At 31.9% G+C, this 144,179-nt stretch overlaps 4 protein-coding genes and 2 long non-coding RNA genes across 6 annotated transcripts; 2 read left to right on the top strand and 4 right to left on the bottom strand.

The window, feature by feature from the left end:
- Positions 1-7,118: 7,118 nt before the first annotated feature.
- LOC134700379 (uncharacterized) lies at positions 7,119-9,440 on the top strand. The gene is made up of 2 exons (XM_063561743.1): positions 7,119-7,957; positions 8,493-9,440. The coding sequence occupies exons 1-2, from the start codon at positions 7,252-7,254 to the stop codon at positions 8,606-8,608; spliced, it is 822 nt and encodes a 273-aa protein (XP_063417813.1). The 5' UTR covers positions 7,119-7,251; the 3' UTR covers positions 8,609-9,440.
- Positions 9,441-15,462: 6,022 nt separating this feature from the next.
- Positions 15,463-20,639, bottom strand: LOC134700378 (uncharacterized). Its single transcript, XM_063561742.1, has 3 exons — positions 20,592-20,639; positions 20,002-20,300; positions 15,463-16,638 (listed from the first exon to the last, which is right to left on the bottom strand). The coding sequence occupies exons 1-3, from the start codon at positions 20,603-20,605 to the stop codon at positions 16,022-16,024; spliced, it is 930 nt and encodes a 309-aa protein (XP_063417812.1). The 5' UTR covers positions 20,606-20,639; the 3' UTR covers positions 15,463-16,021.
- A 27,199-nt stretch (positions 20,640-47,838) lies between these two features.
- Positions 47,839-71,589, bottom strand: LOC134700357 (beta-1,3-galactosyltransferase brn-like). The gene is made up of 3 exons (XM_063561715.1): positions 71,521-71,589; positions 61,926-62,037; positions 47,839-49,050 (listed from the first exon to the last, which is right to left on the bottom strand). Exons 2-3 carry the CDS (start codon positions 61,982-61,984, stop codon positions 48,093-48,095), a joined length of 1,017 nt encoding a protein of 338 aa, XP_063417785.1. The 5' UTR covers positions 61,985-62,037; positions 71,521-71,589; the 3' UTR covers positions 47,839-48,092.
- Positions 71,590-80,613: 9,024 nt separating this feature from the next.
- Positions 80,614-99,168, top strand: LOC134700359 (uncharacterized). Its single transcript, XR_010103847.1, has 5 exons — positions 80,614-80,733; positions 81,271-81,847; positions 86,588-86,757; positions 87,795-87,990; positions 98,940-99,168. It is a non-coding gene; the product is annotated as an uncharacterized LOC134700359 (long non-coding RNA).
- Positions 99,169-102,500: 3,332 nt separating this feature from the next.
- On the bottom strand, positions 102,501-117,063 carry LOC134700368 (uncharacterized). The gene is made up of 5 exons (XM_063561722.1): positions 116,958-117,063; positions 115,767-116,331; positions 111,995-112,164; positions 109,567-109,784; positions 102,501-103,361 (listed from the first exon to the last, which is right to left on the bottom strand). Exons 1-5 carry the CDS (start codon positions 117,042-117,044, stop codon positions 103,187-103,189), a joined length of 1,215 nt encoding a protein of 404 aa, XP_063417792.1. The 5' UTR covers positions 117,045-117,063; the 3' UTR covers positions 102,501-103,186.
- An 11,002-nt stretch (positions 117,064-128,065) lies between these two features.
- Positions 128,066-132,784, bottom strand: LOC134700345 (uncharacterized). Its single transcript, XR_010103843.1, has 3 exons — positions 131,863-132,784; positions 131,121-131,198; positions 128,066-129,840 (listed from the first exon to the last, which is right to left on the bottom strand). It is a non-coding gene; the product is annotated as an uncharacterized LOC134700345 (long non-coding RNA).
- Positions 132,785-144,179: the final 11,395 nt, after the last annotated feature.

Raw genomic sequence — 144,179 nt, forward strand, 5'->3', positions numbered from 1 at the left:
ACTGATTATTTAAAAAAAATCTAAATGATTTTTAACAAATTTCATGTACATTCATTGTTATTGTACATTGATTCTTACTTCATATTATACAATTATGGACAATTTGTTACTATAATTTCCGGAGAAAGTCCAAACGTGTGCAATAATCTTACAACATAAGAAGGAAAAATGTCGGCGATTTTTTAGAAAGGTATATTCGAAAAATTATTAATAGAAAACAAATAATTGATATCAAGATAATCAACTTTGTAATTATGATATAATATATAACGGCACCGTGTAATGTGGTTCAATTTTACTTTCAAAATTGATAAAAAAACAATCAACGTCAGATAATGTTATCCATAAGGATTTGTGAATAAAATGACGTTTTTCTATTTGTTAGGAGAGACTTTAAATAGTAAAAGCTAGTAACATAGTCTGCAACAGAAATAAGAACTGATATCAAAGAATGCTTTCAATAAACATAATAATGGTAACTTCACATTGTATGCAAATAATCCTAAACGCTTTAAAACAGATATCTGCTTTCGAGGTTACTGATTATTTTTATAAAAAATCTAAATGATTTTAAACAAGTGTTATGTACATTCATTGTTATTATACATTAATTCTTACTTTATTATTATACAATTATACACAATTTGTTATTATAATTACGGGGAAAAGTCCAATCTTGTGCATTAATCTCACAACATAAGAAGGAAATATGTCGGCGATTTTTTAGAAAGGTATATTCGAAAAACTATTAGTAGAAAGCAAAACATTAAGATCAAGATAATCAAGTTTGTAATAATGATATTTTATATAACGACACCGTGTAATCTGGTTTAATTTTACTTACAAAATTGATATTAAAAATATCAACGTCAGATAATGTTAACCATAAGCATTTGTGAATGAAATTACTTTATTCTATTGTTAGACGAGACTTTTAAAAGTAAAAGCTAGTAACATAGTCGGCAAACAGAAATAAGAACTTATATCAAATAATGCTTTCAATAAACATAATAATGGTAACTTCACATTGTACGCAACTAATCCTAAACGCTTTAAAACAATTATCTGCCTTCGAGGTTACTGATTATTTTTGAAAAATGTCTAAATGATTGTTAACAAATTTTATGTACATTCATTGTTATTGTACATTAATTCTTACTTCATTATTATACAATTATAGACAATTTATTATTATAATTTCAGGAGAAAGTCCAAACGTGTGCAATAATTTCACAACATAAGATGCAAAAATGTCGGCGATTTTTTCAGAAAGGTATATTCGAAAAACTACTAGTAAAAAGCAAATCATTAAGATCAATATAATCAAGTTTGTAATTTTGATATTTTATATAACGGCACCGTGTAATGTGATATAATTTTACCTATAAAATTAATGAAAAAAAACAAATATCAACGTCAGGTAATGTTAACCATAATCATTTGCGAATAAACTGACGTTTTTCTATTGATAGGAGAGACTTTAAAAAGTAAAATCTAGTAACATAGTCTGCAAACAGAAATAAGAACTGATATCAAAGAATGCTTTCAATAAACATAATAATGGTAACTTCACATTGTACGCAACTAATCCTAAACGCTTTAAAACAAATATCTGCCTTCGAGGTTACTGATTATTTTTGTAAAAAATCTAAATGATTTTAACAAATTTCATGCACATTCATTGTTATTGTATATTAATTCTTACTTCATTATTATGCAATTATAGACAATTTTTTATGATAATTTCAGTAGAAAGTCCAAACTTGTCCTATAATCTCACAACATAAGGTGCAAAAATGTCGACGTTTTTTAAGAAAGGTATATTCGAAAAATTATTAATAGAATGCAAAACATCAATATCAAGATAATCAACTTTGTAATTATGATATTATATACAACGGCACAGTGTAATGTGGTTTAATTTTACTAACAAAAATTACTAAAAAAAATATCAACGTCAGATAATGTTATCCATAAGCATATGCGAATAAAATGACTTTTATCTATTGTAAGAAGAGACTGAAATAGTAAAAGCTAGTAACATAGTCTGCAAACAGAAATAAGAACTGATATCAAAGAATGCTTTCAATAAACATAATAATGGTAACTTCACATTGTACGCAACTAATCCTAAACGCTTTAAAACAAATATCTGCCTTCGAAGTTACTGATTTTTTTTGTAAAAATTCTAAATGATTTTTTACCAAATTTTATGTACATTCATTGTTATTGTACATTAGTTCTTACTTCATTATTATACAATTATAGACAATTTGTTATTATAATTTCAGGAGAAAGTCCAAACGTGTGCAATAACCTCACAACATAAGAAGCAAAAATGTTGGCGATTTTTAAGAAAGGTATATTCGAAAAATTATTAATAGAAAGCAAAACATTAATATCAAGATAATCAACTTTGTAATTTATTACTTCATATAACGACACCGTGTAATGTGGTTCAATTTTACTAACAAAATTGATAAAAAAAAATATCAACGTCAGATAATGTTATCCATTAGCATTTGTGAATAAAATGACGTTTTTCTATTGTTAGGAGAGACTTTAAAAAGTAAAAAATAGTAAAATAGTCTGCAAACAGATATAAGAACTGATATCAAAGAATGCTTTCAATAAACATAATAATGGTAACTTCACATTGTAGGCAAATATTCCTAAACGCATTAAAACAAATATCTGCCTTCGAGGTTACTTATTATTTTTGAAAAAAAATCTAAATGATTTTAAACACGTTTTATGTACATTCATTGTTATTTGTACATTTATTCTTATTTTATTATTATACAATTAAAGACAATTTGTTATTATAATTTCAGGAGAAAGTCCAAACGTGTGCAATAATCTCACAACATAAGAGGCAAAAATGTCGGCGATTTTTAAGAAAGGTATATTCGAAAAATTATTAATAGAAAACAAAACAACAATATGAAGATAATCAACTTTGTAATTATGATATTATATATAACGGCACCGTGTAATGTGGTTCAACTTTACTAACAAAATTGATAAAAAACAATATCAACGTCAGATAATGTTAACCATAAGCATTTGTGAATAAAATGACGTTTTCTATTGTTAGGAGAGACTTTAAAAAGCAAAAAATAGTAAAATAGTCTACAAACAGAAATAAGAACTGATATCAAAGAATGCTTTCAATAAACATAATAATGGTAACTTCACATTGTAGGCAAATAATCCAAAACGCATAAAAACAAATATCTGCCTTCGAGGTTACTGATTATTTAAAAAAAATCTAAATGATTTTTAACAAATTTCATGTACATTCATTGTTATTGTACATTAATTCTTACTTCATTATTATACAATTATGGACAATTTGTTACTATAATTTCAGGAGAAAGTCCAAACGTGTACCTTAATCTTACAACATAAGAAGGAAAAATGTCGGCGATTTTTAAGAAAGGTTTATTCGAAAAATTATTAATAGAAAGCAAAACATCAATATCAAGATAATCAATTTTGTAATTATGATATTATATACAACTGCACCGTGTAATGTGGTTCAATTTTACTTACAAAATTGATAAAAAAAATATCAACGTCAGATAATGTTATCCGTAAGCATATGCGAATAAAATGATGTTTATCTATTGTAAGAAATACTGTAAAAAGTAGAAGCTAGTAACATAGTCTGCAAACAGAAATAAGAACTGATATCAAAGAATGATTTCAATAAACATAATAATGGTAACTTCACATTGTACGCAACTAATCCTAAACGCTTTAAAACAAATATCTGCCTTCGAAGTTACTGATTTTTTTTTGTAAAAAATCTAAATGATTTTTAACAAATTTCATGTACATTCATTGTTGTTGTACATTAGTTCTTACTTCATTATTATCAAATATTCGAAATAAACCAACAGAAGTCAATTTAGGAATACGATATACCAGATAAAAGATAACCCAAATTCGTTGAAATCCCTGTTAATATTTCCAACGACTCCAGATTACCTTCGTTGTACAAATGTGAACAAATTGTAAGACAAACTAATATATGATCATAATATAAAAAATAACAAATAGTAAGTTTGAATTTTTGGCAATTTTTTGTCATGGATTTATAAGGACAGTTCAACTATGTATCAACCGGCCAACGAATTTGCATTCATCGACACTTTCTCATTAATGTCCAAGATAAAAACATTGAAGGGCAACCATCATATGTTTTCTCCAAATGGCGACTGGGCTACCAGACGCCAACTGTGATAAATTCAGCCAAATGCTAGCAAACTTCGTTTGTGAGCATCGCCAAACAAAATTTATCAATCCATGACAAAAAATTCAACACTTAAACAAATTCTGAAGTTACATAGGTTTTCAACTCAACCATTTCAATTGAACTTAGTAAATCAACCATACTTACAACAGTTCAACGTTGTAATCAACCATACTATAAAACAGTTGAACGTAGTTTATCAATCATACTGTACAACAGTTCAACGTAGTATATCAACCATACTATACAACAGTTCAACGTATTATATCAACCATACTATACAACATTTCAACGTAGTATTAAACCATACTATAGAACAGTTCAACGTAGTATATCAACCATACTATACAACAGTTCAACGTAGTATATATCAACAATACTATAGAACAGTTCAACGTAGTATATCAACCATACTATACAACAGTTCAACGTAGTATATCAACCATACTATACAACAATTCAAGGTAGTTTTACAACTATACTATACGACAGTACAAATATAAGCAACGTGTACAACTCAACATTAACTTGACCGGGTTCCTATGTTAAAACCAATTTGAAACTGAACTCTTATAAAGGATTTCTCATAAATAGGTATAAAAGCGGACCATTATTTCCAGGTCGTATTTGCAAAAAAGTTATCAAACTACGTAAATGTAGAGGACACATCTCATTTGTTTATTTTTATCAACAAACTTTTAGAGTAATGGATCTCCCTTTTTTACAGTTTAGAAAAAAACTATAGTAATAAAAATCTGACTTTACATGATCAATATATATATCTCGCCTATGTTCATCATGTGATGGAGTGGCAAGTTCATTCGCACGTAAAAATGCAGCAAATGCTGTTTGAAGCTTATAATTTTTATATTTCAATTTGCAACAATAGCCAAATTAACACAATGAAATTCATTTAAATGCATAAAAAAGATGACTAAAGCATAGGTATTATTTTTATATAAGTAATGTCAACTAATAAAACTTTGTCCCAATTATATGGCTATTTTGAAAATGTTCATGACTCATTTGAATAAACTGCACAACCACCTGCACTGTCAGCATACAAATGTAAATCAGCATTAGAAAAGAGTTCATTTACATTATATGTAAATTATCTTTTGTTAACTTCCTTTTGGGTTTTGTCTATTACCAGAGTTGTTTAGGAAAGGTGCAATGTCATTCCTATTATAACTAGATGGATCAGTATCAATTTAATTGTCCATAAATCGACGACATCTTAAGGAAGAGTGATCTAAACCACATTTGAGACATGTATGTCTGTATTGGCAATTGCGTTTATTGCAAAAAACTTTGAAATTAAAATCGTAGCATTTATAAGTAACATCAGCGTGTTGTTGTTTTGAAGTATTGGCTGTTAAAATACGTAACCACAAAAAAACCATCTATTGATGACCATTTCTATGTATGGTCCCTTGATACCCTTAAACGGAATTGTTGGTCATAAGAATAGCATTTTTCAAAAGAATGATCAGCTGCTGCACCCCTTATGATGGACATATACGAAAAAAGTGCACTTGCCTTTCCAGGATACCTTTCGACAAGGACCTGGGCATAGGCAATAAATGAATCAGTCCAATCTTCAACAGAACTTACAGTATGTTTTTTTTAAACTCTGTTTTGTATAACTAGCATACCCTCATTGATGCCAATTGTATTTTCGGTATTTGTTTGGCTGTTAAAATTCTTACGGTGCATAAGAGACAAATCAATGTATTCAAAATTCCAAATTTTGTCCTTAAGTTTTTGGCTTATAAATATGTCAACTTCATTAAAGCCAGGTAACATTAGAGGTTCATCATAAACTTCATCTACCTCACCTAATGCAGCTAATTGTGGCTCATTCACTCGAATGTCAACAGGTCGCATGGCAACTACTTCGGGTTCATCAACCCGCTGTCTTCTTTCTATATATGCTTCTTGTTCTACATCAGCTGGTGGACGCCTTCCCACATTTCTCACAACTGGTTGTGGCTGTTGTACTTCCCTGGGAGCCCTCCTAACCCGAAGCTCTGGACCTCTAACCTGGTCCTGTCGGCGACGTCTTCCTCTACCTCTTGGCATTGTTATAACTATTATAATCATAAATACAGATTAGATACATACATCAAGCTTTAAAGTTCAGATCATATTTAAACATGTATGAATTTAAAATAAGATAAATTGAAATAAATTGAAATACCAAAATGTTTACACTGCGTAATCTTAACTGAACTTTTGATACATTTTTATGCATCAAAACAATGGAAGTTGATTTAAAACATAACTCAAAACAGCTTTCTTAACAAAATAAATATCGTTTTGAAAACGTTTGATAGCTTCTATTACCAAGCTTAACTTAATTAAACTATGTTACCGCAAATTAAACACACATGTATTAATCATGTAACGTTTAATAAAATTAAACGTTTCCGGTCATGTTAAATATAACACGGCACACACAACATACATTGTAATTACCTGTTCAAAGTGTATCGCTAATACATTTAAAACAAAATATATCACCGGTAGTAAAGCATTTAATTTTAATGCTAGTCAATGAAATATACGTGTGCACAGTGTAACATAACTATTATTATTAGTTATAGTTTGTTCCGTGATATTTGCTATGCAAGTGAGAGAAAAATTGAATTAATGAATCGAACTGTTTGCAAGAAATAACTTTAATTAAAACTCAAATAATTTCTTTTACAAATTACAGAAATAAAATAATCCAGAAAATACAATTGCAGTAACTAATCTAACATCAATAAAACATGTTATTCAATAATTTATATAATTTAATAGAAAAGTTACATAGAGCTCAATTTGAATAAAAAAGCATATTCACCGGCGAAAAAGGATATTCACCGCGGGAAATTGTGCAAGCGGTTTATTTTTAGATTTCGGGAATTTCCCTAATTATATTATCCAATGAAAATTAATCTGCTATTTCTCACGTGATCTTGTCGTCTGTCATTACAACGACAACAAAAATGGCAGGTGTTCACGACGAATCAACTGAAAATGTAAAAAAACCACGGTTTGCAAGTATAAATGACGACAAATATCAACAAATTTTAAGGGAAAAAGATTCAATCAACACCCAAAAAGCCACAAAAAGAGCAATAAAGCTATTCATAAATTATTTAGAGGAAAAAGACCTGCCGAGTGACATCGAAAATTACCCCGTCAATGAACTTGACAGAGTTCTCTCCAAATTTTATGCAGAAGCACGGAATAAAAATGGGGAACTTTACAAAACCACAACATTAAAGAACACCAGATACGGGATAAACATGTATTTAACTGAAAAAAGAGATATTGACATTATGAAAGACCCAGACTTTATGAAATCAAACAAAATGTTCAAGGCTATGTCGGTTCAACTGAAACGTGATGGATTAGGAGGGATTGAGCATTATCCACCCATTGAAGAGGACCATATTAAGACAATTTATAGTTCTCTAACACAAATGGATCCAGTGTCTCTTCAACAAAAGGTTTTCATAGATTTAATGCTGTACTTTGGTCGACGAGGACGGGAAAATCTCCGGGATTTAAAAGTAAAGGACTTTGAATTTTCAAAACAAGGTGGTGGTGACAAAGAACACAGATATATAAGAATACAACGGGATGAACTAACAAAAAATCACAAGGAAGATACAAATACTGCATTTGGAAAAATGTACGAGGTGAAAGGTAGGTACAAAATAATTTTGACATTTAGTTACATTTGTAATCACTCTGAAGCAATCACTCAGTGTATATAAATACTAAAAAAGTTTTAAAAAATCCACCAAGTGATTGTTTAAACATTATGGCAAAAGATTGAAGTAAATAAGGCCGTCCGTAAAACAAAACAAAAGTAAATAAGACCGTCCATAAAACAAAACAAAAATAAATATTGATCAATTTGAACTCAGGTACTGTGCTCCAGTTTTTGGTGATACATTTGTACATGTACATGGACACGTTCTTATAAACAAATACAAATTCAATATGGTAGTAATGAAAACACATTCAAAATGATAGTAATAACATCAAAACATGAGCAAAAATTTCTGTTATCTTAATTTGATTTATTTCATTGTGGTTTGAAGGTACACACTACATAGAGTAATACATGTATTTAAATATGAAAAAGGAAGATGTGGTATAATAGCCAATGAGATAACTCTTCAAGCATTTAACTGTAATTTTGATTCATTATTGACCAGTTTCCTTTATTTTTCAGATGATGCTAAGTGTCCAGTAAAGAGCTTCATCAAGTACGCAACCAAACTCAACACAAACTGTGAATATTTCTTTCAAAGGCCAAAAACCACCATAAATGATGACTGTTTGGTATGATGCAGCACCATTAGGACATAACACCCTAGGTGCTATGATGCCGGCAATATGTGAAAAGGCCGGTCTCGGAAAAAGATATACTAACCATTCACTTCGTGCAACAACTGTCCATGTTTTGGATGAGGCTGATTTTGCTGGAAGGCATATTATGTCAGTAACGGGTCACAAAAGTGAAAATTCTTTAAAAACATATACCGGGTTTACATCAGACAGAGTACTACATAATATGTCAAACGTAATTAGTGAAAGTCTTCGGACAGATGCTACACCTACAACTTCTACTGCTGCAGTTCCTGATCTTAATGTTGAAGATATGTTCCAAATTGAGAATGACAGTGACATTATTGACTTCATGCTTTTGTCTGATTCGCAAATGAATAATTTATGCCAAGACATTACTAGTACTAACTCTTCACATGGACCGGTGGCTGCTTGTGAACAGCAACAAGTAAATGTTAACAAAACAGCAACATATTCAAGCTATCCATGTATAAACAATTTTGGAAATGGATATCCAAATTATCCTGTCATTACAAACAATTATGGGAATATCAATATCAACTACAATATCATTCCAAAGTAAACTGTCTATAGACATTTTTATTGTTACATTGTGTAAAAGAACCTGTGATTATTTCAAAAACATCTTAATACCTGTTTCCAAGTCTGTTCTCTAATTTTTGCAAAATTAAATTTGTGTTGGTATTAAAAGATTAATTTCTTTTGATTATTATTCTTACAAAAAAGGATATTTCAGGGAGATAACTTAACAATAACTATGAATAAATCATACAAATATCCAGTAAATTGCAAAAAAAAAACAACAAACAAATTAACATGCACATACATATACATGTATATTGAAGAGTATCAAGGACAATACACTCTTTATTTTCTGTATTATTGAATAAAACAATCATTGTCTTTTGTTTCGGTAAATGTGTGGTTTTATTGACTTTTGAAAAAACTGATATTCACTTCGGCCGTTGGCCTCAGTGAATATCAGTTTTTTCAAAAGTCAATAAAACCACACATTTACCTCACCAAAAGACAATAATTGTATTTTATACTTATCTTATGTCCGAATCTCCTGTCCTTTTTGTGTTCCTTCAGAGTTCAAACCACGCAATGAACAAATCACGAAAAGCATGCAATTTTATACCAAATAAAAGCGGGTAAATGTCTTATAAAAAATGTAGGTGAACAAAAGACGCTTAAGTCCGTCAAAATTAAAGAAAAGTTAACTCTAGTTTAGCAGACGATACTCTCAATTAATTAAATTGATTTAATGCTGAACGATTAAATCTTATTATACAATTATAGACAACTTGTTACTATGATTTCAGGAGAAAGTCCAAACTTGTGCAATAATCTCACAACATAAGAATGAAAAATGTCGGCGATTTTTAAGAAAGGTATATTCGAAAAATTATTAATACGAAGCAAAATATCATTATCAAGATAATCAACTTTGTAATTATGATATTATATACAACTACACCGTGTAATGTGGTTCAATTTTACTTACAAAATTGATAAAAAAAATCAACGTCAGATAATATTATCCATAAGCATAAGCGAATAAAACGACGTTTATCTATTGAAAGAAGAGACTTTAAAAAGTAAAAGCTAGTAACATAGTCTGCAAACAGAAATGAGAACTGATATCAAAGAATGCTTTCAATAAACATAATAATGGTAACTTCACATTGTAGGCAAATAATCATAATCGCTTTAAAACAGAGATCTGCCTTCGAGGTTACTGATTATTTTTGTAAAAATTCTAAATGATTTTAAACAAGTTTTATGTACATTCATTGTTATTGTACATTCATTCTTACTTTATTACTATACAATTATAGACAATTTGTTATTATAATTTCGGGAAAAAGTCCAAACTTGTGCAATAATCTCACAACATAAGAAGGAAAAATGTCGGCGATTTTTTAGAAAGGTATATTCGAAAAATTATTAATAGAAAACAAAACATTAATATCAAGATAATCAACTTTGTAATTATAATACTTCATATAACCGCACCGTTTAATGTGGTTAAATTTTACTTACAAGATTGTTTAAAAAAAAAATATCAACGTCAGATGATGTTATCCATAAACATTGTGAATAAAATGACGTTTTTCTATTTGTTAGGAGAGGCTTTAAATAGTAAAAGCTAGTAACATAATATGCTGACAGAAATGAGAACTGATATCAAAGAATGCTTTCAATAAACATAAAAATGGTAACATCACATTGTAGGCAAATAATCCAAAAAGCATTTAAAAAAATATCTGTCTTCGAGGTTACTGATTATTTTTGTAAACATTCTAAATGATTTTAAACAAGTTTTATGTACATTCTTTGTTTTTGTACATTAATTCTTACTTCATTATTAATAATTATACACAATTTGTTATTATAATTTCGTGAGAAAGTCCAAACTTGTGAAATAATCTCACAACATAAGAAGCAAAAATGTCGGCGATTTTTTAGAAAGGTATATTCGAAAAACTATTAGTTAAAAGCAAAACATTAAGATCAAGATAATCAACTTTGTAATTATGATATTATTTACAACGGCACCGTGTAATGTGGTTCAATTTTACTAACAAAATTGATAACAAAAAATATCAACGTCAGATAATGTTAACCATAAGCATATGCGAATACAATGACGTTTTTCTATTGTAAGAAGAGACTTTAAAAAGTAAAAGCTAGTAACATAGTATGCGAACAGAAATAAGAACTGATATCATAGAATGCTTTCAATAAACATAATAATGGTAACTTCACATTGTAGACAAATAATCCTAAACGCTTTAAAACAGATATCTGCCTACGAGGTTACTGATTATTTTTGTAAAAAGTCTAAATGTTTTTTAACAAATTTCATGTACATTCATTGTTATTGTACATTAATTCTTACTTAATTTTTATACAATTATAGACAATTTGTTATTATAATTTCGGGAGAAAAACCAAACTTGTGCAATAATCTCACAACATAAGAAGGAAATATGTCGGCAATTTTTTAGAAAGGTATATTCGAAAAACTATTAGTAGAAAGCAAAACATTAAGATCAAGATGATCAAGTTTGTAATTATGATATTTTATATAACGACACCGTGTAATGTGGTTTAATTTTACTTACAAAATTGATATTAAAAATATCAACGTCAGATAATGTTAACCATAAGCATTTGTGAATGAAATTACTTTTTTCTATTGTTAGAAGAGACTGATATCAAAGAATGCTTTCAATAAACATAATAATGGTAACTTCACATTGTACGCAACTAATCCTAAACGCTTTAAAACAAATATCTGCCTTCGAGGTTACTGATTATTTTTGTAAAAAATCTAAATGATTTTAACAAATTTCATGCACATTCATTGTTATTGTATATTAATTCTCACTTCATTATTATGCAATTATAGACAATTTTTTATTATTATTTCAGGAGAAAGTCCAAACTTGTCCTATAATCTCACAACATAAGGTGCAAAAATGTCGACGATTTTTAAGAACGGTGTATTCGAAAAATTATCAATAGAATGCAAAACATCAATATCGAGATAATCAACTTTGTAATTATGAATTGATATTATATACAACGGCACAGTGTAATGTGGTTTAATTTTACTAACAAAAATTATTAAAAAAAATATCAACGTCAGATAATGTTATCCATAAGCATATGCGAATAAAATGACATTTATCTATTGTAAGAAGAGACTGTAAAAAGTAAAAGCTAGTAACATAATCTGCAAACAGAAATAAGAACTGATATCAAAGAATGCGTTCAATAAACATAATAATGGTAACTTCACATTGTAGACAACTAATCCTAAACGCTTTAAAACAAATATCTGCCTTCGAAGTTACTTATTTTTTTTGTAAAAGTTCTAAATATTTTTTTACCAAATTTTATGTACATTCATTGTTATTGTACATTAGTTCTTACTTCATTATTATACAATTATAGACAATTTGTTATTATAATTTCAGGAGAAAGTCCAAACTTGTGCAATAATCTCACAACATAAGAAGGAAAAATGTGGGCTATTTTTTAGAAAGGTATATTCGAAAAATTATTAATAGAAAACAAAACATTAATATCAAGATAATCAACTTTGTAATTATAATACTTTATAAAACGGCACCATTGAATGTGGTTAAATTTTACTTACAAAATTGTTTAAAAAAAAAATATCAACGTCAGATGATGTTATCCATAAGCATTGTGAATAAAATGACGTTTTTCTATTGTTAGGAGAGACTTTAAAAAGTAAAAGCTAGTAACATAACATGCGGACAGAATTAAGAACTGATATCAAAAAATGCTTTCAATAAACATAATAATGGTAACTTCACATTGTAGACAAATAATCCTAAACGCTTTAAAACAGATATCTGCCTTCGAGGTTACTGATTATTTTTGTAAAACATCTGAATGATTTTAAACAAATTTTATGTACATTCATTGTTTTTGTACATTAATTATTACTTCATTATTATACAATTATAGACAATTTGTTATTAATACTTTAAGGGGAATGTCCAAATTTGTGCAATAATCTCAAGACATAAGAAGCAAAAATGTTGGCGATTTTTTAGAAAGGTATATTCGAAAATCTATTAGTAAAAAGCAAAACATTAAGATCAAGATAATCAAGTTTGTAATTATGATATTTTATATAACGGCACCGTGTAATGTGGTTTAATTTTACTTACAAAATTGATAAAAAAAATATCAACGTCAGAATATGTTATCCATAAGCATTTACGAATAAAATGACGTTTTTTTATTGTCAGAAGAGACTTTTAAAAGTCAAAGCTAGTAACATAGTCTGCAAAGAGATATAAGAACTGGTATCAAAAAAAGCTTTCAATAAACGCAATAATGGTAACTTCATATTGTAGACAACTTATCCTAAACGCATTAAAACAAATATATTTCTTCGAGGTTACTGATTATTTTTGTATATTAAGGTAAAATGATTTCAAACAAATTTTATGTACATTCATTGTTATTGTACAGTAATTCTCACTTCATTATTATACAATTATAGACAATTTGTGACTATAATTCAAGAAGAAAGTCCAAACTTGTGCAATAATCTCAAGACATAAGAAGCAAAAATGTTGGCGATTTTTTAGAAAGGTATATTCGAAAAACTACTAGTAAAAAGGAAAACATTTAGATCAAGATAATCAAGTTTGGAATTATGATATTTTATATATCGGCACCGTGTAATGTGGTTTAATTTGAAATACAAAATTGATAAACAAATATCAACGTCAGATAATGTTATCCATAAGCATTTACGAATAAAATGACGTTTATCTATTGTTAGGAGAGACTTTAAAAAGTAAAAGCAGGTAACAAAGTCTGCAAATAGAAATAAGAACTGATATCAAAGAATGCTTTCAATAAACATAATAATGGTAACTTCACATTGTAGACAAATAATCTTAAACGCTTTAAAACAGATATCTGCCTTCGAGGTTACTGATTATTTTTGTAAAACATCTAAATGATTTTAAAAAATTTTTATGTACATTCATTGTTATTGTACATTAATTCTTACTTCATTATTATACAATTATAGACAATTTGTTATTAATACTTTTAGGGGAATGTCCAAACTTGTGCAATAATCTCAAGACATAAGAAGCAAAAATGTCGGCGATTTTTTAGAAAGGTATATTCGAAAATCTATTAGTAAAAAGCAAAACATTAAGATCAAGATAATCAACTTTGTAATTATGATATTTTATATAGCGGCACCATGTAATGTGTGTAAATTTTACTTACAAAATTGATAAAAAAAAATATCAACGTCAGATAATGTTATCCATAAGCATTTGTACATAAAATGACGTTTTTCTATTGTCAGAAGAGACTTTTAAAAGTAAAAGCTAGTAACATAGTCTGCAAACGGATATAAGAACTGATATCAAAAGAATGCTTTCAATAAACACAATAATGGTAACTTCATATTGTAGACAACTAATCGTAAACGCATTAAAACAAATATATGCCTACGAGGTTACTGATTATTTTTGTATAAGCTAAAATGATTTCAAAGAAATTTTATGTACATTCATTGTTATTGTACATTAATTATCACTTCATTATTGAATATATCATTGGATCAAACATACCACTTGGTGTAAATTACCAAAACAGAATTGACGAACAGACGCCATTGATGCCTTGATTTGTATTTCAGTACAACAAATAACAAACACTGATTTTGTTTGGATATTGAATTGTCATGGCAACATTTAATCAAAATTCATTCATAAAACAACAACAACTGTTACAACAACAGTACACAACCAAAATATTTGTCAATCAATAAAATGTTGATGACGATTGAACTAATCATTATATCACAGCTGGGCGATCCAAAGCTGGTGTACTGAAGGGCGGTCCATTCAGCAATATTTCAGAATTAGCAGCTGGGCTTTCCATAGTCTGCATAAAATGAAGTAAATTTCGCTCCGGTTGTGTGACTGCTTCAGCATGTTACCATGACGGATTTGTGTTTGAAGACTGGAGCATCTGAAAAATAAATAGAGCCAGCAGCAAACAAAGTTCAATTCTTAAGGGTGGGCGAGGAAGGTCTTAATTTTTTAACGTCCTCTCCGTTCAATTTTCAAGGTAAAAGAGACCGTTAAATTGCACGGACTTTTACTACTCGGCTGTCACATGCTCAAATTAGCATAATAAGAGTAAAGGACGACTCGATTTGTCGAGTCTCAATACATGTATATATGTTAATTCAATAAATGAATTTAATTTTCATTTAATTAAATTCTATTATTGAATATATCATTGGATCAAACATACCACTTGGTGTAAATTACCAAAACAGAATTGACGAACAGACGCCATTGATGCCTTGATTTGTATTTCAGTACAACAAATAACAAACACTGATTTTGTTTGGATATTGAATTGTCATGGCAACATTTAATCAAAATTCATTCATAAAACAACAACAACTGTTACAACAACAGTACACAACCAAAATATTTGTCAATCAATAAAATGTTGATGACGATTGAACTAATCATTATATCACAGCTGGGCGATCCAAAGCTGGTGTACTGAAGGGCGGTCCATTCAGCAATATTTCAGAATTAGCAGCTGGGCTTTCCATAGTCTGCATAAAATGAAGTAAATTTCGCCAAAATTATCAATCGGACTTTAGTACAGAATGATAATCCGCCACAAAATTTACCCATGACAATTCAGTTATCTCCAATTCTACGATCAACTTACAACTGATTTAAACAATCAAAATGATAAAAGATATTACGAATTCAACATTTATGTAACAACCAAATTTCATAAAATACATGTATTTAATCCATTAGATTATGAACTGTTTATTTTAAATTAAAGATGATCGTGGGGAAATACAACACAATGTGGATACTTTATGAATGTTTCTAGTGCTGACTGAATTTGATTCAAGAAAATATCATTTCCAATAAAAGATAAATGTACTCCATCGTCAGAATATAGCGCTGGATGACGATCATCAAAATCGGGATATTTGATAACGTATCCTCCATGTTTGAGTATATAAGATCTCACTCCCCTATTTATTCTCTTTCTTGTAACTTCCATGGCATGGTCATCACTTGAGTAACGCCATGATCGCCTGGGAAGAATGCTTGACCATATAAGAGAACAATTTGGGAGCATGCGAGACAGAATTACTATTGTGAATTTAACATGATATAGCAGAGCACCACATGGTACATTTCCTATGTCATTCCCACCACAATGCAATATCAACGCATGTGGAATTTTGTTGCATAAATTAATGATGCTGTTAACTGTGCCAACAACATCGTCCCATTTCATACCAGATTTGCCTGCCCATCGCAAAAAACAATTATTATTTTTTAAAAGACCTAAATTACTACCTGAAGGTCTGTTCTCCGAGTGATCACGAGCACTGCATATTATTGAAGAACCAATAATCCATATTTCATTACTAAGACAAGCTGAAATTATAAGTTATTTGGTTAGCTCAATTCTTATATAACGTTTAAAGGATGCAGATTTCCAACGACCTAAAGTCATAATTTCTTCATCAGTATGACCGTTCATAGCAAAATGTGTAGCTGCTCCTATTCGAAATGAATGTGTGTTGTACTCATTTGGATTACAATCAATAAATTTCATGGTTTTGCATAGTACACTAGAAAATTGATATCGTGTTACACCAGTTTTGTTAAAATGACAAAAAAATGGTCCATTGTTTTGGTGTCTGATTGAAATAAAGTTTAATAACAATCTCACCGGGCAAATATCTACTTGATTAAAACTTTCAACTGTTAATGTTGTAGATAAACCTTTTTGGTCTGTTTTCGAAAAGGGAATTGTGATATATGCAGATTGTGAATGATGTGAAACATTGACATCATCATTGTTAATGACATGTGGCGTATTTCTATTAATTGTAATTTCACCGATTCTCAAAAATGCAAAAAATGCTAATGAAAACATGGATCTAAATAAAGTACATTCATATACTGAAGAGCAGACAAATTGCAACGAGTTTATTAATCGAGCTAATATTTCTACAGTTATAGGTTTGCGACTATCCACTACGCCATATAATTTGTCCATTCCTTTCAACATTTTTTGTATAATGAACGATGAAGTCAAATCAGTGAGTTTATTTATTCGTAAATAATAGCTTAAGCCTGACAAGTACACCTTAACCGTTGCAGGGGCATATCCTAATTTTGATAAATAAGCAACATAGTTAACTAAATGCGAAATACTGGGTGGCCATGTATTTCCTAAACCTTCTTTTAATCTAAATGAAACAAATGAAGTCAGTCCATTATTATACGTTTTCCATGTATTCTGAGAATTCGAGGCGTCCAATAACTTTGCTATTTCTGGTCTAAAATGTTCCAAAATTCCTCCGGAATTGTAGCTGGATGTGTATCTACTGTTAGAGCCAGACTTTTGAATTTCTGAAATTTTTTACGAGAAATACAATCTGCAATTATATTTGTATAACCAGGAATGAACTGTGCCTTAATGTTAAAGTTGCCTAATAATGACCAATATACTATGTGTCTAACAAGGTTCATAATTCGTATATATTTTGACATCTTCTTATTTAAAATTTCAACTACGGCATATTATCCGAATTAAATAAAATTTTCTTTTTTTGAAAAAGATTACCCCATAAGTAAACAGATAGTGCAATAGGTATCATTTCTAAATATGATATATCCCTGAGAACTTCAGTACCAGACCACTCTACAGGCCATTTAAGAAAAGCCCATTTACCTTGGAGATAGCAGCCACACCCTTTTGTTGAACCACCAGCGCTGTCAGTAAATAGTTGTAAAACTGAATTTGAAGTCCAATCAATGTCGAGCATGTAACTAATACCGTTAAATTTGTCTAAAAACAATTCCCATACCAATAAGTCTTGATACATGCCTTCTGTGATTCTAACATAATGATGTGGTTTCTTTGCGTGACTACTTGCCAAATAAATTCGTCTGCTAAATGCTCTGCCTGCAGGTAGAGCTTTTGTACAAAAAGCTAATGACCCACACAAAGATTGTAGGTCCCTTAAAGTTATCTTTTTCCTACCTAATACCCACTTAATTTTTGACTTTAACTCCAATACTTTGTCCTCCGGAATTTGTATAAGCATTTTTTCTGTGTCTATAAGCAAACCTAAATAACTAAGTTTTGTTGTTGGGCCTTCTGTTTTTTCATGAGCAATTGGGACTCCAAGACGACAACATACCCTATCAAAACTATTCATCAAATTTTTACAATCCTCAGTATTGCTTTTACCAGCAAATAAAAAATCATCCAAATAATGATCAAGATTATCTGAATTGGACTCAGTCATGACAGCCCATTGAATAAAAGTTGAAAATTTTTCGAATAAGCAATTTGATTCTGAATACCCCATAGGCAATAATTTATCTATGAAATAATATTCATTAAGTTTAAACCCTAATAGATCAAAGTCCCTCGGATAGATTTTTAACAATCTGAAGGCGGATTTAATGTCCTTTTTTCCAATTTCAACATTTGAACCCAACCTTTTAATCATATCAATAGCATTATCAAAAGACGAATACTTTACTGTAGTAAATTTTTCATCAATAAAGTCGTTTACACTCAAATTCGGCGGAAAAGATAAGTGCGTAATCAATCTAAATCCACCCGTTTTTTTAGGAATTACACCTATAGGCGAACACCTTAGATTAGATATAGGTCTAGTCAAAAAAGGACCAGCTATGCGACCATTTCTTACTTCACTCATGACTTTTGCCCATGCCACCCCAGGATTTTGGATGACTGAATGTAAATTTTTTGATTCAATCCTACATCGGGGTCCAAAATAATTTAACCTAAAACCTTCAGAAAATCCCTTGCATAATATCATTGCATCATATTGATTTGGGTAATTGAAAAGAAGTTTATTTAATTCTGTGATATTGATCGGAGTAAAGCCAAGACACCATATGTCCAACGGATTAACTACAGATTCTGAAAAATATAAAATTTAATTGTTAAATGTATGTGGTGCGACCATTCGAATGGCAGGGAATCTGCTTCCTCGAGGTCTAAATCCTTGATTCAAATTCGCTCCTCTTTGAAAATTTGTTTGACTTCTAGGTGCAAAATTTCTAGCACCTCTATTTTGATATGTGTCTCGGGCTGCATTTTGAGAACGAGCATATGCCTGGTTGCTATTTACTTGTTGACAGCCAGCGAAAGGGTGGGCCATTCCGCATTTCATACATAAATGGGTGTAAAACAATTTTGACGATTACAAGCTCCCTTGAAATTATAATCATAGCATGGTCGATTACCTACACTTGTCTGTTGAATTGTATTACCCTCCGGTTCCCCATTAGCTATGACGGTGTACCATACAATGCCATCAATGGAAGACCAAGATCTTGTTGGATTATTTGCCATTCTTAATCTAAATTGCTGGTCATAACAATAAATCTTCTCAAAAGACACTTGTGTACCTCTAATGATTGACATATAAGTGGTCAATTCACTAGCTAAATTTGGAAAACGTTGAATAAATATTTTCATATAATTTATAAATGCATCAGTCCATGACTCAATGTTTTGAATAGATTTAACTTTGCTGTTTTTGTTTGATGTAATTACAAGTGAACCAGCTGCATTATCATAACTTATAACATTTTGAGGTCTGTCAACTTGGCTAATAAAATTTTGATAAAGAAGTAATGACAAATCTATAAATTCTCTATTCCAAATTTTTTCTTTCAAATTTTGGGATACGTAAACATCACATTCTGATTGATTAGGTATATGCATAGGATCATTATTTATCTCACCATTTTGATTAGGCATTGGCACAGGAGCTGGTATTTCAACTTGCGCAAATGGCGCTTGTACGTTCATTGCTGGTGCTACAGGACCTTGCAAGGCAGGTTGTCTTTCAATTGGCAAAGGAGGAGCCTGGATTTGTAGAGGAAGAGGTGCTTGTACCTGTACTTCACCAGCAATTGCCCCCACATCTTGATTTCTTGGTGCAGCAACTGCACGGTTTCTCCTTCCGCGTCGTCTCTCTGGTGGTTGCGCTTCAACAACGGGCACTCGTACGCGCCCATTCCCATTTCTTCGTCGACCAATTCTAGGCATTTGTATAAACAAAATAGGTTAAAAAATTGAAGTACTTACTAACATCACATAGCTAGTATTCTGTCTTTTAATTTGATTTATTTTTGTAACAGTTTCAATGCATCAGTATTCATTTTATTCATATATATCAACTCTGTCATTTGAGCTTAATAAATTAATTCCTTAGATTGTCTCTTATCTACACATATTTTTATTTATTTAATTTTTTTTGTACATCACGAATTGTGATATGTAAAATATATAAATTATTTATGATCAACTTAACCTGTAAACATGCACCTACCTGTCTCTACGCATTATAACAGGTGTACTTTAACATTCTGCATCAAGGATAAATAAACTGTGAGATTAAACATGTCTAGGCAATGCATATACTAATAAAAAAGTATTCATTTAGAATTTCAATGCCACGTGGCTCAACCGCATATTTAATTCGACGAAGTAATAAGTTAATTTAAATATTAAAATAAAAACAAACATAAATAAAATCATTAAATCCGAATCAGATTTAAAATATGAATTCTTAAATAAACTTATTAAAACAATACTTATCTTGATAGTGTATGAAAAATCTTTCTCTTAATTTTTTAACGTCCTCTCCGTTCAGTTTTCAAGGTAAAAGAGACCGTTAAATTGCTCGGACTTTTACTACTCGGCTGTCACATGCTCAAATTAGCATAATAAGAGTAAAGGACGACTCGATTTGTCGAGTCTCAATACATGTATATATGTTAATTCAATAAATGAATTTAATTTTCATTTAATTAAATTCTATTATTATACAATTATAGACAATTTGTGACTATATTTCAAGAAGAAAGTCCAAACTTATGCAATAATCTCACAACATTAGAAGCAAAAATATCGGCGATGTTTTAGAAAGGTATAATCGAAAAACTACTAGTAAAAAGCAAAACATCACTATCAAGATAATCAAGTTTGTAATTATGATATTACATATAACGGCACCGTGTAATGTGGTTCAATTTTACTTACGAAATTGATAAAAAAAAATATCAACGTCAGATAATTTTATCCATAAGCATTTGCGAAAAAAATGACGTTTTTTTTTGTTAGGAGAGACTTAAAAAAGTGAAAGCTAGTAACATAGTTTGCAAACAGAAATAAGAACTGATATCAAAGAATGCTTTCAATAAACATAATAATGATAACTTCAAATTTAAGACAACTAATCCTAAACGCATTAAAACAAATATCTGCAATCGAGATAACTGATTATTTTTGTAAAAAATCTGAATGATTTTAAACAAATTGTATGTACATTCGTTGTTATTGTATATTAATTCTTACTTCATTATTATACAATTAAAGACAATTTATTATTATTATAATTTCAGGATAAAGTCCCAACTTGTGCAATAATCTCACAACATAAGAAGCATAAATGTCGGCAATTTTTTTGAAAGGTATATTCGAAAAACTATTAGTAAAAAGCAAAACATTAAGATCAAGATAATCAAGTTTGTAATTATGATATTTTATATAACGGCACCGTGTAATGTGGTTTTATTTTACTTACAAAATTGATTAAAAAAAATATCAACGTCAGATGATGTTATATATAAGCATTTGTGAATAAATGACGTTTTTCCTTTGTTAGGAGAGACTTTAAAAAGTAAAAGCTAGTAACATAGTCTGCAAACAGAAATAAGAACTGATATCAAAGAATGCTTTCCATAAACATAATAATGGTAACTTCACATTGTAGGCAACTAATCCTAAACGCTTTAAAACAAATATCTGCCTTCGAGGTTACTGATTATTTTTGTAAAAAATCTAAATGATGTTAACAAATTTCATGTACATTCATTGTTATTGTATATTAATTCTTACTTCATTAATATGCAATTATAGACAATTTGTTATTATAATTTCAGGAGAAAGTCCAAACTTGTGCAATAATCTCACAACATAAGAAGCAAAAATGTCGGCGATTTTTAAGAAAGGTACATTCGAAAAATTATTACTAGAAAGCAAAACATCAATATCAAGATAATCAATTTTGTAATTATGATATTATATACAACGGCACCGTGTTATGTGGTTCAAATTTACTTACAAAATTGATAAAAAAAAAATATTAACGTCAAATAACGTTTATCTATTGTTAGGAGAGACTTTAAAAAGTAAAAGCTAGTAACATAGTCTGCGAACAGAAATAAGAACTGATATCAAAGAATGATTTCAATAAACATTATAATGGTTATTTCCCATTGTAGGCAAATAATCCTAATAGCATTAAAACAAATATCTGCCTTCGAGGTTATTGATTATTTTTGTAAAAAATCTAAATGATTTTAAACAAGTTTTATGTACATTTATTGTTATTGTACATTAATTCTTACTTTATTATTATACAATTATAGACATTTCAGGAGAAAGTCCAAACTTGCGCAATAATCTCACAACATCAGAAGCAAAAATGTCGGCGATTGTTTAGAAAGGAATATTCGAAAAATTATTAATAGAAAATAAAACATCAATATCAAGATAATCAACTTTGTAATTATGATATTATATATAAAGGCACCGTGTAGTGTGGTTCAATTTTACTTTCAAAATTGATAAAAAAGAAAAAGAAAATATCAACGTCGGAGCTGGTTTTTTTATTATTATTTTCGTCCTTAATACTCTGTTAAACTCGGAATCGCTTCTATTATCATAGCTTTTTACTGTACAACATATCATTAAACAATTATTCATTTTACACAACGGTGCGTTTAAAGACCACCAAAGTCGCCAACGTCAATGAAGCTGATCATGATACTGCATTCAGTCTTAGTCGAGACAGTGTTTAAACTATAAACTATCGTATACAGATTTTCATTCAAATAATTAGTGTATATGTATATCCTTATGCTTATTGTCTAACCCATATGCACAAGTGGCAGATTACCCGTCCGGGGGCACAGCCCCCCTAAAAAAAACCAAAACACACACACTTCTTCTCTACAGCGGAAATTAATCATAGCTTGATTTGACTTCTTAAACTGGCCGTTAATTCATATAAACGTCCGCATACGTGATTAATGACAACTTATCGGTGGGGTGTAAATATTGACACTTGTGTGTAATGTCTCTGCAAAATTAAGTTTTAATGTAAAATACATGTACATGCATGTTGGTTTGAATAGTACGTTATATTAGTTTATAATACAATACAGATTAAGATTTATTTACAAGTAAAACTTCTGATCTGTGTTTTTAAAGAATAGGTACAAATATATGTTTAATGTATTTCATTTTTTTTACCGTTAGTTTTCTCGTTTGAATTGTTTTACATTTTCTTATCGGGGCCTTTTATAGCTGACTATGCGGGAAGGGCTTTGCTCATTGTTGAAGGCATATTTTAAAACTGGCTAAATTTGTTTTGAATACCATACATGTACAATATTTGTTTTTATAAACGGAATGTTGTATTGCCTTCCCTCTTATTTCCTCCGGTCCAGGAAAATTTATTGACAATAATCAAATGCTATTTTTGTTCACAAGATCTACTTTGGAGCAGGATCTCGGACTTATACATTTCTCTAAAAGCATACAGTTCTAAAAGTTGTGTATTTTCTTGTCTAAATTACCATGTACATGTATGAGGATAAGAATAGGTCACCATTTATAAAGATAGAAAGAATATATAGATGATGAAATATAAAGAATAAATTGATTGATTGTTTGGTTGTTTTACATCCAGTGGCAAATACTTGATGCATTTAAGGCAGGCACATATTCAGTATAAAGATAAATGGTATAAAAATAAAAGATATATAGAAATGATGATCTGAGCTCCCCTCCCCGAAAAAAAATCACTCGTACTTGCATATATTAATCTAAAGTAAAATCGGGATCCGCACCTGTTATATTTGGCGTAAATTAATCTACAAGACCGTTTATGTATTTTTTTGTGATAGTAGCCAAATTGAAGATGAAAAACACTTTCTTTTTAATTGTTGTTTTTACTCTGATATCAGACATGAATTATATGCCAAAGCCTGTCTTTTAAATGTTGATTTTGAGAATTTATGTGATGTTGAAAAACTTCGTTATCTTATGTGTAATGAGAATATGGTTCCTCTTTTAGCTAGTTCCCTTTATCATATGTTTTATCGACGAAAACATGTCATCTAGAAATTATATATGTTTTGCAATTTTATTATTTTTTTAATTTACGAAATACATTTTAAATGTATCAAAGCTGTCTATTTATGTATGTATTAGATGTTTGTTTTAATGATAGTGTCTCATAAGTCGTTTTCGGCTGTCATCCTTTTACATAAATGTTGGGTTCTTATGACTTTATGTGTATATATATATATATATTGATATTGTAATGGGTGGTGACACTTTAATAAAATCAATCTTATCTTACTAAACATTTCTGTTTTAGCTAAAATACTTGAGTTCAATGGCACGTGCTAGTAATCAACCGAGGCAACAGGAAACAAAATCAATGATCCATTACGCAAAAAGTAAATAACTTTTTTATAATATACAATAAAAAGGTGCCAAATATATTCATTTTCTCCGTGTCAGATATTTTTATTGACTGTACAATCGCTTGCAAGCTAACTGTACAATTAATCGGAGCCTTCATGTACAATCACTCTGAGCTTTCCTGTAGAATTGCTTGGCCAAATTTATTAAATACATTGCATATGCATTGCATTGGTTGTTCCTTGTCTGTCCTATTACATTCATCCATGTTATTTGAAATGAAAATAAGCACAAAATCAGTCATTTTGACAATGAAGATTCTATTAAGGAACCCTTTTAAGGTGACTATACCAGAGACAAAAACAAAATGTGTACAATACATATAAAAAAAGAATATTTGCCAAAGAGACAACTCTTCACAAGAGACCAAAATGACACAGAAATTACAAACTATAGGTCACCCTACGGCCGTCAACAATGAGCAATACCTCATAGTAAGCTATAAAAGGCCCCGAAATAACAATGATTGATGTAAAGTTTGTTAACACCACAACCACAGAAGAAGGGTGGCTGCTTTTATATTTCCATATGTCGGGGTTTAAATCCCATTCAAAAGAAGTAGATGGGGGGAAAGGTGTTTGGTTATATTTATATCATGTCTATCATGACGGGGGGAACTGCTACATAGTTGTTTATAATTCGTAAATCATAATTTAGATTTCACCAATAATAGGGAGCATTAAGTCGCAGAAATAATTAAGGGCAGTCTCTTTATGTAAACAATATACCACATTGAGCTTTCAGAACTTTCTTCTTTCTTCTAGTAATTTCCGGACTATTTCGAAATATGTAGCTTAACGTCTGACATATAAGTATGCAAATTCAATAATTACATGTAGTTTATTTCTTTATAATGCATAATTGGGACAAATTCGTTGTTCAAAATTATTTTCCAAGTGTTATTAAGAATTCAAGTATGCATATTGAAAGTAAATTTTAGTATTGTTTATTGAATCACTTAAAATTCAGATCAAATCCGCTTAAAGAAAATAAAACCGGCGAATGACACTCATTTTTGTTGAATTTGAGTTTGACTGACCTTAATTGATATTTTGTTTAAAAATAATTATTCAAATAAATATACAACTAATTTACGTTTTTAGGGGGGGCATTGAACCGGGAATAAATAATAGTAACAACAGTACAGGCTTATAGTATTTTGAATCGTTTTTGAAGTGTTTCAATATAATAAACCAGAGACACATAACTTGTTATTTATGTCTCTGAATGAACGAATGATATTTTTTACGAATAGAAAGAAAAAAGCAAGTCTGTCCGAAAGGTGATTGTCAATTTGATATTTCAAAGGCAAATGTATAACTATAGTGTGTTCATTGTATACTTAAACTTAAACCAGAATGCGTCGAAATGTCTCTGTATGTTTATAACAGTCACAAGTCACTTCTAGAATTAAAGATCAGCGATCGATTAAAAATTCTTGCAATAACATTTTGTCAAAAGTGATCGCGATGGCCTTATCAGGTAATTCAAATAATCGGACCCTTATATTTTTTTCAAAAACACGTTAAAGTTAATATCAGAGCCATGTAATTCATGTTTTATATCTTTGACTATTATGCTAGTACTAGTATAATTTTCTCAGGTTATATTCTCTTTTGATATGCATCTTTCTTTTAAGGTCTTTAAAAGTCTTGTTTTTCTCTAACACTTTAGAAAAGTATATCGGGACCGTTTCTGAAAATAATCTTTCAAAATGCAAATTTAAGTTTTAGCCTTTAAAACTTGTATGCCAGATAATTTGACCACATGACATGAAATTCTACAATATACATTGGTCACGCACGACAGATTTCCGATGTGAGACAGTCACACGTGCCGTTACAATAGCCAGTGTACACACATCGGCGCACACATGGATGTCAAATAGGTCAGTTGATTGGAGGAATGTTACCGAAAACACGCCTACCTCAAACTAATACCCAATCAAACGCCTTTACCAGAAACATAAATAATACATGGAGATTTGGTTGCGTATTCAACATTTGAAAAAGTAATTTGAGCTAAGAAGCAAAGAATATGCCCGAAATGCAAGTTTCCCAATAAATTTCAGCTATCTAGTGATGAAAAAATATAAATTTAAAAACAAATACAAATTAAAAGTTTTTCGAATTTTTCCGTAGTCTATTCGCTATATAGGTTGAAGTGTTCCAGCTCCATACCAGTCTATTCTTCAAACGCATGTCCGTCGTCGCCTGTCATCACATTCAAGCACGCGTGCAAGCAATAATAAACAGTATAGAGATACGGGTACAATACACATTATAGATAATTTGTCCGATCACCTGAAAAATAAAATTGGTTCCAACGACAAAAAACGCTACGAAGTATTAGATTCAATTTTCGGTTCTACCGGACTTTTCACAGACCAATTTCAAGATGAGTTTAATAAAAAAAAAAAAAAAAAAAGCAACAAATACCTCTGCCGGCTATCCAAACTTCAATACGCACTTAAAAAAAATATATATATAAATGTGAAATAAATATTTATAATATTATAATATTTTAATATATTTTAGTCACTTATTAATATGAACATTCGATATATTGCTCCAGTGACAATTATTTACCAAAAAATTACACTTGAGGAAATACTTCTTCATTCTGAAAAAAAATATTAATAAAATTTCAACAATTCATTTATTAGTATCCAACTTTACCAAACTTGTCGATTAGACAAAAAAAAACAAGACAGAACCAATTTAATATTTCCTATTTTTTATATAACTATAAGCATGATACAGGTAAGTCTTTTATTTGGCAAGAACAACCCTATTTCATGTGTTTAGCGGACAAGCAGTGAAGTTATTCTTTTTGCTGTTACTGAATATACGAAGAAAGAAAATAATTCCCGAAATTAATTTGAAACTTTTATACTCAATACTTTTCCCGCAAAATATTCACATCCCTTGGGACGTTCATTGACATATATATAACAAGCATGTCGAAACAGAAAATTTGGCATACAGTATTTTCAGAACGATGTTTACAATATAAAACATTATACCCAAAAATTGTGATGACGAATTTCTTCCTTTGTTCGAGAACAATTTTATTTAAATAGAAATCTGTGATTTCATTTTGACCATTACTTCGACGAACCAGAGCAAGTTAAATATCGACCTGAATTTCATTCAAATTTGTTCTCTTCTTCTTCTTTTAGTATACAATAGTCCATCGACATCCCATGATAACATTCTGTTGTCATAAGAGGACTAGTCTATTTACAAAACTGTTAACCCAAATTAAACAAAATGCATGTTTCTTTCTTATGTTCAATGTAAAAATGTATATAACTTTAAATTACAACTATCTATAGTTCCGCAACTTTCTATCAAAGCGTATAAAAGAATGGTCGATAAATGCGTATATTTTTGTTATTTCAATATTTCTTGTATATTCCAAACTGTCCTTCACTTTTGACCACGAATACTTACATGTCCCCAAATTTACCATTGGAAAAAATGCATGTGTAAGCAGATTTTTATTTTATCAAATCTCTTTTTGGAATTATTTAGATTTTTATAATTAATATTCTTTACACCAGAAATGTTATTTATTAACAGTAATGACTAGTATATCACTATCAGACACGCAAGACAGAGATGTATATTTATCAAATGATTATACACCTGAATGATAGTTTCGGTCGTGTACACTGATGGATACGCTCAGAAGTGAAACTATGCATGAACTTGCAAGTCCGACAGAAAATCGCTTGAATACCTGGCCGTGTCACCTCACAATACATTCGGGAGTAATACCTTTAGCAATGCAGGTGGTCAGACAAGGGAAGGTCTGAATTTATTCAAATAAGTTTATTACATAAAAGAATTATGGACAAATTAGGTTTTAGAAAACTATTTTCACGGAACGTCAGGGGTGATACTTTTACAAGTTATTTTTTTTTACTTTACATATAAGTAATATAAGTAAATAAATAATGTTTGAATAATCTCCCGTTAATTTTGCCTGTAGTGTTTTTGTTGATAGCTGTTTGTCATATATTTGTTTGTTTGTAGCTCCTGTACACTAGTATCATATAAACCAAGTTGTCATCACTGTTGGGTTTCTCGTCTGAATATTTACATTAACTCTGTTAGATGCCTCTCTCCAAGCCGAGCCTTTTATAGGGTCTCATTATGAAGTTTAAGTTTTTGGTCATTGCTGAAGGGTGTGCAGTGACCTATTATATAGTGGCTAACAAGAAAATCACTTGGTCTACATGTATTATAGTTATGATAGTCGTCTCATCAAAATTCAAACCCAGTGGCGGATCCAGGGGAGGGTTCCAGGGGTTGGAACCCCCCCCCCCCCCCCCCCATATTTGGGACGATCAATGCATTTGAATTGGGACATTAAGTTGGACCCCCTTTGTCCTGGATTGGGAACCCCCTTTTTAAGATTGCCGGATCAGCCCCTGATACCATATCTCCTTAGGCAAAAATAAAAATTATGTTTGTTTCCCCTCCCCCCACCCGGGTCAAAAAATTATGTTCCATTAAAAATCGAAATTATTTTCGTTCCCAAAAATCTTCAAAATAATCTTTTCTATTTTTGAAAAGTGTTGAAGGCAAAAGGATTTATCATCTCAAATTCAGCACAAACAACTCAAAGGATGCGCTGACTGGACAAGTCAATCCATTCATGTAACCATGCTATGACAGCCATTTAAAAAAAATTAACCTCAAACCTTCCTGGTCTGTTTACAAGGGTAGACCATGGGGATGGGAAACAGACATTCTTTAAAATGTGGCCTTATTCATAATTTTTTTTATTGAAATTCTGTAATAAGAAGATTTTACTAGTCTATAAGTATCACATATACTTTACATTATCAATAATCCATTAAAAAAAGTCCAGTCAAAACAACCATGCCAGACAGAGATGACAAATAATGTACACTTTACAGTTCTTCCATACCCCAAATATATAGTTAACCGTTTATAGTAACCATGGTAACAGAGAAACAGACTAAACATAAAAAACATGAAAATGGTGTCATTGTCAGATGAAATCAGATAATCAAAAATGTCAAACATGTTCACCTTACATTCGTTCCATATGCCAAAAATAGTGATCCTATACATGTACAATGTAGCTTATAGCAATTCAAACATTGATGACCTTCTGCTGTTGTCTGCTCTGTAGTCGGGTTGTTGTCTTGTTGGCACATTCTCCATTTCCAGTCTCTAATTTTATTACAAAGTATATGAGAAACAAACCTTATCCCACTAACATGTTTAACCCCACCACATTATTTATGTATGTGCCTGTCCAAAGTCAGGAGCCTGTATTTCAGTGGTTGTTGTTTGTTTATGTGTTACATATTTGTTTTTTCGTTCATTTTTTTACATAAATAAGGCCGTTAGTTTTCTGGTTTGAATTGTTTTACATTGTCTTATCGGGGCCTTTTATAGCTGACTATGCAGTATGGACTTTGCTAATAGCCGAAGGCCGTACGGTTATCTATAGTTGTTAATGTTTGCGTCATTTTGGTCTTTTGTGTATAGTTGTCTCATTGGCAATAGTACCACATCTTTTTTTTTTATATACTAACCATGTTAACATTGTATTAAACTGAAATAACCTTAATCATTTAAATTATCCATGAAATAAAGTCAAGGTCAGGTCAACCTAACCTGATAGACAAGTAGACCTTGGAAGGTACAGTATAAGAGATCACGTCACTGATTAAATAACAGTATATTTTACATGCAGTCACTGAATCATGAAAATGAGGTCAAGTGCAATGGACATGACGATATAATGACAGACTGAAACATCATAACATATTAGCTACTAGTACATGTATCTGAATACAAGACAAGAAACATCCAGCTCTTTTAGCTTTTAAAATGTAAAGCTCTATAAAAATAGCTTACATCATCCCCCTAAGACTGTAATACATATTTCTGGCATACAACCAACTTTCATGACTTTCCTGTAAGGCAAGACAAAATAAAATGATACTTTGAAGAACATGTATTGTTTAATATGTTCGACTACTACATGTACATGTACTAGTATAAAATGCCAGTTTTAGAATGAACAGTGATTTAGAAGATTATCAAAATACATGAAGATACATTCAGACTATTATAACTACAAATGTATACAGCAAGCTGTCATTTGACTCTAACCAACAACCGTACAAGGGCTGTAAAGCTTGTCTAGGTTGGTGAAACTTCCATCATGATGCATATGACACTAAACAATAGTGACGGACCGTGGCAGACCCTCATGGAAGGTCAAGAAGGTTTAACACACCATGGTGGTACATGTAGCCAACAGTAGCAATGGAAGCATAGAAATTCTTATTATATCCATCATTTCACAATTTAAAGCTACAGGTACAAATGAGGTACCGTATTTGAGAAATTTAGTGACACTATATATTTCCTATGTATACATGATATATGCCCCTTCATAATCTGGCTGGGAATCATGCTCAAACCAATGTGATATCTTATCTACAAAACAAATATACATTAAGAATTAAGTATTTATTACATGTATCTAAAATTAAATAAGTCAATAGCATTAATACTATTTTATATATAACTACATGTATTTGATTTGTCACAATTGTAGTAATAATAATTCAACAAATTCTTTTAATAATACTTTTTTATTTTAAAATAGAATTTGTTGAATATTACTTCAAACATGACAATGCAAATAGTATGTATAGATTATAACATGCCCTTTTCCATATTGGCCCTGGTATCATCCCGAGACTCTCATATTGGCCTCGAGGCTTTAGCCGAGGGCCGATATGGGTCGAGGGATGATACCCGGGCCAATATGAAAAAGACATGTTTTAATCTGTGTATCACATATTTCAGTTCTGCAGAAAAGAGAAAAAAAGGTCAATTATAACAATTTAATGAAACATAAAATGTAAAATCTTAAACATTTTATCACAAATGTGGCATTAAGGAGGCAATGACGTCACATCATTTGGAATCAGGGAACAATATCAATATACTCTTTTTTTGCCCCGGGCAATTTTGAGGTTATTGCATATGCAAAAAATGTGATAAATTATAATTATTGTACATCACCCACCAGTGACTATATAAATAGTAAAATTTAAAATTGAGAATGGAAATGGGGAATGTGTCAAACAGACAACAACCCGACCAAATAAAAAACAACAGCAGAAGGTCACCAACAGGTCTTCAATGTAGCGAGAAATTCCCGCACCCGGAGGCGTCCTTCAGCTGGCCCCTAAACAAATATATACTAGTTCAGTGATAATGAACGCCATACTAATTTCCAAATTGTACACAATAAACTAATATAAAAATAATACAAGACTAACAAAGGCCAGAGGCTCCTGACTTGGGACAGGCGCAAAAATGCGGCGGGGTTAAACATGTTTGTGAGATCTCAACCCTCCCACTATACCTCTAACCAATGAAGAAAAATAAACGCATAACAATACGCACATTAAAATTCAGTTCAAGAGAAGTCCGAGTCTGATGTCAGAAGATGTAACCAAAGAAAATAAACAAAATGACAATAATACATAAATAACAACAGACTCCTAGCAGTTAACTGACATGCCAGCTCCAGACTTCAATTAAACTGACTGAAAGATTATGATTTCATCATATGAACATCAGGCACAATCCTTCCCGTTAGGGGTTTAGTATCATACCATCATAACATATATGAGAAGAACATAACCCGTGTCATGCCAACAACTGTTTTTAGAATAAATGTCTTTAGTTCCGACGCAAAGACCTTATCAGTGACTCAATATTAACGCCAAAATATGCAATCTTTAATGACTTGACAACAGTATCGTAATTATATCCCTTCTTAATCAGTCTATTTAAAGGTTTTGTAAGTTTCTGAGGTGAATACTGACACCTTTGTGCTTTATAAAGAATATTTCCATAAAAAATTGGATGTGAAATACCTGAACGTATAAAAAGTCTGCATGTTGAGCTATATTTACGAATGATGTCTTTATACCGATGATAAAATTTAGTAAAAGTTTTGACTAGTTTGTGATATCGAAAACCCTGGTGTAATAATTTTTCAGTAATACATAAATTTCTCTCGTTAAAATCTAAAACATTGTTACAAACACGAGCGAATCGTACAAGTTGAGATATATAAACACCGTAAGATGGTGACAAGGGAACGTCACCATCTAAAAACGGATAATTAACGATAGGAAATGAAAAATCATCCCTTTTATCATAAATTTTAGTATTCAGCTTTCCGTTAGTGATATAGATATCAAGATCGAGGAAAGGGCAGTGGTCATTATTAGTATTAGCTTTATTTAAAGTAAGTTCAGCAGGATAAATTTCATTAATATACATACTGAAGTCGTCATTATTGAGAGCCAAAATATCATCCAAATATCTAAAAGTATTATTAAATTTGTTTATCAGATGTTGTTTTGATGGGTCTTTGCTTATTTTTGTCATAAATTGTAACTCATCACAATACAAAAAGAGGTCCGCAATAAGTGGTGCACAGTTAGTCCCCATTGGAATTCCGATTATCTGACGATATACGGAATCCCCAAAGCGAACAAAAATGTTATCTAGTAAAAATTCAAGGGCATATATAGTATCAAAACATGTCCAATTAACATAGTTGTTTTGTTTATTGCTACTAAAAAATGACCTAAAAGAGTTTGAACATATATATTCACATTCTGATTTTTTGAATGCCCATTTAATTAGGTGTGTGAATTTTTTCTTAATGAGAATGTGAGGCAATGTGGTATACAGGGTAGAAAAATCAAAACTTTGAACAGATTCAAAATCACCAATATGAGCATGCAATTTATCAAGTACTTCCAACGAGTTCCTGACACTCCAAAAGTAATTTATTCCACTATTTTCGAAGGCCTTATTTGAACAATTTATTATAAGGTTTTTAATTGTACCAAGTGTGCTGGTAAGAAGAATAGACAATTTAGTAGTTGAACAATGGCTTGAAGACGAAATAAATCTATATTTGTAAGGGGTTTTGTGTAGCTGTGGAAGCCAATACATAGTTGGGACTTTCATTGTATTTGGCTCTGCTTGTAAAGCGGTGGCTAAAAGGTTATGTTTGTTACAGATTTCGTTTTCTGAAAATGGAGTCAGTTGGAATGTTGGTGAATTGGTGATTTCCCTTTTCAGAACCTCAATGTAAAATTTACGTCAAACAATAATAATATTATTAGCAGCTTTATCGGCCGGGACAAAAACAAATTCCTTGGCTAGTTCTTTTAGTTTATGTTTGATACGAGAAATAGGTTTATTGTGGTTATTGTTAATAGTAAAATGTTCTTTAAAATGTTGAATACGTATATCAACTATCTTCATTACTGAATTAAAAAAAGAGTCCAAAGATTTTTTGTCAGCTTTTTCCCGTTTTATCCATCATCATCGCAACATGTGAAGATTGGTTGGTTATGGGTTATAAAAATCCAGTGACAAATATTTCATGCAAATTTTAGGACGTGACAGTTATCCATACATTATTAAACATACAATACAAAGAATTCCAATTTTTTCTATACTTGATAATCAGCATAAATTTATTTATTTATTAAACTGTGAAGACAATCAGGTCCTTAATGATGTTGGTAAATTTAAAAAAGTGAATATTTAGCATTAGGAGTTAGTAATTGTATTGTATCTGTATGTAAAAAAATTGTTTGTATCTATGCAAATCAATATTCTTTTTTTCCCCTTATACATGTATGCTCTGTGTGCCCCTTGTGGGCCCTCAATTGGAAATAAAATATGTTCTGTTCTATAAATATGGAGGGTAACTCGATCAGGGGGTTAGGTCTTGTAATAGGCCATCCCGCACAACCAAACCATTGTGAATACCCCACATGTTAGGCAATAAACAGGTGTGGATCCAGCCCTTTATAAAAGGGGGCTTTAAACCAGAGTTTATATGTACCTAAGTCCTTTTCAAATCATGCATTGATCTTCCAAAAAAAGGAGGGGGTCCATCACAGGAACAATTTTTTAACAAGCCCAAATTCTTACTTTGCCTTTGAACAAGTTACTGTGCAAGAATGTGGTGTATTAAAAAGTCGATTCATACCTGTATGCACAAATGTAACAAATGTAAACATTTTCCCTTCAACTGTTCAAACTCTTGCCTGGATCAATGATTATTCTCATGTCGGATAGGCATGTTTTAAAATATAATTCATTTCTACTCAACAATTGTAATTTCCAGTTCAGCTTATATTGTACTGCAGTGTCCATCTACCATGTCAACGTCACGATATTGTGTAAAAAAAGTTTGCCATTTGAAGCGCTGACAGACACTTTGTTATTTGATTTTGCCATGTGATTATGGACTTTCCGTATTGATTTTCCTCTGAGTTCAGTATGTTTGTGATTTTACGTTACACTGCCGGCATGCGACAGGTATAAAGAGGGTACGGTAACGTTAAATCGTTTAATTATTTTCCGTTTTTAATAAAACTCGTCAGATTTGATTGATTATCGTCGGAAAATTTCCCTAATGGATAGTACTGTATAGCGGGTTATTTTCTCGGAGTGTTTATTTTCGCTTATTTTGGCGGATAAATGAAAATCGCGAAAATAAATTCCGCGAAATGTTATGCATACGTTCGGTACTTTCTCAAAGGTAAAGTGAGAACGATAATGTATTTCCGGTCGTCAGGTCAATAACGGAACATTTTAGTTTAACATTATAAATGCCAAAGGGCATTGTACATACTTGTATTTTATAAAATGACGTCGTGAGTTCTAATTAAACTGAGTTTCTTTTTCACACATGTCTTCTTCTTTCGTTAATCAGCAACGGAAAATATACCATCACGCTGATGCTGTGTCATCAAGTGCAGGTGCTGTACAAGTTGTGATTAACCAAATCGGAAAAAAAAAAAAAAATTAACTATATACAAGTTTAAAATTGTGGTTGGTGCAGAATAAAAAACAAGGATGATCTTTACAGCATCACTGTGTCTCTGGTCTCAGGATGGAAGTGTGACCAGAGGTTTTCCTTAAAAGTGTCCGAGTCAGTGTCAGTTGCGATGTTTCCTGGTAGATGATTCCAGTCTCGGATTGTTCTCGGGTAGAAGCTGAATTCGTACTCGGAGGTGTTGCATTGTGGCTGCATGATGCTGACTGTGTGGCTATGACGAGTTTTCCTATTGTTGACTAGGTAGTAAGTCGGAATTTCTGTGGCTACTTGGTGGTAAAGTATTTTCTGAAATAGTATCAAACGATTTGCTGTTCTTCTCGTTTCAAGAGTCGGCCAATTCAAAGATCGTATAGTTGAGGTCATAGAGCCGGGTTGGTAGTTGTAGTTCTTGGTTACAAATCTTGCCGCCCTGTGTTGTACCATTTCTATCCGTTTGATATCCTTCTTCCAATGTGGGTCCCATACTGAGCTACTGTATTCCAGATGTGGTCTTACCAGAGCAATGTATGCATGCTGTTTAATTTCTTGAGGGCATCTATATAAATTTCTTCTGACAAAGTTCAGTTGTTGTGAAGCTTTGTTAATTTTTGAGGTTATGTGATGGTTCCAATTGAGCTTGCTGTCCAGCTCCACCCCTAGGTATGGGTTATGTTCTTTTAGTTCCAGTTTTGTAGAATGTAAGAAGTATGGTCTTATAATTCTTTTACGGATGTTATGTGTTGTCTGTAGAACGTAGCATTTCTTTGGATTAAATGACATTTTCCAATCAATAGACCATTTTTCTAATTCAGTTAAGTCTTTCTGTAATATTTCTGTATCATTATTGGTTTTGATGTCTCTATATAATAAGCAATCATCTGCAAAGAGTCTTATGCTGGTACCAGTTGTTAAATTATCCCCAATGTCATTGATGTATAACAGAAATAGAAGCGGACCTAAAACGGTGCCTTGTGGAACTCCGGATCGTACGGCTGCAGGTTGTGATTTACATCCATCCAGGAGTACTGTCTGTTTTCTATTTTGAAGCCAGTTGTCTATCCAATTTACTGTGTACATGTCAATACCTTTGTTCCTTAGTTTGTGTACAAGATGGCGATGTGGCACGGTATCGAAGGCCTTACTAAAGTCCAGTATCAGTATATCTGCTTGTCTTTTATTATCTCTTATTCTAGCTAGATCTTCTATGGTGTTTATAAGCTGTTGTTCGCACGAGTGGTTTTTCCTGAATCCATACTGGTATGATGACAGAAGTTTGTTGTTATCCAGGTAGTTCATTATGCTACTAAATATGATATGCTCCATAATTTTGCACGGGACAGATGTAAGAGAGACAGGACGGTAATTTGCTGGATCTGTTTTATCACCTTTTTTAAAAATCGGAATGACATTACCGATGAGCCAGTCTGTTGGTACTGTTCCTAATTTGATGGATTTGTTAAATATTATCTCCAAATATGGTGCTATTTGTTCTGCTGTTTCTTTCAGGACTCTGCAAGGTATTAGATCGGGTCCTGTTGCTTTATTAGGATTTATATTTTTAAGCTGTTTGATAATTCCAGGTATTGTTATGTTAATTGGTTTCATGTGTACCATAGGTCTTGGTAATTTTGGTAGCCTAAATTCAACATCTGTATAGAATCGTATGTCTATGTACTGGTTAAAATCAATATCAGAAAATGCTGATTCGTACTGCTGATTGAGGATGTTTGCTTTTTCTTCTGCATGTATGATGTCCTTACCATTCTTATTAAGCATGCTGATGTTACTACTATCCTTCTTCATACCTTTTATGTACGACCAAAATTTCTTGGTTGTAGCATATATTTGTTCTCTGCAACTGTCTGTATGTGCTTTTGTTGGTTCTTCTGGGGTCAGAATGTCTTTGACATATTGGTCATGGTTGTTTTGGAGTTTCTCTTTTACTATTTTTCTATAAAATTTAAAATCTTTCCAGTGTTTCTTTTCATTTGAGTTTTTGGCTTTGTTGTAAAGTCTCTGTTTCTTTCTTATCATTTGTTTAGTTTCTGTTGTTATCCATGTAAAAATATCAGTTGTTCATTAAAGTCCGAAGATGAGTATCTTAAATTTCTTTAAACCTAAGAAAATAATACCGGCTGAGAATTCTGAACTATACCCTTATTTTATTAAATAGTGTCAAATAATTTTAGTGTGTAAAGTACTTTGTCAGGTATTTCACCCTTATTAATTAGTGTCAAATTACATAAGAGAAGTAAATTCCTATTGTTAATTGTATAACCTAATTAGTACATCAAAGGTCCGATCAATTTCATAATTTATCAACCGTAACATTTACAAGAAGTTTTAACACCTGTGACAAATATCGATCTTTGTTACCGGTATTCTAAGGATTAACTGCATCAGTAATTAATACATCAGAGGTCATTCAGGTAACAAAAAATAATTAACTTTAACACTTATCTGATTTAATAACAATAAAGAAACTCACTTATAATTAAAAGCAGTAAAAAATAAAATGCGTAACTTATTTGAACAATGGTATTCTAATGAAATCGTTAAACAGTTGGATGGAAAAGAAATTGTTGATTCCGAAAATGAACCTATTGTGCCGGTTGATTTGTCTCTAACAAGAATTAAACCATTATCAGCAAAATGGTTAGTACAGATGTTCCAACACATAAAAAAACAATCCGGATATGTCCGTAGTGGATTCCGTGAAACAGGTATTAGTGGCGCCTTGGATGATTATCTTGAAGACGAACTTCCGCTATCAAAAAATGTCACGATACAAGTTACTCAAAGATATATCTGTAAATATTGGACTATTCAAGACATGTGTTTAAACTAAAATTTTGTTTCCAATTACCAAATGTTTTAATTTTTACTATTAAAATCATCATTTCTTTTAATTTCTTGTATTTATACAGAACTAAAACACAGATGTTTCAAATGTTTTCTTCCTGTCAATTTGTACAACTTTTATTTAACTGCAATGATTTTAGGTACCGCCAAATTTTTTTTATTGGGAATTATAAATCCGCCAAAATAAAAACCGCCAAAATTTGTCGTATACCTTGTTGCCCCTTAATCGCGAAAATTTACACCCGCGAAAAAAACCCGCTATACGGTAATTCAAATTAAACCAGCATTATTATGCTGTATTCATGTAATATATATAACCTGGTCTTTAAATGTACTTCAGGTACACGTACATGTACGTATAATTTTTTTTTTGATAATTTATCAAACCTATTTCAAATATGTTGAATGATTTCATAAGCCTTTTTCTGCTATATAAATATTCAAACTTTATTTTTTAACGCAGTCTTCTGGAATGTAAAATTTTTTTTTTAAAGGCTCTCGAATTATAGACAGATTAAAAATAAAGATGGAAAGTCAAACTCATGAGTCTGCCAAAAATGAACAGACAATAAACGGAAAACGTATAGTTTTTCCCTGCCTCAAATTTTATACTCAATGCAATTTATATAGCTAACATTAAAAGTTAAACGAGAATGCATTCATTTATAATATTAAAAAATGTTACATCTTAAATTTAATTAAACATATTAAGATTACGTTTTCTAAAATAATAAAATACATTGATGGCACACGGTCTGGAAGATGTATTGTACTAATCCCCAAGCTTGCAGATCACGCTAAATTGTACAGTTAACACCTGGAACAACTTGGAGTTATCATGGAAGGAAGAACTGATATAACGCTGTTAACAAAAATAGAATGTAGCTGCCATAGTAATCATACAAGCAAGATAAATTAGTTCTCTTGATTTTCAACAAAGGTATTCGTGACACTCTAAAACAGACCTTAGAATAAAAGGGTAAACATAAAGGCATCACCATAGCCATAGCAGGCAAAATATATATGCTTGATACTACAAATAGCTTAACAGGGACACTCTGTAAACGCTGATCACACGAATGAGTTCAACAGACATAAGTTTCCTCAGTAAGAATGATACCTGATGGCTAAACATCGCGGCACAGTCTAGTTATATCGTTGAGTGGCAGACAAACATACCATTTCTAAACTATAATAGATGAATTGTGCAACTGGTAGTCGAAAGGATACAATTGCAACTTGCATTATGAGTACTCAAATAGAGAGTAAGATGTCTAAAAGATCGTGTAACTGATTCATTTTGAAAGCCTACATTGAATGTCCTAGTAAAACTTTTTATAGTAGCAAGCCTAACTCTTCAAACTATTATAGTTACTTTGACCATGAAGAGGCCTTCACCATCACGACTAAAAGACGTGGCCTGCTTCAGAACTTCCCCAACATATTCTTTGAGAATCCGTTGAATCATGTGTGCTTGCATATTATCTATGGCAGTTAGTTTTCATTTTTTAGAAGTGTTGTATTATTCATTCCTTTCCTGACAACTCATGCTTATTAAGAACATTTACTGTACAATTTACTGATATCATCAATTTCAAATATTAAAACAATTCAAAACTTTGAGCCGTCACTGTTTTCTATCATTTTGGCGAGGCCCATTCCTTGGATAACAGGTTCTTGACTTTCTTTCTGTGTCTCAAATTCTGTCTAATTGTCTTGTCGTGCAATTTTAACAAACATTTAGCATATTATCTGCTCCTGAAATATTAATCTCCAGCACCGAGTCCGGCTTAATGAACAAGGGTTAGTAGTTCAAGTGACAGTAACGTACACTATTGTCGATCATAATTGTCGATGCTTCATGATGAATGATACATTCTAGTTAGATACCTCATCAAAAGAAAGAAAAACAAAACACCCTGCAGTCATTCTTCTGTTTGATTCATCACAACTGTGGCTGGTTATTTTACTGGTTTTTTTTTCAATCCGTGACTCATCTTAGACTATTTTCGTTTTTCCTGACAAAATATATTTGGATCTTAAGATTTGCCTTGAAAGGATTCGTACCTTTTGTCATGTTATCCTCCCATTACATAGCCTTCATCAACTTGGAACAGTTGTATGCACACAACAAATGACTGATTACCAGCTCAAATGTCTATGTCTGCTTTTTTTGTATTTGCCTGGCATTGTTAATCCTCATGTGTCCTCTCTTCACGTTACGGAATTCTTTCAAGTGTATTTTTTTTCTCTTTTTTTTTCAGGTCCAGTGATTTTGATAGCTACGCAGTTTTCGTTTTCAACATACAGTGGTCATAACTCATATTGTATATACACATTTTTGGTGGTAAAAAAGAAACTTAGCCCTACATGCTTAACTGCAATTAAAAGAATTTACGTATTTCTTTACATACCTTTTTTTGTTAACCATGTTTACATACGCATTGCTTATTTGAGCACTTGGTGAATATATCCTATATTAACAGTCATAAATAGATGATAAGCAAAACTAGTTGTTAACATGGTGAATGCAAATAAAACTAAGTATTAATTCAAAAAAAAAATTTAGGATGGCGAATAATGATATACTGGAAATTTACGTTTCCAAGATGGTCACTTAATACTTCAATAGTCCTCAGTTGATATTCTTTGTCATAAGAAATACGAAAGTTCATCAAAATTGGTAAAGAAATATATTTTTCATATTTTTTCAAATTATTTTTATTATTTTTTGGACATGATTTCAAAATGGCCGCCCAGAGCCGCCATTTTGATTTTCTGAATTGGGTCAATAGCTAAAAATGTTAGTTATGACCTCAACTACAACTCTGCAAAGTTTGATGCTTTTACCACAATCTGAGCAATTGTTTCACAATTCGACTGGACTAAAGTCTCTTCTCCAAGTTATTTCATTGTATTGTTCACACATAAATGTAATAACTGTACCGTATTGGTATGTTTATATATTATTGTACTTTGATGAGTAATAAAGTATTTGTAAAATATTCGTAATCAAATGATAAGAAACATAGATTTATTTAGAACGCCAATGTTTATTCTTTTTGTTTAATATACTGAAAGTTTATTAGAAAATAAGTGGCTGTATTTTTGTTGATTATTTGTTTTTCACAAAATATAAACAGTAGTGATAAAAAATTAACAAAATGACCGTCGGTTTTAAATAAATAAAAATGTCAACGCTGCATATGTTGTGTACAAGTTAACTTTGTACAAATTATAAGATGTACTGAATAAGTGAACAATTTAAAATTGAAAAGAATGTATGGTGAAAACGTACCCAATTAAGGAGCACGACCGAGGGGGTAATAAATTAAGACTGAAATATCAGTGAAAGAACTTGAACATTAGCAATAAGCTAAATTTGGGTAAGTTTTTGTCATACTTTATTATCAATCTTTCAGAATTCAACATTTTCCCAGATTTAAATAGGTCCTTATTTAAAGTTAAAAAGTAGGGGGAAATAACCTACAATTTTTTGTTCAAAGGAGTAGGTTCAGTAAGACTCCTTTTTGGCCCCAAAATATAGCAGTTTTACAAAATTGTGAAAAGTTAATCTTTTAGCTATTTACTGAAAAGTAGAATGATTCTGCTATATAAATATGGGCTGTTTTTGACAATACAATGCACTTATATCGGGTACTAGCATCATTAAGTCATGCTAAATTGCTAAAATCATTACAATTGAAGCATTTTAGTTAAATTTTAGACGGTTTCCGTATTAAATGAAAGTGGCCGCATTCGTGTTCATTCAGAATATTGAAATGTAAGTTGTAATTGATGATTAGGTAGCAATACATAGTTAGGAAAAAAACTTAAAATTTACACTCATAATTTTTTAACACCCTCTTTCCCCTCCTGTCTAACAAAGAAGGCTTTGTATTATGCATGTTAATACTTGTAGAAAGAAAATCTTCCTTAGATTTGATTTCTAATGGTCATAAGGGTGAAATATAATCTCTTGTGGGTGTAACCATGGCAACAATCTACATTTCTTAGATACAAAATATAACAAATAAGGGGGGTAAACATGTCACAAAAGTCTTTAAAAAATTTGGTCTAAAGGAAAATTTCTATGAATTACAGTGATACTTTTCCTGAATCCATAGGTTTATATCTATCAAGTGGTCCAAAACAAATCATATGCTTTCCTGCTCGTTTTTCCAAAAAATTGAATTGAAAAGATCGAGCGCAAAATCTTTGTTGATAAACACTACAATAATTTATGGACCTATAAACGGTACGGATAGGAAAAAGACAGTTTTTATGACACTATTAACAAGTTCAATTTTGAATTAAACTCTGGACGAAGTTATGATATTTTCATTTAAGTCAGTTTCCGTGAAGTAAGTTGTGTTTTGTAACTGTTTGATTTTTGGTTGTTTTTCGTTTTTGTCATGGCCTTTTCGGTTTGTCTTCGACTTAGGGTTTTGGATACCTTTTTGTATCGTCCATTTTTATCTTTTTTTTATAACATTCAAAATGTTTAAGTTTTATATCTTTTGAATAATTAAGTTCATACCTTATGCATATCATGTATGTAGATGTTTAAAACTTCCTCCACTTTTTTTGTTTTTAAATAAATGCAATATAGTCAATCGGATATGTTTAAAATCTTCACATTCATTGATCATAGTTCTAATTCAAATATATACAGATGCATGGTTAATTTTTCAACCAGTTATTGAAATCACCAATTCGTTAAAGGCCTTCTACATTTATTGGTATCCTTTTTCGATTTTTTTCCTCGATTTCGATATCAGCAAATTAAACGTAATACATAATTTATACTCAACATAGGCAACATTACATAATTTAGAATCTGTTTACAAATACGTAGTACCTGAGGTCATGCCAGTTTTTCGTGTGGTTTAAGTTCTGAGTTTTGAATTTTGAATTCAGTGTTTTGTAAAATTGTTTTTCCTCGCTTTTAGAGAAATTTTTTTATGATGTTGCAGTAAATTTCTCTTTGACCGGTCAGTTTGTAATGTCTACCCTTTTTAGATAACTGTTTGGGTATGATTGAATAACTAATTGTATTTAAGACGTACCTTTAAGATCAAATATATTTATCTAAACATGTTACCATTTAAAGACAGACTTCTTTCATTAGAAACCTATGTTTGAACATTACTTACACCAAACATTATATATACTTCGTTTGCAATTGACCAATTTTTAACAAACACATTACGACAGGCACTTTCATTGCGAGCACATCGGATTATTCAGGGATAATATCATCAATTGCATATAGTTTGTTTGCAATTACGTGCAATAAGGGTTTGTTGTGTTCTTCTATGAGTGCATTTGGACCCATGCGTAAGTCCCAATAAGTGTGCCGTAAAACTTTCATGTATCAAATGATACTGAAGTGACTGCATGGATAGTATTTCTTCTTGAACGACATATAATTATTTTTATGTATATGTTGCTTTAAAACATTTCATGGTTTCAGTGATAAAACTTCATTAATTGAAATAAAAGTTGAAAACGATAGCTAACATAATATTCAGTATTCCTTTACTCCATTATCATGATTATGCTAAGTTATGCTATCATGCTTTGAGTATAATTTTTAAAGACTCTAAAACAGAGGAATGTTTAGGTGTATCCATCTTCATATTAGTTTTTTTTCGTTTGTTCTATACTCATGAAAAAGTTTCATGAAACGAAAATGTCTTGTTAAGAGTTTTATTCGATTTATACCCATACTTCTTTTTTATAAGTTTATACTATTTGTATTTCAATTCGATTTATTTCATCTATATGATTTGAAGAAAGTTGTTTTTTTAACTTATGGTATTTTCAGTTATTTCGAAAAAATATTTTTATTCAAGTCAGATACTCATATTATATAGATTAAAGATTATGTGTACTAAAAGGCATTTTTGCGCCTGTCTTAAGTCAGGAGCCTCTGGCCTTTGTTAGTCTTCTATATTTTAATATTTTAGTTTCTTGTGTACAATTTGGAAATTAGTATGGCGTTCATTATCACTGAACTAACATATATTTGTTTAGGGGCAAGCTGAAGGACGCCTCAGGGTGCGGGAATTTCTCGCTACATTGAAGACCTGTTGGTGACCTTCTGCTGTTGTTTTTGTATGGTCGGGTTGTTGTTTCTTTGACACATTCCCCATTTCCATTCTCAATTTTATACGAATACAAACACCACATATAGTTTATAAGTGCATAATGACATGTATGTCATAGTTAGATAATTAATTAGAGTCTCTCTTAGTATCAATTCTTTTTACCAAATCAACATGACAATATAAATAACATTTAATATGTGTTTCCATCTTACGAACGTGATTTGTTTACTTGTTCTCAAAGCCGCATACCACTGGGCATATTTTTGATTCAAAATGGAATCATTTATATCCCGATGATATTATCATAGGTTGAAAATTTAGAAGCTTCCATGACGAGGCTAATACGAGCTATCATCAATATTTAAGTTTACAAAATAGACAGAGACATTAAACGAAAATAGTTATCAAATTAAAAGGTACCAGGATTATAATTTAATACGCCAGACGCGCGTTTCGTCTGCATAAGACTCACCAGTGACGCTCAGACCAAATAGTTATCAGGCCAAACAAGTACAAAGTTGAAGAGCATTGAGAACCCATAATTCCGAAAAGTTGGGCCAAATATGGCTTAGGTATTATCTTCCTGGGATAAGAAAATCCTTAGTTTTTCAATATAAAATCAAAGTTTTATAACAGGAAATTTATAAAAATGACCATATAATAGATATTCATGTTAACACCGAAGTGCTGACTGCTGGGCTGGTGATACCCTCGGAGACGTAACGTCCACCAGCAGTGGCATTGACCCAATGGTGTAAATAGTTATCAAAGGTGCCAGGATTATAATTTAGTACACCAGAAGCTGCTAATAATAATTACTCACAATGATGCAGTTGTTTAATCCTCACGATTTGGTCTTTGGTTATGATTTATCTCAGTATATGTTCTAGTTAATAAGAACTGAATAAAATGTATATAAGCTAAACTTTACCATATTTATACTTTATAAAAACATGTGTATGGCGGTGTCGTTCATTAGTAAATTTGTTAATTCAGGAATGATTGTACAATACAAATAATATTAATATGTGTACACAATAAAATCAACGGTACCAATTTTGTTGCACCAGATGCGCATTTCGACAATACATGTCTCATCAGTGATGCTTGTGGCCAAAATATTTGAAATCCAAAGCTTATATAAAAGATGAAGAGCTATAATCCAAAAGGTCCAAAAAGTATAGCCAAATTCGTTAAAGGAATCAGAGCTTTGCATAAGGGAGATACATTCCTTAATTTATAACGATTTCTAATATTTTGTAACAGCAAATGTTAATAACACAAACAATCCGTATTTTCATGTAAGTACCGAAGTACTGGCTACTGGGCTGGTGATACCCTCGGGGACTGATAGTCCACCAGCAGAGGCATCAACCCAGTGGTAGTAATAAAATCAACGGTACCAATTTTGTGTCACCAGATGCGCATTTCGACAATACATGTCTCTTCAGTGATGCTCGTGGCCAAAATATTTGAAATCCAAAGCTTATATAAAAGATGAAGAGCTATAATCCAAAAGGTCCAAAAAGTATAGCCAAATTAGTTAAAGGAATCAGAGCTTTGCATGAGGGAGATACATTCCTTAATTTATAATAATTTATAATATGTTGTAACAGCAAATTTTAATAACACCAAAAAATCCGTATTTTCATGCCAGTACCGAATTACTGGCTACTGGGCTGGTGATACCCTCGGGGACTCATAGTCCACCAGTAGAGGCATCGACACAGTGGTAGTAATAAAGTGCAAAAATTTACTCTTTTTATTCAAAACAATGAGACGTTACTAATTATCAGTATTTTTTAAATCTCCGAATATTTTATATAACATGACGTTTTGTCCACAACTGCAAAAAATACCATTTTCGTTTGATATCTTTGAGCTTCTGATTTTGCAATTTGATTAGGTACTTTTTTGTCTGAATTTTCCTCAGAGTTTAGTATTATTGTAATTTTACTTTTTTGAGTCAAATCGGTGAACGTGAATTTGACAGCTAGTGCCCCTTAAATTAATCATTTTGGTTAAAAAAAAAACTATAACACGTTTGTAATTCAAATCATGTATAGCATTAGGGTGATGGTAAAAAAAGAAAAAGCAAAATTTTGAACTTCAAGGAAAATTCTAAACTGAAAGTTCATTTACAAATGGCAAAATCGAATTGTCAAACACATCAAATGAATGGAAAACAATTGTCATATTCCTAACTTAGTGCAGGCAAATAATGGTGGATTCAACCTAGATGTATAGCTCTCTAAACCTCTCAGTATTCAAAACGAAGAGACAAAAATCATTGTATAATAACACAATTGGAAGGATTCATAGATACTTATGTATGTTTCTTTTGTTATTGGTATCAATATAATGGAGTTTTATGCGACTGTCATACCAAGTGTCCTGTACCAAGTCAGGAAGATGGCCATTGTCATAATATTGTTCGTTTCTGTGTGTGTGTTGCATTTTAACGTTGAGTCGTTTCTGTTTTCTCTTATTTTTGAGATAAGACGTGGCACGGTACTTGTCTATCCCATATTCATGTATTTGGTTTTGATGTTATATTTGTTATTCTCGTGGTGTATTGTCTGTTGCTTGGTCCGTTTCTGTGTGCTGTTGTGTCGTTGTTCTCCTCTTATATTTAATGCGTTTCCCTCGGTTTTGGTTTGTTGCCCCGATTTTGTTTTTTGTCCATGGATTTATGAGTTTTGAACAGCGGTATACTACTGTTGCCTTTATTTATCATACAGATGAGAGGTTTATATATAATTAGGTGGCTATGAAACTAGGTTAAATCCACCAATTTCCACATAACAAACTGCCTGTACCAAATCAGAAATATGACAGTTGTTATCCATTCAGTTAGCTTTTGATTTTGCCATTTGTTTGGGGTCTTTCAGTATTGAATTTTCATCAGCGTTCAGTATTTTTTTTTACTTCTGAGTTCAAACTGAGTTCTTTGTTCTTACCGCAGGACGTTCGCTTCTCAGTTTCAAAATAACAAGCTTTTCATTACACTTGAATATATCGAAAGAGGTATAATAAAGGAATGAAAAAGGGCAACAAAAAATATAGGTCCGTGTGCTTGTTTTCGAAATACTAATGAAGTTTTCGCGGGAAAAAATTCTCTTTTAATTTTTCATAGTTTTATCATTGACAACTTTAAGTTCTAAAAAACTATTAAAAACTAACAAAGATTTAAGAAACAATTAACAGATGACTTATAATTATACATGTAAATAGAAAATTGGGGGTAAGTGGGCAAAACATTGTAAGGCAATTAAATAGATAAAACCAGAGGATTTCGAAAATCTGACAACAAAATCTAATACATGACAAGCAAAGATCCTTAAGTTCGAAAATTGTAAGAGTTAACGTTACGTATTGATCTTTTCGTTTTGTTCAATGAGAGTCCAGTCTCTTAATAATGCATCTGCATGATCATATCCAGGAGATGATAAATAACTACTAAACGATAAAACGGTTTTTTTAAAGGGATGAAACCCTGAATGATGTCGCATTTCTATCTTGAAAGCTGTTGCAACAATTCCAATGTAAACATCTTCTATGTGGATTAACCGTACATGTTGTATCCCTATTGAAAGCATATGTATCGTTTTCATATTTGTTAATATGGTTCCTCCTATAATATAAGACGGGAAATATAGAAAAGGATAATCCTCGAATGAAATATAATTTTTTGAAGTCATAGTTCTAGCTGGTCGGGATAAGTTTACCATAAATCCTAACATTACCGTATCTGATTGTGCAATGTTTTGTCTTGCTATATCGTATACATTTATTGCGTTAACTAAACGATCATCATCTACACAGTGTACATATTCGGTTTCGATATTAAGTTTCGATAAGGAAAGCAATGCATATATAGTTTTATAAACTAAATTTTCGTATTTATCTTCTATGTTTAGTTGAATTATATCCTTATGTAATTTTGATTCTAAATCAGCAAAATGGTCCATATTATGTAAGTGCCCAAGGACAAAGATAATTTTTATTCGAAGTTGTTTTACGTGTCCCCACGTCTGACGAATAGCTTCTCGTTTACCAAAATTAAGTATATGCGATTTCACAACAAACAATAATTCTACGGAATCAAACGCTTCAAACAATTTCACAGGATCTTCCCGAAATGCGGTATCCAACAACAATGAGTTCAATGGCATGATATTTGAACTTCCCTTTTCTTTAAGATCAGATAGAATTTGGTCAGTATTATTCCAAAATGATTTACGCCCTCCATAATATATCGAGTTCTGTAGACCTTTAAGTTGAAATAAAACAAACACAAACAGGAAACTAATAGAAAATGTAAATCTACAAAAAAGAAAATAGTTATAAGCGATATCGAAATTATACAATGATTATAAATAAATAAAATCAAAATAACAGTTGAAATGTTTTTCGAAAACTGTTCCTCTTCTTTGTGTTTCTTAAACTATCTTTCGAGCATGGAACATATTTTTATGTAATTAAATTTGCTAAATCTATAATATAAACATTTCAATGTTTATATGGGTGTTTCATATTAGATTTGATAAGCTCCTGCTACACTTTCAATACAAAAACGTACGAGTTGCTGTTGCCTCCATATTTGACTTATCTCAAATATGCATTTTTTCTGTTTATTTGAATTCATAACATGTAGTTTAAATCTACCGTTTTGTTTTATATTAGATTTGATTAGCTCCTGCTACACTTTCAATACAAAAACGTACCAGTTGCTGTTGCCTCCATATTTGACTTATCTCAAATATGCATTTTGTCTGTTTATTTGAATTCATAACATGTAGTTTAAATCTACCGTTTTCTTACAATATGCCTGTACCATGTACAAAGTTTAAAGTTGTTTTTCAATATTTCCTTTATATGATAGAGTCAAGAGTTTTAGTTTTAGGTTTTATGGGATTCTTTTTTTTTTATTTTACCTTGGAGTTCGGTGTTTTTGTTCATATAAATTGGAACGATAAAGCTAAATTCACAAATGTTCTCGAAAAAAACGATATAATTGTGGTTTTTTTTCAACTCACTCGCACTATCGACACAACGGTCCATTGTTATTTTCTGGAATCGTTTTCAATCTTTTGTTTTTAAAGAGATCAAAATCACTTTTTAGTCCATGTAGAAAGTTATCATCAGAAGAACATGTTATTCTCAATGTCGATAACTCATTGTGATATATAAAATGTAATATTTGTTATCATATACATATCAAATTATCGCCAATATCAAATTGCATTATTGGCAGCGCTTATTATATGAGCTCGAACTATATGTGGAGCAAAGACTTTTGCATAGTGTCGATGGTGAAAAATGTGGCCAAAAGTGTTTCTCAAAAATTGCATTATAAGCACTCTCTAGCTTACAATTCATGATTTTCTAGTATGTGAAATGTGTATAAAAAATATATACAGACTTGTGCCAAAAGTGAAGATAATTCCAAGATGGCCGCCACATACAGTTGTCAAGTATATGTCACAGTTCAACCTTCGTAATTATATTAATAAAATGATCTGAACTCACCAAATACTTTGTGATGTTTCCTTTTGCCCTTATTACTAGCCTCACACGTCTTGGAATTGAATCATATAGTATTCTTATGAATTCTAAGGATATATTTGTCCATATGTCCCGAATTACTGTCTCCATTTGAGCCTTTGTAGTGATGGTATGAGCCTGTTTTTGCAGTTCAGTTTTAATTTTCGTGACCCACGACCAGAATTTAAGCAAGGAGGAGTTCACTCCTCACCAGGCCGTCTCCAGAATAAAACACGATAATCCATTCCAATTTTCACCTTACATTCATCACTATATATGACCCTTCTCCAATAATCTTCCACAGTTTTGTGTCTTGCCAATTTACACCATGCCAGCCTTTTTTTACAGCACGAATTCTGATGGATTTTTTTACAACACGTTTTTTGAACCCTTCTTCGTACAATTTTTTCTGAACAGTACGCTTAGATACTGGTTCTTCTCTTCATTCATTGAAAACAGCAGTTATCTCATGCAGTGGACGTTTTCTGTCCGACTTGACAGTGGTGCAAAGTTTGCGAGTATACCGCAGTGTAAGCAGATTTGGCCTTTCCGTTCTCTCCTTATTTTCCAAACTTCCCCGACCTTTGAAACGGTTTAAAACCCCATTAATTGTTGAAAGTGGATGTCTTGTTTGTCGTGCGATGTCAAGTTCTTTCATACCAGCCTTATGTAATGCTGCAATGGCATTTTTCTTGGACAATGACAGTTCCTTGCGTTTTATGGCCATTCTCAAAACTATATGAAATGTTAACAAAGCAGACGATTCCAAACTTCCGGTGACGTATCAGGTCAATGACCTTCCTCAAAACTTTCATCTTGTGCAAAAAAGAGATAACTCCAACTTATTTACAGAGAAAACGACTTTAGAAGTTGTCACTTCCAACCCGCAATCGACATGACGTGGTAAAATTATCTTCACTTTTGGCACGGTAGTGTAAAGTTAAATACAACCCAATCGGTAAGTTTTTGTGATTTTCAACAAGTATTTATTTAAAAAATAAAAAGTGATGCTGAGTGACAAACTTTCAAATGACAACATGTAATTCAGATAGAACATAGTTAATATCAAAAATGAAGGGGTGGTATGATTGCCAATGGGACAACTGTCCACAAGAGATCAAAATGACACAGACAATAACAACTATAGGTCACCGTACGGTCTTCAACAATGAGCAAAGCCCATACCGCAAAGTAAGCTATAAAAGGCCCCGATATGGCAATGTAAAACAATTCAAACGAGAAAACTAACGGCCTACTTTATATATGTATATTTTGGTCTCTTATGGACAGTTGTCCCATTGGCAATCATACCACCTCTTCATTTTTTATATTTAATATATATATATATGTTAGATCTGTAAATTTGCCTTCGCAAATGTTTGGTTCTTCCCTCGCCGGGAATCGAACCCATGCTACTGTGATATCGTGACACCAAATCGCCTGCACTGTAGCCGTCCCGCTAGACCACACGACCACCTAGGCTCTCTAAAAAACGCTTTCGCTGGCCATGTGTTACCTTTCCACGTCAGTTTTAATCTAGCGGCGGACTACAGTACATGATATATAAGGCATGAAGATGTTATTGTTACAGATCAGCTAAATTATCTATAGTAAAGGATCCTACAAGTTAATGTAAGATACAGTCACAGAAAATAATTATATTCATAAGTACGTCTGAGTCAGTGACAACTCTACAACAGATGTATCCATCGGATCGCCATCAATTATGGTGATACATGGCTGTGTACATAATGTATATACAAGTCGTCTAAACATCAACACAATGTTAGATCTGTAAATTTGCTTTCGCAAATTTTTGGTTCTTCCCTCGCCGGGATTCGAACCCATGCTACTGTGATATCGCGACACCAAATCGCCTGCACTGCAGCCGTCCCGCTAGACCACACGACCACCTAGGCTCTCTAAAAAAAGCTTCCGCTGGCCATGTGTTACCTTTCCACGTCAGTTTTAATCTAGCGGTGTACTACAGTACATGATATATAAGGCATGAAGATGTTATTGTTACAGATCAGTTAAATTATCCAAGTAAAGGATCCTACAAATTAATGTAAGATACAGTCACAGAAAATAATTATATTCATAAGTACGTCTGAGTCAGTGACAACTCTACAACAGATGTATCCATCGGATCGCCATCAATGATGATGATACATGGCTGTGTACATAATGTATATACAACTCTTCTAAACATCAACACAATGTTAGATTTGTAAATTTGCTTTCGCAAATATTTGGTTCTTCCCTCGCCGGGATTCGAACCCATGCTACTGTGATATCATGACACCAAATCGACTGCACTGCAGCCGTCCCGATAGACCACACGACCACCTGGGCTCTCTAAAAAAGAGCTTCCGCTGGCCATGTGTTACCTTTCCACGTCAGTTTTAGTACAATATATATATATATATAGGCGTAAAAATAAATTTTACATGTGCAGATGTATATATATATATGTTACAGTGAATTTGTATAATCAGTGATTATGTAGAATCCCTGAAATTTTCAGGGATTCAGGGATTATGTAGAATCACTGGCTAGTTTAGTGATTATGTAGAATCCCTGACATTTTCAGGGATTGTGTATAATCACTAGAAAAAACGTCAGGGATTCTACATAATAACTGAAATGAAGAAATAGATTTATTTATAAAGAAAATGATTAAAACAAAAATGATGTATTCTATAACATCACATAAAAACATCATAATAAAGTAACAAAAATTGTAAAATGTAAAAATTGCACGAAATATCAAAATGATTAACTCATATTTTTTTTGAAATTAGGCACACTATATTAAAATGTGAAACACAATATATTAAAATAATATGCTTCATATCTGTTTTAACCACAATATCCACATTTTAAAAATCCTTTTCCTGCACAAATCGAATAAGATTTTAACAACACGCCTAAGAGAAATAAAAAAATCAGTAAAAACATCAGAAGGTACCCTCCCCCAAAATAAAAAAATAAACAAGAAATGAATGTGTCCACAGTACACGGATGCCCCACTCGCACTATCATTTACTTTGTTTAGTGGATCGTGAAATTGGAATACATTCTCTAATTTGGCATTAAAATTAGAATAATGTTATCAAAGGGAACATGTACACTAAGTTTCAAGTTGATTGGACTTCTACTTTATCAAAAAATACCTTGACCAAAAACTTGAACCTGAAATTTGCACTATCATTTTCTATGTTGGGTGAACCGTAAGATTGGGGTCAAAACTCTAATTTGGTATTTAAATTAGAAAGATCATATCATAGGGCACATGTATACTAAGTTTCAAGTTGATTGGACTTCAACTTCATCAACAACTACCTTCACCAAAAACTTTATCCTGAAGCGGGACAGACGGACGGACGCACAGACGAACAGACGAACGGAGGTACAGACCAGAAATGCCCCTCTACTATCGTAGGTGGGGCATAAAAAATGGGAATTTGAAACCTTGAACTGGTTCGAGCAAGAAATATACCATTGTTTTGTGGTCGGGCAAAATCCTTCTTCAGACTTTAGTTTTTTTACCAATTAATTAATTGCCATTATGTTTGTTTGGTTTCCCTTTTCTTTTTTATCATGTCGAATTGCTATGAGAATATGCAAGATTCCTCTTAAAGTTTGTTCTATTTGTCAATCCCAAGTTCTGCCTGTTTTTCTCTACATTTAGATGCCTAAAATCTCATAGTTTGAATTTCTTGCAAATTGTTCTTTGAACAAACAGAAAACCCCACACAAAACAGTTGTTCCATAATTTACTTCACCATTTGCTTTACATGTATCACATTAACATGCTTGTGGATTTACAAATAGAGCATGAATATCCATTTGATGCTGACTTTAATTAAACAAACAATACATCTAAAGCTATCGTTATAAAGTAAAGGTTAATATTATTTATTCTGAAGTTTTATCTTGAAACCTTCTGTTAGTTAAATCTTTTAGATCATCCTCTGTGTTTACATTTTATTGCTAAAGCAACATTATTTCATCTGGCAAGGAAAATGAAAGAAACTTTTAAGATTATGATTTGTTTAATTATACTAATTTTGTTCATCAAACAAAGGACCATTAAATTATTCATAATCCCTGAAATCATATTAGGGAATTTGTAGAATAGTTATTAAAATGTTCAGTTATTATGTAAAATCACTGGTCATTTTCAGGGATTATATATAATTACTAATGATTTTAGTGATTCTACATATTCCCTGAAAAATCAGGAATTCTATATAATCCCTGATTATACAAATTCACTGTAACATATATATATATAAAAAAACGACAACCACTGAATTACAGGCACCTGACTTGGGACAGGCACATACATAAAAAAGTTCTTTTAAATAATTATGTTAAACGGCATGCATTTTAATATTATTTTTGTTTACTGCTTATTGTTTCGTTTTTAATAAGTTGTTTGTAATCTTTCTTGAAGCATAATACAGTCAGATGTTTCGTAAAGTATGTCAGCTACCGTAATTCTTGTTTCATTAAATCGAAAATATATTTTCAATATAGTTTAGAAAAAAAACATGTTTTCACAGGTTAACTTAGCTTAAATATGCGTTTTGCTGTGGTTTCGTTTTATTCTACAATTGCTAGAGGTATATGTTGAGGATAAATATCTCACAAAACATATTTTACCTGGCTGCATTCTTGCAAATGTACCAAGTCAGGAGCTTTTGGTTTTTCTTGGTCATGCGTGGTTTTTTTCTCATTATTTTGCTTCATTTACATGTTTCGGAGTTATGTGTGAAATTTGTTTTCGCTGAACAAATGCTCATGCTTGTTGGGGGCAGATGAGCCCCGCTTCCATGTGAGGGATATATTTTCTCATTGTTTTGAAGTTCCATTAGTGGACTTAGGCTGTTTTCTGCTCTAAGGTCAGGTTGTTGTCTCTTTGATACGTTCAAAATTTCCATTCCCAATTTTATTGAATAGTTGATAAAAATCGTTGTAAAAATTTACTATAACTACAACTTTTAAAAGGGTGACTAATAATTTGAACAAATAATTTCAGTCTTAATAAATCTGACATTATGTAATCAAAGTTATAATTGTTCGAGAGATTCGTTTCTGAATAACTATTGCAGTTGAACACTAAAGTAAGTACTAATCAAGAAAGTTAGTTTAAAACAAATTTATTCATGATTATTAATTTTCTAAAGTTTTACGCACATTTTCTTTCAAATTCACGTTTTTCAACATGTGACGTCTGTCGTGGGGTGTTGTTCAAGTTGTTGTTTGTACTAGCAATGTAAAACAAAAAGTTGTTACTGTCGTTTTATGAACACCTCTTAAAGATGTATTAAATTATAACGATACTAAAACACACCCGCGAAATCGCGGGCATTCAGAGCGTAGTTTGAAGTACATGTATGTAAAGTGTTGTTGAAAGATTTTTGTAAAATATTGAATGACTGAAGAATTTCAGCAAAAGTATCACAAGTCATCTATAGGTAATTGGGGACAGGAAAATGCTTTTTTTTTTATCCCTTCTCCTTTATTTCCAATATTCCCATTTTTTGGTTTTCTATCAATTTAATATGAACATACATTTAGTATGTTATGAACATTCAAGTAAGGAGCCTGTAATTCAGTGGTTAATGTTTGTTTATGTGTTACATTGAACATATTTGTTTTTCGTTAATTTTTTTTGTACATAAATAAGGCCGGTAGTTTTCTGGTTTGAATTATTTCACATTGTCAGCTCGGAGCCTTTTAAGCTGGGTATGCGGTATGGGCTTTGTTGAAGGTCGTACGGTAACCTATAATTGTAAATATCTGTGTCATATTGGTCTCTTGTGGAGAGTTGTCTCAACCTGGTAATCATACCACATCTTCTTTTATTTGTAATCAATGAATTTTGTAAAAGATTTAATGAGTGGAGAATTTCAGAAAAGGTATAAAAAATTCACATGATTTTTTTTTTTGGCGCTTATCTGTATATTATGAACATTCATTACTATATAAATTTTTATATGGTGTATTTACTTTCAATTCTAAGTTTACTATTGATCGATCCATAGTGGTCATTGATATCTTATACAGACCCTCTCTATTTAATAAACTCTGTGACTGCCGTGGATAGTAAACTTGAAAATAATAGCAGATAGAATTCTGAAAATATGAACATTCATTACTATATAAATTTGTATATGTTGTATTTACTTTCAATTCTAAGTTTACTATTAATCGATCCATAGTGGTCATTGATATAGTATACAGACTCTCTCTATTTAATAAACACTGTGACTGCCGTGGATAGTAAACTTGAAAATAATAGCAGATAGAATTCTGAAAATACACTTTATTCTTTGTATATGTATGTTCAAAGTATACAGAAAAACTCAAACCGGAAGTCTTATCTGACTTAAAATTTCGTCCAATGACGGGACAATATCCGGATGACTTTTTTCTCGTTTTTCTCCAAAAATAACTCAATCTGAATAATCATATGAATGGATGACAAATGGCACTATGCACTGTACCGGACACAGAGGCGTGTTGATCAATTAATTGTGGAAAGAAGAGAAGCGACACCCAAAATGAGGTCTTCTCGTTTAATAGTATAGATGATTACAACACTTTAATTAGATACTGTCGCAGTGCTAAAGATTTTGAAAAGAAAATGGTTTCGACAAGACTAGGCGAAGAATCAGACGGATGAATACAAAGTAAAATCACAAAATAACTGAACTCCAAAGAAAATTCAAAAAGGAAAGTCACCAATAAAATGGCAAAATCAAAAGTTCAAATATATCAAACGAATGGATAACAACTGTCATATTCCTGACTTAGTACTCACATTTTCATAGGTTGAAAATGATGGATTGAACCTGGTTTTATAGCTAGCTAAACCTCTCACTTGTATGACAGTCGCATCAAATTCAAACAAACACAATAGGTAAAAATGTCAAAAGTAGGGGTATAGCAGTCAACATTGCATGGTCTTCTCATAATATATAATAGATAGACAATGCGCATTTATGCAGGGTTTTGATGTATATTATCGTTTTTACGATTTTTTTTATTCTAAAGCATTATCGTGCTTATTTATTAATAAAATTATGTAATACCTGCTTTTGTGGGAAATAACGGTTCCCATATAATCAATGTACAAGCCATGCATCATTTGCAGTGGAGTTATTAAATAATTTTTCCGCTTTTCGAAGTTGAAATATAAGCACATTGTGTAGCGCCAATGGCTTTACTGCTAAAAAGATAAATTTGAATGCGTTAATTTCGCGCACAGCTAACTAATACCATACGATATTAATATTTCAAATTTTCCTTTTGCGTATATTTATTTAAATTTAGTAATAACTATTCTCCTGATGAGGATACATATAAGTCGATGAAAATTAACTTTTTTAAATATTTTATGTACATGATATAAGTGATAAAGTATAAGGATATAGAGTGAATAAATAGTCTCATATTTTGCAACTGACACGATATACAAAAAAATAAATTCCTCTGAAACTCAGAATAAGCGAAAATCTTGTTCAGATTGTCTAAGATTTTTCAAAAGAAAAGTATCATACCACTGTGGGACTAGGAGTAGGGGGATATATCTGTTAGTTGAAAATAATGCAATGTTTACCTTGATGGTAAACATGAAAACTGACACACTCACATATTTCACAATACATTAAAACAATGATAATCTACAATACATGTGTATATAACTAGTATCTTCAGGACTCAAAAAACTTTCCATTCATTTATATCACCAATATTTGTTTGATTTTTTTATCACTTAGAAGTGCATCTCCTATGTCTCCGGTAATGCGACCAAGGTCCGAGTAAGACATGATAAAATAGAAGTTGCAATGAGATCATGGAGCATCCTCATAATATAAAAGTATCTAACAAATTAATCCCCATGTGACGATAGTGATCGTAACAGTGGAGATACTAATTATCGACATGATAGATAGTCAAAATTAAAAAACAATATATTTTTCTTTCAACTATCAGATCGCGTGATTTTATTTTAAATAAAACATGGCTTAAACCTTTTTAAATCACTTTTGAGGTTTTCTATTCGTTAAAACTTTATAAATTCACAAAAACATGCGTATGTCTTGTGGGTTGAAAATAAAGAATAGTTTAAAGGATCCCTTCTTTATGTAATTGTTCTATTAAATGTCATTATGTTATTGTTCTATTATAAATTTGAAAATACTTTGAACGATAAACGACAAAAATTTTACTCGCCTAATGGTATTAAACATAGGTGCTTTTTTTAAGAACTTCTTGAAAATTTAAAATCTCGGTATTTTTCTGTAAATAATTCTAACATAACTTTTGATTTTGCAACCCTGTATACCACCATTCCGCATGTGAAATTTTAATTTGTTTGATATACATTGAACAAAAAAATATTTTCCTATGTGACGTTTACATTTTCTGACGTCAGACACGCGAAGCAATGAATGTGTTTTTTAATTTAGTAGATATTTCTTGTTTAATGTTTGTTTGTTTTGAGATTGTAACACAGTGATGACTGCTGTATCCATATGGTGACTATTTTCCCTAATATATAGGTATAGGAAGATGTGGTACGAGTGCCAATGAGACAACTCTCCATATGTCTGTTTTGTTCACGCATTGTTGTAAATGTAACGGAAATTGATACGACTTTCATACAAATTAGAAGTTTAGCGCTATTAAACCAGGTTCAATCCAACATTTTCTACATTTGGAAATGACTGAACCGAGTCTAGAACATGACAGTTGTTGTCCATTCGTTTGATGTGTTTTGTCATTTGATTTTGCCATTTGATAAGGGACTTTCCGCTTTGAATTTTTCTCGGAGTTCAGTATTTTTGTGATTTTACTTTTTTTCTGCATGATTATATCACTTTCTTGAACACAACTGTTGACAATAGACAAGCAAATACTGACTTTGTGGTCTGGACTTCTCTTCGTGGTCGTGTGTTCAAACACAAGCTTGGTCAGTGGATTTGTTACGTCATAAGCAACACGACGGGTGACACATATGGAGCAGGATCTGCTTACCCTTCCGGAGCCCCTGAGATCACCCCTAGATTTTGGTGGGGTTCGTGGTGTTTATTCTTTAGTTTTCTATATGGTGTCATGTGAACTATTGTTTGTCTGTTTATCTTTTTCATTTTTAGCGATTGCGTTGTCATATTTTCGATTTATGAGTTTGACTATCCCTCTGGTGTCTTTCGTCCCTTTTTTAAAGACTATGAAACTCTTATTTCTACAGCTCAGCCTATCGGACGACATGTTGAGATAAGAGTATTTAATGGTGGGTTTATCGTCGTATCAACGTGACTTAGGAGGGTGATAAGTGTTTCTGCAAACTGTTGCCTTGTGAATAAGAACGTGAGCCGGTCGGTCTGGTACAAAACATGGTAAAATAATATCAATTCTGTTCAATCCAAAATCTGTCTTGCCATAACACCATATTGTTAAAGCATGTAATATTATATATCAAAGTAAGGAAAAAAAAATATCAACAGGATCACTTATATACATAATATAAGTATATATTTCATGAGTTCACTGACCTCAGTTATATAAACTGTTTTAAACTTTTAAAAAGATTTCTAGCTTATGAGTGAATTTTGGTTGAGTTTATATGTAATTTTATTCATATCATATAAATCTAGTATGTGTTTATTCTAATTATAAAACAAAATATGTTTCTATTACTACTGTTACTATCAAAGTTTTAGTCTTAACAATGCATCTCATTTGCCTCATTGGACGTTAAACAGTCATGTATTTATATCAGTGTCTATATTATGAGATATACAATCCATGTGTTCTTTTTTTAATTTGAAATGACAATAGAGTGTATATACTTGCTCAAAGGATTACATGCACCTTTGATTAATTAATCAATTATGTTCAAAGTCGTCATAGTACTATTATTTAAGAGGATATTTGATTGAGAAAATTAATTGTCGTTGGCCGACCGTTAAGTGCATATTTATAGGGGAGAATATACTGGGGATAAAAAATAAAAACGTAGGCCAGAAAGTCACGGGACAAAACGTCACAGACAAAAAATCTTCGACAAAAAGTCACAGGACAAAAAGTTCCAATTAAGTTTTGGGATTATTTTTATTTCAAAAAGAAAAACACTACTTTAGAAAAAAAAAATCTTGATCTATTATATATAAAGCAACTTTGTTATTTGAATTTATTTAATAATTATAAATAATGATCAACTAATTGTTATGAGAATTAATTGTCAAAATGACTTTGTACCTAAATGGCTTCGTGGTGCCAAGAAATATATTCTTTGCATAATTCTAAATTGTGAACAATTTCCTTAAATTATATATTGATATTTGTACTAAAAAGAAAATATTTCAAGATCTTTTTCTTGTATATTCAAACAATTGGCAACAATTCTTTGTCCTTTGACTTTTGTCCTGTCAAATTTGTGACTTTATGTCCAGTGACTTTTTTCCTGTGACTTTCTGTCCATTTACCCAAAATAAAAGGTGTTAATGTGACGAAAATACAAACGGCATAAACAAAATATAAAACCAGGTAACTTCAAATTGCGCACTTATCCATCAGCTTATCCCATATATAGATATAAAAAGATGTAGTATGAGTGCAAATGAGATAACTTCTTTCCTATACATCTCATCACTTCGTAAATTTTACGGACGCCATCACGAGTTGGTTGACCGTTATGGAATAACTGTTTCAAAAAAGATATCAGATATGTTCCTAACATTCCCCTTCCCTTTCATGAATTTGACTTACCGAATAAGACTATTTAACGGATTTGTTATAACATAAGCAACACGACGGGTGCCACATGTGGAGCAGGATCTGCTTACCCTTACCTGAAATCATCCCTACATTTGCTTATTCTTTCGTTTTTTTATATTGTGTCATGGGTTCTATTGTTTTGCTGTTTGTCTTCTTTCATTTTTAGCCAGACGTTATCAGTTTATTTTCCATTTATGAGTTTGATAGTTCCTCTTGTATCTTTCGTCCCTCTTTCCTAGGAATATGATAAGTTTAAAGCAACCGCGAGGGGATCGTGTATAGTCCATGTTAGTTTAGTAGGCGGGGCTGATTTCAATACACAGTAGAGGTGTTGAAAACAATACGGAATTTTGGAAAAATCTTGAATATTTTAACAGTCGAATGAATTGACAATGAACGACTGAAATAAATTCATAAACCACTATTTAAGCTAACAAGTTGTTTATATTGGCATTTATTCATGTATAGACCAATGAGAGTATGCTCTTATTACTAACGGTATTGAAAACTTGGTAACTTTGATAGGCCACTAGTCTAAATATCACATGTTACACTAGTCAGTAAGATACTTTAGTTACAAGATGTGCTAGTGACCTGATAAAACATATATATATATATAGGGTCAGTAAATTCCATATGTGGATTCGAGCTTTGCTCTCACACTATATGGAACAATTGAACAATAGTAGTAATATTGTATTGTAATAAATGGTGACAAAATATCTGAAAACGGACAACGCTTTTTAATTTCTATGCGAATTCTTTATTGGCATAGATGTATTTTTTCGGTGAAAGTAAAGTCAGTAATAGAATACATGAAAAAAATGTGTGTACTGTATAAATTTAATTTCACTCACAGTTTGAATTGAAAATTCCTAACTCTAAAATAGCGTCGTCTATTACATAAAATAGCCATCCCTTCGATGTGTTAGTCCATACAATTTCTTATAAAATAAGATCCTCGGCGAGCTGAAATATATAAAAAATAGACATGGTTTCTTTCCAATGTTAAAGTGGGTGATACGTTTTTGTGAGGTAAATCGACGAGTCTCATACACTGGTTCACGTACACAAAGTTAAGAACATATATCACTGAATAGAACAATATCAGTGAACAGATCATGAGGCAATTGTATTGTTGCATTTCAAAATATGATTCGTCTATATTTCCGTGTATTTTTTGTCAATAAATTAAACCTTAATGAAGGCGAATTTTTATTCTTCAGAGAGCAAGCAATTTTGTTGACTTTTAAAGCCTCAACTTTCATTTTTTTTAAAACGCACTACATATACAGACATGTAGGAATCTATATCAATTCAGACAAATAAGGTGACCTATAGCTGTGAATGTTTTTGTCATTTTGGTGAAAAGTTGTATCATTGCCAAGCATACCACAACATTGTTGGGCTGATATATATATATGATTCGAATAAATATCAGCCCAACAAAGCTAGATTTGAAAATTTGCGGAAGCCAATTTATTTATTTTTCCATGGCCGGGAATCGAACTCTTGCACAAATAGACAACTTTTGAGTTCGAAGCATTTCCGTCAAAAACTCTAGTTTAAGTGAATATCATTCGTGCAATTAGGTGTGTCGTCACTTCTGTTCCAATGTTGAGCGAGTGGTTAGAAAACTATAGATCTATATTGTACGAATTATGCAGCAAATTCTCATAATTGATAATCAGTACAGCTGTCATTAGGGCATTGTGATTAAGTACCTACAAAACACCTATTATTTTTAGTTTATCCTGCACAAATGACAATCACTAAGACGCGTGATGAACGTTAATAGTGCAGGGATACAGGCGACCCCCTCTATCTGGTAAATGACGTCACAAAAGCGCGCATTGTTGACGAGTTTTTTCCGGTGACTGATGAACTCCAAAGTAGTCTATTGCAAATCGTCTTGCACTAAGCCCTATGCGTGAGACATCTCGACCACCTAAAATATCAGTCATTTTGATATATCTCATTATTATTGAATATTACGATTTTCGATTGGATGAAGTTACTATTGATTTTTTTTCTGCTCTTCTGTTATCCTGGATGAATTATGAAAGGATGTGAAATTATATTTCGCAAACAGTGCAATAATAGTTGTTGATGACAGGGATAGTAAATCTTGACCTGAAAGAAACCAGTCGTTAAGAAATTATAAAAATAACTCTTCTTGTGGATTAACATTATTATTCATAATTTGTCGTGCGTTGTCTGTATTCGATCTATACCCAACGTTGAAATCGTTTATATATACTAATTGCAGTTTACATGAAGAGGATACAAAAAAGTCTTAAACTTGAGAAATAAAGAATAATGGGTTAATATTCGGAATTTTGAGAAACTTTTTAGATCATGTGTTTTCATTTTTTTTTTAAAGTTATCTTAAAGTTAAAAAATAAAATACACCTTATACAAGGTAAAGATTTCCAAGTAAGGTTCTGAGACCAAATATGATTTATAAAAAAGAAGATGAGGTATGATTGCCAGTGAGACAACTATCTTCAAAAGACCAAAATGACACAGACATTAACTACTTTATGTCACCGTACGGACTTCAACAATAAGCAAAGCCCATACCGCATAGTCAGCTATAATAGGCCCCGATAAGACAATGTAAAACAATTCAAACGGGAAAACTTACTGCCTTATTTATGGAAAAAAAATTAACGAAAAACAAATATGTAACACATAAACAAACGACAACCACTGAATTACAGGCTCCTGACTTGGGACAGCCACATACATAAATAATGTGGCGGGGTTAAACATGTTAACGGGATCCCAACCCTCCTCTAACCTGGGACAGTGGTATAACAGTACAACATAAGTACAAACTTTAAAAATCAGTTGAAAAAGGCTTAACTCATCAGTTGGACAAAAATACAAGTGGATTAGTTTTAATCGTCTAGCATACTACATGTATATCGGTTACAGTATACATAAGAAGATGTAGTATGACTGTTATTGAGACAAATCTCAATCAAAGTCACAATGTAAAAACAAATTAACAATTATAGGTCAAAGTACGGCCGTCAACACGGAACATTTGATCAAACCGAACAACAAGCTATAAAGGGCCCAAAATGACTATTTTAAAACAATTGAAACAGGAATACCAACGGTCCCGTCTATAAAAAAAAAAACGAGAAACGTGACATATCTACGAACGATATCAACAAACGACAAACACTAAACAGCGTGCTTTACTTAGGACAGGTGCAGAAAATTGCCGGGGTTAAAACGTTGCAAAAGGCACCAACCTTCACTTTGATCTGAGACAATAGTGTAACATTAAATTGAAATTGATTAACTCGATCGAATAGAATTAACACCGAGCGTCACCGATGAGTCTTTTGTAGACGAAACGCGCGTCTGGCGCATATACTAAATTTAGCCCTGGTATCTATGATGAGTTTATTCAAACATAGATGTTACAGGTAATAATAAAAAATACGAGAACTCTTAAATCGGGAAAAATGACGTTAAATAAATTAAAACAACGTTTACTGGATAACATGATTAAAGTAATTTTTTTGGTAAATGGCAAAATCAATAGTTTAAACATTCAAACAAATGGATACAAAAGTTAAATACCTGTTTTGGTACGGGCATTTCCTTTGAGTAGCAAAAAAGGCAAAATCTCAAAAATATTTAACATGCAAAAGGGCAGCAATATGAAAAGTTCATACACATCGAACGAATGGATAAAAATAAAAACTGTCATGTTCCTGACTTGGTACAGGCATTTTTATATTTAGAAAATATAGGATTCAAATGGTGGTTAAATAAAATTGAGAATGGAAATGGGGAATGTGCCAAAGAGACAACACACCGACCATAGAAAAAAACAACAGCAGAAGGTTACCAACAGGTATTCAATGTAGCGAGAAATTCCCGCACCCAGAGGCGCCCTTCATCTGGCCCCTAAACAAATATATACTAGTTCAGTGATATTGAACCCCATACTGATTTCCAAATTGTACACAAGAAAATAAACGACTAACAATGGCCAGAGGCTCCTGACTTGGGACAGGCGCAAAAATGCGGAGGAGTTAAGGATGTTTGTGAGATCTCAACCATCCCCTTATACCTCTAGCAAACGTAGAAAAGTAAACGCATAACAATACGCACATTTAAATTCAGTTCAAGAGAATTCCGAGTCTGATGTCAAAAGACGTAACCATAGAAAATAAACAAAATGACAATAATGCAGAAATAACAACAGACTACTAGCAGTTTACTGACATGCCAGCTCCAGACTTCAATTAAACTGACTGAAAGATTATGATTTCATCATATGAAGATCAGACACAATTCTTCCCGTTTGGGGTGTAGTATCATAACATCATAACATATATGAGAAGAACATAACCCGTGTCATGCCAACAACTGGTTTTTGCATAAATGTGTATAATTCCGATGCAAAGACTGCATAATTGATGAAAAGATAAAAATATATGCCCGCCTTTTACACTGTTAATGTTCCCTGTCTGCAGCCATAACTCGCGTGTTTGTGTCTTCTGTTTGTTGTCGTTTACACATAGTACAACTACATATGTATAATTGGTCCGTATGATTATTCTGCTGTTCTTTTCCATCTCTCTCAGTTTTGAGTCGAAGTATAAAGTATGGATATTTAACGAATATTGGCTCCCTTTGCGTCATGAACAGTAGTATCTGCAACGTCTTTGAAAATTTTGGGATTTCCAAACGTTCCAGTCAAGTGAAGCTGGCGATCAGGTTGAATCATGGGTATAGAGTATTGAGAAAAAAACTTCATAAGTAGTTAAGGAGAGGCTGCATTTTTTCTGAAACGGACAATAACATTTCCAGGCAGGAATACTCCTGCCTTCTATAACCTGATTCACTTTGGTGGAAGCTATAGTATATGTGCGGCGTTCTCCTTCAAGCAGACTTTATTGATTTGTTTTTTATTTTGTATCGGTCAAAAATGTTTGCTACTTTGTGCGCTATAGAGTTCTCCATTAGGATAAAAAAAAAATTATGAAAATCAAATACAATGGCACCGAATTTTGTATTTTTCTAAGAATAAATTCATTATAGCAATCTAATATCATCTCTGAAGTAGGTTGTGAGTGATAGGGAAAAGAAAGGTGAAGAAAGTGCAGCGGTTAACTTATGAAATTAATGTGACATTAGATTTCCCCCGAATTACATTTAATTTTTTTGTTTTTGATGTCATACTTTTTTTTTTATTTTTAAACTGGACTGTAAAAACTTTTTGACTTACCTTCAGAAAGAGTTATTAAATGTATATACACGTACCGGCCTTCAGAAAGAGTTATTAAATGTATAGACATGTTCACGCCCCCTTGATAGTTGTCAGCAAATAATCGTGAACTACTAGCATACAGTCCAGAAAAGATATTGAAAAGTTGTTTTGGGGGTTTTATAACATAGGGATCAGTCATGGTGTGATTCTTATGGTTCACTTTGGCAATAACATCATCTTCGTCTCTTTACATTTATGTTAAACCTGTTTCTAAATGCATAATTTGCAGCAATTAAAGCTAGGGATTATATGAAATGTCCGCTATAGTGTCCATATAACTAGTGCAGACTTTCATATTTACAATGAAACCTGATACCTTTGAGTCTTTTATAACGGCCTTTTTCTGTTCTCATGTCGATCAATATGCCGTTGAAATACTAGAAAATCTGATCGAATCATCCCTTGAAGTTGAAACATATCGAGTATGTAAACTGGCATCTACCTAGATTAAATTGTATAGTAGGTTACAACTAAAATAAGATCTCAAATATTACATAGTACGCTCTTCTTCTTCTTTAACATTTGCCAGCAAAATTTCAACAGCTTCAAGAAACATTATTTGAATGTAGGTGATGCAGCATATCACTATTACTAATGTGTTTACTTCAAACACATCTGTGAGATTATCCGTTATACCTTTATCTAGGTTGAACTATTGAAAATACTACTGTGGAATTCCAACAAAGCATTAAAAAAACAGCCGTATTATATCAAAGTGATCATATACCAGTTAATAAATGAATACACAAGCATTAAATTGAGAATGTAAATGGGGCAGGTGTAAAAAGAGACGACAACCATACCATGAACAGTCAACAGCAGAAGTTCACCAATATGCCTTCAGTGCAGTGAGAAACTTCCCCACCCGAAGGCGTCCTTCAGCTGGCCCCTAAACAAATATATATACTAGTTCATTGATAATGGATGCCATACTCAATTCCAAATTATACACAAGAAACTAAAATTAAAAATTATACAAGACTAACAAAGGATACAGATTCCTGACTTTGGACAGACGCAAAAATGCGACGGGGTTAAACATGATTTTTGAGATGCTCTCCTATACCTCTGGCCACTGTAGAAAAGTAAACGCCATAAAAATACGCACAGTAAAATTCAGTTCAAGAAAAGTCTGAAGATCAGAGACAATCCCTCCTGTTAGGGGTTTAGTAATATACCATCATAAGATATATGAAAAGAACATAACCCGTGTCATACCAACAACTGGTTTTAAATAGATGTGTTTAATTTGATATTTATTTAAAACCTAAATGTTTCGACATATTGTTTACCTTTTATAAATTTTGGTATCACAAATTCCGGTTGAAATTTGACTAAATACCAATATCGTGATATCGTCCGGTAAATATGCTACATTATGGTGTTTCAAGATAAAGTAAAAGAAACTTATAACTGTATATATAATTTTGATAACTGATCGAACGAAAAGAAAAATACACATTACACATATCAATGATTTTACAAATATATATGTCCCTGCATATATTATCAACCTTAAAGATCTTTAAATTAATAATTATTGAGTTAATTTCCTTTCCCCATGTCCTTTGTAAATAGATAGATTTTTGACTTGATATATATATTGCCTTTTGGAATATTCATGGTTTAAATGACGATAAATTTAAGGATGATTTGTTTATTGAAAATGTTTGTAAATATTATATAATTTGTTTTGCAGAAACAATGTTGAGAGAGTCTCCAAGAAATCTACCAGGTTTTACATCTCCCTATATAGTTAAGCCAATTAAAGCAAAAATATTTGAACTATCTAAGATAAAAGATGGAAATTGTGGTAAACTTTTTTAAAGTAAAATTTATACTAAATTTAAACAACAAGAATATTTGAACTTTAATGTTCCTAAATACCTTAAAAATAAAGTCGTTCAATTAAGAATGAGTGCACACTCATTAACAATAGAAACTGGTAGGTATGAAAGACCAAAAATACCCTTTATTAGAAATTTTATAAATTTTGCGCAGGAAAATTTAAACTGAGATACATTTCTTGATGGAATGTCCTCAATATAACAAAATCATATCTAAATATAAAAATAATGATATTAATTCAAATAATTTAGATGCGAATTTTACCAAAATGTTAAATCCTATGTCTGAAAAAGAATTAAAATCTATTTGTATGTATATTAAAGAAGCTCTTGATTTGAGAAACCACCATACTGTTTCATCAGATAATAATCTTTTACAGTAGTTCGTGCATATTTACATACATCTTATATAGGTGACTGTGTGTTTGAAGTAAATTTATGAAAATTTAGAATAATACTGATGTATAAGTTTATCAGTTTATAATGAAATGGTATTTATAAAATTTACTTATGACTTGTTGTTACATGCAACTATATTTCATTTACATAATGTTTTATTATTATTATTGTCTGTATTTGGATCACGCCTCTATTGTGCTCTTTCCAATAAAATATTGAATTAAATTGAATTGTTTACAGAACTTTTGAATTTTTGAAATACTAAGGCTGTTCTACCTTAGAAATAGATTACCTTACTTGTATTTGGCAAAACATTTTGGTTCTCAATGTTCTTCAACTTCGTATTTATTCGAGGATTTTTTTTACCTTTTTTTGGATTCTAGCGTCACTGATGAGTTTTTTGTAGATGAAACGCGCGTCTGGCGTAAAAAAAAAATCCTGATATCTATGATGAGATAATTTGGATATCATATACCAATAATTTTATTCAAACTTTGTTTGAAATCGTTGAAATAAGTTGTAACAACAATTCATTGTTGGGGCCCTTTTTAGCTTGCTGTTAAATTCGAGCCAAGGCTCCGTGTTGAAGACCGTAATAAGACCTATGATGGTTATTTTTGTGTTACAGAGTAGTAAAATTAAATTAATCAAACATGACCTCCTTACCAGTCTAACGGGTATAATTCTTGTCAGATTTTTTAAACTTATATTGTAGGTTAATATAAGATATATCTCGGTCAATTCTATATAAGTGGAAGATTGATTTTTTTTAAACAGTTATGCCACTTTGTAATATTAAATTTATGGAAACTTGGCTCGTAAGCGCTACAGAAAAAAGTGTTTTAATTACTAATGCCCTTGTACATTGGTAAGATAACATAGGTGAAACTCGTGTGAAATTGAAACTCTCTTCTTTTATAAAGATTTAGGAAGGAATATTTTATAAATTCATATATCAGTTTGATCTACCAGGTTTAAGGACGTAAAATTAAGACTGTTACTGGTCAAATGGTAGCATATTTAATAGGAACATACATTTTGACATCCACACATCCGTCATAGAATTGTTCTTAGCGTTCTCTTATGTGCATACTGGGGTATAGGAGGCATGGCATTTCATCATTGCAGTGTATACAAATGCCGTGTACATGTTATTTATTTGGACAGGTTTTTACATCTACAAACATTTTATAAAAGTAATTACTTGTATGAAGCCTTCATACAAGTTATTTCTGGTACAAATACAAGTGTACAAGTAATGATTACTAGTACAATTTTTACTGAGAAAAAGATAATAACTTGTTCAAATTATTATTCTATCTTGGCATATCTTTTATAGCTGACTATGCGGTATGGGCTCTGCTCATTGTTTAAGGCCGTACGGTGACCTATAGTTGTTAATGTCAGTGTCATTTTGGTCTCTTGTGGACTGTTGTCTCATTAGAAATCATACCAAGCCTTCTTTTAATATGTTTGATGTTCTCAACAAATCGTTTCCCTTTAAACACATTATTTATGACTAAGATATAAATAAACTTTCAACATAAGTCCTGTAAAGTAGGCCAAATCAAGTTCCAAAAATACAGCAATTCAAAGATATTTTTTACGGCAGTATGGTGTTTTGTTGTAAAATATTCAGAAATTGAAAAACTCATTCGTAATGAAGACGAATTATTTATTATTGTACAGTTGATTAAAAGATTACAAAATTGGAGACAATGTTATGATACCATTGCAAGAGTAGACAGTGTTCCGATGGAGTATAGACATATCATAGATGTTGTGCTGAATATTGCCCCTAATGACTACAAACTAGGTACAACAGTTGGAATCAAGATTGGTTGAATCAGTCGAAATCAAATCGAAAAGATTCAGAGAAATGATTTGACAATGTTGGACATACCAGAGAACACCGATGTAAACGTCATAAAAGCAGTATATATGCGTTCTTTAAGTATTGACCAATGCCATGTTTATTGCAGCTATTGGGATGACTGTAAGACAGGCACATGTAATTCCAAAAGCTTGAGCTTATTGATGAATTCCATATAGTATGCTTATTTGTTTTGTGCAAATAAAAAAGTTATCTAAATGCGAGTAGTCTTTAAACGTACTGTCTTGTTAATTTGACCTGTTGATACTTGGTAATGTTTTTTTTTTATTTAATGTTTACTTATTCAGGATTATAGCTGGTCCATATATTCCAGATTTGAAATGTTTTTGGTATTACTATAAATTTCCCTACCCTTCCGGAGCACCTGAGATCACCCCAAGTTTTTGGTGGGGTTCGTGTTGTTTATTCTTAAGTTTTCTATGTTGTGTCATGCGTACTATTGTTTGTCTGTTTGTCTTTTCATTTTTAGCCATGGCGTTTTCAGTTCATTTTCTATTTATGAGTTTGACTGTCCCTCTGGTATCTTTCGTCCCCGTTTTGCACTTCTTCGCACTATGAACATCAACATTATTTATTTTGTAAAACTATTTCATTTCACCTTTTAACCTGTTTACATGTATCTAACAACAAAATCATTTTCATTTACCTGTGTATAATATTACTGTAAATGGCGGATTATTTTTCAAGCTTGTTGTTGTTTTTCCTAAATTGCTTTACATTTCACAGCGGTATTATAATGATACTTTAATCATTCATCCCTTATTTTATTGATTCTGTATTTGAATTGTTTAATTGATCAAATGTATTCGTTCAGTGTACATGTATGTTCACTGGTACAATTATATGTTCACAAGTTATTACTGGTACACTTATATGTGTACAGGCAATAACTTGTATGATGGCACCATACAGGAAATTACTCGTACAACGCTTGTGTACAAGTAATAACCTGTACAAAATAATAAAATTTACACGACATATACATCCCGTGAAGAAACACATTTACTTCTTACCTTTTACATTTTCATAATATAATTTTTGGACATAAAACACTTCTTGTTGCTACATTAATTGATTAATAAATGTATAGCTATCAATATTATTGTCTTTAAATATATTAAATCAATTCTGGTTTCATCCTTCCCGCATCGGTAGGTTTGTGTTATTGGTGTATAATAAATTATATATATAAAATCGAAAGATTTGCAAACTGGTACTTATATTAGATGATACATTTTGTAATGTACGAAGATAATTTTATAACATCGTGATGACATAACACGGCTCAAACGATAGCCTTCGTCAGTGTCAATGATTTTTAAAATATTTATTCTTTGTGTAAAACAGATTAATACAACAAGTAAAGTATTTAACCTGTAATATTGACCTATTTAACATGAACAGAAGGGAGAATAGCTTGCTCGGTGAAGATTTTTGATAGTGAAATTTAAAATTAAAAATGTTGGCACCGAATGGAACCAAAGAAGAATTTCTCTAATTCGTACAACGCTTTCCGTTTGGGTTATATTGCATATTACTTCGTTGTCACTGTTTTGATTCTGATACCTTTGTCAACTATAAAGTTCTATGATAATAGACCAGTTTAAATCGCGAGTCTCTGTGATCACAGATTTGGCTAAATATTAAAAAATATACAAAAAGTGAAATAGACCGAAGTCATTTGCTTTTTCGGCTCAACGAGCATTTGTTCAATTTGCTCTTGAGTGGCCATTTTACTTAGATTGAATTAGCAAACAAGAACAAGTCTTACCTGAACTGGTGTAAGGATCCTGGACACGCGGCACTAAATTTACTACGTGTAACCTTACAGTAGCAAAGGACTCAGGGCGGTATCAAACAAACGTCTATTAAGCAGCAAGGAAGACGACTAGGTACGATGGAAATTTTAATCAATCCAAACTATAAACAAGTTCATATGTATATCACTCTATAACAATGTGAATCAAAGCTATTATATGAATTGTAATGATCCCATTTACAATTCAAACTCGCCTTTACTTCCGTTATCGGAATTAAATCAATTAAAGGGAAAGTTAAACTGGACATAATTTAGATAACCTCATATTGAAACATTAAAATAAATGTGGTCATCCGTATTTAACTGGGCATAATTTTGAATAAGTATTTAAATGCAACATAAGGTTAATATAGTCATTACATCTCTCGCTATAGTCTATAATTGTCTATAATATTTTTAATTTAAAATGTTTGTAATATGTATCCTCCTTCTGGAACATGATAGTGTTACACTCGTCCCCAAAAAAAGAAAAGATATCTTCAGATAGCATTTTCTTTAAGTCCAAACTGTTAACACATTTGTAGGAATTATTGTTTGTTCACTCATAACGTTTATTTTTCCATTCTTCCCCGTAGGTCGAAATTGTTATAAAGATAGTACTTCTTGTGTCCATCACTTCGAATTGTTCCTCGCCGTAAGCTGAAATTGTTATAAAGTTAGTACTGCTTGTGTTCATCACTTCGAATTGTTCCTCGCTGTAAGTTGAAATTGTTATAAAGTTAGTACTTCTTGTGTCCATCATTTCGAATTGTTCCTCGCCGTAAGTTGAAATTGTTATTCATTGTCGTATAGGGTTTATACTGTTTTATGTCTATATATGTTAATAATTGGTATCCATGTATATTTCTGGTACATCGTATATACATAATTCGGTCCCTTCAAAACATCACAACAGTACGTTGATCACCTATCCTACGATACAACTGCTTAATAGAAAACGACATCTCATCTTTGGAGGGTGCAGAGGCAGCGACATGCTCATCTCTGTTGTCCGGTCCATCGACTTTTGGATTAACCATCACCTTCTCCATCCGGTCTACCATTTAACCATAACCAGTTTAACCATTACCAGTTTGACATACAAATCCCGGCAGTGTCAATTCCTGTTTACTCTTATCAATCCTGACCATCCCTTTTGAACACTTAAAATTTTGAATTATTTTAAAACAATGAAAAATGTTTTTGCGAAAACAAATAATTAGAATTATCATAAAAATCCTTATAAAAGCACTACCACTTATAATTGAAGATATTGATCGAATTGACATTGGCTTCATCTGCGTATCTACCTCACCTAGTTCAATAAGGAGGGTCCCCATGGAGAATTGTTTTATTTTCTTAAGCTTGGCAGGTAATTTTATGTTTTCCATATTAGTGAACGTCTTGTATAGGGGTTCTCTTAATCTTGAGCTTATTAAATGATAATCCCTAAAGAAATCATCTAAATAATCTTCTATTTTATATGTACTTTCTTGGTGATAGTAAGGTGTTAATTGCATTTGACCCCCAAAGGCAGAACACGTCATTTTTTAGGCAAATAATGGCAATGGGAGGAAAAACTATCTGTGTTTTATTATTTCTCGTTAATTGATACCGTGAGTCTTCACAAATTATATAAAATTGAATTGCTTTTAAAGTGGCAACAGCCCATTGTCCTTTCGATAGGTACTGCGCAGTCGGAAAGATTACATCGGTATTTATGATTACTTTACAAAACCTTTGCAATTCAAACAAATCATTCGTAAATAATTTGATTACGCATAATGAACTTGACCCCAAAGTAAAAATTGGACTTTTTATTTAGCAAAAGTTTTTATATTCCGATGCACATACTTGAGCATCTTCGGAAGTCAAAATCATAAATTTCGTTTTCTGTTTATTAACTGCATGGTTATTCGTTTCCAAATCATATAGGGCCAACATGTTGATTCCATTGACTTTTCTTATATTCAATGAACTTACTGCTAGGTTATACACAGAATATATTTTAAACTGACCCAGCGAATCCAATAAAGGAATTGATATTACAACAACCATTTTTTCTTCGTTTATTAGAGTTGTACAAGTTAATGTTTTGTAAAGATACCATAGATCTTCTTTCGATTCAAAATGTAGTATAATTTGAGCACTTAATACTTTACTTCTAGCAATAAATTTCTTAAATCGTTTGGCCTAATAACTGATGGTGACACATGACCAAGCGACAACATGTTGATTTGAAGCTAAAGATGCTGTAGGTGATTATACCTTTAAGTTCATGTAGGTCCGTTAAAGACCTATCAAATTTTGCATACAATCTCACAAAATTTTCTAAATCCTATACATCTTGAGAAAGCTCTAAACTAAAATTCTTGACATTATTTAAATTGTTGATTATTTGATTTATGCTTTTTCTATTTTCCGAAATTTGACTTTGAGACAGCTTTATAACCGAGAGACTCTCTTACAAGACATGCGTAATGTGTTTTTTTTATTTTCAGCTAGTTTATTTATATTTTTTGTATTGATTCGAGATCCTCCGAATTAATTAGTCCGAATAGAAACGAAAGTGCTTTTCCAGCAATAGGGATAAGTGGACGTTTACTTCGCTTTGGTTTTACCTCCTGAAGCGACTTTATATCTTTCAATTCGTTGCGAAGAGATGTTGGTGTTAAATTTAAATTGGAAATTTCGTATCTCAAATATCTACCAGGGTCTTTTTGTTTGTGTTTCCCATCCTTCAATAGTTCCTCAGACACACCATTAGCTGTGTCCGACAAATGTTCCTTAAGCGTCGTTATTAACGTTTGATAAGGGGTTAAACCTATCACAAAAGCAACTAGCCATCTGGCTAGCGTCGTCGTTATCTCTTTTATTTTATTTTTTAAAACAACATTTTCTCTTATGAAAGACATTTTAACAGGGTATGTCAAGAGTACTAGAAACAAGACTCTGAGCTTCATCATTCTCAAAAATAACATTTATTTATAAATTATTTATTATTATTTATTTCAAGCTGAGTTTGGACAGGTTATATCACATCAGTTTGTGAAAATGAGGGAGGACTAATGAACCCAAACAGGTCTTGAACTTATGCAACAAATATTTCTGGAGAATTTTCCAAGCTTCATCATTCTTGGAAAAGAATATTTATGTAAAATAAATGTCTGGCCTTTTACTTTTATGATTTAAAATTGTTTTAAAGACATTATAATTAGAGGCATATTTCTCTTTATATGGTATACCTATTTTCTTGATGAAAATATGCTTTAATGAACCTAAATATTTGGTTCTTGTCATTATGTATAGCGCGTGATCAAAATCGGAACGGTTGACTAAATTTATTTCTTCAAGAGTAAAGAGTCTTTTTATAAAATCGTCCTCGACTTTTAATTTGTGACATAATTTAATGAAAGTTACGTAATGGCTTTGTCTTATTATTCAAGCTTCACATATATCATCAAGGATTTCTTTCAAATCGACTAAGGTATATATTTATCGATTACAAATAAATTAGTTTTAGTAGCCCATTCTTTATTTAATAATTGAGAGCGAGTGAATAAATTATCGGGAGCCTTGCTTGTCCATCCATCTACAACTAAATACATGCACGGCATGTTATCTATACAAAAACATGGGTGTCCAAGAGATGAATGTATTCATTTTTAGTTTCCATTCTGAAAAAAACAATTTATTCATGTTCAATAATCATAAATACATACTTTATTTATTTTACTTCATTTTTTATTTTAAACAGACAGGTAAGACCGCCTTAGTCAGTAAAATATTTAAATCAGTCTCAGGAGTTTAATTTGTCTTTTTATATTCGAATGCTCCGTTATCGTGTACCCACTTGCCATTTTGACAATCATTTCGTGGTCACTGTCAGGAGAGGTTAAACCCTCTGAATTGTCCATATCGGACTCCATTGCTACCTGGTCTGACTTTGTGCGCATTTTCTTACTTCTAAGCCTTTTTTTTTAATTCCATTAGAGGTATGTCATCTTCTGATGACCAATCCTCCCTTTCATATCCAGCCCATTTTGTCATTTTATTTTTTGACGTTTCTACGTCTGATGATTCGTCATTATCTGAATTGTTTGGGGGAACAACATACACAGATTTCCGTAAAGGTTTACCTAGATTTTCTTTTGGAATATCCCATTCCAAGTTTGCGGGACGTATATGGCACGCATGTGCCTTAGTAGTTTTGTTAGTCAATTGATTCTTTAGTTTATAACTTACAGGAGACGTATGTTCAATAATTCTGTAGTAAGGTGTCCATTTACCGGTATTGTCTAACTTGGAGGTTTTCCTATGATTGTTTAAATAAACAGGGTCACCTATTTTAAGCAAGAAAAAGGGGGAATACTTAGTGGAGTCATTCACATGAAAACGTATTGCGGCAAGCATTTGATTTAGGTAAAGGTCTGAACTAGTTACATCTTCTTTTATTTTCTTAGATATTATATCGTGCATTGTTTTAAGAAGACTTTCAATATATTTTCCACAGACTTATCAGGCACTGCAAACGCTTTTGGAAAACCGGAATAAAGACATATGAATGTGACTATGTATTTATTGCCTGAAAATGTTTTTTGGTACGGGGATAAGTCAAGCCCAACCGTGGCAAACGCATATGGTGGAATATCAGTTTCCAAAAGAGGAGGTTTAGAAGTTTTATAGCTTGTTGTTTGACATGTAACATTCTAGTCTACATATGTATGCAACTCTTTGCACATGTTGGGGAAATAGTACTTTAGCCGCATAGTGTCATAACATTTGTCCTTTGACATGTGACCCAATAGATCATGATATTGTTTAATCACAAGAGATTTAAGTCTTGTTGGTACACAAATCCTTAAAGTGGGTTCATTGTAAGCATTTGATAAATGATAAACTAGATTGTCAATAATCATGTTTTAACTGTCTTCAGTCTTAGTGGATGTTCCAGACTGAAGTCTTTTCTTGAAACTCGCAATTGTCTTATCTTCCGCCTGTTCAGCTTCCATACCGAACTCGCCAGTAGGTCAATATCTGGTTTGACTAAATCATTGTCTTCATCAAGATGGCAACTTGCATACCTTCTACTATCAAACAAAGTTGAGTGCAAAGTACCTATAGCTTCTTCATAAGCCGTGTCGTCAAAATCGACATCGTCATCAGTTTTCTTGACGGGACTATTTTCATCAGACTTAATAGGGATTCTTGACAAAAGTTCTGCACAAGAATTTGCAGTTCCTGCAATATATTCAACCTTACAATTATAACCCGCAATCCCTAGGGCCCATAATTGCAATTTCTTGTTTGTCATAGGGGCGTCAATTCTGCATTGTGCAGATAATGATCTAACTTTTGCAATGCGTAGTGGATTGCATAAACTTCCTTTTTCGACCGTGGACCACTTAACTGGTTTTGAACTTAATTTGTGAGATAAAAAAAAGATTGGTTTTTGGTCTTTACTCCGTTTATCTTAAAATCGTCACCTTCAACAGCTTGAGTCAAACATGCCCCTATACACGTGTCTCTTGTAACTGTATACAATACATAGGGTTTATTTGGGTCAGGGTATGCCAATAAGTGAACCACAGTCAAGCTATCCTTGAGACATCTAAATGCTGTTTCACACTCATCTATCCACTTAAATTTTGCATATTTTTTGGTTAGTGTTATAAGAGGTTCAGCTATTTTTGAAAAGTTTGGTATGAGCCTCCTGTAGTAAGAACACATTTTCATTAAAGACCTGACTTCCTTAACCGTTTTTAGGGCAGGTAATGTTCGAATTGCCTCTAATGTCTTTGGGTCTCGTTTCACACCCCTATCATTTATAACAACCCCAAGATAGTCTGTTTCTTTTTGGAAGAAATTATTTTTTTTCATTTTAATTTTCAGCCCGTGCTGACGTAATCTATTAAAAACTTTCCCTTTATGTTTTATATTGTCTTGTTCCGTTTTCGAAAAAAATAATTATGTCATTTAAATACGCAGTCGCAAAGCTATCACAGTCTTGTAAAATAATATTAGCTAGTTCTTGAAATAAACTTGGGGCGGTGGATATTCCAAATGGCATAACATTACATTGGAAAAGTCCCTTTTGACAAGTAAAAGCTGTTTTTTATTTACTCTCTTCATCCATTAAAACTTGATAATACCCACTTTTGAGGTCCAAACATGTGAACCACTTAGATCAACCTAATAACGACAAGATATCATCTATCAATGTGAGAGGATAGGAAATTTTGGAAATTATATTATTTAGGCTTCTATAGTCCACGCATAGCCTAGTGGTACCATCTTTCTTGGTCACCAAAACAAGTGGAAACGCCCATGGATATCTTGACCTCTCAATAACACCCGCTTTCATCATTTCTTTCACACTTTTATCATCTATCGCTCTTTTTAAAATTGGAATTCTACAAGACCTCTTCCTTATTGGTGGATGGCTCCCAGTTTCAATTTTCATTTGAATTTCATTTCATTCGAATACAATTATACGCTCTCTTTAGGTTTCTGTTTTGTTTTCTTTAAAATGGCAAAAGCTTAGTGCTGATCGTTTACTTCAGCGAACTTTCATGTGAGATTTAGTTTAAGTTCCACCCAATCTCCCCGTGCCCCTTCTTTTTCAGCCAGATAACGCCTAACAAAATCACCTACAGGCCCGGTGCAAGATTGATATGCCACACTTGGTATATCCCCGTCACCATCTAGTTAAAGTGCAATATTTTTCAAATGGCTTTTTTCCAATATTTATATTGTTTTGGTTCCCCTTCAAAATTCTTAACAATTTGGGCCACACTTTGAGTATAGACAGCAGATGTTAGCCCTCTCAATTGATTAGTGACCGAAGTCATTTGCTTTTGCTTTTGCTGCTCAACGAGCATTTGTTCAATTTGCTCTTGAGGGGCCATTTTACTTAGATTGAATTAGCAAACAAGAACAAATCTTACCTGAATTGGTTTAAAGATCCTGGCCACGCGGCACTAAATTTACTACGTATAACCTTACAGTAACGTAGCAAAGGACTCAGAGCGGTATCAAACAAACGTCTATTAAGCAGCAAGGAAGACGACTAGGTACGATGGAAATTTTAAGGTTTATGTGAAAAAGTATATTTTAACAAAACGAATTTGACTAGCTAGTCGAACAACTGATGTTCTTAAGGGCATACGATACAGTTTTATACCCCTTTTAAAGTTATTTTTTTGTAAGTCTGAATTATTTCAAACACAACTTAAATAATAATTCCGACTTCTTTGCAACAAAATAACTTTACAAGGGATGTACCATATGCGGTTCCATAGTTTTGATCCCGTATTTACATTTTGATAAAAAAAAGTTCCATTATTTTTTACCTGATTTAATCAAATATGTATTGGCACACATGATCTCCTCGCGTAATCAAACCAAATGGCATTTTAAAAATGAGGGGTGCATGAACTTGTTTTCAAATTGAATAAGTTTGAATGATAAAACTTAGTCGAAAACTAAATCTTTTCCCGATAAGTTATAGTTTGACGTCGCGAAAATAACAATTTACGTTGACAACGTCATAACCTCCCGTGTAACTGTATCGTATGCCCTTAAAACATGCTGACTGCCATTGGCGACAGTCAAATAAATTGATTACCAGATGTAACCAAATGGACCTTATTATTTCTGTATTACTAAACAGAAAACAAAAAACTTGCAGAAAAAATGGTATACCGCAAACATGAGGTGCACAAGACCGTACACAATATCCGGATTTCTACACTTAATGATTCTTCAGTGATGTTTTTGCTTGAGATATCGAAATAAAGAAAACGAAAACCCTTCCGGGTTAAGAGATAACAGAAATATAAAATATAAATATTTTCATTTTTTTTATTTTTTTTGTGATTTTCACAACAAAAAACGTAAAGACGATAATACACACGAACCAAGTACTGATTTGTTGTCGTGTTTTCTTTTTTTTATAGTATTTCAATGTTAGACTAGATTTTCATATTCTTAAAGAGAAAGCAGATATCATATTCATAGATTGGGATGATTATTGATGCATACCCTTTTGTCTATAGTTATGTATTTTTTTGTTATGTGCTGACTATTTTGTGTATGTGTTTTATATTTGGTATAGATTGGAATTACATGTATAGTTAATAAAATTACCACGTATTAGACAGAGCCCACAGTTTATATTTGACACTTGAACCCTATGTAACTTGATCATACAAACTCGATGAAATATGAAATTGTACAGATGATCACCTTAAAGTTGATGGTCATACTTTTTTTTTCTGCTAGAATGAGTTTGTATTTGGATGTATCAAATATTTGAAATTCAATGTTAAAAATAAACGTGAAAAAAAACATTATTTACAAGATACTGATATGTATGGTAGGATTTATAGTCTGGTTTTTGCTGACTTGTCCTGAAATAAACATAGAGGTACTAATTTCAATAGTTATGTATTTTTATTGCACGTATTTTTAACGGCAATATATCTTTTGAAAAATATATTTAAGTAATATGTATATCAATATATCTATAGATGGCATATTACGTCGTAAGACGTGGTTTCGAATTCAATCCCGTTCTTTGACTTAAATTACTTTTTACACTTTGTGACTAGGATTGAGAGTTGTCTCATTGGCATTCATACAATATCTTCTTATTTCTACATATCGTTGAACAGTAGTACGTAATGCCATATGTAGAAAAGCCGAAATAATATGTACTAGTATGAAAGAATAAAACGAAAATTAGTGTACATACAATGAATTCGTAACCAAGTACAAACAAATCATCATGAAATATATTTGTATATGCATGTATACACCTGGAAAAAAGCATTGCAACACTTCCATTAAAAAAAGTGTTGCGATACTTTTTCTTGGGTGTATATTCCATGAAAGGCGAAATAAAGGATTATATAGTGGCAACATATGTATCGGTTATATATTACATTTGTAGTTCGTTTTGTAGAGTGTACGGATCTGGCAAAATTGTGATGATGATCAAATTTATATACTGTCAGCAGTAGCTGAGCCAAAATTGATATGGAATTTAGTTGAATATATAGTACTTAACGTACTTGACGGATCTGTGGGCATTACGTTTGACTGTTGTATTTAAGGAAGGAAACATGAGACGGCCTACAGAACAATGGCACACATCAAACACAAATACACAGTTGATAAGAGGGATGTCAAAATGTTTGCCACATAGTATTATTGCAGCTGTCAGGATATAAACTTTAAACCATTGCACATAATGTTAATAGAAAGGCATGCAATTTGCAACCCTGGAGCAAAAATGAATACTGTATTATACCCAGAAATGAAGGAAAATTCGACAGCAATATGTACCAAAGTTGCTTTTAATTATCTCAATCCAAAACACCTTATAGAGTGGTTTGAATATCAGAAGCTAATGGGTGTTGACACAGTGCTAATAATGTTACAGACCTTGAACTCTGAAGCTTACGCAGTTTTTAAGCACTACGAAATGGAAGGAATTGTTCAGTTGCTGTCATTCCCAGATGTTTTACCGGGATGCATTGGTGAGCTTTTTTTAAAACACAAACTTAAGTCTTTTTTCTACATTTTTATATTATATTATAACACTGCCCGAGTTTTTTTACAAAACAAAAGTGTGAGTATGTTTTTAAACGCAAAGAAATGCAAAACTGTACCAAATGTTTGATGTTATAAATACCTGAATAGAAAAAGCTTAATGTTTCAAAAAGAACATATTTTAATAAACAGCTTATTCAGAAGTGATATAGTTACGATACGTTTCAAGTCAGTAAATAATTAATAAGTATTAATATTGATGCACTCATATGGTCCTTGCATCCGAAATAATCACATTTATTCTAAAACCTGTTGTTGGCATGATACGGATTATGTTTTTCTGATATATTTATAATGGTATAATACTTAACCCCTTACGGGTGGGTTTATGCTGGATTTTCATATGATGCAACATAATCTTTCAATGAGTTTAATTGAAGTCTCGAGATGGCATGTCAGTAACTGCTAGTTATCCTTTGTTAATTCATATATCATTGTCATTTTCTGAGTTTCATTTGTGATCAATTATGACATCGGACCCGGACTTCTTTCAAACTGAGTTTCCCTTTGCGTATTGGTGTGTTTTTTTTAATCTACAATGGCTAAAGATATAGAGGGGTTGAGATCTCACATGGCATGTTTAACCTCGCCGAATTTTGCTCTGGCCTTTATAAGTCTTGTATAGTCTTTTTTTTTTTTTTTTAATTTAGTTCATTTATGTGTTGCAGAGTCTAGTATGACGTCCATTTTCACTGAACAAGTAACCAATGTTGTAAAGGAGCCAACTAAAGCACACCTCCGGTGCGGGATTTTCACGCTGTTCTGTGGCCTTCGTCTGTTTTTTTTTACTTTTAGGTCAGGTTGTTGTCTTATGGACCTATTCCCCATTTCCATTCTCAATTTTTCTGAAAAAAACATAAAAATGATTATTAATGTGAACACAAAAGTGCTGATTACTTGACTTGTTATACAATCGAAGACAGAAAGTCTCAAATTTATTACTCCCTTTGGTCTATATAGATCGTCTCTGTGGCGTCCAAAACAAACAGTTATAAGACTAAACATAAACATATCCGAAACATAATGCCAAAAATGGCTTAAATGCAATATTTTGTATATAGAAAAAAATCATTTCTTTATGATCAGCATTATGGTTGAACTCAAAAAAACTATTAACCCTGTTTAAAACAAGTTAAAGAAGTTTGAAAAAACTTGACACAAAGAGGAAACCTCATTTCAGTTTGACTTTTTGTGACTCGGCTTTAAGTGTTACTCTTGACCTATACCTACTTTTCAACCAAACTGAAAAGTTAAGAATTCAATTGAGACATCTAGATTAACCATTGCTTGCTGGTTTTGTAGGAGTTGATATTACATTGGCGCTGCCTTATTTTCTATACTTAGATTTATTTTGTTATAAATTGAAATGTCCTGCATTTTTAGTTTTTTAAATCTCTGAAGATAAAATCTTTTTAATTGTGTACATAATATATCATTTTGTGAAAGTGTTTTATAATTGCATATTAACATACATGTATATTGAAATAAAACTGTAATTACATTATATTTGAACCTTTGAATCTTAACCATTATATTGTGTTTAACAGATCCTACTATCGGTCGATACATATGACTACACAAATTATTTTTTATGTGTTTCACATCAATTTGCATTTCATTAGAAAGACTATGCGGTCGTGAATACAAGTCATAATTTTGTATTTCAATAAACATGTTAAATCAATCTAAAATAGCGGAATTAGGTTTTGGCCATGTATTGTGCACCTTCCCATTTTTTTATCTTTATTTTCAGCAAATACCCCATGGTTAATATATAGGACCAATGAATTAAGGTAACTCTGTGTCTTCTTCCATATCGGATTTTAAAGTAGCAGATAATGTTTGTCTAGATATTTTATGAAATGTGCAAATTTTGAGAGTAGTATGCAATTTATGTAAAAAACTTTTGATGTAAAAATAAAAACAAATGTGCGTTTTATCATAATTTTGGCTGTAATTTCTCAAAAAGACCTCATTTGTGCTTGATAAGTTTTTTCAACTTAGCCATATAAGGGGAGATAATTCAGATTAAGTAATTTTTATAATAGAAAGTGTTGTGAATTTACCTATTTTGATTTGTTGCAAGATAACCAATTCAGTGACCCCATTTTTTCTTTTTCTTATCTGAAAAAAAGCATGTTAGAAGAGCTAATATTACAAGCCTATAAAAAATAGAGATTTTAAAATACCTTTTCTGTTGATTTAGAACTTTGTATTAAATCCAATTCTAATATGACGTGCTTCTTTCGCTTTGTAAACAACACTGTGATAAAATTCTCGATATATCTATACTTAGCGCAGACTCCGTGGTGTACATAATACTGGCTGTTACAATATACTTCCCACGTAAATCCATATGTATTGAAACCTATTTGCAAACCCTTTGTCGATTTAATTGTTTTAAAAATTGCAATTCAGAAAAGACAAAATCACTTTTATTCTTATTCGGATGCATAATAAAAAGAAGTCATGCATAAGAGCTCGGAGAAACCAACAAAATAAAAATAAAATAAAATTCCGCGAAAGTCTATTAATGTTTTTGGCGCATTTAAGTCATTTCAAAACATGACGTCATACAAATGAAAACTCTAGAGTTGAACGTTTTCTGTTACGTTAACTATTGACATGTCGTTTACTATTGTATTAAAATTGATTATCAAGGTAGGTTATGTTTGATTTTCTATTCTATTGCATTATTCGCATATGTACTGATTTCAGCAAGTCAACATGGCGGCTCATTGGTTACGAAATGTCAACTTTTGATTTGACGGTAGCTCACGGGAAAAACATATAAATCAACATGACAATTGTTGGTTTTGAAAATGAAACATATTTTTTTTTCAGCGGTTGTTCACGAAATAATCCGTGCAAGCTACGGATCTATTAAAATGATGAGCTTTATTTAACAGGGAGTAAAAAAGAACAGCCATACACACAGATTTACCCACCCTCGCTTCAGTTTTTTTAATGATCGTATTTGTCCTATTAGAATCGAAATAATTCATGGAAGCCATAGATTATTGGAAATTTACACAATGCCTGGGCCGTGATATTCGTTGATTTTATCCCTCGCTAACGCTCAGGATAAAATTCGAATATTACGGCCCAGGCCATGTGTAAATTTCCAATAATCTATGGCTTCCATGAATTATTTCTTAATTAACACATTGCAAAATTTTAATAATCAATATTCGGTGTTCATTCTTTACAGAATAAAATAAAACAAAGACTATTTAATGCCTGGAATAAGAAAATCCTTAGTTTTTCTAACAAAAAAAACCCAAAGTTTTGTAATCAGGATATTTTTTTAAACGACCAATCATGCAATTGATATTCATATCAACACCGAAGTGCTGGCTACTGGGCTGGTGGTACCCTCGGGGTTGAACATTATTCCGTTCAATGATATTTCACTATTCCCGCAACAGAATAAGTCATTAATGTACCATCGCTATCTTGTCGGTTCTAGATTTGTTTTGAGTAAATTCACTTGGTAACGATGTCATGAACTATACTATTTGCAACATGCAGTTAACTGCCTCTTTGATATATATCATGTATTATTTTTGTTCTTGATCGTCTTCATCAACCTACAACAGGGTATCGGAACTGTGTAGTTGTGAATTTTGTAATGAAAGAGTATGCTAAAAGGGTATATCTGTTAGTTTGCAATATGAAAATATCCAGAATAGTTGAATCTCTAAAGCAATTGTTTGCATTCATGAAGTGTTCGTATACACATTGAAATATTATAATTTAAAGATTGCATTTTTTCTTATATTTTTCTATTGTCCATTGTTAATATTAGCTTTATTTAAAGTGAGTTCAACAGGATAAATTTGAGTTTATTCAAAGCCCTTTTGACCTTCCTCGACCATACACAGCAAAAATGGCATTGATATATTTGTAATTATTATATCATTTATCTTTAACGCATTATTTTCAATTGAGTCATGTTTCACAAACTTTAAAAAGTCATTAATTTATGGATGTTTAAATTAACTTTTTTATATTTTGTTGTATCAAATTTCAATCTGGATTGAGTTTGAGGTATGACGAAACAAATACTTGATATGAATTCAATTAATTGACAGCAGTTGAATCTGTCTAACAATTTTTATTATGCAACGAAATGACTTCGTGTAGTAAAACACATCTTTCAAACAGAGAAGGCACATTCAAAAGGGAATGGTTATTTAGTTTAATTGGATTAAACCAAGTCCTACATTTATTTAAATGACAGTAAGGGATGCTGTTTGTCACAAATAAGATTGGTATCAATTTTGACCATAAATCTAAATTTTAGTTACTAGTGTTTAGTTTTTCGAATGTTGAAAGTTTTAACTTGTTGTTGTCAATTGATACTCATGAATAACAATTTGTTTTAAATATTTGATATAAAATGAATAGTAAAATATTTGTGTTGTAGATAGATCACAAATGATGGAAAAATAATAAAAAGGTTCACAATGTTTAGTTCTTTATTCGAGAGATATCATAGTCTCCCTTTATTATATTACGCCTGTGTTTTGGATGTAAGGTGGCGACTCGTATACTATTACAAACAAATTGTCAATTATATATTATATCATGAAAATGTCTTGTACTTGATAATAAAGTAGTACAAATTTGTATTATTTCAATGTTATGTCATTGATATTATTCAGATCGTGGGTTTGACAAAAACCGGTGGCATATGTTTCAAAGTGTTCATGATGAGCAACTTGCAGTCTTTACATGTGAACAACTTCTACAGGGATTCGCTTTTGTTGCAGTAATTGATTTTGACGAATTTATCATACATGACGAATTCATGACATACTCAGAGTTTTTAAAGGTAATGAGATTCACGACTGTACGTATTGTAAGCTTCTGTATTTGAATACTTTCAATCCGAAAAGGGAGAAATAGTTACCAAAGTTTAAGAAAAAATTTACTGTACCAATCCTACTATACTAGATGCTCATTTCGACAACACATGTTGCGATGTTCGAAACCAAAATATTGGGGGGAAAAGACACTTTAAAAACATTAAAGCAATGATCGAACTAAAAACACACAATGATATACACTTCGGATTTATGTGCACAGATAGTTTGACTCTTTCAAACTTTTAATTTGTAGCATATATAAATTTGATATATATATTTGATATATATATTTGATATATATATATAGCTATAAATTCACACAAAAAGCAAGATGACCAAGGCACATTAAAATAATGCATTATCAGTCTCTGTGTTAATAAAAAAAAATATTTTATAATGCTAAGAGGTAATATTAATGACAGACAGTGAGACAGTAGTATGCAATATTTAACAAATCAGTTATAAATAAAATAAATAATTCAGAAACATCCTTTATTACATGCATATGTTGAAGAAAATAAGAAGAAATTTTGCAAATATAAATATAAATATAGCACAAAAGAAGATCTTAAATGATTGCCATTGAAACAATCATCCACGAGAGACCTAATGACACTAAAATTATCTTCTATAGGTAACCGTACGGCCTTCAATATTAAGCAAAGCCCATACCGCATATTCATTCATTTTATATATTACAGGCCACAAAATGACAAAACGTATAACAAGAAAACAAGAAAACAAATGGTATAATTTATGTAGCAAACGATAAACATTACATTTCTACGACTCAATATGCCCATGGTGGATAAACACACTGGAATGTTGACACCATTATTTATTACGATGATCATATGTAAATATGTGCAATACTTACAATTACTGGTTTTTGATATATATTTGACGAGTTGTATATATATATAGATAAACTTGTAGTCAGAATTATTACCGTTGCATCCGGATGCTGCAGGATTTGTTCCTAATGGATCTTTCTTTCTAACAGACTTGGTAATTTCTGGAACTGGAAACATGACAAATATATTCGACGCACTAATACAAGATATGAATCTTACAAAATCCTATATGAAACATATCCGACGCACTCATCCACGATATCAACGTTACAAATACATATATCTTCCAAGAAGGACCAAAACATTAGATACGTATACGATACACCCAAAGAAGGGATATAAGAGGTATATATCGTCATTTGTATTCTTTAACACAATGGCAATTCTTGTTTTTGTAGAAGTAGCTGTTTAATATAACTATGTTGAGTTTTTTTTCTCTCAGAACAACATGTCTTCTTTTCAAAAATGAACCTGCATGATACCAAATTTAAATTTAATTTGCTTCAAAGCATTAAATAATCATTTACAAAATGAACCTGCATAATAACAAGTTTCAATTTAATTTGCTTCAAAGCATTAAATAATTACCTGTGTAAGATTATATTTATCTAGATTAATTATAGGTTAGACAATACTTGGTCATGTTTTATGAAGATTTAAGCCCAAGGCGAAGCCGAGGGCTTAAATCTTCATAAAACATGATCAAGTATTGTCTGACCAATTTAGAACATATTCACACTTTCGAGTGAACTTACAAAATTAGCCTTTCCCATTGTAATATTCAAACCTTAAAAAGAGTTCACATTTTATAATGAACCAATGGTAGGACATAGGTAATAATTTCAATAGATGGAAGGAAATAGCACTGACATAGTTTGTGAGGACGGAATGGATAAATTGTTTTTTTTCTGCTTCAGGTAAAATTTAATACTAACATATCTTGAGATTTTTTTATTTTCAAAAAGCAACACAATATTATATAAATCCCCTTTTGGAAATTTGATTTATAAATACAAAACTCTGTATACGCATTTAAATTCAGACCATTCAACGTGAAATACTTACTTTTTTATTGATAAATTAATATGTATTGTGTTTCTCCATAAAAAAAATCTTTTGTTTTATATATCAACAGTCTTAAATTGTTTTCTTGAAAGAAAAAAAAATCCCTCAAATGCCCGGTTTATAACAAATAAATATTATTTTACCTACATCCTTACTCCCATTGTTTTTGTTTATTCTATATTATGTTAACCATTAGAAAATTTATGAAAGTTTGCAGAATTCAAAATAATTTATTTTAATGTTTGCTCTTTCATCTTTAATCAGTAGGCTGTTTTCCAAGGGAAAATGCCTCAGATGGTTGTACACTTCATTAGTGCAGTTATTAAGAGTTCACTTTCATAATTAACTGACAATGACAAGTCATTCATGTATAGCATTTCATAGTGCATGGAAAACCATGTACTATGAAAATTAGAGGGCAAAAAACTGACTTTTCATTGGACGAGAAGGGTGAGTATGTTCTAAATGTAAAAAAAATTTACTTACAAATTAAAGTCGTTTGAAAGTAATCAGGTTAATCCTGTCTATTGTTTGTATACGCCTGTTCACAAAATGTATTATGAATCTTTTTTTTTTTAAAGACCATACCGAAAATTGTTCTAAATCACTATTTAAGACATCCTCTATAGCGTAAGGATTATTGAATAAGAAAGCGATGTATCATCAGCAAACAATCGGGTTACACTTGTCAAATTATCAGCTATGGCATTTACATATTTACATAAATTAGGAGTCATAATACAGAGCCTTGCGGAACTTCTGACTTAGTATTCTACAAAGGTGAATAGGCATTTGAAACAAAAACGCTTTGTTCTCTATGTGAAATTTAACTTTCCAACCATGTATACAGATTTCCATCAATACCATACACGTTTAGCTTTAATAAGAGGCCAGTATGCCATACGCTATCAAAAACTTTCGAGATATCACATGATATAAGAGATGTTATACAGCTATCATCAAGTGACATATATGTCCTATTGTAAATTTCTATATATTAGCTGGTGAATGGTAGAATGACCTGGAATAAAACCTGACTGAAATTGGTATAATATAACTTGTTTGCTATTAAGTGATTTAATATATTTTTTAACACAATTCCTTCAAATGCTTTGCCCATTGCTGATAATAATGAGGCTGGTCTATAATTGGAAATCACTGATTTGTCTCTGGTTTTGTAAAGCGGCATGACAATATCTGTTATGTTCTACCTCGCTTTGCTCGTCCGAACATAAATTATTTCTTATGCTATATAAAGAAACAACAAAGACTAATATGGCAGGAGATACACACCAAACAGTTTTAATATAACATTTCAAAATACATGTATGCCGTGCAATTGAATATTAAAGTCCATACAACATGCGTCATTGTATTATCTATAGTTTTATCTCAACTGTTCTACTAATATCTACAAAAAGAAAATACAAAGAATTAGGATTTATACAAAGCATAATATTTCAATCTTAATGTAATAAAGTTGTCAAACAAGTTTGGTGTGTGAATTATCGATGAAATGAAAAGGGCGCGTAAAACAGTATATAAAGTCCGAAAACCGAATAACTCAGTTTTGCGCAACAGAAATAAAAAGAAATCTCAAAACGAAAAGAAATATAATTATGTTCTACCTCGCTTTTCTCGTCCGAACATAAATTATTTCTTATGCTATATAAAGAAACAACAAAGACTTATATGGCAGGAGATACACACCAAACAGTTCGACAAAACAAAGGAAATATGCCGGTGTAGACTGGTATAAATAAGATAACCTGCTATATAAATTTTATGTAACCGTCTTTTAATAGATCTGACTTTCATCTACTACGTGCTTTTAAAATTCTATCTTGTGTTCTATTATGAGCTGACGAAGTCGCACATCCACACCACAAATTTCTTTCTTTTTCGAAACCAGCTTGACATCAAGCATCTAAAATAGCTCTCTTGCTCTGGTATATGAAGTAGGTTTGTTGATTTTGCACAACGTACATGTATATACTGTTTTACTTTTTAATTGCTCTAAATACATAGTTCTAGCAATACAAAAAGTGTTGCCCTGTCTAAACACATCAGATTTACTACTTTCTATCATAAAACCTAGATGAGATTTGTGAAAAAGATAAATTGGATACTTTAATATTTGCAAGCTCGCTAAATTCATGAAAACCCTGCAGCATCAAACAACATATTTTTAAATTCTACATGACATTCAAATCTACATGACTATCGAAAACTTTTTGTGTAATTTCAGACGTAATTAAAAAATGACTTATGGTGCCAATTATCAGACTTCATAAATTCTTGCAAGGGTCTCCGTCACGGAGTTGAGATCATTTGACAAATCCTTTCGCAGGAGATAAATTAAAACCCCATCAAGGGAACATAAACAAAATCCCGTCACGGGAACTGAAATAAAATCCCATTACAGCAGATAAATAGTCCTATCACGAGAAAATAAACCAAATCCCGGCACATGAACGTAAACCAAATCCCATCAAGGCAATTATCTATTAGTTTATACACACCTATAACAGTTTAAAAGTAGCAATACCCCTCACGGGTAATTACAATGTCTAAATAAACTCTCATTTCGGGAAATTTTCAATATCTAAATATCTCCCATCACGAGTAATTACAATGTCTAAATAAACTGCAATCACGGGCAATTACAATGTCTTAATAAACTCCCATCACGGGTAATTATAATGCCTAAATAAACTCCCATCACGGGAAATTTCAATATCTAAATATCTCCCGTCACGGGTAATTACAATGTCTGAATAAACTCCCATCACGGGTAATTACAAAGTCTTAATATACTCCCATCACGGGTAATTATTATGTCTAAATAAACTCCCATCACGGGTAATGACAATGTCTAAATAAAATCCCATCACGGGAAATTATAATGTTTAAATAATCTCCCATCACGGGTAATTACAATGTCTAAATAAACTCCCATCACAGTCAATTACAATGTCCAACTACACTCCTATCACGGGAAATTATAATGTATAAATAATGTCCCATCACGGGCAATTACAATGTCTAAATAAACTCCTATCACGGGTAATTACAATGTCTAAATAAACTCCCATCATGGGTAATAACAATGTAACTCCATCACGGAAGATTACAATGTCTAAATAAAATGCAATCACGGGTAATTACAATGTCTTAATAAACTCCCATCACGGGTAATTACAATGTCTTAATAAACTCCCATCACGGGTAATTACAATGTCTAAATAAAATACCATCACGGGAAAATTAATATACAATTGCCCTCAGCTTCTGAAATCTAACTTCAGAACGATAAAATTAAATGATAATTTCTCAGCAATGAAAATCAGTTTTCAAACAACATATTCTTAAATTCTTAATGATATTCATCTCTTCATAATTATTAGAATAATTTTTTTGTAAAATTTCAGACGTGGAAAAAAAATGACATATGGTACCAATTATCAGACTTAATAAATTCTTGCAAGGGTCTCCGTCACGGAGTTGGAGATCATTTGAAACCCCATCACGGGAAAATAAACAAAATCCCACCACAGGAGATAAATACAGTTCCATCACGGGAAAATAAACAAAATCCCAGCACATGAACGTAAACAAAATCCCATCACAAAGTATAAATAGAATCCTATCACGGGGAAATAAACAAAATCCTATCACGGGGAAATAAACTAAATCCTATCACGGGAAATTAACTGTTCGATTATTAACACCTATAACAGGTTAAAGGTCGCAATAACCATCACGGGTAGTTACAATGTATAAAATAAACTCCCATTACCGGAAAAAATATATAATTGCCCTCAGCTTCTGAAATCTAACCTCAGAATGAAATATTAAATAATAATTTCTCAGCAACGAAATTCTGTTAATAGAGCCTTTTAGAAACAACCTGCTGGGTTTGGCGTACTCGATTAAATATTTCACGAAGTATTTAAACCTATTACAATTACATTTTGAATGACCACAATAAAGGCCACACAGGTGATGATGTCCATTTCGGTACAAGCAAAGTGCCTTGACCTTTACAGGTAAGTATATGTGAAATTGATCTAATTAATTTTAAAGATGGTGCAATTTAACAGTTAAATTTTGTCTGCAAACAGGTCACACGTGTATGGACCGCACACTTTATCAAAATAATTAAAATACAAATTGGATACAAACCGATCATCAAAGTAAAAAAACAATTACTGTAAATATCGACAAGTTCATATTAATGTCTAGGTCGTTCTATTTCTGGATAGATGCTGAATTTTAAACAAACAATAAACATTATTAGTGTTAAGGAAGATCCGGAATAGAATTATGCATATCACATTCAAAACCAAGCAAAGTTAATTTTTTGAGAAGCTTCAAAACGCCTTTCTCTTGGGTAACAAAACAAACCCAAATAAACCTGCGGTTATGAAACATAGCAACAAGATATCAGATATCAGATAACATTTAAAAACATTGTGCATTGTATACTCTCCTCCCCAGCCATCGTCAATGTATAATAATTCTATAGGCCCTGCAAACGAAAATGCTTGACAACAGGACGTTAAACTTTTGAAAACTCGTGCTGCTGTAGGTAATTTAAATGTGAAAGCTGAATATTTTAAGATATTAAGTTGTGTTCTGAAATATCAACAATATCCAATGTGTCCGATGATTTATAACCAAAAAAAAGGAATCTGATCTTCGCATTCAATAGCTGCCCGCGTTTCTAAAAGCTTACTAGTTACCCGTTACGCTCCATGAATACTGAATGCTTAAGAGCAAAATTATTTTTATAAAAAGGTATTAAATAGCCTTTAGGAATTACATTGAGAACAAAATTGTTTGCTTTTGAAATATCTTTCACAAATGAAAATTTTCGAAAAGGCTACCATAATAGTTTTTCATATTCATTATCTTGCTCGTTTAAATTATAAAACTGGTACTTAACTGAATCACTGCACCTGCTTCTCTTGGGGATATCTGCTAACTTTCCTGCTACATTGTTAGGCCTAATGACATTTCTCGTTGCAGTAGTAACGTAGGGTTGCTCCTTTCTTTCCATCAAAGTACTCGCTTGATGTGTAAACGCTTTTTCCACCAGCCGTGCTCCTCCTCCTAGACGAAACTTCTGTATATGCTGCACTAGATGGAAGAAAAAGATCAGAACTAGCTTTTTCTTCAACGGAGTTCCTGTAATAAGGGTTGAGACGGTTGTCAGTATCCAGTTGACAGGAAAACAAAGAAAGGGCGTCTTCAAAGACTCCTACATGATTATCTGGATCTGTTTGATTAGGTGTTTCATAATCTCGGTTAGTACATGTAACATCGCGTTGGTCTTCCTCGTCACTCACATTGTCCATAAAGTTGTCGACAAAGTTTGGTGTGTGAATTCTCGATGAAATGAAAAGGGCGCGTAAAACAGTATATAAAGTCCGAAAACCGAATTACTCAGTATTGCGCAACAGAAATAGAAAGAAATCTCAAAACGAAAAGAAATATATTTTTCCTTTGACTAGGAATCTCTGCTTTTTCAATTGACAAATTAAATAGCAATTATAACGGTACACTGACAGTATAACTTGTCTTTATTAACATTTGATGACTAAGCAAGTCATTACCTGAAGCTTTTCCCAGTTCTAAAGTCTGCAAAATATCAAGAACTTGATTGGGTTTATATATATATAAAAAAAAATATAAATTTTTGAATTTGATCTAGTCAGAAATTCTGGACATGTATTATTTTTTTTATCTATAATAGTAGATATGGAACAAAAATAATTATACAAAGACATGCTTTGTCGTAATTTTCAGTGACTACTTCGTCATTTTCATTTTTAAGTTGAATGATATGAGTATAAATACCCGAGTCTTCACCGTTTTATCCATTACTAACCAATACGATTTAGAATTTCCACATGCGATCTCGTCCAACAAACTATTCGCGTTTAAGTAAAATTGATCTTTTGTGTATCGTTCTATGGTATTCACATGATTTCTTTGTATTTTATACTTACTTAAATCAGGAACACTATTGGATCTACGAGCTTGTATGTGTAGTCTCTCACGTTTACGCATTCTCTACGTATTCAGAATTAAACCAGAGTTTATCATTTGGTCGTACAATTACTTCATTTTGTGGAAGGCAGTCATTAATATATTAAAGAAATTTATTTATAAATCTTTTACAATTTTGATCCATACTATTTGCAGCATTAATTATTGGATTCTTAATCAAAAGTAGCAATGAGCTCGATACATTTGTCAAAATCGTCATCTCGATAGTCCTAAATCATTCTTATATAAATAGTTTTTTTTTACCTATTGAGATTATTATGATCACTATATTTACGATATATCTGTTCATAGGATTCGAATACATCACATGAATCTGATATCAAAATAGGATCTAACAATGACTCGAGTGTGACACAAAATCTGGTTGAATCGTTTATAAAATTTAGTCCATTTAGTCTCATAATTTCAAAAAAATGTGTGTGAATGGTCAGTAAGAAAATCTACATTTGCATCACCAGTTATTACAACAAGTACATGTATAGCGCAATGCATTTTCTCTGGATTCACGAAATTAATCCCAAAACTTTTTGTTGTTCGAAGGTTGTCGATATACGAGTAAATTATGTTAATGGAAGTTGATTTCAAGCCAAAACGCTTCATTATCAAAATTCAAATCAGGTCTTGGTTTGGCTTGAATAAAATTTACAAATGTAAATTATAATTCCTCCTCCTGCGCTATTGCGGTCTTTTCTATAAGGGTCTCTATTAGAACCCTTAATAATAATATCTTCATTTTTTTTATTTTCGTCAAGATGTTTCGGTTAAACAAATCTAATCGGCTTCATTACTAACATTCTTAAACATTTGCATTTCATAATAAGCAAGAACAGTCCAAATAAATAGGTGTGTCTTTTTCTTAAGGGCATACGATACAGTTTTGATCGTGTATTTACAAGTTCGTGAACATTTGCATATAGGCTATTTTTACCTGATAAAATCAAATATGTAATAAAAAATATACCTTCATGTGCTTCTTTTTGAGTAAAATGAGGTCGAAATTTTGTATATTTGCTCAAAATTCAGATTTGTGGTCGTAATTTCTTTTTCGAAAGAAAGACATAACTTTTTTGTTATAAAAGGTAAACACAAATTGATTTTGTTGAATAATCGGTAATTTCTGTATTTTGCATTTCTTATTCAGAAATGACTCATATGTATCAAATGTTCATAAATTGTGGAAAATACGTCATTATTTTATGCATGTTCATCAAAATTTAAAAAAAATCCTCTATTTAAAGTTTCATCAAATTTGGGTCATATAATCTCCCTGCAAAATGAAACAAATTGCTGTTTTGAAAAGTAGGGGTCCATGAACTCGTTTTCAAATTAAATCAGTTTGAATGATAAAAATCAGTTGAAAAAGGCATCTTTTCCCGATATGTCACACAGTTTGACGTCGCAAAAATAACATTTTACGGTAGCAACGTCATGTCCTCCCCCTGTAACTGTATCGTGTGCCCTTAATACATTATTTGTCTACAGAATACTGATTTAAGTTTACAGTAGAATTGACCGATCGACGTGCGAAAAACTTGTAAACTATTACCCATTATCAAATACAAACATAGTTGAACAATATACTAACTATATATAAACCCTCTTTTGTCACTCCAGTCAAAAACAGAATAAAACATATGTACAATATTTCAGGTCGTGGAGGTTAATAAACAGGCTTTGTTTGAAACAAAATAGTTGTTAAGTAAACTTGAATAAATAAGAGAGAAAGTAAATAAATGCGTGATACATCTGAGTTTTTTTTCAAATGTATTGGGAAATTAAAGGGAAACAAACAGTTTTGTACGTTTTTTACAAAGCGCAAATATGAAGTTGTAATAGTCATTCTAATTTTCATATGTTTACAAGTTATTCAGTCTAAAGATCTTCAGCATCTTGAAAGGACTTGATTAGAATTTTGTCGGAGCCGGATTTCTTCCAAAATACTCTACCCTTAAAATTCTAAAACGAGTGAATTTTATGGTTTTTGTTAAGTTGATTGGGCGTTTTGATGAGTTCCTGTCTGTCTGTAGTAAGATCTTCTGTTATAAATATGTGATCCAAATTGTTCTTGGGTTACTTTTTTGACATTTACATGTAGATGACGTTTTAAATTTTCAAATTTCGGAACCTCCTTCTTCTTCAAGTTTACTAATGATGTGACACCTGTTAATGTTTTTGACACAGAGAGTTGGTGAAATGCCCAGTTTTTGGTTGGCGATATCAACTACATGTATTAGGTCGTCGATTTTTTTTTTAATTTTATTTTTAATTTTATGATAGGGATTTTTTTTTTATTAAAATTGAATAAAGATAGATAATTTCATACACTTCACATATAGATATCGGAAATTTGATTTTTCTACAAGAAAAAAAAAAAAAAAAAAAAAAAGAAGATAAAGAGTTAAGACAACAGATATATCATGTATATAGATAGATGATATCAACATGTACATTTTTATAAAGATAGGTGATATTTATAAAAATAAATAGCATTCCTGTAAACTTTTGAAATAAATATTGTGTATCCGAATGCTGATCGAAGTGTAAATTAGTATCTATACAACAGTCATAGTAGGTTTTAATCAGTCAGTGATTATCATTGTTGTTTCTAATAATAAATCTAGTATAAAGTAAAATCAAACGACCTTACAATACATAAATATTGGTATAAAAATTATCAATTAAGTTCATCGCCTCTAATAATATGAACTATACCAGTAAAAATAATTCAACTAATACATAAGAAACATTACAAACATGTTAAACTAGCTACATGTCTCAAAATACTGGCAATTTTATATGTAGCAAAAGGATAAATATTTTATTCCAAACCAATCAACATGACTAAAGAACTAAGTAGCACGAGTTTCATGACTTAGCATAACACAATACCCACTTCATTATAACAAATTGGCCAAATATAAATACACAAAGGTAATAAGTCCAAACTACACCGATCTATGCAAAAAGAAATAAACCGAGGAAATAAGAACAAGCAACCACGCCCTCTGCAACAACTACAATATCGTATACATTACCCAAAGAGGCAAAAACAGGCAAATTGGTTTGTAATAAATATGCATTGAGTAACGATATAGGTAAGATACGTATCCCTTTTATACCGTTAACATGAAGCAAACAAGATACATGTGCATACACTGAATAATGACAAGCATAGCGAATAGGCTAAGATAGCACTCACAGTTAGAAAATAAAATTAAAATTGACCCACAAAATGTTTTATCATCTTCTATTCCTGGCTTTCTAATACATAACCCTTACTGTTTGTGTTTAACATGTACATATGTATGTAATCAGTGTCTTCCATAGATTTTTTTTCAGAAATTAAAAGGGGTAAAAAATGAGAAACTACACACCTTACTTGTTGAGTACTACCTTACTTACAAAATTATTTGCTCAAAACCAAGCACCATGACGAAATTAATGAGCAGTATGAGTTTCGTGGCATAACATAAAACAATGAACACTACACAAAAACATTATTGCAAAAGGAAATACACAGAGGTCATAACTTCAAGCAACCAGAATAAGAACATCTTGTTCACACATTCACAGCGCCGCAACACATACCAGTATTAATTATACCTAATATCTTTTTCACATAGAGATAAATGTGACCTAATGCTACGTGTGTTGCTTAAATCAATATCGTGTAATCTTTCCGAATGGAAGAATGTAAAAAATTAACTATACGTTAGTACAGATTTAAACAAAAAATAGCGAAAAACTTAAAAGTATATTTCAATATTCAAGAATAACAAAGATGTAATCCAAGCATGCATGGTCGCTAAATTAAATAGTAAAACTATGACCATTTGACAAGATATCGTAATTTACAGTATGAATAGCTTTATTTCTAATTAAGTCTTAGATATAAACAATTTTTACACAATTATCTTCTCTGTTGTCTTAAATTAATCTATTCACTTTAATTTTCAATAAGCAAATAAAATTGGTATACTGATTTGGGATAAATATATTTTGTTCATTATTTTAGTATGACATAAATATAAGAAAAACTAACTATGTCGGCATCATTCAGTAAAATGCAGTTTCTATTTAAATAAAACTACGTGTTAAGCGTTAGAATGATTTTTTTATGCTTTTACGATGCTCTATAATTACGTTTTTTTCAGGATTGAACTAACATCACACAGTGTTGTCCTTCACCATTACAGGAATAGTCCGTCTAACTTTTAGTGGAAATTCTGTTTAAGATACACAAAGACCTTGGATTTCAAAATGTTAAAGAGTATGCCCGTATTATATTATCACGTTGAAATTGCTATGAGGGAAATTGGGATCATCTATAACACAGATCATGTATTCAGAAATATCAGAGTTTCATTAAAGTATTTTTTAGTTTTCTCTCTTTCTTTACGAATTGTTGAAAAAAATTCTTGGTCTCATTAAATAACTGAAAACTTACATTGGTTTGTTGGTATATACCCATATTATGTTAGAGGACAAATAAATGCAACAGAAGTATACCGCTGTTTAAAAGTTATCAATCGATTGAGAGAAAACAAATTAGGGTTACAAACTAAAACCGAAGGAGACACACCAACTATAAAAGGAAAACCAACGAAATAAAAGAACGCAGAGGTGCAACAAAAAGCAAACAACAATTCAACATTTATAGAAACTACTAGATAATAAATGGCATATTTCTGGCTTGGTAGATATCTTTTAATGTTTTATTTATGAGTCATCGTTTTTTTCTATCGGTTTTTATCTCACCTGGCCCACAGGGCCACGTGAGCTTTTTTCGTTACTTGGCGTCCGTCGTCAGTCATCGTTAACTTAAAAAAAAATGTCTGATCTGAAATTACTGGGCCAAATTTAAATTGGCCTAAATCATAATTGGGGTATCTAGTTTTAAAATGTGTCCGGAGATCTAGTTTACCAACCAAGATGGCCGCCATGGCTAAAAATATTACCTAGGGGTAAAATTTAGATTTTAAATTATATCTCTAAAATCAAAGCATTTAGAGCAACTCTGACCGGGTAAAATTGTTTATCGGGTCAAGATCTATCTGCCCTGAAATTTTGAAATGAATCTGACAACCTGTTGTTGTTCCCTGAATTGATAATTGATAGGTAATTTTGCCATTTTTTTGGTTATGATCTTGTTTATTATTTAAGGTATAGATAGACTGTACACAACAATAACATTCAGCAAAGTAAGATCTACAAATAAGTTAACATGACCAAAATGGTCAGTTTACCTCTTAACGAGTAATTACCCTTAAGAGTAAATTTATAACAATTTTCGTAATTTTTTGTAATCTTTCACAAAAATCTTTTCCTCTCAAACTACTACGACAAACTTAATAAAAATTGTCCACAATCATTATTCGGGTCTCTAGTTTTATAAATGTGTCCGATGACCTCGCCCACGAACCAAGATGGCCGACATGGCTAAACATAGTACTTTGGGTAAAATGCAATTTTTAGATCATATCTCTGAAACCAAAGCATAACGAGCAAATCTGCTGGTAAAAAAAATGTTTAATAGGTCAAGATGTATCTGCCCTTAAATTTTCAGACCAATCAGGCAACCCGTTGTTGGGTTGCTTCCTAAATTGATTATTTTAAGAAAGTTTTGAAGCTTTTGGTTATTATCTTGAATATTATCATAGATAGAGATAAACTGTAAAGAGCAATAATGTACAGCAAAGTAAGACCTACACATGAGTCAACATGATCACAATGGTCAATTTACCCCTTGTCCTTTTTAGTCAATTTTTAACAATTTTCATAAATGTAAATTTTTGTACATTTTTTACAAAATATTTTTCCAAAATAGCCAATATAGCCACTTGGCCAAGTTCATTATAGGTAGGGTTAATGGTAAGTAGCAAACATTTCAGTAAAGTAAGATCTACAAACCCATCACCATCACCAAAACACCATTATGTCTTTAAGAAAAGGTGAAGGTTATACTGTTTTACTTAATTTGTGTGCATGCTTAAGTTCTGCCCGCAACAGGTAACCAATTTTCAAATATCGTCATCGATTTAAAAGAGACCAATCAAACAACCATTTAAAAACATAACATTTTTCATAAAATGTCCTGTTCCAAGTCGTAGTTAAGACAGTTGTTATACAAAAAACAGTTTCTGTGTTTGTTTGCGTTTGTTTTGTCGCACTTCTGTGTTTCTGATGTTCCGTTGTTAATCGCTTATAGTTGACGTGCTTCGCTTGGTTTTAGTTTGTAACTTTAAATTGTTTTTCTCATTCGAATTATGACTTTTGAACAGTGGCATACTACTGTTACCTTTATCCTTATTTTTTTATATTCTACAAAATGACCTTCGAAGTTCTGCAGCCAATTCAGGACTTCGTCATAGTCGTTCACATTTAAAAAAGACAATAACAATCTAACCAAGGAGTAAACAAAGACTCATAAAACCAAAGGACATTTACATCAACACTTATAAATAATAAATTAGAAACAACACGAACTCCATTAAAAACCGAGAGTGAAATCAGGTGCTCCGGAAGGGTAATTTCTTTATTCATTTGGTAATGATGGAAGGTTATTATGACTGAGGAAGAACATCAGATATGATTTCTGACACACTTTTGTCATAATGGCCAGTCAGCTCATGATGGCGACCGTAACATTTCTTGAGTGATGACCTTAATTTGATTATTTCATAGCCCTGTCTATACAACTTCTGAGAAAGCAGTATTCCTCGTTCAACAAAATCAGCGTAATTTGAGGTAGCTCTAGAGTAACGTATCAATTGAGAAACATATACTCTATATGATGGTGCCGCTGGAATGTTGCTACACAGAAATGGAAAGTTGACTATAGTAAAATTAAAATCATCGCGTTTGTCGTAAATTTTGGTATTTAACCTACCATCAATAGTCATTTCGAGAAAAAGGTTAAATATGAAGCAGATCTATCTGTGTCGGTAGTGTCTTTAATTTCAAGTTCACTTGGATATATTAATTGTAAGTGATCACTGAATCTATTATTATTAACAGACAGTTCATCATCAATATACCGAAAGGTGAAATTAAAAGACTGAGCTAATTTCTTTTCTCCTTTCTGTACAAGCCCTTGAATAAATTCTGCTTCATAGGAATAAAAAAAAAATGATACTCAACGCATACTTCTAGGACACATGTTAGAGAGAGAAGCCTAACCATCTTATGTTTCTTTCGGAATAGCAGCAAAAACTCAATCACTGGATCTTTCTTCAATCTATTGGATACAAAAACAAATAAATGTCATTGGGTAGAACGTTAATTATTCCAAATGCTTTCCAAAAATATTTTTAGATGATTAACAGGTATTTCCAAAGTAGTCACATTCTGGGTTCAGTGATGTCGTGAAAAAATCTACTAATGGATGTTATAGGCCGGTATGGATAGTACATAATCCCAACATCCTTTGACAAAACCTGCAATTTAAGTCTCTTTTCTTTGGCAACATTTAAGTTAGATATATCAACACTTGACAATTGTATTCCTCATTTAAAAAAACTTTTTGACAGAAAAAGAAAATAAAATGATTCATAAAAAATGGCCAACGTAGATACAGATATCATGTTCAACTAAATGATAAGCAAAAGCAATGGCATTACAAATAAATAAGACTTAAAGTTTTACAGCAAAAACAAGTTTATGGTCTAGACAAAACGTTTTCTGAAACTGACATTATTAAGATGCGTGATTTTTTAAGTAATATTTTGTTTGTTACGTTTGCAAAACGTTGGGGTTTTTCTCAACTGAAAATTGGTATTCCATTTGGAGCCAACTGTGCATATCTTTTTGATAACTTGTTTCTTTTTTCATCTGAGACAGATTTAATATAGGGTCTTCTGCACTAGAATGAATAGGAGCTAGAAATATCCTACAAATTCACGTTTACAGCGCGCTAATAGGATTTTATTTTTGAATACAAAATTTAAAATTGTATAACTAGGTTGCCATATAAGCAAGAGTTCTAGTAAGCCATAAAACCAGATTCAACCCACCGTATTTTTTTTAAATGTCCTATACCAAATCCGGAATATGACAGTTATTATATCATCAAATATAAGTAGTCAGTTTCTATGTATGTAAACTGAAAGTACCTACTTATCTTCCTCATTTTTCGGAAAAGTAAATAAAAACCACATATTTCAAAATCATCATTAATTGAGCTATAATCTGACACCGCAATTGACAATTTAAACTGAAGCATAATATTTTTCTATTTTGATATGACTTTTTGGGTTGAAAGACCTTCAATTGTTCTCTTTTAGTTGTATAGACTAATGGTGTATAGACTAACGTAGCTAAGTGAAATACTTAGGCATAAATAAAATCATCGATTCGGGTGTACTCAATATTTATAGATGCAAACTTGAACCAATAAGGAATTTTATAGTTTACATCTCTTTTTAGTTGCGACCACTCGGTCATATAATTTTGGCATTATTTTAATCATTTTATTATCTGTATATTTTTTATATGACATGCAGTCACCTGGAAACATATCTAGTTTATTGCAATTTCTGTAGTGATGAAGGATTACATTGTGAGATTGTAGTGAGAACCTGTAACGAGAACGAAAATACGTTGACACATCTCGTTCATTAGAAACCAAACAATACATTATAGTTTCAATCAGTTAGAATTTAACATAAATTTACAAGAAAGAATGAAAATATAAAATCGTTCTATGTGATAAAAATGGAGAATGGAAATGGGGAATGTGTCAAAGAGACAACAACCCGACTAAATAAAAAAACAACAGCAGAAGATGTCCAACAGGTCTTCAATGTAGCGAGAAATTCTCGCACCCGGAGGCGTCCTTCAGCTGGCCCCTAAACAAATATATACTAGTTCAGTGATAATGAACGCCATACTAATTTCCAAATTGTACACAAGAAACTAAAATTAAAATATTAAGACGTCGTTGACTTTGGCTCTCCAATTTTTTTTCTTGGAAACAAGTTTAACACAGACCAAATTCGTGTTTTTTTTTTGGCACACAACATATTTTTTAGAGTTACACTACACATTGCAACTCATAAAGAGACCACAGTACTTACAGATTATATTTTTGAAATCAGGCAATCTGATCAACAAATATCCCGCCAGTTAGATCACAAGATTCAATTAGCTGAAAGGTGACGTCCGGTGTAAACAAAGTACTCTCAGTAAAAGGCCATATATGCTTCATCATTACTAACATTGCTCATTTTTGTACATATTGTGACCCAGGGAAGCAACTGGGTACGAAGAAAACCTCATCTATAGCTAATACTTGTATTATTTTGTTTGTCATCACATGTCTTTTCCAACCACTACGCCAATAAGTCACTTTTCAACATCTTTCATCAGCAGTGTAGTTTTCACTCTCACTCGCTCTCTCTGTTCATATTTGTTTTACTGTTCCAGATCACATATCACGAAATTTATTCTTAAATTGAGTATGATGAACATGTGGCAAGCTCAGATATCACTCGTAGTACATGTCAACCATTCGCATTGTCATCATTCATTTAACATTTAGATAGAAGTGAACTCCTAAATCATGAAGCCGGGTTTGGATCTAGGGTTAGCCTTAAATCATACCCTTTTTCATCAGAATTTACTGAAAGGGTAACATGGCAATACCATGAGTATTATACCACCAAATGTATACCCCTATATGTCATACAAAAATTATTGTCAAAGAAACACCCCAGTGACCAATTAAAACCTAGCAAATTACTGTTGTGTTTTTATACTATTCATTATAACACAATCAAATGACATTGAAAGCAACCCTGGCCCAAGCAATGACAGCACAAGATACATGTGTGGCACGTGTGATGATGTTGTGACTTGGGAACACAGATGTATCTTTGTGAAACTTGTGATCAATGGTATCATATTGATTGTCAGAACATATGTGAACTTTTTTCACAGACAATTTCCATATAATTTGTTCCATCCCTATGAAATAAGTTTCACACTTTACTTGGTGAAATAAGTTCTGGATCGATGAACTTTGTTCCTTATCTAGAGAAATAAGTTCTGGGTTTGTGAGAATTGTTCCTCACCTGGTGGTATAAGTTCCTTATCTGTGAAATATGTTCCAATAGTTAAACAAGTTATCTTCTACACTTGTCATCAGTGGTTTATAGTTATCATTCAAGTGCATTATAAAAACATGTTTTATATTGTCAATTTGATGAAGTAATAAATAAAAAGTGTAAACATCCAATTTTAATCCTGTAAAGTGAAGCAAATATTTTTAAAATAAAAAATACCAAAATATCACCAATGAGCCAGAAAAAAGTAGAATGAGAAAAATCATTCTGAATAAAAAGTATTGTTAAATTGTACTAATTTGAAAAGGACAAAGTGGCTGATCAATTATATCAAAAGATATAAAGAAAAAAAGGACAAACTCTTTTGAAACTGTGTCATGACCGTAGCTAAGTACATGTATGACTAGAACACCCAGCACATATTAACAGCAGGAAACAAGGAGGGTGAATGCAACATAAAACATAAATACAAATTATGATACACTGCCATCGCTTTTATTTCTCTTTCTACAGTCACAGTCATGCCTTCAATTGAAAATGTACCCCATGTAAGCACAGTACATTATCCAGCTTGCACTATAATGTTTTAAGTGTAACAAGAAAATATTTGGCCGTGCAATATGTTGCAAAGGCACTTATTTTCTGTGAAATAGGTTTTGAGCAGGACTTATTATTATTTCTATGAAATATCTTCATTCAAAACTAATATCACTAGTGATCACAGGAAATTATTTCCCTCTTTTTTCTTACTTTTAATATGGAACAAAGTTCATAGAGCTGTGATTTTTGTTCCGGAACTTATATCACATTTGATCAAACAAATCAGTGCCGGAACAAATTTACAGTGCTGGAACATATTTTCTGTGATAAAAATACAGTGGAACATTTTTCATATGAAAGTTGTTCCAGTGGAACAAATGTCACGCCGGAACAAATAATTTGTTACACATACACAGTAAAACATATGATCTACTAAATGATAACATGATAAGTTGGAATTGTTTAATTTGCGAAAAATCCAAACTATAACACATGTCCTTTTGTCTTACATGGTGCAAGTTCATCAAATCCATTTAAAGTCTATATCATTATTCAAATGATGACTGTTGCATGAAAACACCAACAAACTCATTTAAACCATCTCACCAGTCTACTCCTATACGTACAAATAAAAAAAAAAAAAAATGTAAAAACCTTTGCGAATACTTAACATCAATTTTCAGTTTATCAAACGTAAACATCACCTTATTCAAAATATAATTGATAGCACTAAACCAGATATTGTAATCGGAACAGATATTGGCTAGACTCTACAATAAAAGACATTGAAATCTTTCCTGAAGAGTACACACTATACATTAAAGACAGAAAAAACAAACAGGGTGGCGGTGTACTCATTGCAATGAAATCAGTATTTATAAATGATGAAGTTGAGAACCTTACACCTGATGATAAAAGTGAAATGGTATGGACAAAAATTGAAATTAAGGGTAGCAGATCACTATATATAAATCATCCTTTTACAACCCAAAAAACATCTGATGATCAAAGCATGAAGTGGCTTGACAAATCAGTTAGGAGAGCTACTCAAATAAAAAAATGCAGCTTTATTAATTGGAGGAGATTTTTATCTCCCAGGGTGAGATTGGATAAACAAAATACTTAAACCAAAATCAACCCACCAAAATATACATTATGATTTTGGAAATACTTTGGATGACACATGCTTGGTATAATTAATGAATTTCCAACAAGAAAGGACAATATATTAAATCTTATGATCACAAATTTACCAAACCAGGTCCCAAGAATTGAAATCATGCCGGGAATCTCAGATCATGACATTGTCTTTGTGGAATTTAAATTAACACCATCTTATCTAAAATAAACACCAAGAAATGTTCCTATTTACAACAAAGGAAACTGAGAAACAATGAAAAAAGAAGTGATTAACCTACAACATACTATACAGGAAAAGGTTGATACACATACTGTTGATGAACTGTGGCAAGAATTCAAAACAAAACTTTATGAACTAGTCAGTAAGCATATTCCAAACAAAAAGTTAACTACAAAAAATAAAACCCCATGGGTTATATTTGAAACAAGAAAGTTAAGGAAAAAGAGAGACAGACTCTATAAAAAGATGAAAAAGTCTGGAAATGAAAACATGAGAAACAAACATAAGCAAATTAAACATCAGGTACAAAAACAACTCAGAAAATCAGTTTTATTCAGAACCAAACAAAATCACTGCTACTGAATTTTAAAACAATCTATACATGCAACAGAAAACAGCTTATATACCCTATACAGCCCGACATAAGTATAACCATCCAATGTATCTAAAAACTACTTCTAAAATTTAAATCCATCCAAGGCAAGTGGGCCAGACGAATTGAAGCCACGTCTCCTTAGGGAGTTGGCACATGAAATTGAACGAATACTATGCCTTATATACCAAAAATCATTAGACACTGGCGAAGTCACTACTGACTGGCGTACTGCACATGTCTCACCCGTCTACAAGAAAGGTTCGAAATATAATCCAGAGAATTATAGACCTATTTCTCTGACATGCATATGTTGTAAACTTATGGAACATGTTGTAGTTAGCGCAATCATGACACACGCAGACAAACATAACATCATGTATACACTACAACACGGCTTTCGAAAAAACAGATCTTGTGAAACTCAACTTTCGGAATTTGTAGATGATGTCACTAAAAATATGGAAAACTCAAAACCAACAGATGTACTAATAATGGACTTCTCCAAAGCTTTTGATAAAGTCAGTCATAACCTGTTAACACACAAATTAAATTACTATGGGACACAGAAGAATCACATGCATAGACACAGGGTTTTGTATCATGTCGTTCCCAAGCAGTTATTCTAGAGGGTGAGACTTCAGGCTATGTCCCTGTAAAGTCCGGAGTGCCTCAAAGATCTGTTCTGGACCCAAGTCTGTTTTTATTTTACATTAATGACATACCAGTTGGCTAAATTCCACCATACGTCTATTTGCAGACGACACCATTGCATATCTTGTAATAAAATCAAAGAGTGATTGCAAAACCCTTCAAAATGACCTCAACATACTGGGCATTTGGAAAAATACATGGAAAATGGCTTTCCATCCTGACAAACTGTCATGTCCATCAGCCGAAATAAAAATCCGTTCGTATATTATTACACTTTGTATGGCCTCATTCTTGAACATGTCGATAAGGCAAAATACCTAGGTGTGACAATTCAATCAGACTTAAAATGGCACAGTCACATAAACAATATCTGCAATAAAGCCAACATCACACTAGGTTTTCTTTGAAGGAATCTAAACATCAGCCACCTTAGTAAAGGAACAGGCATATAAATCTTCAGTCAAACCTTCACTAGAATATGCTTTTTCAGTTTGGGACCCTTACTTTACTGAGGATATAAACAAAATAGAAAAAGTACAAAGAAGGGCTGCTAGATATGTCACTAACCGACACAGAAACACCTCAAGCGTTAGTGACATGATAGATCATTTAAAATGGAGAGGCCTCGCACACAAAATAACAGATGACGCCTTGTCATGTTCTATAAAATCACATATCATCTCCTTGCAATAACAAAAACAGACTTATTTAAACGATCAGACAGTCCATGAATATGCACACACTATCATACCAAATTCCATCCTGCAGGACACAAATAAGACAACAATCATTTTTCCCTCGCACAATTAAAATCTGGAACAGCCTTCCCCTGAGTATTGTGATGAGCGACTCTATATAGTCGTTCAAAGTAGCCGTCTCAAACTACACCTACAGTCAGTAAATTCATCATGTGCAAATAGTTTTCTCTTAATATTTAAAAATAACAAATTAAAAATATGCACTACCACTATGTAAATATTTTTTGTTTTGTTTATTATCACAAATTTGTTATATTTCACTGTATATATGTCTTCACAAAACAATGCGCAGTACAAGTGACGTAAACTTCTTACGGTCATTATATAGTAGAAGTAGAAGTAGAAGTCGATAACTCTCCACCAGAGAACAAATGATGCAGTACTATTTGTTTAAGAGTAGAATATAGAATCCACCTAATACAGTACTGTGGCGGAGCCTGAAGACTCGAAATACACATTATGAGAGATGCAAATAGAGTTGACAAAGTTTGTTGATTTGTCTGTTTGAGGTTTGTGTTGACTTTTTTATTGGTACTTAACGGCAACAGGAGACATTTAAGTGTGAATCTTTTCATTCGCCTATCAAAAAACACTAATTGGTTTACATTACACTTCATGCTAGTGTATTTTTGCATAACTTATGTCGTTTCTTCGAATATCCGAAATTAAACTATTTTATATACAATGTGCCGTTAACAGCGGGATAGATTTCTTAATGATTCATTATAAATCATTCAAAAGTGACCTACAATGTAACACCATTGTTGTCAATGATAAGAGGGCTTTACATGGGACTGAATACTTTATTAGAATGTATTATAAGGCATAAAAATGAAGAATGCTTCGTGGTCTTTGAATAGGAATATAACCATTGGTGTTTTTGTTTTTGTATCGTTCTTGAAAGATTTAGATAATCAAAAATGATATATGTTAATCGAATATATGTCACGCCCAGTGCACGTCTACATATTACCATAAACGTAAATACATGTATATGTTTTCCAACTTTTAAATAATGAACGTGTGACTTCATACCTTATGTATCCATTCTTTGGCCATATTCTATGTGTATCAACTGTTTCTGTTCTGTTTGGCAGATAAATATTTTTATATCGATATGCAAGAGGATATGTTCTTCTTATGTATTTACTGGTTACCAGAGGTTCTACTCCTGATACTCCCCAATCCGTTATAAAGAACGACACATTCAGGGTGAAGGCAGACGCATCTGGATATGACGGTAAGATCTCTGACTAAAAATTAAATAGTAAATAAATTATTGAGAAGGAAGAGAAGGAGGAGGAGGAGCATGAACAGGAGCAGGAGGAATCTACATTATTTTAATAATGTAAAAAGAATTGCGGGCATACTATGTACGCTTTTATTTTAAATAGATTTGTTTCTGGTAACACGATATGCACCCGTTTAAGGTAGTTAAGTTTTCTTACATACCGTTTAAATTTTATGTTGTTCAATTGTAGAAACATATATACTGAAATTTTATTTACTGAAATTCTGAAATTATTGCGTGCATTTATTATTGAGAAGATGGAAGAATGGACAACAACTTGAGATAAAATATTGCGATTTCAGGAAAATATGCATGCATCTATATGTACATGACTCAGATATCAAAATGCGAGTTCTTATTATTGCGACACACACATCAATACATATAACACTAAAAACTGAATCAAAAACAAAAAGAACATCTCTACTCAAAAATAAAAATGATATCTTGCATGCACTGGATATCAAGCGGTTCTTGTTCCACAAATGACCCCCAAACAAATCGGACATCGAACCGACCCTCCTTCGCTCTTTTTCCTACTTGTAAACTTTTCGTACTTATACCAGGGGTTAATAAAAAAAAAAAAAAAAAAAGAAAAACTACCAATAATTCAGAATACACTCCACAGAAAACTAAGGGCAGATCTTTTAAAAGTAGAAAGGACTAGTAGTTTAATCTCTACGTGTGACCTTCGTCGTATTGTACGCTGTTGAATGATAACCGGGGAAAACCAAATCATTTGATTGTAGATTGATTAATGTCTCACGTGTAACCCAAATGCATCAACCATCGGACAAAGCAAGTTATTTTACTCTTTAGTTTCACAATATTGAAAGGCTTTAGAATAGGCAAGACGGTTATATACATTAAACACACACACACACACACACACACACACATCATATAACACTGAAAACTGAATCAAAATCCAAAAGAACAACTCTACTAAAAAATTACAATGAATTCATGGATGCACTGGATATCAAGCGGTTTTTGTTCCACAAATGACGCCCAAACAAATCGAACATCGAACCGTACTTAGCGGAAATAAGCAACTACCTATATTCAAGTCGTTGGTTTAATCTGGCGAGTGATCTGACCTCCTGTACTCGATATACACATACTAGCACGTAACTAGCTATGCAATTATAGTTTATCAAAATTATATATCCTTTAATAATAAAAAAAAAGAAATGTGAGAATGTTTCCATGGTGGTCTTACTAATCGAATATCGACTTTAAGAAATCTGTGTACGTTCTGAAAGTAAATTTTAATACCGGAATGTGGAATGCTTACAGGTGTCAGACCACCAATTAAAAGTCCCTATCTGTTCAACCAACATTTTGCAATTTTCATAGCTTTCTAAAATTTGTATCTTAAGTTTTACCTCTTACAAACCAGATATGTCCGGAATCGTACAGGTATCACTTTACTTCATGCCAATTTCCGACGTACCTTGAAAGCCATATAAGAAAGAAGAGACCTTCCGAATGGATGTACCACTAAAAATAACCCCTGGTTTTCATGAAATCTTAAATTAGTATACTATGGAGCGCATTAATCCTCAATTTTTAATTTCAACTCATAGACAAGTAAATTTGGGCTCAAAATGGTCTTAATATATTTCTATTTCACCAAAAGTTGTATTTCTGCAAATTTGTTGGGTAGTTTAAGAAAACAATGACATCAAATGCACTAATTTTTGTCCCGAGTAGGCCTAATTTTACATACGTTCTAAATTTGAGGGAGTAGTTGGTGGTCTGACACCTACATAACCAAAGTAGTTTTTCATTGCATTTGTTTTGATTCCGAAAGATGCATTCCAGTGCTCATTATATCTGTATTTTATGTGCGAAGAACGTGTTTGTACTTGTATATTATTTATGCAGTGGATTTGGAACTCAACGTACGGACACGTCAGCAGGAAAGTTTATGATGGTAAATAATGAATACTGAACACTAAAACAATTCATTATTTTATTATATCAAAAATACTGATATAGAATAAAATCTAAAATATCAAGAAATAAGATTTAAACTATTCTTTTCCTTTTTTCAAATTTTGATGTTTGATATCCCTAGCTCATTTTGATTGTTACGTTATTTTTATCTTTTTTAAATCAACAGTTTTTATTGTCAAAATATGCCATCTATTTTCTACGTATAGTTACCATTAGTATTTGTGTGTATTTAGAAAATCTATCGTTAACGATGATTTCGTCAAAATCCATGATTGCCACAAAAGCGAATCCCTGAAAAAATTCTTTACATGAGTAAACAGCCACCTGTTCATCGTGGGAACTTTGGTGGTAATGCCAGTGTTGCAATGTAAATCCTCTATCTAAAACACAAAAAAAAAACAATCGATCAATAGGTATGTTCAGTAGATATAGATATAGGAAGATGTGGTGTGAGTGCCAATGAGACAACTCTCCATCCAAATAACAATTTAAAAATAAGTAAACCATTATAGGTCAATGTACGGCCTTCAACACGGTGCCCTGGCTCACACCGAACAACAAGCTATAAAGGGCCGCAAAATTACTAGTGTAAAACCATTCAAACGGAAAAACCAACGGTCTTATGTTTTCAATGTTAATTTGCCATTTTTACAGAACATAAATAAACGGTTCAAAAGGCTATGTAATGTATAAAGTGGTTAATATCACATGCACATTAGGACGAAAATATAACGTGATATGAGAAAATAAAATAACACTGATATGAAAGATAAAGACAAATGTGATCATATAGATAAAATAGAAAATATCAGAACAGAATTGATTTATTGATAATCACATGCTAATGTCATTTAAACAGAAACTTTTGTGTTAATTTTTTATTCTGGTCTCAAAGTAAAATGTATACATTCAGTGTTTCAGTGTAAGACCTTTATTTTAAAGTGACAACACCAAAATACCAACATGTGCATGATGTGGGACAAAGCAAAAAAAAAATTGACTCAGTTAAGTATTATGCTGCTTTTTCCTTTTTTTTGGGGGGGGGGGGAGAGCTTGCAGATAAACGACATTATATCTGACATTTTTTTTTAACAAATACAGTGGGGAGTTGGCTGATCGTCATTTATCTAACTATGTACAGTCAGTATTACTTTCCGCTATATAGATGACGTTCTCTCTCTAGATAATTCAAAATTTGGTTACTATGCTGAACGAAACTCTCCCAACAAATTGGAGATAAAGAATACAACAGATATTGGCTAGTCTGCCACATATCTTGTCTAACATCTAGAAATTGATAGAGAGGACCAGTTGAAAACAAAACTTTACGACAAACCAGATGATTTCAGCATCCCAATTGTGAACTTTCCATTTCTACGTAGCAACATTCCAGCAGCGCCTGCATACGGAGTTTCTCGCGCTTGTATTTCCTATCATAATTTCCTGGATTGCTACATGTTCGCGCTGTTTGTATATCGACTAAAAAATCACAGATTTGTCTATTCTGGTCTTGTATTGTATTTAAATTAAGTGTTTTCTTTTTACTTTAAAATGAATTCAAAGTACAATGTTTCAGGTACCGTTTTTAAGTAGAACCTTGTGCCATCTCATACTTTGAAGTAGTTTTTATATAATGGATTAAAAGACCTGCCAAAATTTTTTTTTAATTCGATACCTTGTAAGTCACGTTTTTTTTTTTTTTTCAAACTACAACATAGCATATCATTCGATATTATTATTGTATTGCTATTTAACGCATTTAAAAAAGTTTTCCGGCAAAATATAGTGATACACTATAGTGCAATTATTTTATGTGTGTTACTTTTATTTTTATCTTTACTTTCTAACATTGTCAACGCTCTTGCGATTATAGACGTCAATTTCATCGATTTTTTATATTATGAACATCCCTCTATTGACTTTTGGGCCACACCAATTTAATTTCTTCTACGGATTTTTGGACTCCAGAATTTGTGGCGAGCGAGCGATTTGAAAATTTTAATAAAAAAATATTTAATTTGCAAATTTTTTAGGCTAAGCTTGGAAAGCCGAGGCGAGCGATTATAATTTTTTTATGGTAAACATAAAATAGTAGGTTTTGACAATATTAAAACTTGATTTATCACTTGTACTTTGACATTTCTTTAATTTCTGAAGTATTGTTTCGCTATTCACCAAGACATAATTAAATCTGGTCTATGTATGACAATGCGAGTCCAATCCAAGTCATATTCAGTTTGGGGGCAACCCTTAATGTTATACATTTATCCCTTTTACATGTTAAAATTTGTGAGGGATCAATATAAATGTAAGTTATTATATATTTTTTTGTACAAAAGGGCTCATATTTTCTCAAAGAACTATATATCTATCTGGTATCAAATGCTCAAAACATGTCCAAGAATTCTTGTAATATTCCTGAACTTTAACCATGTTAACACATTTACTTCAACAGTTTAATAATTATTTAAAATAAGTGGACCCCTCTTTTAGAAAAAAAGTTGTTTAAAATATGATGTAACTCTCTTCTTTTTGAGTACAAAATTCTAAGTTTTCAAAGGTTTTGTATATTAAGGCGTCAAAGAAAAAAAATATAATAGCCTTTCAAGACGTCATAATTATTTGGACTACTTGTCCAGTTGTCTGAGGGTGTGTTGTTCTCAACCTGATAATAGCAAACACAGGTCAAAGTACGGCCTTTTACACATGGCTTTGATACAGACCAAACAGCAAGCTAAAAAGGACCCCAAATTATTAGCGTGCACAAGTCGAACAGGAAAACCAACGATCTAATTTATATATCCGAACGGGACAATACCAATGAACAACGTCAACAAACGATGCTGAACGACAGGCCCCTGAATCAATCAGGACAGGTGCATAAACATGCAACAGCTATGAATAGTTTTGTTTCCCCAGCATACAATATAATTGCAGTTGAAGGCAAACCCTTCAGAAGATCTTTGTACTTTATTCTAACAACGAACATTTGTTGATAGGGAATATAAGTAAGGGAGAAGGAAACAATTTTTTTGTTCTTAAAAGGTATTTCCGCTGTTCTAAATTTATATCGGAGCCCTCCCGCTATGGATAAATAGGTTTCATGCTTAAACAAATATTCTCACAGATATTTACACAGTGTGGTAGGGTGCTTTTATGTTTAAAATCGTTATAGATCGTTATATACAGGTTAGACTGTGATTTTAAAAACAGATGTTGATAGCTTTTTAGAATATTTACAAAAAAAAACGGTGCGGGAAATTGACATGATGACATTTCCGGATGCGGGAAGCGGAAATTTAAAAAAAAATAAACAAATTCTGTTTTGAAAAAAATAGGTGCGGGCGGGTCTGTCGAACAAGGAATCAAATTGGTGTGGCCTTATCATAGTTATTTAATTTCATTATTATTTTTCACGTCCCTTTTGTTGGTTTGCGCTTAACCTTTACATAATAAACCCTCGATCTTTTGTCTTTTATATTTATGTGAATATATATATACATATATGCAATGCTAACAATACTTTGGAGTGGTTAAAATTACCTTACAGATAAATTGATTTTTAGCTACATTTTCTAGCAATTTTCCTTTCCTTAATTAGGGCCGTGTTGCCTTGTATTTAGTTTTTGTGTGTTTTTTTTTTCTTTTGTTGTTGTCTGTCTCAATTGTGTTGTCTGCCTTCCATTTTGCTGTAAATTTTTCATCGATTAATGAATTTCAACATTCCTGCCCTCTTTTGTAGAAAATTTTCGAGTGTAGTACACACCATGTATAAAACATCAAAATCTAAAATATCATACATATACAGATGATTCGGTTGATATTATTTGCGTCCATATCATTTGTCATTTAATTATCTGTCATTAGTCATGTCATTCCTGGTAGGTACGTGACATGATATTTTCGGAAGAAACAGAAACTAAATTTTAAAGTGATTATTGAATTTAAAATGTCGTTGTTTAAATAATTGTTAAGTACTTACCTAATTTCCCGGGCATGTCAATTGGAAAGGGAATTAGTGTTGTAATCCCTTCTCTTTCATAATATCTCAAAACTTTATACGCATCTTTATTTAAGGATTGTACAGATATAAGAACCATGTCCACACCCATCATTTTCTGATATTCGAACCACTCAATAAGGTGCAATGGATTTAGATAGTTGTAGGCTATTTTCGCACATATTCCGAATCCATTTTCTTTTATCTCTGGGTATAACACAGGATGAACATTATGAGAAATACTACATGATTCCATTTTTCCAACTAATTGTATATTTACCATCCTAAAACCAATATTTCTTACAGAACACTGGAACTGTCTTGCTATTAAGTCAGTAAATTTACTGTTATGAAAATAGGTCTCTTTCACGACAGCATTTACACGATAAATAGGTGTTCCCTGATACCCATATATACAACAGTCGCAGCTAGATTGTTTAGAGCCATGCAGGACATTAAGAACAATATTCTCTATAAAACTCCATTCTGTCTTTGCTTCTGCTACTGCAGAGAATACATGTACAGTTCCGTAACAAGATTCGATATTCTGAAATGATACAAAATCATGTAAGGTAGCTATTTCAACTGTTTTATTTTTCTGGTGAATGTGTGTTAGGCTTTATGATATTAATGATGTTCAAACTTATCCATTTTGCAATTTCCACTGCTTATAATTTAAAAAGAGTTCACATTGCATCATAGAGGGATCGGTTTCATTTAAAACTCTAGAAACTTTCGGAATTTAGAAATAGAAATTAAATATAAATAGAGAGAATAATGTGCATTGGTTCTTTAAGCATACCTTACGGTTTTGGTATTCTTGTACAAATATATCAATTATCTAATTATAAAAATGTTTCCCTTCAGTGGGAAATGTTTTTCTTCTACCGTTTATTGATACTGAATCTGTGTGACTGTCAATAATTCATAGCGCTTACGTCTATAATGCCACGTTCAGCAGTCGTTATGTCCATTATTACTTTTTTAGATTGTTAGTTTCTAACACAACTTTCTTTTTCTTGGACTTTTTCATGGCGGCTATTATTGGTGGAATACTTGGAGAAAATTATCGAACTTCGGTAGATATATATAATATCGTTAATATAAATAGGTACAAATGTATGTGTGTTTTGTGTGGATGCGACAACTGAATAAAGACTAAAGACTTATTACCTTTACATAGTTTCTTTTGCAAATCTTGTGTAAAGTAAAAGCAATAAGAAGGAGGCATAATGAGCACACTATTCTGTATTTTGTCATTGTATTTGTTGACGTTATGTTTCAAAAGCGATTCGTTTCCTTCAAATCAATCAAGCAAAACAATATATACACCTCGCCAAAAATTAAGCAACACCTGATAATTTTCCAGATTCGTTTGTATTGAATTCATTACTAATCGAAATGATCTAAATTTATGTTTTTATAAGAAAACATATTTAATGTTAATTGAAAAGTGAAAGTTTGGACTTTTTTCATGATTGAATTTTTACTTTTTTCAGTTTGAGCAAATGGTTGTAAAATGGCAAAGTAAAATAGAAGAAAAAGTTTCAACTTATACTGACGTTTTTTTTTTAATTTGATATATATATTCACTAAACACAAAATTCTTTATTAAACTCGAGAGTGACAATTTTTGAATACATTAGGGTACAATTTAGGGCACTATCGATTGTATTCTCTACGCTACGGGAAAAGTTTATTTACACGTCGTCTCATGCTTTGATCTAAGCGTCGTAATGTTCTAGCATGAATTATTTGCCATTTTTCAATCAAGGTTGCTCGTAATTCCTGGCAAGAATCATGTTGTTGATTTTTCGTTCACTATCATCCGAGACATGATCAATGGGATTCATATCCGGTGTCAGGGTGGCCAAGGAATATTGTCAGTTACCTCCTTGCGTAAATAATCGTGCTCTGTGTGGCTTAGCATTATCGTTAATGAATAATGGTCTAGTTGCAAGATTGTGATAGTCAAAATGTGGCACAACGGTATTCCTGATCTTCCGGGTTCGTGTTGTTTATTCTTTAGTTTTCTATGTTGTGTCATGTGTACTATTGTTTATCTGTTTGTCTTTTTCATTTTTAGCCATGGCGTTGTCGGTTTGTTTTAGATTTATGAGTTTGACTGTCCCTTTGGTATCTTTCGTCCCTCTTTTATCGCGATATTTTTGACACGTCATATTCCCATCAACCCTGTATGCTAACATTGCCAATGTAAATTACTGACCTGGGATTCAGTAAGCTTAATATGTATCTAAGATAGCTGCATAGTTTGATGAAAATCTAAGTTGATTTGAAAAAGTTATTAAAAAATTAAAGTGTACTTTCTCTATTTTGTCCGAATCGCAAATCCTAGCTTTTTTACCTAAATTCATTTAATTCCTAAATCTGACAGCAATACAACAAACAAACAAAATGACATGGGACCAGTAAGCTTAATATATATCTCAGATAGCTGCATAGTGTGATGAAAATCAAAGTTGATTTGAAAAAGTTATTAAAAATATAAGTGTACTATCTCTATTTTGTTCGAACTGCAAATTCTAGCTTTTTGACATAGACGAATTTAGTTCTTTAATTTGACAGCAATACAACAAAATGCAAAATGACCTGGGATTCAGTAAGCTAAATATATATCTAAGATAGCTGTGTAGTTTGATGAAATTCAAAGTTGATTGAAAAAGTTATTAAAAAAATTGAAGATGCCTATATGAATTTATGTAATCATTTTTATTTTTACCTATTGCAAAATTAAATTCTTATATTTCACAGCAATAAATCAAACTTCCATATTAGCTTGAAATTTGTAAAATCAATATTCAATTTAGTTAGATGGGTTGATATACACCTGTCAAAACTAAATTTGCAGGTCAAGAATTGTCGAGGCAGGTCGAGACTGGTTGAGACTGAGTCGAGACTAGTCGAGACAGGTCGAAACTAGTCGAGACAGGTCAAGACTATTTGAGACAGTCGAGACTAATCAAGACAGTTCGAGACAGGTCGAGCCTGGGTCAAGACCATTTCAGACTACACAAAGATCATTGAGTACTAAATCAGACTAATTAGGTAAAGTCGAGACTTTGTCGAGTACTTAAGTACAGTCGAGACAATGTCGAGACTAGTCGAGTAAAATGTGTGCTCGATTTTAGTGGTCATTTCAGATTCAGAGCAGTTTGTAGTGTTATGCAGTCAAATTAAAAGCATCTCCAAACTTTAAAACCCCTACCACCAAACGCTGTGTACGTAGTTCCAATAATGTACTGTTTCCTGTATGTTGTATTCCGAGGACGCCATACGAGCATGCATTCATCAGTATAATGTTGGCGGAATCTTTTCTCGTCAGACCAATGGACTTGGCGCCACTGTCTCAAAGTCCTATTGCGGTGACCAAGTAACCACTGATGTCGAACTTGACGATGCCTACGAGTCAGTTATAGTCTTTTGACTGGTCTACGGGCAGGTAAATTGACACAATTTAGTCTGCGATTAACAATACATTTCATTGCACGAAACTTACAAGGATAAAACTTGTATGTAGCTTTATAAAACCTGTTTTTAAGGTACATAGGAATAGAATGTGTACCTGAATTCTTACCTGTTGATTAACAATAGATTAACGAAATATATTGAATCAAAGCAGTATCAAATTAAATTTTAAAACAAAAAATAGAAGCAAAAACATTTAGGTGTTGCTTTACTTTGGCGAGATGTATAGTATTGATTCAGGAAAACTTGTATATTTTGCATTTAAACATAAAAACAACACTACATTCTTTCATAGCTAACTGTTTGAAACCTCGTAGCCTTTCTAGTTGATAGCGGTTTTCATCATAATGTTAATGGTATAACTACTGAAGATCAATAAGAGACTTCTAGATTTCATTCTTTACCAACCGTACTTATAACTAAGATAAAACATGAAATAATTTCGTTTCTCCTTTGCTTAAAATTTGAATTTTCAATGACAAATGTCGATTTTAGTGTTTATACAAAAGTTAAAGCATATACGAGGTATATAGGAATCATGATTTCGTATGTTTATTGCAACTCTAACGGAAAAACATGTATGAAATTTGTTTTCTACAAATCAGTTCGAAGCAGGGGGTATGCAATGAATATATAGTATATCAACCGTGAAAACAAACTCTCTCTACGAACTGTAAATTATGAAACAAATATGTATCGGCTTCAAAAGCACACACTGATTTAAAAACTTTAAATGAATTGTTTTTGCATAACAGTCATATCAAAGAAAATTCAATAGAGAATATGATATGCCTTTTCAGTATCACATTCGTATTAACCCGAGACATCTATATAATTGTATTAGATAAGAGATGAAACGGTGTGTGTAATTGAAAAAAAATCATAGACGCTTCAGGTAGGGGTTTTCGTGTGACGTGACGTCATACATATTTATAAGGGTGTGGTGAAGGTTTAGCAACCGTGACTAATCTTGATAAATTGCCATTGATTATACATACAAATTTCACGTTATAATGAGAATATAAAAAATAAGATATGGTATAATTGCCAATGAGACATCTGTCCACAAGAAACGAAAATGAAACAGAAATTAACAACTATAGAAGTTGAGATAAAAGAAACAGCTTGTGCTCCCCTACCATGACTTTAGTGCTACTAATACTTACAAAAAAGCCAGTTTAAGCCAATAAACGTTAAATTCCATTATAAAAGCCAAGACCACAAACGAAAAAATACAGGCACTACGGTACAGGATTTGAATATTGATTTTGCCGATTTTTGGTGTTTCGCGCTGACTATTTTATTTTCTACTTTTGAATCACATACTTACAATAGTATGCTCGTCTTACCTAGTTTTTGTTTATTCATTATTTTACTATCCAAATACGAATTTAGAAATCTGGCAACAATTATGTAGTGTATAATGTTTCCTCATCGTCGTTCCATATTTTTTAAAAGTAATTGAAGGTTTCTTTAACCAGCAAAATAATACAAGGACAAATGTAAAACAAAATTTAGGAAGGAACGTAACGTCGCATTTTTATAATGAGAAAATAAACGAAAATTTGAGTCAAAGTACTTTAAACTTCCAATGCTGGCAGTAATATGTAAAACATCTTTAAACCTACTTTAGATGTATTCTTCGGTACATAATGAAAAAATTCATTTATGTAGTAGGTTAATGCTACATGATTTAAAAATACACCATAGATTAGATACATTATTTCTGCATTCAGCTGGGTAGGACGTTAATGAAAATTTAGAAAAAAACGGTAAAAAACTAAACCACCACTGAGAAGATAGATGCATATTTGAACAAAGAAAGCACCTCATGTTTCAATGACACATGTGTTTATGTGTTTATAAAGGCAAAGTAAGTAGGAGCGCCTTTAAAAGCATAAGTTAAGCGGCTCGTGTAAAGAAATTTGACCAAATATGTGAATACTAATAAAGAGATGAAAATATAAGTGATAAAGTATTTGATAAATGTATACTTCAAGCTGAAGATGGTTACTCATTGAGCAACACTTAATTCTAAAAAAATTTACGAGATTGCTCGAGCTAATGGAATGTTTACAAACAAGCAATACAGTTAAAAATCAGCCACAACATGGAGAGATTGGTAAGCAGTTAGAAAAAATAAGCCAACTTTTTGTAAAGGAAATTGCCTTTCACAGAAGCATTTCGTATTACATCGCTCAATAGTCTTGTTTATCTTAATTTTGCAAACACTTCGATACAAGTTTTAGGAATTAGGTCAAACATGCAGGATATCGGCAAAAATTTTCATAACAACATCTTGATTATCAAGAACCGCCCCGTTTATCAACAAATGAACATGTCCGAATTCTGTATTGTACTCAGGAAAATACTTGTTACTCACAAATATCAACAAAATATTCCGTTTTCGCAGTAAACTAAACAGACACAAAAAGACTCATGACGTCAAAGGGGAATATTCATGTTCAATATTCGGTAAACTTTATAGTAGGAAGGACAATTTAAAACAACACCAGGCAGTCCATTACAGCGGAAAACCATGTACTCAATGTGAAAAGATATTCACTTCAAAGAGGTATTTAGACGCTCAAATGAAAAGAAAACACCAGTGATAGACAAATGAAATTAATACTCATGACAGTCTTGTTTTTTTTAAATTTCATATATCATGAGGTTTTTTTACCTTTTTATACGCCCGTCGTCTTTTAGACGGGACTTTTTATGGTAAACCGCTGTCCGTCCGTCCGTCTGTCCGTCCGTCGTCTACACTTCGGACAATAACTCAAAAACACTTTCACCAATTTCCATGAAACTTTAGTGATTTGTTTATATCTATTGACGTAAGCTCCCTTTCGTTTTTTTTTTAATTTCAGATTTTAAGTTTTGGATTTATGGGGCTTTATTCATAAAAAAAGGGGGATTTTTTACACTTCGGACAATCACTCAAAAAGGCTTTCACCAATGTCCATGAAACTTTGGTGAATTGTTTATATCTATTGATGTAAGCTCCCATTCAATTTTTATAAATTTCAGATTTTAAGTTTTGGATTTATGGGGCTTTATTCATAAAAAAAGGGGGATTTTTAACACTTCGGACAATAACTCAAAAAGGCTTTTACCAATGTTCCAATTGTTTATATCTATTGATGTAAGCTCCCTTTCAGTTTTAATAAATTTCAGATTTTACATTTCCGTGTTTAGAATTTTTATGCTTAAAAAAGGAGGGATTTTCCAATTTTGGGACAATAACTAACACTTTCACAAAAGTGTTTGCAACTTTGATTGATAAATTGTTTATATCTATTGACAAAAGCTCCCTTTCCATTTTTATAAGTTTTAGATTTTACGTTTTCTTAAGTAATGCATTTTTATACTTAAAAAAAGGGGGATTTTATGCAACTTTGGTGAAACTTTGGTGAATATATTAATGTAACTGTTAAAAGAGCAACGGGCGTATCATGCGCTAAAGCGCAGCCCTTTATTACATTATAATGACCAAAAGAAGTTTTGATAACATTATATTATATCTGTGATTACTTGTTATTTTTTGTATCTTTTATGGTGAAAGCATTGGAATAAAAATGCAAAACACATACGTTTTGTAGTATTGTTTATCCTGCATGTCTCATATCCACCTTTATACAGACGAAACTTTTGAACTTATTCTTCAATTTTTAAGTCGGAGTTGAACCTTTATTTTGTGTTTATGTGTGTGTGTGTTTGTTTGTGTTTTTTTGTTTTTGTGTGTGCTTTTTTGGTTATTGTGTATTGTTGGTGCAATGCAGTGTAAACAAGTATATTCTTCTAAATACCAAAATACAAATGTAACTAGATATAAAAACAAATTAAGTCAATAGCTATACAAATGTGAAACTACATTTGTAAAAACGAACAAGCAGATATTTACCAAATATATTGTTTTTAATCATCATTACTTTTCAATGTCTTTTTTTCTCGGAAAAGTAACATCCAATAAATGATCAAACACCATATAACAAATTATGCATTTCATAATAGTTTATTAAGGTGTCAACAATAACAATCAACTTCAACAATCGTAAAAGTCAACAAATAACATTATTAACATATAAATACATCACCATTTATAACGTATTTACCCAAAAATAACAATACAACACTAATTTAGTTGTCAGATTAGAACATGCAAATAATAGTTTGTAACTCGTTTGGTATTCCCATTTTACGTGTCGGTAACAGTTTTGAATCGTTAACTCTTGCTTTCTCCCAACGAACACCAAGTGTAACCTTTTGAACAGTATTTCTCCTTAAAGATACAGTTCCGAGACGCTGTTTACCAGAAGCACGTGTTCGTGCTTTTGTATCAAAAAATGATCCCTGCAATATAAGTGCTTAGTGAATATAAGGGAAAAACTGGATTAAAAATAACTATCATTAATATCGTATCCCTTTGAGTCAGGAATACAGCAGCTGGAAATCAGACAGTCGGTTTCTGTGTGTGATTGCTTTTGCCTTTTTTCTAATTCTGTTTTTCTGCAGTTTTCTTGTGGTTGGTGTGTTCCCCTCGGTTTTGGTTTAGGTTTGTTTTATTGATTTGTTCACTCTTTATCGAAAATTTACTTTTTTAACAGCAGTATATTATTGTTGCCTATATTTGATTCCATTTTTATCCACTTAGTTTCATTATGTGTGTACTCAGTTAAGAAATAATTTACAACAGCTCATCATTTATAAAAATGTGGTTTTGCTTATATGTATGATTGAGCTTGCAATTCCAATACTTCTAAATACCCAAATACATATGTTACTAGATACCAAAAAAATATCTAATTAGCTTTACTAATGTGGAATTACCTATTTAAAAACGAAAAACATGCAGTTATTTACTAAACAATGATTAAGCTGTTATTTCTTTCCATGTCATTATTCCAACTAAATTGACATACAATATACACCACATAGCAAATTATGCAAACGTCATTTCAGAATGAAAACCATAGATCATTGTCAGTTGTCTGAGTTCGCTTTATATCGTGTAAAATAAATAAAAAATGATATGATTTTACCTTGGCTTGATCTCATGAATTACATCTTTTGATTGTTGTCTTGTCTGCAATTCATCACCGACATAAGTCTCGTCTGCATGGTCGTTTTCCACTAGATTGTACACACTTGATCTAGACGTTCGGTAAGTGAAGGTCCTTTCTGTATCTGGCCTGATGTGCATCTGTTCCAAACTTTTCGCAATAAAATGTGAAAATTCAGCTGCAGTTAAAGTGCCTTTGGTTCCTACTTTATCTTGATTGGTCACCTCAGCAAAAAATGTTTCCCCCATCATGCTAGAGAAAGCGCGAACATTGTATGTCCCTCTTTTTGCGAGAGAGTACAAAATGACTTTACTGTCAATACTAGCGCTTCCCATAGTTGCAAAGGCCACCCTTTTATATACATTGTTGGTGGAGGAAAGCGCCTGAAATTGACATTGTCCAAAAGACGTTCTCGAACCGCAATGCGCATATGTATTTTATATAATGCCGAAATTCCAGATTCATCTTCCGCTTTCCACCAACTTCCTACTGCATGACAAAATGATGCAGCATCCTTATCACCATTGTCTCTCATAGTATTCTCCACGTCCGAGCAAAAGTGAGTAACGGCCATGGGAACACTCATTAGATCAACTATATCTTCGATTATAATTGGAGTAATCAATGTTTTTTTTACTTCTTGCTACCTTGACCCACGGTTTATTGGTCATGTGTTCTATCCCTCCTTTACATACTTTACGCCGCGTTCTTGTCAATAGATGAGTCCACACATCGAACTTCCAGCTGTTCTCTCTCCTTGCTGTAATCTGGTATGTAAAACCAGTATTCAGGGAAGTTAGACGTTGAAACTTTCAAATCATGTTTGAGTCTTGACGAGTCTTTCCAATCAGACAGTTTATCTTGCCACACATACTCTGCGCACATTATGTTAAGTGCATGCTTTGATACTTCTTTCCCAGATAAAAACAGTTAAGCTTGATCTTTTAATGACTTTACATTATACAGTTTTGCTTTCTTATTGATCATATGGCTTTTTTGTATGCTTGTAACCAAGCCAATGACATCAAAAATCGCTTTCAATTTTTCATCTTTTCCAATACTAAGCTTTGCATTTGTGAGTTTTTTATGTTTAAAGAACTTTAAAAATATTTTAATGTCACAATCTCTTAAATTCTCTATTTTCTCTGACTCTTTTGTTGCTGTGAGGATAAATTCACGGTCTCTAGTGTCCCATATTCCTTTTGCATTCGCCTGTTTATCTGATTTGAGGGAGCACAGTAATGATTCGGCATCATGAAAAGTTAATTTGTAACTGTATGTTGATACATAGTCTTCTGTTGTACTGATTGATCTCGACCCTGTTTCACCAGTAATGTTTGGAGTGAACAAGTTTGTAATAGTTTGTGAAATGTCGTCTGCACATTCAGCTTCATCACTGTCTTCTACAAGTACTGTGTTTGCTGTGTTGCATGACTCTAGCTCATGTGCAGCTTCAGTGTCTAATGTTAAATGTGCCAGAACTTCATTTTGACCTTCATCAATGGTGTCCATTTGTGCTCGAATGATTTGCTCTGGAATACATACAGATTGAGGTATAATTTGGTTATCATCTTCCTTCGATTGTTGGTTTTCATTTCTCTTTTTTTCGATCCTAGTTTGTAAAGCTCTTTTGGACAAAATCGGCAAAGATGTGCCACCATTAGCATGATTAGTGAGAAAAATAACTCCGTTTTTACACTTCGACAACTTTACAGTACAATTTTGTGCGCACAACCATTTTATAATTTCAGTTTTTTGCAGTTTACAATTCTCTTGCCAAACGTCCTTTTGCAACTGCAACATTGTAAGTGGTTTTCCCTCTTTATCTCTCACAGCCAGATTGTTCCACTGTCCGTCGAATGAGGAGCATGGAATATGAACTCCAGCAGTATGACACTGGTTATGAACATTTTCAACGATATTCCGAAATTCATTAGTTGTCAGGCTATATCCCTTAGGGAACCAGCAAACTGGAGCCCATCTAATCTGATCTTTTGACCAATTCCTATCAAGATCACAGCACAAAAACACCATAGCCTCTGAAGCCCTTTCATGCTTTAATTCATAGCCATCTTTGATCAGCTCTGCTACTTGTTGTAACACTTCCAACGAATCTGTCTTTGTTGCTTCAGTCATATTCACACAGTCATTATTTATGTTTGAGATGGAAGGAAATTCACCACAGAAAAAAGCTTTTTGCAGTCAATTTGTACTTCTGCTCTTAGTTGTCCAATACCTTCTGGTAATTTTGTTGGCCGTTTAGGTTTCTCATTACCATATATGCTTAATAGAATATCAAGTACCTTCAGGAACAGATCATCATTCCTTCTAATTTCAAATACACTAGTGATATCTGGCATCCAACAAATGTATAACAGTTTGTCGACTTTTAGAACTTCCATTTCGCACATACACTGTAGTAAATCACTGCATGAAATGATGCATTTAATATAAAATTAAATGCATATATTATGCATATTAAATTTCAAATTACAAAAAATATTATGCATTTACTTTGCTGGAAAATTTCTAATTTATTATAGATTTAAACTAAATTTAATATTGCAAATAAATTCCCAAATTTCAACCTAGTTTAAAGGTATTTTTAAATCTAAATAAATTTCAAATTTAAAAAATTTAATTATAGACTAAATTTGAATAAATTTGTAATTTAAAGAATTTTTTATATAAATTAAATTTGATTAAATTTCAGATTTACAGAATATTTAATATAAATTAAATTTCAATAAATTTCAAATTTAAAGAAGTTTTAATATAATTTAAATTTGAATAAATTTCAGATTTAAAGATCATTGAACGTAAATTAAATTTGAATAAATTTCAAATTTAAATATGAACTAAATTTGAATAATTATGTAATTTAATTTCATGTAAATTCAAATAAATTTCTTGTTTATGACTTATTTAAATTAGAACTTCCATCAAGTTTAATGCAATTTAAAGTCAATATTATCCTGTATAACTGATGTACTTACAAAACAATAGTGTAAATGAAAAATTAAGAAAAAAAAGAATTTGTCCCTCTGCTTTTTTTTTTGGAGGGATTTATTTTTACTTTAACCCAAATATCTGGTTTAGAAATATCTAATTAAATAAATAACGAATATTAGGAAAAACAGGAAGTGTCAATGATTATAACTTTGTAGCTACTGAACAAATAAAATTGATCCTCCAACTTTTCTGTTCCATATTTACAAAGTATAAGACTTAAAAGGCATGGATTGCTGATCTGTATATTTACAGTAGAATAATATTTGTGGTTTCATATGGCAATGTGCAAACGTATAATTTGTCAGTAACATTGAAGACTGTTATTCATTTGCAAAGCTCAATACCACTTTGTAAGTATGCTTTTACCTTTATGTAAAGAATGGCACTGCATCTGAATGTGTATAAGAACTTGAAGGATTAGAATCTAAGACATACAAAAAACACAAACACCAGATATAAACTATAGGACAAGGCTATCTCTATGTGTGATTTTGATTTTGACAATTGCAGCAATAAATAATACAGGAGATAACAAAAACTTTTGGACAAAGCATAACCATACACAACAATTTCCAGCATTTTCTTATTGTCATCTTGTCTTGGGCATAGTTATTTTCATGACTTCTCATCAGGTCAGAATAATGAAAACAATTTTGAATTATCTCCCTTTGTATATACTTAAATAAAAGAAACAAATTATCTAACAAATTAATTTTATTCAGATACTGACAAAATAGTTGTTTTGATGATAAATTAAATAAAATGTCAAATGTTTGTTATACAATTTTACTATCAAACAAATAAACAAAACATTTTTTGTTTAAATAAGTCCAGTTCTACATCGAAGAACCTCATCAAATTCAAACTAATCAATAAAATAATGGTAAGTGACAAATCAACATGCTTACTTGTATAGATGGTTTAAGAATCATAACAATAGGGTTATAACAAATAGCAAACATAGGCACCTTAAAATTTGAAGAACATAATAAGTTTATAGGTTTAAAAATATATTTGGTGTATTAACTGTCTCCTGATTAGTTAAAAGTATCAGTTTTATTTTCAATGTTTACATTTTATGGTGACACACCCACTCTGACGTTGTGTATTAACAAGTCAACATGTGTGTACATTGTTATTGTTAATATTAGTAATATAAAAAGTTCTTTGAACCTTATTTTTGATAGAAATATATTTATAATGAATGGCAGTAACTTATTTTGATTTTATTGAACCATAAAATTAGTTTTCAACAATTCACATTTTACATAATCCTCTTCGCAGATGATTTAATGTGAAAATACAAAAAGTTATCTCCCTTTGACCAAGCGATTATAAATAATATGGTAAAATCATCAAAAAAAATGACAGCAAATACTAGACACTGGAATGAGCCACACTCAAATTATTATTCAGCATTTTAATGTAAAAATACAATAAGTTATCTCCCTTTGACCAAGCGATTATAAATAATATGGTAAAATCATCAAAAAAATTGACAGCAAATACTAGACACTGGAATGAGCCACTCAAATAATTATTCAGCATTTTAATGTGAAAATACAATAAGTTATCTCCCTTTGACCAAGCGATTATAAATAATAATATGGTAAAATCATTCAAAAAATTGACAGCAAATACTAGACACTGGAATGAGCCACTCAAATTATTATTCAGCATTTTAATGTGAAAATACAATAAGTTATCTCCCTTTGACCAAGCGATTATAAATAATATGGTAAAATCATCCAAAAAATTGACAGGAAATACTAGACACTCGAATGAGCCACACTCAAATTATTATTCAGCATTTTATTAACTAGTAAAGTCAACAGAAAGTTTAAGTAAAAAGAAATATGTAGCTTAACCAAACACAATAACATAATCTGATGTCATGGATATGCTGCACTTGTAAATAATTTTAATAGCAAAATGCAAATGTTGAAATTAAAGAGCAATATTTCATCTGTTTTTCTTTAAAAAATAATTGAATTCAATAAACCAAACCCCTCCATTGGACTTATTTTCAGAGGTTTCCCTTAAAGTGAAGATTGTCAACTATAATTCAAAAGTAAACATGAAGGTTTTTTTGTTCTTGCAAATTCCAAAAGTGTACCTTTGAATTGGCCCTTTTTTAAATTCTGACAAAGTCATTTTCATTGACATATATCTCAATATTTTGTCATATACCCTTAAGGAAAAAAACCATGCAAGTTCTGACATTTCTTGTGACAAGGCCTCTCTGATTTACTTGGACCTCAGCTTTGTGCCTTGTGCTTTCAGCTGCCTCTAGTATTTACAGTCTAGTAAATGACTTTGGTCTGTCCATGTAAGATTCAGTCAAATCCGAGGTCTTGTGATCAGGCGAGTTTATTTACAGAATCACTGTTCCAACTTGACATTAAATCAATTTTCATGTCCTGTCTTAAATTGTCCTCTTCAGACACTAGCAGTTTCTTGGCTTAAAGGACCTTAGCTCTATTTTGTAGATTCTGCAATAAAGTAATTAAAAAATGTTTAATTTTATTAAATTGACTAGCTGATATCTACATGACAAAAGAAATAATTTTCTGCATGCAATTATTCTATCTTAATGCAGTTGTAATCAAATCATAAACATTTGCATTTAAAAAATATTGTAATGAGTGACCCAAAAATATCTTGTAGCATAACTCTATTAAAAGAATAGCTAGAAGTCATGATAAATTTTGTATTTTCTATGGACCATGAAATTGGGGTCAAAACCATTAATCTAACATTAGAAAGATTATAACATAAGGCACATGTGTATCTATTTTTGAGTTGATTGGTCATTAACTTCATCAACAACTATCCTGACCAGAACAGATATAAAGATGAACAAAAAAAAGCATGAATCATTAAACATAAAACCCTTCTACTATTGTTGGCTGATATTACATTTTTTTACAACTATTTAACCACATTGTGATTTATTCATCAACAATAAAACATTTATTGATTTGTATCTGACAGTTTATATTTAAAAACTCCTACTTTCATTGTTTGCTCTTATTGTGTAGAATATATACAACTTTTATCATTTGATGTGTGATCCCCTCAGGGGTTCAGGCTTATATTTTGGTGAGTGTTTGATGTGTCTTTGGGCCACTATGGAGGTCTAAAATTATGTAACACTCCCTTTTCCCCTAGGGAGATTGTTATTTGAATAACTCTTTGTTGTCTTTATTAATTTCAATATAAATCACAATATTAGGTACAGCAATTGTGTTTTCTTTTGACATATGAGAAGTATTTGTAAATAGTACAATCAGCTGTATACAATATAACCAACAACAAAAAATCTGAAATTGGATTACTGCCCTTTTAACTTAACCTTATATGTATTTATAATTTGATCTATAAAGTAATATTTAATCAATAGAAATGTGAAAAATTTCAAACAAGATTTAAGTCAGTAATTGTTTGATTTGGCTTATTGTACTAAATACACAATTAATTTTATTTTTTGTTGTTTTTTTTCCTGCAATTTTTTTTGTGACACTTAATTGTAACAAGAGTATAATTCAATCCCCCATGACTCTATTCATGCTATTTGTTAGATGTCTCTACTCTCATTGGCAACCACACTTCATCACCTTATAAATTTATTTTTGCAGGCCTCTACTAACAGTATTTTCCATAAAATATATAAACAATAAAAAGCTAGTACAATCATGACAATGAGTACTATTAATCTATCCCAAGACTTGGTCTAGTCATGTGAAATTGGTGTAATCACTAAATAGCTTACTTCAAAATAGAACCAGCTGCTGTTTTACATGCCCAGACTAGATTGTATATGCCTATAAGCATCATGAACAGCTACTTACTGCAAAATAAAACATAATAAATTCCCTAACTAAATGTGCATTGCCAGGAGATAATTAGTTGAATTTAAAAAATTTCAAGCAAGTCTAGTATATATCATAAACATTGCATATTATATTTGTTAAACTTAGTCTAAGCAAAGGAAATTTACAGGGTGTAGAGGATTCCCAATATATATATATTATAGATATAGGCAGATGTGGTGCGAGTGTCAATAAGACAACTCTCCATCCAAATAACAATTTATACATTTTTTTTAAAATTAAACAACTATAGGTCCATGTACGGCCTTCAACATGGAGCCTTGGCTCACACCGAACAAAAGGCTATAATGGGCCCCAAAAAATCATTACAATGTTTGGCTTTTTGAAACATTATGATTACATGTTTATGTATATATTCCCACAGACATTTCAACATACATGTACATATAAGGTACATTTATAGATTTTAACAATACTGAACAAGTATATAAGCTGATAACACTAAAAAGGCATACAAAAGTAACATGTAACTCTATCTTTTATCAAAGACAATTGCAGTGTGCACGTCTCTATTTGAATGACATGACATGACAATGTACATTTATATCTTTTGAAAGATTTTTAAAAATCATAAATTCAGAAAATGTAGACAATATATACAGTGTATATACAATATAATACCTTTACAAGTAAAGGATCATGGATGGCTGTTGTATTCCCTTAAATCTTAAAGCACCTGTTTCTGCTTGCAAATCGATTCTCTGTAACAATTGATGCAATTCTTCAATTTTTTCACCTTAATCGTTCGATCATCAAAATTTCTGTTGGGGAATCCATCATCTTCTGTATTAGCTAAGTAAAATTAAAACTCTTTGAGAGAATGTAAATATTCATCATGATGTTCATACAATTATGATAGTTAGTTTAAATTCTGTTATGACCTTAAGCTTATGCATTTAAAACTTGAGTCATTGAACAGTAGTAATATGTATATAAACAGCATGTACATGTACAGGTTTGCCATGTTTGCAAAAATTTACTCAATAGTCATAATATAAATGAAGGAAGTATGGTGACCAACATGTATGTATCATTTGTATGGCTAGTAATTGCATCGACATCAGTTGGTCATTGGTGGATAGCTTTTATTTTGGAAACATACCACATTGTTTACTTTAATCTTATTAATCTTCATATACAATATGAACATGATGAACAATGCACATATCTTAAGATTTCTCGTTTGAATTGTTTTACATGTGTCTTATTGGTCGTCCCACTGTCTATATCACTCTGTTCAGCTCTTAATATTATTCCGTATCATGTCTTTGTGACGTCAAATACATTGACCCAGCCTTATTAACTTTGACCCGGACATATCAGCGACGTCATAATGTTTGAACCGACGTTAATAACTTTGACCCGAACTTATCAAGTCATCTTGTGTGTGCTGGTGAAACAAAGAAGACACTTCTGAAACACGCAAATATAGCCTGATAAATTGATTATCAGATTATCTGCATATTGATATTGGAAAATATCAGCTGCTTGACATCATATGAATGCTTTTTGATCTCTTTCGCTATGCTCACTCGTCAAAAAGCTTCATATGATGTCTTGCACCTGATATTTTACGATATCAACATGCAGATAACCTGATAATCGGTACTTATCGAGGCCTGTTATAGCTGACTATGCGGTATGGGCTTTTGCTCATTGTTGACGGCTGTATGGTGACTATAGCTGTTAATGTCTGAGTCATTTTTAGCTGTGGAACTGTAGCTCATAGGTCCTTATGTTTTTTTTTGACTATTTGCAGACCTTCTATGCTCATAGGTCCTTATGTTATGGTCTGCAAATAGTCAAAAATAACATAAGGACCTATGAGCTACGGTTCCGCAGCTAAGTCATTTTGGTCTCTTGTGGACATGTCTCATTGGCCATTTTGGTCTCTTGTGGACAGTTGTCCCTTTGGCCCAAAGAGACAACTATCCACAAGAGACTCTAAAAATGACACAGACATTAACAACTATAGGTCACTGTACAAACCTTCAACAATGAGCAAAGTCCATAATGCCTAATGGCAATCATACCACATCTTCTTTTTTATATATCACTAAGCATTTGAATTTATACCAATGTCAAGGGTTCAACTTGTATTGTCACCTGGTAAGTTAGGTACATGTACCTATAGAACAGGTCAATTATCCAATAATCATTAAAAACTTCAGCGCAGTTTGTAATTATTCACAATAAAAAATAATTGGGTTTGCACGACCTGACCCGGATTCCTCCTTTTTAAAGGTTTTGGGAATAACATATATATGGGGCATGCATATCAGAATAATCATAAAAAGTAAATTGATTGTGTAAGGTTATGTAATGTATAATTATCTGTAAGTAATACGGTCACCAAATCGAAAATCATGCTGTTCTTCTTCTTTTCGAATTTGAAAATCCCGCAACATGACGAGTTAAAGATTGCTATATAGAAAACACTCGAGGCAACCGAAAGGTGCACGGTCGCACTAAATACCAGTAATATATCATTAAGCCAAATAAAATAATGTATCCTAGTTGATAGATTGAGATAATACACGCTGTTATAATTGTTTAAAGTATGTGAATTACAGAATAAATGACAGACACATGATCTTCAGAAATTAACTAGTACAAAAATAAAGTATTTTCCTGGTCTACTTTTTGGTCTTAACTTACACTGTTATTATATTATAACAACATTACAAAAACCGCGGGACATGACCAGATAATAAATATAATTGTCATTAGAACATCAATACACTACAGTTTAATTTAAACATACTTTATTTGCAAAAGTAGCACATTAGATAATGGCGGGGGGAAAACATAGTAGTAATGCATGTAATACATACTTCAAACAAAAATTAGAAATAAAAAGAAAAAAAATACAATATAATAAGGAATAATAATAAAACAACTGGACTGGAGTGAAAGGTTGTAAAGTAGAAATTTGGAATGTTAATTGATTGTTTTAAATCTTTGTGTCATTCTGATATAAGGTTGTACGGACTCAAAGATGTCTTTGTTTTGCTGAAAGGAAAGGTCACCGTCACCAGCTAACAGAATTAAGCTCAATGGATATAGTATAACTTTCTAATTTTGAAAACAGTATTTCTCTTGCTTCGTTGTGCAAAGCGCACTCCAAAAAAAAGTGTATACTATCCTCAACAGGGTAGCCACAGCTGCATGCGGGACTTGGTTTAAATGATTAACACGATGCAAATCTGAATTTAAAGAACTGCACATATTTCTCAAACGTGTATAAATGATACTAAGTTTTCTATCCCAACAACTAAAATAGGAAGGTGGCTGTATCAATTTGGACTTCATCTTTCGTTTAAAAATATTTATATTTTTTTACGTACGCAGTGGCGGATCCAGAAATTTTCATAAGTGGGGGCCCACTGACTGACCTAAGAGGGGGCCCGCTCCAGTAACGTTTCAGTGATTCCCTATATAAGCAACCAATTTTTTCCCAAAACTGAAGGGGGCCCTAGTCTATAACCGGGTTCTACATAATTATTACTGTTTCGCAAATTGTAGTTAGATACTTAACCAACAAGCGGGGGCATTAAACCACAGCGACAATCAAGGGCAGTCCCATTATGTAGGGAATAGAACATATTAAGCTTTCTGGATTTTCTTCTGTCCACAAGCAAATGCCAGCCAGTTTCAAAATATATAGCTTCCCGACTAGTAAACACGGGCAACCCAGTTACTAACCTCCCTGCTTCTTAATGAACATGTTCTAAATTGTCGGCTGCTTGTTGAGTACAACCATCCCATAACTCACTTGCATATTCCTTATAAAAGTTAAATATATACGAGCAAGATAATTTCTATTCAATACATATTTCATTTTTTTAAGAACATTTAATCTTGTGCTTGCACACTTTAAAATATTTTCTATATGTGCATGGAATTTACCATTGGAATCAAAAGTAATCCCTAAGTGTTTATGACAGGAGACACATTCTCCTAATTGGTTTTGAAATTCTATTTCAATATCATCCGGGGAAGTATGGCCGGCGAATATCATAGCCTTAGTCTTATTAGGGTTAAAATTAATAAGCCAATCTTTAGACCATACTGATATTTGTTCTAAATCGCTGTTTAAGACATACTCCATAGTGTAAGACAATAGACTACAAAATACTTGGTTTTGCTATTTACTATATATTCCAAGTTTACTATCCACAGCGGTCACGTATATATTACTAAAGAGAGTTAATTAAAAGAAATCGAAAGAATAACGGATATTGAAAAAAAGGGGGAGGGTAAAAAAATTGTCCTATCCCAAAGTACCGATGATAGCAAGAACCTTCTTACTATACAAATCCTTGATTCATGACAGTGATATATGCTTTCTAAACTGTATGCAGAAATCAGAGTTATCCAAGATATTGACTTTTAAATTAACTTAATGTTACCGTAGGCTCAGTTACTGACTCCATGTTGACATTATAATATTGTGTAATGTTTGTGTTAAATGAGATATGTGTTTAAATTCTTCGTCGAATAACTGAAATTGGTGTGTCGATATCTACTGGTCCTCCACGTGCCCCGGGCAAATTCAGCAGCGCTAATCGGGCATTTCTTTGCTTCTGACCGAGAAGACTGACTTCAGTCAAAAGGATTGTGTGTAGATGAATCTTTAACTGTTTAAAAACCTTCATCAGACCCCGAGTCTTGCATGAAGATGGAAACTGATAGACTAAGGGACGACATCAAAAGTTCAATGAAGGGTAAAAAACTTAATTCATATAGTTTTTTTCACCGAACCCCCTACCCCCTCTTAAATTAATTTAGGAAAAATTGATTGACCAATAAGGATTTATGTAAAAATCGATGTCAATTTATACAAAACTTGCAGAAATTTGAATTAAGTTTTTTATCCTTCATTGCTTTTTTGATGTCGGCACTGTATTAACGACTTTACTATGAGAAATATCATCATCTTCAGAATTTGAAATGATATTCTTGAAGACTTGTAGCCAGAATGGTATATACATAAGCAGACTGGTGAACGTGTAGAACATGAAGGCAAACTGTTAGAAACGTAACATGGCGGTAAAACATGTAGATAGACTTGTAGACACGGAGACAGACTGACGGACACATAGAGACCGGTGAAAACGTAGAGACTTGTGGACACATAGTCAGACTGTTGAGAATCATATGGACAGACCAGGGGTCTATAAGAGAGACTTGTGAAAGTAAAAACAGACCAGTAAATGATTGAAAAACTGGTGAACATGTAGACCTGTGCAAATTGAAATGTAAAATGACAAAAAATATTTGTCAGCCTAAAAAATCTGATTCCATAACTATATTGGGTTTAATTTTCAGACTTATATGAATATGAAATCTATATTCTTTGGGGATGCATTATGTTGTAGGGCAAGCTAGGGTAACAGTTATCAAAGCCCTCCTTTTTTCAAATAATTTGCCAGAAGAAGGATTGAATAGGGGAATTATTCATACCATTTGCACAACATCAACAACGCATACCCCTCCTAAACGATTTTTTCTATTTATCTTCATTTTGTCGGAATATGAATGTTCTATGATTTTTTGATTTTAGTATAAATTAATGGACACTTGTTTACTTGGTTGTGCTATGATGGACCATAATTTTTTTTTCAGTATTAGAAATAAAATAAAAATAATGGATTAGTGTATTATTTCCAAAATCAATTCAACATCATGTTAGCTCATCGGGTCAATTCAAATAGCCGGATATCTTTGACTTTACCAATTATTCCACACCACATTTTACACTAGTTTAACAAATGATTCATACTTTTTATACTGATTTACTGAGAAGCGTTGCCAATATGCACAACATGTGGTTTATTTATCATAAAAGTTGTAGGTCACTGGGTCATTATCAAACACTACAGAAAATTAAACAATATATATAAATTTGTCTTTGGAATACAAGTCTATATACTATACTGAGTAAAATAATTTCAGCAGCGCATATTTTAATCAAATATTTCAACAAATAAACAACACCTATTGTCTGTGTGTGTGTTAGAAGTATACAAGTGATCTAATTATTACAGGAAAGGAAGTGAACCATATTGCGTGATTTTCTTTACTTGAAAATGGAAAAACTTGACAGAAATTAAGATAAAATTTGACTTAAATGTATTAGTTGCTTAACTTTTGTTTAGCAGTATATTTAGAACTTGTTAATTGTATATAATGCGACGTAGGTAAAGATTTTTCTTTAAAAAATATAATCATTTCCAATTTTGATGAAAACACTTATTGTGGTCAAGAAGATAGCGTTGAAAATTAAAAAAATGTTTGCGCTTTGTCCTTTTTGAAGTTTTAATGGTCAGTTTCATTTTACCTTATTAATACTTTTTTACTTGAGCGTCACTGATGAGTCTTTTGTAGACGACATACCCGTCTGTCGTAAATGTAAAATTTCAATCCTGGTATTTATGATGAGTTTATTTACCCCATTTGCAAATATAACAAGTTAACAACTATATATTATCTTTCTATTAAATATACCAACGGAGCTGTTGGCGCTAGGCGCTTTTAATCTTGGTGTTATTTAACATTTAATTTGCAGCTATTGAAAATAAATTGTAAAAACGATTCTTAAAAGTTCAGCTTCGAATTCGTTCTTAGAATGAATGGCAATATATATTTTTTTAAACAAATATATGACAGGGTATACATATATTCTGGTCTGCTGTGCACAATGAATGAAAAGGGAACGGTTCGTGAAGTCTCAGCGGCTTTCCCAAACACAAAAGAAAAGAACTGAAGTGTTTCAAATTGTTGATTGACAATTCAGGTATTTTGAATTTTAAACGGAAGAGTTAGTTTTGACAATTAGCCAGTTAAAAATTTAGAATCGAATCTCGGATAAGACAAACAGTGGCGAATCCAGAACTTTTCCGGGTGTGGGGGGGGGGGGTGGGGGTGGGGGGAGTTGACTGACCTAAAGTTGGGATCCCTCCAGTCATGCTTCAGTGATTCCCTATATACTATCATGTTTCCAGTTCTGCTGAAATCTGGAATTCATAATTGAGAATGGAAATGGGGAATATGTGAAAAGACAACGACTCGAAAACAAGCAGACAATAGCCGATGTCATCTAATGGGTCTTCAACGATCTTCAACGCGACGAAAATTCCACGCAAAATACGGAAATAACAGAAAATGTTGTATAATTTCCGATCTAACACATGTATTGTAACTGTCCATGCTCCCGTCGAATCAATCAGTAAGCTCGAAGTACAACCTTCGATAATAAACCAACACATGCGAAGTGTACTAATATATAATTATGTAATAATTTATAAAATGTACCGATGTGACAAAATGTGAAACAATAGCATAGAGTATGTGAAAACGAGAACAAAACAAAAAAAAACGAATTTGACAGAAAGCAGCCATCGGATCCCTGAAAAATAATTTTCAATTCAGAGACTTAAATTTAGAACGGTTTAAGAAATCTTAGAATTCACTGAAGAGAACTGTTTAAGCAAATTGAGAACTATGAGGTTTTGATTTGTATGACCCCACTTTCATCGTAGGGTATATTAATTTATCGCTTACAGGTTCGTTCGTCTACCCGTTCGTCTGTTAGTCCAGCTATATATTGGTTTGTCTGACTATCACCTCGTCCAGTTTTTGACGGTTGCAACTGAAACATTTTAAGTAAAATATCCTCAAAATGCAAGGTAGTTGGATACATTTTATTATAAAACGCAAAGAGAGAGATCATGGTTTGTCCTGCTTCCTCTTCCAAGATTTGTTGAACTACAGTTTTAATATTTCAGAGGTTGCCTGAACACACAATTGAGATGTTCATGCATGTATACCTCGGCATTTTTATTTTTGTCAAATATTCTTAAATGCCAGGAAGACCGAGTTGAATCTTAACAATTATGTATATTACAAGCATCTAGAGCTACTCCTACATTTTTAAGCAACGACCTTGATATCTTGTAGGATGAAGAGGCGAATCAAGGAAATCCGGTGGCAGGTGGCCTGCTCCCCCTTTTTGTGATTTTTGTTGTTGTTTATTATGAAGAGAAGCACCGAAACATGACTGGAACAAGCCCCTTTTTCGGAAGTCACTGAATCTCACTTATGAATATTTCTAGTTCCGCAACTGGGATGTTTATACGCATAATAGTGATGTGCAAGTCCATATTAGTCTAAGATGATTAGTTGTTACTGGCCGTTTGAACAAGCTGTTAAGTTAACTGCGAGTACTATTAGATCTGCACTTAGAATCTTTTTGTTGTTGGGATGTACAAGTACCAGGCCACGTCCACTTGTAGTTTTGTCATCTAATGAGTTAAGCCTTTTTCAATTGTTTATAACATCTTCATGCCTTATATATAATGTACTGTAGTATGCTGCTAGATTAAAACTGACGAGGAAAGGTAACACACGGCCAGCGAAAGCTCTATTATTGTAGAGCCCAGGTGGTCGTGTGGTCTAGCGGGACGGCTGCAGTGCAGGCGATTTGGTGTCACGATATCAAAGTAGCATGGGTTCGAATCCCGGCGAGGGAAGAACAAAAAATTTGCGAAAGCAAATTTACAGATCTAACATTGTTGGGTTGATGTTTAGACGAGTTGTATATATATATAGTTCGTTCTTATTTTGTACTGATATACCATTGTCCAAGGTAAGGGTGAGGGTTAGGATCCCGCTAAACTTGTTTAACCCCGCCACCTGATATAAGTATGTTCCTGTCACATGTCAGGAGTCTGTAATTCAGTACATGCATGGTTGTCGTTTGTTTATATGTTACATATTTGTTTTTCGTTCAATTTTGTTTAATAGGCCGCTAGTTTTGTCGTTTGAATTGTTTTACATTGTCATTTCGGGGCCTTATATAGCTGACTAAGCAGTATTGGCTTTGCTCATTGCTGAAGGCCGAAGGGTAACGTATATTTGTTAATTTCTGTGTCAGTTTTGTCTTTTGTGTAGAGTTGTCTCGTTGGCATTCACACCACATCTTCTTTTATATGTATATATAGGATTTTATTATTTTCAAAATATATACATTCTTATACATTTTTACTAATAATTGGATTTCAAATAAGAAATCAACTATAGCTGGGGGATCTTGTGCATGCATATACAGTTCCTAAAAGGTTGTTATAATTTTATACTATAATCATATAAATATGAATTGCCATGGTATTTCTAAATCATTTGTAGAACATCTTTTCATTTTCGCCAATAAATATTTCTTTCCTTCGCCTAAATTTTTAGAAACATGACGTTAACACATCAAGGTCAAATAATAATAAAAAAAAACCACTTCTTATGCTATTTGCACCCGCCTCGTTCGCCATGGAACATGACTGTGTGATATTAGTCATCATATATAAGCGGTAATTTTATATTTTTGTGAACGGGATGACGATCGGAATTCATTTTTGTAGACTTCGGAAATTAGTACATACATAGTAAAAAAAAAGTTCTTATAAGTAATCGTGTCAATTATATCGCTCCAATATATATTTTGGTGGGAAGGTTGGCAGTCAGCAATGTTCTTCTTTATAATTCTAAAATGTATCACCCCATATATATTGAACATCAAGTTAGCCACCTCAATGCTGGTCAGCTGCACGCGTTGAAAACTGTAAGAATAACGGTGTAAATTTTCATGGATGTACTTTTACTAGTAATTTTTTAAATTGACTAAATTCGTTCTTATTTTGTACAGTTATGCCATTGTCCAAGGTTAGGGCGAGGGTTGGGATCCCGCTATCATGTTTAAAACCCCGAAAACATTATGTATCATGGTATGTGTCTGTCCAAAGCCAGGAGCCTGTTATTCAGTGGTTGTCGTTTGTTTATGTGTTTCATATTTGTTTTTCGTTCATTTATTGTACATAAATAAAGCCGTTGGTTTTCTCGTTTGAATTGTTTTACATTGTCATATAGGGACCCTTTATAGCTAATTATGCTCATTGTTGAAGGCCGTACGGTGACGCATAGTTGTTAATTTCTGTATCATTTTTGTCTTTGAGGAGAGTTGTTTCATTGGCAACCACATCTTCTTTTTTATAATCCTGCTCGGAAGCCTACTTCCACCCTCCCCCCGTGAGTATGTTACAACAGTTAGATACATGTTATGATTGACAATTCATAACTTCTGTACTAACGGAAGAGATTTATAATGATCAAAATGAACCTGTAATTTACAAGTACACAAACAGCACAAATGAAACACAAATTCGGCGAAATGTAATAAAAAAAATCGGTGCAAAAGAAATGCAGATCTGATCGATACAAATGATGAGTAATCACTGATAGCGTTTAATTGAATTTGCAATTTGCATACATCAGTTTATTTAAAATTAAAGATCATTTTTCTTCTGACCCCCCCCCCCCCCCCCCCCCCTTTTTTTTTTTCTCTCGTTTATATGTTGTATCGAAAAGAAAGGATCTGATTCAGAATATACATCTATTTTTATCTCTAATCATGTTTCATTGAATGCAGCTGTGTACCTAGTTGCATGGGGTTGGTATAAATGGAATGTTAATTTGAAGTTATGTAGTACTACGTAGTTACTGATAACTGTTAAGACTGGAGCGTTGTTAATGTGCACAACTGTGCACAAAAATTAAAATTTTTTTATAGCTAGGTCAACATTCAAAAATTGAATGATTACCTTTGAAAGATAAAAGTTAGTCGTATTAAGAATAGCCTGCTACAATAAAGACGCTCGAAAAGCATATTTAACTGTAGTTTTTGGGAGAGAAGTCGTCAAAATTATAAAAGAGGATGTTTAAAATTCAGAAGCGGATTTAGAAGGGGGCCAGGGATACCTCCGGGGTTTCTGGGGGAAAATGGTTGATTATCACTGTAGCATGACCAGGGCGGACCCCTCTTAGGCAGTCAGTGGGCCCCACTTATAACATTTCTTGATCCGCTAGTTATATTCCCTATTCTTATAATGGAACTTATTAATCCAATAATCCCCCAGGGGAAAGGCTATATATAGGAATAGCTTGAATAAGTCTTTCAAGCTTCATTAATATATGAAAAGGGTGGGAAATTTAAAACGGTCTGGGTTATTTCTAATTAAGTGTCTGATGCTAGTATTTATTGTGTTGCGGTTAAAATCACATTTGTAAATGTGTCAGATGTTTCCGGCATTATTCAGTCCAGCATCTATGCCCCCAGAAAACACATCAAAATGATGTTGGGCTTATCATCTGCATCACTTAGAAAATACCATAAATACAAATTAAACTGTCATTTCAATTAAATTTTGCAAGTTGACAGAAATCACATGTTTTGTTAACCTGATTTTGAAGTGATAATTGTTGGCCAAATGTATTAATAGTAAATACACATCAATGATTCTTAATTGTGTCCTATTTAATAAATTATGTGTTAAGTTTATTTAAAAAAAGGTTTAATTTGAATTTTGAAGCTGAAATAGAAAATTTCATTTAACAGAAATTAACAACCACTTTCATGATAAACCATATTTTTCTTTGAATAAAAACAAGGTGAAAATGAAAAATTGATTGATTGCTTAATTTAATGTGCTTATTGTCCAGCAACACATATTACATTCAAATTAAGTATAAAAACAACTTTTACAATGTAAATGTACAATTGAAATAAATACCCAACTAATACTAAAAATGTTTTCAAAGATTTAGGAATACCCTATTGCTGACAAAAATGCAAATTTTTAAATTGTAATAATATTGATAATTCTATGTAAAGGCAAAACATAAGATCTTGCATTTTAACTTGTTGTTTTATCTGGTTATTTCTGTACTTGAGTGGTTATGAAAAATTTAAACGCTTAGCTTTTGTTTTAAACATCTGTTTTGAAGCAATATTATCTGTCCCTAATCAGTTGTTGATGACAGATTTATGTATCTACTTAACCATTTTATAATTGAGAGAAGATATGAAATTCACCCTGTGTAGAGCTTAGTTTGAAGACTGTATTATGAAATTTGCACCATTTGACATCTAAAATAGACTGTTGGAATTTGCAATTGTCGATAAGCGTTGTTTTAAGAGGGAGTGGCAATGTAGCGCATATCAGATCATTATATAGGTGTAGGTTCTTCATTTTGTTATACAAATATTTGGAAATATACATGGGTATATATCATGTTTAAAAAAGAATATTTGAAAAGGGACAGGTCATAGGCTGATTCGGTTGGGGGGGGGGGGGGGGGAGGGGGGGGGGTTCTTGGCCGCCGCCCCCATCCCCGTTTTCTGGAGAAAAATGATTTGGGTCAGTCAGCGCCCCAGCCCCCCTAATAAAAAATTAGGGATCCGCCACTGCAGGTATATGAAGTCTTATTGGCTAACATCTACCTCCAAAAAAATGAACAAAATTAAAAGGGTCTTTTTGGAAAAACTTGTTTGAAATGTCTGTTTATTTTGATATTTATAAACATTAATATTTCAATAAAATCTTACTGGCAATAGGGCTTCCATGAAAATAAATTGGAATTTTCTTTCAAATGACAGCAGGCAGATCGACAAAATTTGATCGAAACTGTACTTATTTTTTGTCTATCTGATGAGTTAAGCCTTTTTCAACTGATTTTTTATAGTTCGTTCATATGTTATACTGCTATACCAATTATCCCAGGTAAGGGAAGGGTTGGGATCCCGCTAACATGTTTAACCCCGCCACATAATTTATGTATGTGCTGTCCCAAGTCAGGAGCCTGTAATTCAGTGGTTTGTCGTTTGTTTATGTGTTACATATTTGTTTTTCGTTAATTTTTTTTTTACGTAAATAAGGCCGTTAGTTTTCTCGTTTGAATTGTTTTACATTGTCTTATCGGGGCCTATTATAGCTGACTATGCGGTATGGGCTTTGCTCATTGTTGAAGGCCGTGCGGTGACCTATAGTTGTTAATGTTTGTGTTAGTTTGGTCTTTTGTGGATAGTTGTCTCATTGGCAATCATACCA

This window comes from Mytilus trossulus, unplaced genomic scaffold, assembly GCF_036588685.1.
Source record: "Mytilus trossulus isolate FHL-02 unplaced genomic scaffold, PNRI_Mtr1.1.1.hap1 h1tg000138l__unscaffolded, whole genome shotgun sequence".
NCBI lineage: Eukaryota > Metazoa > Mollusca > Bivalvia > Mytilida > Mytilidae > Mytilus > Mytilus trossulus.

Coding starts and splice junctions, on each gene's coding strand:
- LOC134700357 (XM_063561715.1), bottom strand. CDS start 61,984: ATGGCTATTTTATGTAATAGACGACGCTATTTTAGAGTTAGGAATTTT. Junction 49,051..61,925: donor AGGAATTTTCAATTCAAACT/GTGAGTGAAATT, acceptor TCTTTTTTGTAG/ATTTACATTTTCTATTAGTT.
- LOC134700379 (XM_063561743.1), top strand. CDS start 7,252: ATGGCAGGTGTTCACGACGAATCAACTGAAAATGTAAAAAAACCACGG. Junction 7,958..8,492: donor AAAAATGTACGAGGTGAAAG/GTAGGTACAAAA, acceptor TTTATTTTTCAG/ATGATGCTAAGTGTCCAGTA.
- LOC134700368 (XM_063561722.1), bottom strand. CDS start 117,044: ATGACAAAATACAGAATAGTGTGCTCATTATGCCTCCTTCTTATTGCT. Junction 109,785..111,994: donor AATACACACAAATACTAATG/GTAACTATACGT, acceptor TTTAATTTTTAG/TCAGAGATCTTACCGTCATA. Junction 103,362..109,566: donor CCAAAGAATGGATACATAAG/GTATGAAGTCAC, acceptor TTCTCGTTACAG/GTTCTCACTACAATCTCACA.
- LOC134700378 (XM_063561742.1), bottom strand. Junction 16,639..20,001: donor GCCAATGCCTAATCAAAATG/GTGAGATAAATA, acceptor TTATAATTTCAG/CTTGTCTTAGTAATGAAATA.